The sequence below is a fragment of the Vanessa atalanta genome, chromosome 19 (assembly GCF_905147765.1).
Source record: "Vanessa atalanta chromosome 19, ilVanAtal1.2, whole genome shotgun sequence".
Taxonomy (NCBI): Eukaryota; Metazoa; Arthropoda; class Insecta; order Lepidoptera; family Nymphalidae; genus Vanessa; species Vanessa atalanta.
The window spans coordinates 5,499,172-5,605,170 of record NC_061889.1 but is presented as its reverse complement, the minus strand read 5'-3'; the positions used below and the strand labels follow the sequence as shown (position 1 = coordinate 5,605,170).

The 105,999-nt window shown below is 31.8% G+C and overlaps 10 protein-coding genes across 15 annotated transcripts; 5 read left to right on the top strand and 5 right to left on the bottom strand.

Moving 5' to 3' along the window:
• Positions 1-6,677: 6,677 nt before the first annotated feature.
• Positions 6,678-10,440, bottom strand: LOC125071246 (copper homeostasis protein cutC homolog). The gene is made up of 4 exons (XM_047681371.1): positions 10,218-10,440; positions 7,699-7,844; positions 7,338-7,373; positions 6,678-7,255 (listed from the first exon to the last, which is right to left on the bottom strand). Exons 1-4 carry the CDS (start codon positions 10,246-10,248, stop codon positions 6,680-6,682), a joined length of 789 nt encoding a protein of 262 aa, XP_047537327.1. The 5' UTR covers positions 10,249-10,440; the 3' UTR covers positions 6,678-6,679.
• A 150-nt stretch (positions 10,441-10,590) lies between these two features.
• On the top strand, positions 10,591-11,983 carry LOC125071577. Its single transcript, XM_047681898.1, has 4 exons — positions 10,591-10,686; positions 10,771-10,861; positions 11,064-11,303; positions 11,382-11,983. The coding sequence occupies exons 1-4, from the start codon at positions 10,591-10,593 to the stop codon at positions 11,981-11,983; spliced, it is 1,029 nt and encodes a 342-aa protein (XP_047537854.1).
• Positions 11,984-12,972: 989 nt separating this feature from the next.
• LOC125071243 (protein Pixie) lies at positions 12,973-20,774 on the top strand. The gene is made up of 12 exons (XM_047681365.1): positions 12,973-13,039; positions 13,269-13,483; positions 13,826-14,041; positions 14,817-15,024; positions 15,350-15,536; positions 15,981-16,102; positions 16,282-16,382; positions 16,583-16,760; positions 17,877-17,998; positions 18,655-18,851; positions 19,641-19,875; positions 20,608-20,774. Exons 2-12 carry the CDS (start codon positions 13,271-13,273, stop codon positions 20,653-20,655), a joined length of 1,827 nt encoding a protein of 608 aa, XP_047537321.1. The 5' UTR covers positions 12,973-13,039; positions 13,269-13,270; the 3' UTR covers positions 20,656-20,774.
• Positions 20,775-23,386: 2,612 nt separating this feature from the next.
• On the top strand, positions 23,387-38,504 carry LOC125071244 (annexin B9). Of its 4 annotated transcripts, none has more exons than XM_047681369.1 (8): positions 23,387-23,524; positions 23,782-23,819; positions 24,559-24,735; positions 29,671-29,875; positions 32,802-33,031; positions 34,489-34,585; positions 36,047-36,228; positions 38,236-38,504. In XM_047681369.1, exons 2-8 carry the CDS (start codon positions 23,790-23,792, stop codon positions 38,284-38,286), a joined length of 972 nt encoding a protein of 323 aa, XP_047537325.1. In that variant the 5' UTR covers positions 23,387-23,524; positions 23,782-23,789; the 3' UTR covers positions 38,287-38,504. The 4 variants fall into 4 exon arrangements, with proteins under 4 accessions (XP_047537325.1, XP_047537324.1, XP_047537323.1 ...); XM_047681368.1 differs by having other exon boundaries at positions 38,067-38,504; XM_047681367.1 differs by having other exon boundaries at positions 37,715-38,504.
• LOC125071245 (DNA repair protein RAD51 homolog 3) lies at positions 38,039-41,943 on the bottom strand. Its single transcript, XM_047681370.1, has 7 exons — positions 41,761-41,943; positions 41,494-41,624; positions 41,137-41,243; positions 40,903-41,069; positions 40,493-40,621; positions 39,605-39,796; positions 38,039-38,544 (listed from the first exon to the last, which is right to left on the bottom strand). Exons 1-7 carry the CDS (start codon positions 41,803-41,805, stop codon positions 38,512-38,514), a joined length of 804 nt encoding a protein of 267 aa, XP_047537326.1. The 5' UTR covers positions 41,806-41,943; the 3' UTR covers positions 38,039-38,511.
• LOC125071248 (mediator of RNA polymerase II transcription subunit 29) lies at positions 41,512-50,961 on the top strand. Of its 2 annotated transcripts, XM_047681375.1 has the most exons (6): positions 41,512-41,595; positions 42,392-42,534; positions 42,923-42,984; positions 43,155-43,239; positions 45,686-45,784; positions 50,704-50,961. In XM_047681375.1, the coding sequence occupies exons 2-6, from the start codon at positions 42,394-42,396 to the stop codon at positions 50,818-50,820; spliced, it is 504 nt and encodes a 167-aa protein (XP_047537331.1). In that variant the 5' UTR covers positions 41,512-41,595; positions 42,392-42,393; the 3' UTR covers positions 50,821-50,961. The 2 variants fall into 2 exon arrangements, with proteins under 2 accessions (XP_047537331.1, XP_047537330.1); XM_047681374.1 differs by lacking the exon at positions 41,512-41,595 and having other exon boundaries at positions 42,255-42,534.
• Positions 50,962-51,412: 451 nt separating this feature from the next.
• On the bottom strand, positions 51,413-61,779 carry LOC125071247. Its single transcript, XM_047681373.1, has 8 exons — positions 61,526-61,779; positions 58,972-59,027; positions 58,757-58,891; positions 57,307-57,445; positions 56,526-56,587; positions 55,850-55,984; positions 55,278-55,417; positions 51,413-51,440 (listed from the first exon to the last, which is right to left on the bottom strand). Exons 1-7 carry the CDS (start codon positions 61,608-61,610, stop codon positions 55,286-55,288), a joined length of 744 nt encoding a protein of 247 aa, XP_047537329.1. The 5' UTR covers positions 61,611-61,779; the 3' UTR covers positions 51,413-51,440; positions 55,278-55,285.
• A 4,818-nt stretch (positions 61,780-66,597) lies between these two features.
• Positions 66,598-82,849, top strand: LOC125071242 (biotin--protein ligase). 2 transcript variants are annotated; one of them, XM_047681361.1, is made up of 15 exons: positions 66,598-66,955; positions 67,110-67,369; positions 67,541-67,694; positions 69,105-69,957; positions 70,529-70,724; positions 71,357-71,481; positions 72,081-72,107; positions 72,822-72,954; positions 74,012-74,188; positions 76,556-76,741; positions 77,067-77,252; positions 77,559-77,665; positions 78,499-78,599; positions 79,607-79,823; positions 80,320-82,849. In XM_047681361.1, exons 1-15 carry the CDS (start codon positions 66,820-66,822, stop codon positions 80,492-80,494), a joined length of 3,033 nt encoding a protein of 1,010 aa, XP_047537317.1. In that variant the 5' UTR covers positions 66,598-66,819; the 3' UTR covers positions 80,495-82,849. The 2 variants fall into 2 exon arrangements, with proteins under 2 accessions (XP_047537317.1, XP_047537320.1); XM_047681364.1 differs by lacking the exon at positions 72,081-72,107.
• A 3,275-nt stretch (positions 82,850-86,124) lies between these two features.
• LOC125071341 (regucalcin-like) lies at positions 86,125-90,623 on the bottom strand. The gene is made up of 6 exons (XM_047681546.1): positions 90,406-90,623; positions 89,562-89,718; positions 88,892-89,089; positions 87,690-87,908; positions 86,566-86,681; positions 86,125-86,397 (listed from the first exon to the last, which is right to left on the bottom strand). The coding sequence occupies exons 1-6, from the start codon at positions 90,487-90,489 to the stop codon at positions 86,161-86,163; spliced, it is 1,011 nt and encodes a 336-aa protein (XP_047537502.1). The 5' UTR covers positions 90,490-90,623; the 3' UTR covers positions 86,125-86,160.
• Positions 90,624-92,909: 2,286 nt separating this feature from the next.
• Positions 92,910-102,737, bottom strand: LOC125071576 (SWI/SNF complex subunit SMARCC2). The gene is made up of 20 exons (XM_047681897.1): positions 102,503-102,737; positions 102,172-102,291; positions 101,400-101,513; positions 99,036-99,204; positions 98,700-98,854; positions 98,336-98,479; positions 97,725-97,849; positions 97,455-97,561; positions 97,074-97,195; positions 96,640-96,821; positions 96,149-96,290; positions 95,924-96,044; positions 95,463-95,602; positions 95,067-95,256; positions 94,650-94,804; positions 94,318-94,432; positions 93,955-94,098; positions 93,295-93,504; positions 93,112-93,214; positions 92,910-93,021 (listed from the first exon to the last, which is right to left on the bottom strand). The coding sequence occupies exons 1-20, from the start codon at positions 102,617-102,619 to the stop codon at positions 92,910-92,912; spliced, it is 2,787 nt and encodes a 928-aa protein (XP_047537853.1). The 5' UTR covers positions 102,620-102,737.
• Positions 102,738-105,999: the final 3,262 nt, after the last annotated feature.

Sequence of the window (105,999 nt, the reverse complement as noted above, 5' to 3'; positions counted from 1 at the left end):
TTAATATTTAACTCATTCATGAATTTTTTAAATGCAAGACTCGTAAAACTACTACCCCTATCTGATATTAGTCTGTTTGGAACACTAAAAGTATAAAAGATATCTTTTAATACTGATATTACATATTTTGTATCAGTGCCGCGAACTGGGCTTGGAATTTTTGGTATCGGGTTTAAAAACCCCTCTGGTTTACCCGCAGTAGCTTTATGGTAGGCACAGTCTAGACACGAACGCACATATTTTTGAACAAATGGCCTCATTTTTGGAAACCAATAGTCGCTAGAGATCTTTGCCAGGGCCTTATCTATTCCCCCATGACCTATATCATCATGACACTGCTTAACGATTCGCCATCTAGATGCTTTGGGAACTACCCATTTTAACCCTGAATCGGTTTTCCTATATAAATGTTCATTTATATAACGGGAATTATTTTTTTATGTCAGTTACTTCGTCAGTTTGTTTGTCTGTAAGGATATCAATAATACGTTTTAATTTTGGATCAGTGTTTTGAACAGTAGCTAACCAGTCATTGCAATTAATAGTAAAGACAGAACCTCCTAACGTTATATTATTATCTTTATTATTATTAACGGGATTACGACTCAAAGCATCTGCATGACTCATTTTGTTACCGGCTCTATACTCAATGTGACAATTAAATTCTTGAAGTTGGCTCCACCATCTCGCGACACGGGGAATAAGGTCACGTTTCTCAAAAGTAGCTCGCAATGAATTACAGTCCGTTACAATTTTAAATTCTAGACCAAGTAAATAAACCCTAAAACGTTGTAAAGCGCAAATAACCGCGAGCGTTTCTAGATCATAGGACGTAAACCGTTGTTCATCATGGGAAGTTTGACGACTAAAGTAAGCTACGGCACGGAACGGTTCCGAACCAGATCGTTGGAGTAAGATAGCACCAATACCTATTTTACACGCATCCGTATGTAATTCTGTTTCCGCATGCTGATCATATAAAGCCATAGTCGGTCTTGCACTTAGTTTAGATTTCAGTTGAACAAAAGCGTTTTCTTGATCATCGGTCCATATAAATTTACTATCCTTTTTAAGCAATTGAGTTAATGGTCTGGCTATAATGGAAAAAATTTTAATGAATCTTCTAAAAAAGTTAGCTAATCCTAAAAACTGACGAATATTTTATTGTGAGGTGGGGCGAGGAAAATTATTTACTGCATCGGTTTTCTGTGAACCGGGCTTTATACCGCTTTCGGAAAGTTCAAAACCTAGAAAGTCTACAGTGGTCATGAAAAAGTTACATTTCGATAATTTAAGTGTTAGGCCTGATGATTTTAATAGTTCTAAAATAGTTTTTAATTTATGTAATCCTTCCTCAACCGTTTTTGAAGGAATAATAATATCATCCATGTATGCCATGGCTACATCCGAGTTCGTTTTGCTTAAGACTTTGTTTATAATCCTTTGGAAGACAGCTGGAGCATTTGCCAGGCCAAAGGGCATCCGGTTAAACTCGTATTGCCCTTCTGGAGTAACAAATGCAGTTATATGTTTGCTTTCTTCACAAATTGGCACCTGATAATAACCAGAGGCAAGGTCTAAAGTAGTAAAGTATTTGTAACCTGACAAATTGTCCAGCTGGTCTTCGATTCGAGGTAGGGGATAGTGTTCTTTAACGGTTTTCCGGTTAAGCGCCCTAAAATCAACACACAATCTCCGATCGCCAGTTTTCTTTTCAATGATAATTATTGGACTAGCAAATTGAGAATTTGATTCACGTATTATACCAGCTGTCATCATCTCGTCAATCATATTCCTAACTACTTTTTTTTCATCAAACGACAAACGATAAGGTCTATACACAATTGGTCGATCATCGGTTAATTTAATATTGAGCTCTCCATCTTTAGTACAACCTAATTCTCTTAAATTAAAAGCGAAACAGTTTCTATAATTATTTAACAATGTTATTAACATATCACGATATTGTTTTTCTATACTATTGTCTATTATTATATCTTTATCTTCTATATTATTTTTAGTATTATCAAATTCACATAAATTTTCTTCTTCGATACGCAACACGTTTTCACTTAACTCTGGTTTTTGTTTTATTTTAAATGCTCTTGCTATTGTATCTCCTTGTAATAACGTAACATTTGAATTTGGTTTAGATTTAATAAGTATTTTACTATTATCACTATCAATCGTATATAACCCCTTTAACACAAAATATTCTTTACGCGGTTCTAATCTTAGACCTCCTTCTATATACAATTCACCTTTATAATTTGGCTCACAATAAACATCAACTATTGTCAATCCATTAATAACAACATTAGATTTTAATTTAATATCGAATTTTTCAATGTCCGTTTCATTTATATTAGTAATGATTTTTAAAGTATCACTAGTTTTAATTATGACAATATGACTTTGTTCAGTATACGAATGACCAATTAACATTGGATATTTTGGCAAAAATATATCAGGTACAATAAGAATCTCTGTTATACCAGAAACACCGTCAACAATGACTTGCGCATCACTACTACCTATTGGTGTGACGGTCGAATTACCGAACCCTACTAAAGTGTTAGTATTACTTTTATTCCACGTACTCAATATTTTTCGAGCTTCGGTCTCGCGTAATAATGTTTTTCTACTACCTAAATCAACAAACGACTCTACCATAACACCATTAACGAAAGCTTTCTTGTAGTATTTTTCATCATCATTCAAACTATTTATATTCATAACAGTTTTATCGCTATTATTTCCTGTATTAACCGAATTAGAGTTTTGATTATTTTCACTAGATGTGTTTTCTTTTGTGCATTCACTAGCTAAATGACCAATGAGACGACATTTAATGCAACGTTTAATAGGTTGAAGACATTTGGAGCTATAATGGCCAGTTTGACCACAGTTGTAACAATGTACGTTAGACCGTCTTTCAGGGAATGTTCGCTTAATATTATTAAAATTTTGGGTACTTTGATTAGAAATATTAACAATTGTTTTATCTACTCTTTTTGTAACCTTAACACTTTTCAAAAACGTAAATAACTTATTGGGATCTTCATATTGTGCAGCTTCTGCACCCATTCTAATTGTTCGATCATCGATACCAAAAATAATACAGTCAACAGCTTTTCTACCACTAATACCACATCGATTTAGAAGAACTTTTTTTTCGTAAAAATATTCCTCTAATGAATCGCCGAATCTTGCCCTCCTTAAAAGCATATCATTTAAAAGTTGACCATAGTTTTCATGGCAAGGAAATGAATCTAACAACTTATTTTGCCAATCGGACCAAGAATAAAGAAGTGAGGGTAGACTTTCGTACCACATCTTTGCTAAACCACTAAGTCTAGATAAAGCGAAATGAATAGTTTGTCTTTCGGACCAACCAAAAATGGAAGCACACTCATTTGTTTTATTTAACCACATAGACATCGTTTGGTTTTTTTAATGATGGATCAAATTCTGGTATTGTATTTACCGTATTTTGGAACTTATCTGTATTATTAGTTCCGGTTATAGCCGATGATAAGGTATTAATAAATTTATCTAAATCTGATTGCGTACTGTTATTACTATCGCGTGAAATAACATTGGTAGAATCTGTACCTTGAACATCAGTTCGATGCGGCGTGTGGCTGCTGCCCTGCTTGCGCCCACGACTGGTTCCTTGGCTGCGACTGCGACTGTGGCTGCGGTCTCGGCTGCGGCCAAGACTGCGGCCACGACTGCGGCCACGACTGCGGCCACGACTGCGACCACGCCTCCGGCCACGACTGCGGCCACGCCTCCGGCCACGACTGCGGCCACGCCTCCGGCCACGACTCCGGCCAGCATTACGAGATTCGTCTTTAGTATGTCTCTGTCCAGAACGATGGTGTCGTTCTATAACTGGATCACTCGAACTCGATGACGTGCTAGTACACTCAACTTCTCGCCTTCTCTTGCGGCGTTTATGTAGTGAACGCTTGGATTGCCGACTTTCCATCTCTAGGCGTAGGTGAAACAACGGTCAGTACTTTTCCGCGTTTTATCCCACTTCTGAGATTTGATAAATAATCTCAGAAGGGTAGCGGTTATAATAAAAACACCAACTGCACTTTAACACTTTTTAATCATTCTCCATAAATTATCACTCACTGAATACAATAAACTTCCACAATACACAATATTACACAATACGTAGTTTTACACAATTCACAATTGGACGTAGTTTCCACTCTTACGCTTCACAACTACAATTTTTAACAACTTTATATTCGCGTTTTTACATATACGGTTATCACGGATCGAACCTTACGACAAGCAGCATAACGACCGACTGCCTAACAATGATTTGACCGCTCTTTTTATACACTTAACATAACAATATTTTAGTAAAAATTTGTGGGTACATATAAATTTCTTACAATAGGGTGTAGATATCCGCTGGATTTAACAAAGGTTTACCTCTAAGGGGGTAAAACGGTTGGAATGGTTGGAAATTTGTGTTTTATAAATTTCGCGCGGGTAAAGCCGCGGTTTCAACTAGCTTAACGCTAGTACCTATTTTTTTATATACATATTTACTAATAGGTCATAACAATAGCAATTATTTGTACGTGGATAAAAGTCATAAGTTTACTATTAGTACATACGTGTTAATCTTATACTTATACCTATATACTTGTTAAAAATAAACCTACTTAGTTGTTTTTTTTTTCGTTTGCCCCTTTAACATAAAAATATATACATAAATCAGTGGCACCACCTTAGTATAAAGCAAAGGCACCAGCGCCCCAAAGGATATTCTAACTGCAACCCTCTATTTCTGTTTAAAAGCTGCTATGCCTATGTTTAAATTACATGGAAAATTAAGACATGGTCTTTATTTTTGGATTGGGGCCCTTATTCAAAAATTAAACGAGAAAAGTCGATGACCAGTGAAAACATGTGAAAACTACAAAGTGTGACGAGCGAACAATGAGTAACGTTCTTTTCTTTGACAACGTGTACATAAAAATATTCGTGATGATCGCTTGAGTAGCCGAGACGTGAAAGCATAGCAAACAAACCATCTCTTATTCGCATTTATAGTAAAAGTTAGGATATCGTTATAATAGACAGACCAGTAAGTTGCATAAGTTTTTTTTTATACTCTTAACATAACAGGGTACCAAAAATCATGGAAGTTTAACAGTTTCTCCATTGTTTTTGTATAAATGTTGAATTTTCTCGCAAGTGAGGCATAATATTGAAACTTTGATTTTGGCCATGCTAGATATAATATACGAATATGTGGCCGTCACGGGACGCCCGGCAGATGGGAATCATCGAAATTTATGGTTATTGGAAGAATTTATAATAAAAGAAAACCGATAAATAAATAAATAGTAAAATAAATTGCAATATAAAGTTTCATTTTTAAAATATAATTCATTTTTCATAAGATATACAATATATAATATAGATACCTATACCTTACCTATACCTAGCAGCGATGATACAATATAGGTACGCGCCAAGCACACAAGCGAGTAGAAAGGGGTGGCAGAGATGACCGCAAAATTAGGAGTTTGAGAAATATGTTTTTTTGCCTATCAATAAGATATCTTCTAAAATATTTATTTATTTTTATGATACAGGTTGGCGTGCTCGTCCCCCATTGTGGGCCACGTAATGATGTAAGTGGTCACCATCGCCCATAGACAATGGTGCTGTAAGAAATATCAACCATTCCTTTCATCGCTCGCTTTCAGCCTTGGGAACGTGTTTCGTCCCTGGTGCCTGTAGTTACACTGGCTCACTCACTCTTCAAACCGTAACACTGAGTAGTGTTGTTTAGCGGTAGAATATCTAATGACTGGGTGGTACCTACCCAGACGGGCTTGCACAAAGCTAATGAAAAATAAATATTAATAATTAAAAAGAGATATACATTTTCTGCTATGAATGAGTCATGATTTATTTATTTAAAAATAGTATATAAGGAGACGTTTCTTTCGTATTATCGCAATTAAAAATAGCCCGTTTCGGAGGTTTTTGTATAGTACCTACATAACAGAGATCTGAGACGACAGTTTTGCCGGTGGTAATATAAGTGGATTTATTTCATGGAAATTAAACGAATCACTAAACAAAGTTTAATAATAGCACTTAAACGGTATTCATTTGCATTCCATAAATGCAAAACAGAATAAAATGGTAGACAGTTGATCCATTCAGAGTTATTTTAGTCGCTCAATAATATTTGGAGAGTGGCGATTAATATTATATAATTGACGAAATTTCAAATACTTAGATTGTGTTCCATTCTATTATTTGAGTGGACTGTATATAACGGTTTTTGAAAAAAGTTCTTGCAAACTTCTTAAGCTACAAAAGGCCCAGAACTTGGGTTTTAGTCACGAGTCCGACTAAGAAGTTATTGAGTTTTTCTGTCAAGATATTTTAAATCCAAACTCTCCGTTTGGAAACTGTAAGTCCTCACTCCTGTGCCTCAGAAAGCCCGCGAGTCCGTGGAACAAATGAATAAATTAAACTCATAGATATGAATTTCTAATTATAATCGGTGCCTTTATATATATATATATATATATATATATATATATATATATATATATTAAATAATAATATTGACAATCTCTTGTCACTAATTTAATACTCTCGATTGTTTATTAAAAAAAACTAAATATTACTTTATGTTTTTAATTTCTCTAATTTGTTTAACAATATTCTCATCTGTAACGTACATTTCATTACAACCCATATTCAAATCCCCACCAACATCAGGCAATCGCTTTATTTTTTTACATGAACTATGGATAATACTAAAACCAGACTTAAAAAATAACATAGCATTATCACAGTTTATACCCGCTCCGGGCATTATTTCTATTTTATCATTATAGTTTTTTAATAGGAAATCAAGTAGTTCCAGAGCTGGTTCATCAGCAGCAGAAGGTTGTTGTCCACTGGTCAGAATTCGTTTAAAACCTAAATTAATAATATCCCTGATGGCAACTTTAGGTTCTTTACAAAGATCAAATGCTCTGTGAAATGTAACTGGTACAGGGTGTGCATTTTTGAGAACTTTAGCACAATTCACTTTGTCGATTTCTTGTTCTTTTGTTAGTGCCCCAAAGACAAATCTATCTACACCAAAGTCTTTATAAACTTCAATATCAGCAAGCATCGTTTCCATTTCATTCGTTGTGTAACAAAAATCCGATCCTCCTCTGCATCTTATCATAACATTTACTTTTGGAATCTAAAAATAAATTCAAATTAATAATTATTTATACAAATGCTTACGTTTCATATTTACGAAACAAAAATTTCAAAAGGCGTACCTCGTGATTCATTAGGTTTTCAGCTTGATTTTTTACCTGAAACAATGTTATAAATATATAATTGTAATAGTAAATTATATAAAATAGATAAATATATATATATATATATATATATATATATATATATATATATATAGTAAATTTCAATTTTTAGTTTTATAAATTGAAATATAAAAATCATGTTCAAATTCTGATACCAGGATGTTACCAATGTTTATTGAAAACTAAAGAACTGTTTCCTGCAGTACCTTATTAAAAATAAAGTAAGTTCATATTTTTGTTTAAATTCTTATAAGAAAAATAAATATATTAAAACAGGAAGATAATCACATGCTCAGTTATTGTTTTATTTCATACTAACTAGTCGCATAATCTCCTTAACAAGACCCGGTGAAGGTGTGAGACCTCCCTCTACAAGTGAACTACATACTTCCAACTCGTCTACACCTCCTTTTATGGCATTTCTCGCAGATTCTAAGCTATCGATACACACTTCCAATCTAGTTCCTGTAACAAAAAAAAACCCTTAAATAGGAATTGACAATACATCGGCCAATAACTGTCACTTCAGTACTTTGTAAAGTGATGGAATGGATCTTAAGCAACCAACTAATCCATTAATGAAAATATCACTTTCTAATCAAATCAATGATCAGTACTTGCTTGGACAGTCTGACATAGAAATCTTCTCTCCAAGTTGCCGGCATACGGTCTGTCAGCTCAGCTCTTCACCTGGATTGCCAGCTTCATACACAAGCGTGGCCTTCGCGTTTTTTTTTGGTTTCGCTTAACAATCCCACATAGTGAATGCTGGAGTCCCCGGGGCTCCGGGCTTTACTTCTAGAATTTTCTTTTGCATATCAATGATATGCTTACCCTTGGGAACATATATTGCTATGCAGATAGTACAGTGCATGGCGGTACCACGGACGCGAAGTAACCAGACGAGCGGAAATTTAAGAGAGACGGAGGGATCTTGATGTTGAACTCGATAGGACGTTAGAACTTTGCCAAATGAGGTTCTGATAATCTTGTTGAAATTAATACCAAAAAAACGCTGATGGGGTTCTGATAATCTTATTGAAATTAATAGCAAAAAAAAGCAGTTATGCACTTTCACAGCAAATTCACCATTTCTTTTTTCTTTTCCGTCCCTATGTGGCACTATGCTGGTGATACATAGCAAAATTTACTGTGTATTGATGTTTGCTGCAATTTTAACCCAAGGAATTAAATCGTGACTGTCAAAATACACTCGCGAACACTAGGGGCCTGAACAAGGTGAAGTGGTTTTCACACCACAAAAAATGCTCTTGCTGTATAAAACACAGGTGCGATCTTGCGTTTTATACATTTATATTGTGGCACACACCTAATAAATATACATATACAATAGTAAATTTCTTGACTGTGTCTATGAAATTATGGTATGCCATTATATACCACAGAACAAATAATGTATGACAATATACATTTTTGCAAATAAAATAAATTTTTGAAATTTAATATAATAAAAGGAAAAGAAATCCTTGAGAAACAGATGACCTCAGTGAGTCTCTGTAATTGCATTAAGTTCACTATTTCCACTAGTTCCCGAAAATAGAAATCAAACCAGCTACACGCAGAGGACGAAATATAAAGGATTGTTAAATATTTTATAGAAGTTTGGAAGTTAATTGCAATACTGAATTCCAGTAACAAAACAACTTGAGGACTTTCCATAGCAAATTCTATGAGACCTACATAAGAACACAGTTACAGTGATACAGTCCGGTCCATGGCTAGATTATCAAGGATTTAGAAGGCAATTAGTTGACATGTATTGAATTTACTGCCTATGAACAATGTACTTTTATGTTTAGTACAAAAGAGAAAAGGGAAGTAGAAATTGGAATTTTAGATAAAAGAAAGATATATTTTTTTCTTCAATCAGCCACGAATAAATCAATAAAATTAAAAGTTGAATAAGTGTATTAATATACGAGTGATTTCCAGTAGGATAAGATGAATCTAGAACAGATTGTCACTCCTAATAGCAGCTGAAGTCGTTAGTGGAGGGTAGAATTTAGTGTACTAATAAATACACATTTTATTTACATTCCTTTGTGACTTTAAAAATGGTTTTTTAAAGGAATGAGAACCTTGTGGTACATCTGAAGTTATAAGTATAAATAATAATTGAAACCTAAGTCGATATGTTTTTTTCCAATGTTTTAAAAAGATCAGTAAGTAACTTTAGATTCTGTTTACAAACAAAAAAATTAGATATATGTATTAACATTATCTAAAGTATTTTATTCTTATCGGCTGTTAGATTAGATGCTTAGCTGGATTTCGTAATTGTCTTCAAATAAATATATAAAACAGTGATTAAAGATTATGTGATACATATAAAAAAAATCTTCTAAAACCCCAATTAAAGTTTTTGAATTCCTCTCCAATACATGGTTTGTTAAAAATTGTTTTGTTGCAAATTCTTGCAAGCTACTATTTCCAATTGGCTCAATTAAAGTTATACTACATATGACATATGAAATGAGCCAACAACCTATTCGAGCAGCTACTTTAACTAATTTTCAGTTTGAAGTTTTGAACTGTACAGAAAAACGAAAGACATTTTTTGCTTTTTTGTCTTGGTTACAAACTTACTTGAATGTAAGTTATGAGGAGTGTTCAATTAAATCTTGAGTATCATTGATACTCTAAATTTAAATTAATTTATTACCTTAAATTGTAAGATCTCTTGATATTTATTTTGGAAAAGCCATAGTGGAATCTTGTAAATGTAGTTATTTGGACACTTTCTTCAGAACAGAACAATTTTTTTTTTTTTAAATGGTTTTGAATAAACATATTATTCCAGTTAAATAATTAACTCACCGAGCTTCTTTGAGTGGAAGTTTTGTGTCATCTTTTTTCTTTTACTTCAAGCCATAAATTTATCATTTGCAACAGTTTAAAGAGTCTTAAGGTAATTACGAAGATTATAAACACAATAATTATAAATTCAAAACAGGATTCACCGCTTTGAAAACTAGCATGATGTGGAACACATCACAACACAGTCAAAATAACAAAACAAATCATGAAATCATCATAAGAGGGAAGACTTGACAGTTGATGAGTTGACACTTTGACAGTTAAAAACTAATACCTAACGTTTTGGTCAAAAAAAAACTATATTATGTACTACAAAACAAAAAAAAAACAAAAAACAGGCAAAGCACCAGGACTCGACCTGATAACTGCGGAAATGCCACAAGCCGACTTACCTCCGCCGTCGACGTTTTGTCTCTTCTTATGGAATGGATCTGGACCGCCGAAGAGCTCCCTGACGATTGGAACAAAGGTCTCCTTATAACTGTTCCTAAGAAAGGGGACCTACCCTATGCGATAACTGGAGAGGTATCACTCTGCTCTCGATTCCTCTAAGGTTTTCTGCAAGATCATCCTGGATAGACTGTCGAAGGCCGTGGAGTCTCTTCTACGCAAGGAGCAGGCTGGTTTCCGGAGGAACTGCTCAAGTACGGACCAGATCAACACTCTACGAATCATACTGGAACAGGCATAAGAATGGCGGAGGGAGGTTTAACCTTTGTCGACTTTGAAAAACCCTTTGATACATTGAAGTGGTCTAGCATCTGGTCCCGCCTCTTGAAAATTGTAGTGCGCCGAAAATAGTCCGTTTGCTACAAAGCATTTACAATAAGTATTCTTGCAAAGTAGCTCAAAGCGGCCTCATACCGGATGACGTTGCGGTGCACGCGGGTGTTCGCCAAGGCTGCGTCCTATCGCCGCTACTCTTCTTAGTCAATCTTGACGGAATTATGCTTCGCATCTTAGAACACAGGTGCCGCGGCATAGAGTGGGGATTATCCAACGTCTTTGAAGACTTGGATTATACTGATGACCTATGCCTGCTGAGTCATACCCAAGCCGATATGCAAGCTAAGTTAAACGATCTAAGTCAGGAAACGGCAAAATCAACATCCGGAAGACCCAGGAGATGAGAAAAGAATCGCTCACCGTTGCTGATTGGCACAGAGGTAGTGGAACGCGTCCACAAATTTACATACCTCGGGAGCGTCGTGTCAGAGACTGGTGGAAGTGAAGAGGTCATCGCTTCACGGATAGCCAAAGCCCGAGCTACCTACGCGCAGCTGAGACCTGTTTGGCAATCGCAGAAACTGACCCGAAGGATTAAACTTAAGATATTCGGGCCCAACGTGAAGTCCGTGTTGCTTTACGGGTGCGAAACGTGGAAGGTTACAAAGGACATCTCACGCCTAATCCAAGTTTTCGTCAACCGCTGTCTTCGTCGCATTCTCGGTATTTACTGGCCCGAGACCATCTCAAACTTAGAGCTGTTGGAGAAATGCCATGAGAGCCCGATCGACAGTCAGATCAAGCGTCGCAAGTGGAGATGGATTGGACACACGCTCCGAAGGGACCCCGACCATATTCCCAAACAAGCTTTGTACTGGAATCCCCAAGGGAAAAGAAAGCGTGGCCATTCCCGTCAAACCTGGCGACGCTCCGTGTTGGCAGAGGCGGCGAGCATCGGAATGACGTGGAGCGAGGTGAAGGCTGAAGCCCAAGACCGATCGCGATGTAGGACATCTGTGGACGTCCTCTGTCCCATCTAGGGGACATAGGACATTCATAATCATTCATCATGTACTACGACTGCTATTTTTTATACTGTTATTAATGCCGGTTATGGCAGAATCCACACTACAAACGAGTGGTAACAACTGACGATTCAAAAGTTCCAACAAAATCTATTTGATTACAAATACATTGATTGATTGAATATTAACACTATGTCCACCAGACTATACAAGGACGAAAGCGTGCTAGAATGTTTGCAACCTCAAAGGATATCTTACGAATTATATTGGGGTCTATGCGGATGGTCACTCTAAGCTGCGAATTCTGTAGCTTATTTCTGCAACAACGGACTCTCGACAATCTCTGAGACTATTTAAAACACTTTACTATTTAGTACCCTAGCCGCATAAAAGTAAAATTATTCTTGTTCACTTGCTTAAATTGTATTTATATGATTGATGATATCGTTTGTAAATTTAATATAGTCATTAAACATTCGTATATATATATTACAGTTTTGTCAAATGTGTCCTTAAACATACTTGATACTATTATAATAAAGTATGTGTTTGCACTAGACTATACTGAAACTAAATAGTGTTAAAAGTTTTGGAATTTTTATATGTGTCATAATATATGTGTCCACCAAAAGGTCTATCAGATTAGCAGTCGAAATAATATAAAACAACAAAACAAGCTTAGGTACCTAAATATTTCTATCATATCTGCCTCTAAGATTGTCTACTACTATATATATATATATAAAGTATAGTACAGGAGTTCACAGTATCATCAAAAATAGTCAATCGTACATTTTCATTTTTCAGTATTTGTAAGTGTGTCATTCATATTGTAGCTAAGTAAATTTATTTTATTTATATAATTCACTAAGCTAGAGTTTTAAATTACAATAAAATATTTTTCTGTGTAACTATATTGTTTGATAGATTATCCGAACAATTCTGCTTTTTTTTTAATTTGGCGTTTCACTTGAACGTAACAATCTTCAATATTGTTCCTTTTGACATTACGAGACGTAAGGACACGCGAACGTAGGCAAAGTCTAGCCAACGTTCGCTGTATTTTATTAGGTATAATGATTTTTTCTAGTACATTATAAATATTAAAAAATAACCCTTTCAAATGAAACAGTTACATTAAAATATTCTTATAATTAGTTCTTAATTGAAGTCTACCATATGATAATTGTTGAGGTTATATTAAGATTTCTGGATATCGTGGCATATTGACCAAAATATATATTAAAAAGGCGAATACAAATCGTTTGCTTTGATGTAATTTGTGTATTTTAATTAACAGTGATGTCTCGAAAAAAAGCCTTTGAAGAGACAGACAAACTTACACGTATCGCAATTGTAAATGCTGATCGTTGTAAACCCAAAAGATGTAGGCAAGAATGCAAGAAAAGTTGCCCTGTGGTGCGTATGGGTAAACTGTGCATCGAGGTGACTCCCAACGACAAGATCGCTACAATTTCGGAGGAACTTTGCATCGGTTGTGGTATATGTGTCAAGGTTTGTAACATGTCACTGTACATTTTCCTACATAAAAGTTTCTTAAATATGTCTTAACACTTATAAATTATCCTTCTGTGACCATAGGGACATTATCTATTTTATAAACATCTAGAATTGATGAGTTTGTATATTTAAACATCTTTATAATTTATATTATTAATAGCTATAATATTTAATGTCATCATTTATGAAAATATTGTTTTTCATTATGTAACAAAAGAAACCCAAAGTTGCAGTACAAGTTATTGTTAATGCATGATTGATTGATGGTTGATGATTTATTAAAACAATATTATGTACACTTATACAATATAATTAATTGTATATTCATTATTTCAGAAATGTCCATTTGATGCTATCACTATCATCAATATTCCATCAAACTTAGAGAAGCATACAACGCATAGATACTCAAAGAACTCTTTTAAACTTCATCGTTTGCCAATACCTCGACCAGGTGAAGTACTCGGTCTAGTTGGTCAGAATGGTATTGGAAAATCAACTGCTTTGAAGATCCTTGCTGGAAAACAGAAACCCAACTTGGGCCGTTATGCTGTAAGTAGTTACTTATATATATTATTGTCTTTAATTCATTTTTAGTGTATATCATTGCAAAGTATGAAAAAGATAATTTATTGTACAGAAGATTAAGTATGATCAAAGAAATATTTATCACATTATCATAAGTCAGGACTGTAAAGCATACATATTAAGATACTCTTATGTAAATATTTACAACATAAATTAAACCAGTCTAAATCCAGTCCCTAATTTATTGTAATTATTGACTGTTACTGAAATATCAATATGTGTTCAAAATAATTATTAAAATTAAATCCTTGAATATAAATAAATATGAAATAAAAATAGTAAAAATTATGAAATATTTGTTTAATATTAATATAATAAATAATTTTGAAAAGCAAATCACAACTAGAATACTATTAGATTTTAAATAACCTTGTTATATTTTATAACATAATAAAATAAAATAATAAGATAATAAAAGTATTTTTTGTACAAACAATGATATAGTGATGTGTTGAAATGTTATGCTTAAAACATTGCAAGGTATTTATTATTGCTTTTGTAAAAATTACAATGTGTCATCCTTTTCACATATTTTGATTTACTTACTGTATATTTTACTCCATTAGTGCATTGTGAATTATAATATGTTATTAAATTACTCTTATATTTTAAATAAAAACTTAATAAATTACCATTTAATTCATTAAAAATATTTATATATCATATTTACTACTTACAAGGTATACTAATATACTGTACATAACATAGGAAAGAGATTTAATTAAAATGTAATTACCAGGACCCTCCAGACTGGCAAGAGATTCTGTCTCATTTCCGTGGCTCAGAGCTTCAAAACTTCTTTACTAAAATCCTTGAAGATGACTTAAAAGCTCTTATCAAACCTCAATATGTGGATCAAATCCCAAAAGCGGTCAAAGGTACTGTTGGCCAATTGCTTGATAAGAAGGATGAGAGAAAAAATCAACCTGAGATATGTAGAATGCTGGGTAAGTGTTACATATTCTATTACTAGTTTCTGCCTGCAGCTTCACCTGAATGAGGGATAGACAGGTGTATAGGGTACTTATATCCTAACTCCATTTCTGTACCCCTAAAAGTGTGCATGCAAAACTTTATAATGATTGGTTAGGTAGTATAAATGTGAATGAGTAGCAAAAAAATGAAAAAACAAACTCACTTTTGCATTTATGATATTACATTTTATCAAAAAATACCTATTTTTAGTATCCAAATATACATATAGTTGTACCTGCTTGCTTTTTATTTACTTAATTTATACCATACAATTTCAAATATTTATCATTATTTTAGATTTGACACATATTCGTAATCGAGAAATCGCAGCATTATCTGGTGGTGAGCTGCAACGTTTTGCTTGCGCCATGGTTTGTATACAAAACGGCGACATATTTATGTTTGACGAACCATCTTCCTACTTGGATGTCAAGCAGCGTCTTAATGCTGCCAGAACTATACGCTCACTCATAGACCCTGATAAGTAAGTTTTATGATAATAATTTGCCGCAATTTGTACTGTTGGCAAACGCTACACTAGCCTTTAAGCGTTTATAAATATATACATTACTACTAATAAGATTAGTAACAGCCCTATTACTAAGCACTGTCTCTTTTATGTAGGTTTATATATTTTTTTAAAGAATAATTATTGGATTGCTTGACTGATTCTCTTTACAGATTGTGGACATTTTAAGCTCTATTGTGTCATGATATTGTCTTTTGCTTAAGAATGTTAGATATTCTACAGTATGCTTGTATAAAAAAATCGAAATATACTTTATTCAAGGTGGCTTTTACAAGCTTTATATTCTTCTTTAAACAAAATATATGTCAAATATGAACTTAATAGTCTTAAAAGAAAAAACTAATACTTTATGCAATTTAATGCAGCAATATACATTAAAATTATAAAAATTGTCAACAGGTTCATTATTGTAGTAGAGCATGACTTGTCAGTATTGGATTATCTGTCAGATTTCATCTGCTGCTTATATGGTGTTCCTGGTGCTTATGGTGTTGTGACTATGCCTTTCTCTGTTCGAGAAGGTAAGTAACTGAAAAAACTAAGAAATAACTATAAATTTGTATTATTATTTTTTTACATTATGTATACATTTACATTTATGATGATATATTCATATTTCTTTGTAATATTTCAAAATTATAAATAATAATTAATATAATATAATAATAAGATAATTATTATAGTTGAATAATTTTTGTAGGTATAAATATATTCCTTGATGGGTTTGTGCCCACTGAAAATATGAGATTCAGAACTGAATCTCTTGTCTTCAAAGTAGCAGAATCTGCTACAGAGGAAGAGGTATGTATTATTTATTGTATATAAAAACATTGGTTTAACTTTTTATTGAATTTACACATAATCACATAGAGTGTAATATTCTATTATTTTTTTAATTTAGAATATTACATGCACTATATATAAACAACAGCAAACTTTTTTAAATTCAAATAATACAATCTTCATTCACAAAACATTCAAATTTCAAAATAATTACACAGATAAAAAGAATGAACCATTATGAGTATCCAGAAATGAACAAATCAATGGGTGACTTCCATCTACATGTAGCTCAAGGAGAGTTCTCAGACTCTGAGATATTAGTATTGCTTGGTGAAAATGGTACGGGTAAAACAACATTTATTAGAATGCTAGCTGGTAACCTGGAACCAGATGAAGGTAATATTTTTTTTTACAAATTTACTTTTACTTGATAACTATGTTATATATTTAAAGTTACTATAAAATTTCAGCAACAGTTTTATTCTTATTATTATATCTTATTTCAAAATAAAAAGTAACCATATTTTTCGATGCTAAACTAGTGACTAAATTTCTCGAGCCTTGAAAAATTAGAAATCGCGGATCATCATACAATAACTAAACATAATTTAAATAACAAATCAATTATATCATTAAATTATATTTTACATAGTCCAAAAAACGTTTTATTAAATAATTTATAAAACGCAATACGGTTCAGGAATTTTTATTTTAGTCAGCGTATCTGATCACGTATGACGTTTTAATGTGGCAACACGAATTAGCTAACTGTCAAGTTTTCGTCATTTGTCAAATGTTTGGTTTTGTCGTGAAATCTACCAAGGAATTACTTTAAAAACGTTATCCTTATTTTCTTTGAATGTTATTGTCGTGAAAATACGCTTATTTAAAATTAATTAATAAAAATAGTGCAAAAAATGTAGATGACATTAAACAGTGGAGGTTATATAGGCTAATGGTAAATTTAATTGTGCTGATGAATAAAACGTTGTTAACTCTTAATAATGGCTAGAACTGAATTATTTGATTTATTTTTTCATCCTGTGTTTCAAAAGTGTCTGAAACATGCTGAATCATCTATTACACCTGAAGGTAAAATATGATTAAAAATGATATACATTTCTAACATTTGAGAATCATATGACTATATATGAAAAAACATATATAACCATATGTATAGTAATTGTATATTTAAAATTGTTAATTTAATTATAGTGACATAATATATGACCTACTTATTAGATTAATAACTGAAATAAAAATGAAAAACTTTTTTAATAGCATTATACAATAAACTAGTTATATTTGGTTTATCACTTGACCATATAAGGCATTATTATACAATAGCGCCTTTGTCTTTAAAATAATATATTGATTTAGATATTCTACTCTTCCATTTATTTACATAGTTAAGTTTACTCCATGTATGATCATTTGTGTGCAATAAAAATAATTATAATAATAAAATAATTTAAATTTACTAACAAAACAATTTTTAATAATTCATTGTAGGTGCAAGCCAACTGCCGCAGCTACATATTAGTTATAAGCCACAGAAAATATCTCCCAAATCCCAAGGATTAGTGCGCAGTTTGCTTCATGACAAGATAAGAGATGCATACACACATCCTCAGGTAAATACAATTAATTGTAGGTGTTTACAATAAAAATGCATGTTTGATAAAAGAACATGAAATTCATGCATGTCATATCGATACTATAAAATAAAATGGGGTGAAACTGCAAAGCCTACTTATATAATATTATATATGCAAACATAAGTATGCTGCATCTTCTGGTAAAAGTATCATGTTATTTCGGTTTGAGGTTTTTTCTGTTAGTCCGTTAGTTAACATTACCCCATTTATTAGTATAAATAGAAGTAATTGTATATATAATCTGAATCTTTTTATCGGCTGTTTCTGAAAGTACAATATACAGTTAACTAATTATATGCACTAAAATACTAGTGGTATATACATACACAGGGTTCTGTGTAACATCACTTGAATACATACAACCCATCCACGTTTTACTGCCCAACAGGATGGTTGTTTGTCTGGTTTAGTCCTCGTTGAAAGATCACATAATCTAAAGTAACAAATGGAATATAGTTAGCAGCATATTGACATTGTATAGTATGGTTCAATTCTTATAGTGCCATTAAATATCTATGATTGGGTAATATAAAAGCCTTGACTTCCTGTTACAAATAGAATAAAACATTGTTCTTTTTTATATTAACATTTTTGCCTTATTTTTTCTGATATATTGATGATGTTTATTTCAGTTCATAACCGATGTAATGAAGCCAATGAAAATTGAAGAAATTATGGACCAAGAAGTGCAAAACTTGTCTGGTGGTGAGTTGCAACGTGTCGCACTGGTGCTCTGTCTCGGAAAGCCGGCTGATGTCTACCTTATCGATGAACCCTCTGCATACCTGGATTCTGAACAGCGTTTAGTTGCCGCTAAAGTCATTAAAAGGTAAATATTTATTTCTATTCAAACAAAAGATGTCAGATTTGGAAATATTGTTTTATACTGTCTCATAGTACATAATAAGTCATAAGATCTTGTGACACATTGTCTAAGGGTATATATATATTTTTGTGTTACATAAAAACAGACATGAAGGGAAGAAATTATATGTCTAGTTATGTAAATAATTACAGAATTTAATGGTTTTTTAGTAATCAATAAAACTGCTTATGTATATGCAGTATACATGTGCAATCTGTATTTCATGTATTTAAAATGTTGCAGTATTTATTGTTCTAGTATAATGAAACTCTTATCTCTATTTTAGTTGAAGATGTTATTAATATACTAAAATATTATAATAATAAATGTGAAATAAAATAAAATGAAAAATATAATATATGTGTGAGTTTGGATGGATGGATGTTTGTTACTCAATCATGCCAGAATCGCTGAACGGATCTGAATGAATTTCGGCATAAAGATAGATTATAGTCTGTAATATAGCACATACAACATACCCTCCCTCCCCCTTCATAAGAAGACAAAGCCGCGGGCGGAAACTAGTTATCAATACTGATAAATGATAATTGTGAAAACTATATAATGTTTTATTTTATATTTAATTTACGGACATCAATACTTCTCATAATTTAAATTAGTATGAGTCAATAGAATTTTTGGTTAATTCCGTTTACATAATTTGTTTGGTGTTGCTTTTGTTTTAGGCTTTTAATAGTACATATATGTTAATCATGATCAATTTGATTTTTTTTTTATAAATTTCTTTACCAGGTTCATCCTCCATGCTAAGCGAACAGGTTTCGTAGTCGAGCATGACTTTATAATGGCCACATACCTTGCGGACCGTGTCATCGTATTTGAGGGAACCCCATCCTCTAATGCAACTGCCCATGCCCCGCAGTCCCTGCTCAATGGCATGAATAAGTTCTTGGAATTATTGGGTATTACATTCAGAAGGGATCCAAACAACTTCAGACCTAGGATCAATAAACATTCTTCTGTAAAGGTATGCTTGCAAAATTAGTAATTCATTACTAAATTACAGCTAATTTTAATAAATATACTAATCCACTTTATGAAAGAATGATCAGAAGTACTATTATATCTGCAATCTTAGATAAAAAAAATACAAATATATATTATTTAGATCAATCTTCAATGTTCTTCCTAATAATTATTTGGAAATACTATCACTATTACTAAACAACAGATGTTTGTGAACCTACGCAAATCAGGAGTTTAATGTTTTCTGGGTTCATGTATGTATGTGAATTTCTATACACCACCATAAAACTTAAATGCCAGAACAAATTTAGATATATAGGGTATCAATAGAATTCTTATATCCTCAAATGACTAACTATACATTTATTAATTAATTCATTCATAGCAGTTGTGTCTTTTAATTTTTAAATTTTTGAATGTTATTTTACTTAAGTATTCCTACAATGATATGTAATCCTACTAGAAGAAGTATAAAGTAACAATCACATATTTCTTAGACTAAGATGCTGTTAGTCTAAAAAATATTTGTAAGTATTTTATATTTTTTTTAATGTTTCTGCTTCTGAAACTGCTTGATAGTGTAGGTACCACAGCACTTACTAAAAATATTTTTTTTGTATGTTTTAGGATACAACCAGTTAAATTTTTTTTTGTCATAAATCCTTACTAATCTTAGTAACATACATCTTTGTATTATTATATAATAACTCATGTTTTGTTTTTATTTTTACAGGACATAGAACAGAAACGAGCGGGCCAGTATTTCTTCTTGGAAGACTAAATGCTACTATAACAAATATTTATATATATTGGAGCAATTGTATCTGTCACAATGTTGATGGTCTGCCATCTGTGTATTTCCAAATAATTGTATTACCATAATAAATCAATTTTATACAATGTTTTTTTTCTTATTTCTTAAATGTTTTAAATGATCATTTATTTAGAAAAAAATGGGTATGTAGTATTTTGATATTATAGTAATTTGTACATATAATAATAACATATAAATATATTTTAATTTTAACATTTATAAAATAGCTCAAGACTCGTCTTCATAAACAATTTATTTTTGTTTTTTTTTTAAACCACATTTGCATTTTTATCTATATAAAATATCGTCATATCATATTATAAAAAAGAAAAATAATTAAACAAAGGTCAAGTCTCGCATACCTTGTAATCAAGTTATGAAGACGTGACTTTTTATATCAAAACATGTTCTCTTCATATAGCTCTATCGAATTCTTATGATAAATGCAATAAATCGCATCATTCCATTGTATAAAACAAAGTCGCTTACCGGTGTCTATATGTATGCTTAGATCTTTTAAATTACACGATGGATTTTGATGCGGTTTTTTTTAATGATAGATTAATTCAAAGGGACGGTTTATATTTATAATACAATCACAATAGTAGAGAACTATATTGTGATTACACTAATAATTTTAGAGGTTTCCAAAGCGAAGTCGTAAACATTGCGCTTACATTGGAAATGCTGGCTGAGCCCTAAGAGATAGATAAAAATAATATACTACAGTATTATACACTTTAAAAAGGTCTTCCAAAATGTCCGCGATGGTATATGTCTCTCTCTTGGGGATAACCCACAATAACTATTTTATCCTTTACTTTTTACGAGATAAAATGGCTTATTTTCGAAGCGATTTTAAACAATAGAGCATAAACCTTATCCAATTAAGTACCTTAAATACATTGTGCATTTAATATAGATCAATATGGCCTTTTATAGCACGTAATTTAAATGCATATTTTTAAGATTTAAAACACAGGGACATAGCGGTTTGTATTGTTTAACGACTGAAAAACTGTAAAGGCAGCAATGCACCTGTAAGAAGCCGGGGCGGGTCGCTAGTATAATATATACGAATTTATGTCATTGCATAACTGCAATGGCATTTAATAACTCTTAAATACTATTTACACGTTTAAAACCGAATAAATTAATTTAACTTTGAGTGGTAGATATAAAATATCTAAATTAAAAAATAAATATTATGTAATCTGTTACACCCTTTTTATTGCGAATTACGGAAAAGATTTGGATATTAAATTGACATTATTACAAAATCATTTTACCGATAAAATATAGTTTCATATTCATGACACAACACAAAAAATCGATATCACACACTTACTATTATTCATCGCATCTTTACCATGATATACATCGTCATATTTTATTCAATGTTTATTACGCAGACTGATTCATGATTTCTCTTTAGGCTGATGATCTAATAACAGTGAATAAGATCTGTGACGATCACTGCGTCATGTCATACCTTTGACCTACGTAGCAAATTGAATTGTACACGCATTAACTATTAAAACATTTAGTATTATACTTATGTTTGTTGATATTATGATATACTTTGGTTTATTTTTATAACATTAGAAAATTCATTGATTAGATCTTAAGCTATCTATCTCAGTGCATCTTAAATGTGAAATTAATAGAACTAAAATAATTTACGTATTGTACTAAAATTTTAGAACAAAAATTTAACTACTTACGTTTATTTAATTTATAAGCATAAAACTTTTAAACGTAATAAAAAGTAATGTCACACATTCTCAATACACCTAGCAGACTTAGAAATTCTTCACCTTAATAAATTAAGTAATAATTTGGCTAATTATATCGTTGATACTTAAGTCCTTTTGATAACTTAATTCATAGGTTTATTGTAATATGTAATTTAATTATTGATAAATGCCAAAATCTTTGCGGAATCACTGAATAGTTAATTTTTAAGCCTAATATGAATATTTGTGTACGTACAGTCTACTGTATTAAATTGCTGAGTTCAAAAAGTAATTATTATGACTATGTTCTGTTAATTGCCGGATTTATTTGTACGTAAAATTGCCGGCTAGATTGACTTGCCACTTAATATAAAAAGTAATACCTTTTTATATATATAGTTGTCTTCTATTACTCTACAATAAGCTAACAATGAAATCAAAAATCTTAATTTAAAAAAATACTGATAACTCTTACTACAGATACAGAAATAAAGCTTATAACTTCAGCCACAGATTTAAGGTTTCCTAAAATTCTAGCCTGTACCTGTTACTACGATGTGAGTCTCTTAGCTTTAGGAGTGTTTCCCGGCCGGCGGCCCCGTACCGCGGCCACGGGCCTGAGCGACGCCAATGACATCATCGCTTACGTGGACCAGTGTCTGTAAACATTTTGTGAAATACTAATTTACATTGAACTAAACATAGCATTAAACATGATATTTGTAATGCAACTTATTGAATGAACTTAATATAACTTATTTACGTTCATTATTCTTTAAAGAAACAAATTTGAGTGGTTGCAATGAAAAAACAATCGAGTAAACAAATAATATATCCATAAAAATAATTAGTATCAGCATTTCAAATATACCTCCTAAAGTTTTATGTCAACTTTACTGCAAACTTAAAATACTATCAATCTTTTGTTTAACCAATGGTTGACAAGCCCTTATCTATAGCAGTGAGTGAGAGGGCTAACAAAAACGCCACGATTACGACTCCGCCCGACCTCTCCGAGAGTTCTCGACGAACGACGTGTTCGGTGTTTATTTCGGAATTCACTAGTGTCTTGGTTGGGTGTGTCGCTGATTAAATTAAAAGTATGTATTTATATTTCATTTTCTCATTAAAATACATAGTATTTTTTTGTTTAATGATAATAGCAAATCATGTGTCACCGTAATTTTAATTTTCTGTACATAAATGCTGATATAGTTACGAATCTGTTTGCAAAACGAAAAAGCCGGTTCGTGTGAATCGTGATTGTAGTTTATTTTTAGTTTGTATAGCGTAAATGCGTTCCAGTGTTTGGTTTTGAAGTTTTCGCGTTATTATCTATACTTATTTTTTGTTATAGAAGACAACATGAGCGGACAGCAGTATTACCCGTACAAGGTAAGTTTCCTCCTACATTGTGGATGTGAACAATCTATAGTGGTATCGATTCTTATGAGATGATGTCATCTTTTCGGGGCAAGGTTACTGCTAAAGCGGGTTTTATTAAGAGAACTAATGGGTAAACAATTTAAATATAGAGGGGAAATATACTTGTTATTTCAGGTTTCAGTTAGTGTACGAAATGGTTACTTTTCTTATAAAATTATTCCATATAGATGGATGTAAAATTTTGATACTTTTAACAGTACAGTACAGTTGTACATAACATAATACATACATAGACATACATACCAAATATTTAGGAAAATTTATTTTAAATATCATATTTATGTAAAACAAGAAAAGTAAATAAAATATAGGAGTTATTTAAACAAAATTATCTCCAAGTCACCTTACCTGCAATTTATCTAATGTCACGCAAGACTTACCAGATACAATAAAAGGAACAAACAATAATATAAAAAACTCACCTGCAGTATGGATGAAATTGCTTATTATCTAAATTATCTAAAATCTTTATTTCGTGTGATGCATAACATATAAACTAATCATATTAGTTCTAGAATAACTGATTTTAATAAAATATGAATCAGTTTAAATAACATTTATAATAAAATACTTACTATTAGTAAAAGTACTAGTAGTAAGTAATTAGATTAAGATTTCACGCAATGAAAAACATATACGTATTATATAAATATGGTACTCAATAAAAATACAAACCTTTTTTTTATAGTGTACTCCCACGGTTTACCCCGCGGAACCTTTCGAAGCGGCCGCCGATGCGGAGACGCTCCGCAAGGCCATGAAAGGCTTCGGTACCGATGAGAAGGCCATCATCGACGTCCTTTGCCGCCGTGGAATCGTCCAGCGTCTAGAAATCGCTGAAACCTTCAAAACTAACTATGGAAAGGTAATTTTTCATCGTTTTTTATAATTGTTTAAAGATCATTATCCTACCTTACATCATGGTATGGTAATACCAATATGGTGCTATGATAATTGTTATCACAAAGCAAAAGTTTCATTAAAACAAGAAAATTTTATGATTTGTTGGAATCATTAAAATTTTATAATCATCATTTAATTTATGGCCTGCAATATAATAAAAGGTACATAAGTTATGTACCGTATACGAGTTATTTATTTATATAACAAATAGTAATAGTCGCTACTGGATCGACTATTAATGTTTTTTTATTTGTTTATGCCTCAGAAAATTTCCGTTGTATACTGCATAGTTGATTGGATTACATGGGCACAATATGCCGGATCGAATAACACCTCACATATTTAGGGCTACCATTTTTTTAAACGATTGACAAATGTTGGCAACATTTGTTAATCATTTTAACTGTGAATAAAATTACTGTGCTAAGTTTTTCTTGACTCACTACTATTATGACTAATAATATGATCGAACTAGAGATGTTTCCGGTTCTTGCTCTAAATTTAATCTTGTAAAATTTTGGTTCAAAGGTGCTCGTAAGAGCTTACTTGAGAATATTTGGAAGTAAGAATTTGAGATTACATGTTTAACGGTTATTCCTCATTTATAACGGTGTTTGGATAAATTTCCGTTTAGCCCATACTTCTGATTGATCAAAGTATTGGGTGTACATATCGATTTCGACGCCCTGTTAATTATGACATTCAAAATAGCCACAAATTTAATTTCAAGATCAAAACGAAATTCGTTATTTTTTTCAATGTTTCTCCTGTTTATTTTGATAAATATTACTGTTAGAGAAAAGAAATATCCTACAAAAGTTGTAAGTAAAATGATTTTTTATGCAAAACTATAAACTAAGTAACTTATGAATTTATAATAAAAAAATGCCGGAGTTAAATTATGCTTTACGATTTTCAGTAAAATTAATCTCCTAAATGTACCATGTATATATTGTTTTAAACATCAAAGTTATGTTATTTCTGTTAAATACCTACCTACCTATCTAAAAATACCTATTTAATATTATACCCACTGTTATACTTTTATTTAGTTTTGGTATCACATAAATATTTTCACGTTTCAGTAATAAGTTATATGTGCAAATTTTTCTTAGTCAATATTTTACTTTCTGAGAAATATGTTGTTGGTTAGTAAAACAATCTCGTGGTAAGTCAATGAACTGAAAGACCTACATTCAAAGCTATGCTACCTACATAAGCGCAACTAAACACTTTAAACCTGCAATGCAGATAATAACCAATAAAATCGAAAAACAACTTATACTAATAAAAAATAAAACCTTTTTGCCTAATTTTATTACGAATTCAAAAAATATGAAAAAAAAATTAATGCAGAGTTACTACTTCGTTGTCGTATCATAGATATTTCGGTTAAATCGAATTAGTATTTTATAAATACAGATAAATAAACCGTTACTGTAAAAAAAATTGTATGCGTTTTTACCAGCAAGTCAAGTATGATATCTAAATCAATTAATTTTCCTTTCATATTTTGTTCATTTTACGTTAGCCGTTAATGTATCGGAACTCGATACCGTTCTCGTATCGGTAAATGTGAAATCACTTCAAGCATAATACTTTTAAGAAAATACCTTAACGAGACTACAATTGAGTCAATTTTCTTATAGTCTGCTTTAATTGATGAATCATTTTGTCCGATAGCGGATGAAGATGATCACTTTGCAAAATAGGGTTAAAACACGCAACCGGAACATTGACAATCATAGCAGTTGTAATATATATAAAATTATTACTAAGTTGCATTATTTATTAACAAACTACTTTTATTAACTTGGTGGTGCTTCGGGCAAGCACGACTGGGCGACCACCCCACATATTCTACCACCAAACAGCCATAGGTACTTAGTATTATTGTGTTCCGGTTTTTAAATTAGTGAAATGATGAGCCAGTGTCACGGGCTCAAGGGACATAACATCAAAGTTCCCAAAGCTTGGTGGCGCATTGGTGGTGTAAGGAATGAATAATATTTCTTAGTGCCATTTGCCAGACTACCTACTGCTACGGAAATAAATAAATATACATTTAAAATAAAGATTTATAATTTTATAGTTTTATTAGTTAGTTTTTTTTAAGTATTTAGACGGACGATTACCCACCAAGTTAATGTGTGCCCTAGTTGCGTTATGATTTTATATTTTCCAAGTAGTTTGTCAAGAAAATCATTAGGAATTAGTAAAAAATAATTGTAAGGTATCTCGAGTAACAATGATATTTGTTCAAAGGCTACAAATATATTGGCCTTGATAATTTTTCCTCATTGACTAAGTACTGAGTCAGACTTGCTACGATAATAGTTTGGGGCATTGTTTGGGCTTGGAGTCTTGATCGTTGAGTGATTAATCTCAATGTAAAACGACAAAAAAACATACGTCAAACATTTAACCGCCATGTTTTTCGAAGTCGTTTATAAACCAGATTTACTGTCGCATATACATTTTAACAATGTAATAAAACATTTTTACCTAAAAGATACAAAACTAAATAATCTTTACTAAAATTATAAATGAATAAGTAACGCTATCCGTCTGTCATGCTTTCGTGGCCAAACCACAAACAACAACAAACCTTTTTTTTTTTGACTCGTGATTGTGACGATAGGGCACAGATAACTTCGCCAATGGAGAACATTGAAGAGTGAATTTTAACCTCTTATTCTGACTTATCTTTTACCATTGGCACTCCCAATACATTTATATAATTTTATCTACAAACAACTTCAAGGTATTTAATTCGACTCGGCGTGTTATGAACACACGAACAAAATATTATACGAATACAAGTTTATAAATAAGAACGGTACGTGCTTTTATGGGTAAAAAAAAAAGTAAAAAGTCATATTAGTCTAATTTGAATCATTTTGGGGTCAGATATCACACCGGAGCTATTTTCTTCGCTCGATATCATAACCTTATCATTGTTTACATACTTGTCAAGTTGTCACAGCCGACACTTTACAAGCTTGCAAAAGGTGTAATCATTTTAGATGTCATTATTATAATTATCTTGTCATTAAAGAAATATCTATTGAGGCCTTTCAAAACCGTGTCTTGCATAAGGTTGACTTCAGGGTAATTTTAAGGGTAAGTTTAATTTAATGAGCCGCAACTGGCTCAGGCTATGAGCCTGGTTATATGTGTTTATTAAATAAGAAGTATTTTAATCTAACCTGGAGAGCGTCAGAGCACACTGATAATAGTCATCTATCTACCCGTCCCGACTTCGTGCGGGTATAAATCATGCAAAGTTTTTCCCTTAAAGTTTTTATTTCTATAAAAAAAAACCCTGTCGTAGGATTGTTTGCGTTATAAAATAAATAGTTTAAAATTTTAGCTTTTTCGAATAAGCAATTTTGGCTCAGGATGTATAAGTGTTGGTGCAGACATTTTTTCTAAATAAACTCCAGAGTTTCTGCTATTTCTACACTATTTTAGATTTTTTCTTTAGACGCAACTGTTTTTATTTTGTATAATACATAAATTTTTATCTATTTGCCACCTGACCTAAGTATTAATTGATAAACATTTAATTACTCTTCGTAGTCTCCTTTGCATAATTTATGCAGATGAGGGAGATTAATAGTCATTTAGATTTTAACTTAACCAATAAGTAAAATGTTTAAATATTTTTATTAAAAATCCTTTCTACAATACAGCCTTATCATAAAAATGTAATACATGCAACGATAACAGTTGTGAACAATTAACGCATACAGTAAAAGTCAGATTATATCACTAATTATAATAAATAGTAGGTATGTTAGATTTATATTTTTTTCTATCTGTGACCGAATTAAAAAGGTTTTAATGACCAATCAAAACTTAAAAAGATAAAACATTGTAAATAAAAATCATACCAAAAAAAAACTACAATAGTTGTGTTCCCGTTTGATAGGACAACAATGGTTACTCAGTCAGATTGTGCCTTATTTGAGTAGGTTCATTTAATCGTCGATTCTACCGAGTTTTCTCAGTCGAATGTCATAAAAACTCTTTTGAATTAAACTACGTAGGTATGTTAAAAAAAAAACATCTTTGTTATCAAGGTCATTTATGGTGTTAGGAATGGTTAATAACTTTTAAGCCCGTTACATACGTGCTTGTGATTCGCATTGCTACTTGACGAAGTGCTAGGCGAGATATGCGTAAATTGAAATGAAATGTGAAGTGAAAAAAGCTGTTAGTAATGACCGTTTAAACATTCGCGTGTATTCATTTTTACTTCCACTTAACGAAATGAACGACGTGGTCGGATAGACTGACGCGGCAGGGTACTCTATTCTATAATATGTAGTCGTTATCCCATAGAGAATTACTACTTTCATTAATGAGTTCGTACTCGCATAGTTATAGTCTTGTTGGTAAATGTTAACATTATTTCCTCCGGTTTCCTCTTTAATCGTAGTTTAAATTATGCGCGCGATTGTGTTATGAGTAATCTAATTATAGCCCTATATTTACATAAACGTACAAGTAGAAGATTATACAACACATCCGCCACTACCTTCTAGTCAATTCCATTGGAGTAACTGATATACGAATAGTATTTACTATTACAATTATTGAATAATAAAAATGTTCGAATTTTACAGTGCTAACGTCTGAAACACAGATATGTTGGTATTTATCTAGTTCATACATATCTTTTGCCTTATTGATTTGTTAGATTAAATTTTGTATTGTAAACATCGATACAAAAAGCATCATATTATATTGTAAATAATATCTAAATAATAATAATTAAATCGAAACATATTCATTTAAATTATGTATCTAGACAAATACAGATTATGTAGGTAGTTATTTTATAACACGAGGAAAAAGGTTGTATTAAAATGCAGGTATATTTTTTTAACAGGACCTCATCAGTGAACTCAAGAGCGAACTTGGCGGTAACCTCGAGAACGTGATAATAGCTCTTATGACTCCCCTCCCACACTTCTACGCTAAGGAGTTGCATGACGCAGTCGCCGGGATCGGAACTGACGAGGAAGCTATCATTGAAATCCTTTGCACCCTATCCAACTACGGCATAAGGACCATTTCAGCGTTTTATGAACAGCGTACGTAAATATTGTTGCTATTTTACTTTCGTGTGACTCTTAATTTAAAAATCATTTTTTGTAAGTTGTACAAACAATGTCAGTTTTTTACGGAATTAAATTCAAGTTTTAATATCTTTAAAGTGGTTAAATTTAACAGTCTAATTGGAGTGCGTCAATTATGTAACGTCTGAATAAAACGTTCCTGATGTGAGATTTTTTGCTTTGATGTTTCAAGCATTCAAACCTCGATAAGAGTATTTCAAGGTCAACTGAGAATGCAATGTAAATGATAACATTTGGGGTAACCGTCGTTATGCAGAAAGGTTCTTATGGCATATATCACGAACATAGTCTCATAGTCTCGAACGCAAAACGGATCGTAGTAACCCTTTTAATAGAGTTTTTACAGTTTAATACACTTTTAATACACTTTTCGTCAAATTTGGCTTAGTCTAATAGAATGTTACAAAATACTTTATCAAATCTAAATATTCCGTTATAAACAACATAATTATTCATTTAAATTCCGTCAAATCCACTATTAATAACGGATATTACTAATTATGTTCGTTTCAATGTACAATCGTGGGTTCATTTTATACATTTAATGATAAACCAGTTTATATAGAAATCTATGACCGTATAATTTTCTTAATAATTATATTATGTAAAATATTTTTTATAATTTTTTACGATTCAGTTCGTAGAAACATCATGAAAACATTTATATTCCTGAAAACACCTATTAACAATATAATACATATATTGTTAATATATTATCTCCTAATGTCCCTGATATCATAATCATCAAATTCGCTGCTTTTTCTATGAAGTATAAATTTCCTCTATAATAATTAAAATTATTCATTGCTCCCGTGTATATGAATTTTTATCAAATAACATATAATATATTACATCAATTTTATATCGGTAGTGGGTTAAACAAAAATATTTTTTTGCTATCTGTATTTTTAATTGCCAATTGACAGGTCGAGGTCATTGTCATTCCTATTGATATTGGAATTGCTTATAAACGGGTTGCACATTTGCCGCTTTTAATTTTGTTTCCAAGAAAACGAAAATGCCGACTAAATTATAAAACACGTTTACTTTTACAAGAACATAAAATGCATGCTGTCATGATAATAGTTTAAATTTCAATATTAAAACCTTCTCCGAAATGCGCTTCACCTTCTGGTGAAAAAAATCTGGGCATATATTGTTTTATTAGTTTTATCAATGAGGCGGTTCAAAAAAAGCAACTCCTCAATTTTAAATGATACATAGATTTGACTTTAGTAAATAGGTACGCTTGTTATAAAGCATCTTCTAAAATTACCTTTGTAGAGTAGAAGATAGTTTTTCGCCAATTTTCTAGACATATAACCGGTTTGAAGGCAATGTGAGTTTCACTTATCGGTTAGTAGTTTTCGTATTTCAGACCTATATCTCGAGCTGTATTATCCCGTTAATAATAAATTCAAAAACATAAATGTTTAATATTCAGATTCTCGTTACAAAATTAAATGTGTTGTTTCAATATTTAAATTTAATTTCAATTGAAAAAATTGTAGTAGTTTTTGCTTAGGCTTGAACCCTCAAACATAGGTAAAAATCACGAGTTCATACCACTGGGGTATATAGGGACATAGATTAGAAAAAAAATGTTGTGGAACTTGCACGCGATGTGCATAACGCCTAATGCACTGCGCAATGCATAATTTACTTGAAATCGATATTTTTTCCATCAACCATAAATCACAACACGGACGTTATATTACAACGATTTTTACAGTAAAAAACAATTAACGAAGGTTAAAGAAAAAAAAACACGTACGACTCTGTTCAGTATATCTAACAGAACTCACATTGTTCCATAAGAATTTCATTTTTACCTATAAACTTACGTTGCATTAAAAATGAATATGTAAATTTAACGTTTAAAATACATGTAAACAGACAGATCACGAGTAGTGAATACACTCTCGACGTTATAGCGTGAGGCTAGTATATAATAGTTTTATGTTTAAAATCAATAATATGATTGTTGTATAGAGTAAGCATTAAAAATAATGCACTTACGCATTAGATTCACTTAATACTCTGTTGTATTCGTTATAATATCTGCTTCTCTCCTTGAATCTTGATAACGACTATATGACGTGAAAGTATTTTATTAAAGACACGTTCTGTTAATGTTCTTTATTTGAATAATCAGATTAATTGACAGCTTAATAAGAACAATAGAAAATATTTTATCGAGTTAAATGTAAATTATTATTGTGCATAACAATTTAAAAAGGTTTTATAATCATAACTTATCTTTACTAATATTATAAATGCGAAAGTAATGCCTTTCTGTCTGTTTATCTTTCACGGTCAAACCATTGTACCGAATTAGATTCAATTTGCTATGAAGTAAGTTATTTTCCACTTAACATCAACCCCTAAAACTATAAAGATTAATGAATATTCCAAAGTTATAGATTGCTATTATCATGTAGTTAATTTTGAAAATTATTGAAGAGTCGTGTGATATTTTTCAATTATTTTCAATTAATAGATATAATACAAATAATTATATATTGTTGTATTGACTTCGACCATGAGTTAGTAGGTCATTTGGTACAAAGTGCCGTCATACGCCATTAGCATTCATAGCCAATGGGAAATTTACGTTCGTGAGCTAAAGTGATTAGACTAATGAAATTGTTTAGTTTTATGTGTAGAAGAATTTGCTGCACATGTTTTTTTTATCGTCGCAGAACATTCGTTTCCATTAATTAATAGTAATTGGATATAAAGGGTTCTTCGTTTACAAAAAAAAGTAAAGCACAAGGTGAGCCGCGGTAATAAACTGTTATTGTTAGCTTTTGTCAAATGTTAGATAGATAATTAATTTGAATAATCTTAATTTTATCTATTACCTATTTGATTTTTTTAGTATACGGCAAGAGCCTAGAGTCGGACCTGAAGGGTGACACCTCTGGTCACTTCAAGCGTCTATGCGTGTCCCTGTGCATGGCCAACCGCGATGAGAACGCCGGAGTCGACGAGGGCGCGGCCAAAGCCGATGCTGAGGCGCTGGCGTCTGCCGGAGAGGGACAGTGGGGCACAGATGAGTCTGTCTTCAACTCCATCCTTATAACACGCTCTTATCAGCAGCTGAGACAAGTGAGTTATTAAGTCAACTAAATGCATTCCAAAGATATCCGATATTTAAAAAAACAACATTCCGTATAATAATCACTGCTTATTTTTCTATATAATTTAATCTTTTTTTCTTTAGGTAAGGTTATAATAAAAGTATGTTCATTATTATAGTTCTTCTCAATATCTCCGAGTTCCATTTAATTGTATACTTTAATGAATAAATTAAAAAATACTAGATTGTCTTCATTTCAGTTTAACTGAGAATGTATATGTAATGTAATTATAAAAATATTTGTAATAACTTTAAAAACATAGATTGTAAATATTATTAATAAAACTTGAATCTTAAGAATAAATCAGTCGTTGATCGACTTATGTATGAATCACCTAAATACATATATTATATGTTGTAGTCATTCAAGTGATTGAAAGCCAGAAACACTGACGAATAAGCTATTAATAAATCCCAAGCAATAAGAGAAACTTTCTTGTTAAATCAATATGGAAGTATAGATTAAAAAATAAATCTTATAAATACGAGTATCGCAAGCAATATTTTTATTCTTATTTTGTTTTATTAAGATAAAAATAGCGTACATTAATGAAAACAAAAATAACTAAAACATACACCAATTAAACTGCCACTAAACTTATAACACAAATTCAATAGTTATGCTATACGATATCTGTGTAATCTGTCACCCTTTCGACGAGGATATTGCAAATTATGTAAAAAAAATACTAGTCAGCAAGTTACATACATCTAAATTCCAATTACACACACATGTAAGATACAATTCATTACGTGGATACGTGTTTAGTGTAATTAATTCGAAATAAAAAGTTTATATGCTCAGCAAGTCTCGCTGACTCATACTATCGTTATGCATTAAATATTTTTATGTTGGTCACAGACGTTTTTATAATGAATTATTCATATGTTCATACAATTTTAACAATACGATACCTTAATTAGCCGCGATGGCTCAGAAGATAATGAACGTAGTGTCTAAGGAATCATAGTATCAATTCATACACATAGATTTTACAATTTGTTACAAAGTTACAATTTAAGCAAAAACCACACAACTTGTAAATGTTAATTGAAATCTATAACTGTTGACATTGTATGATTGATGCACAGTCTACAATAATATTATATTACAAATTTTTAGTACAAAACAAATAATATTATTAATGTAGGCACGTCGTTGTCGGTTAGGTTGTCGTAAAAGTTAACTTCGAATTTTTTTGTTGCGCATCCAAAACCATTACAGGCTCCCCCATTTGCCGTAAAGGCAAATATGAGGGCGGAAAACGAACGAGCTAAACCAATTTCCACCTACGATTTGCGTTAAGCAATGCAGCCGGCATTAAAAGTCTTTTATTATGTCCAATCCTATCTGGACAATCCAATGATGATTATTATTATTCTAGTATAAGCAAGTTTTTACATTAGAGTAATTGTGTCGTTACAGATCTTTGCTGAATACGAGGCCTTGACTGGCAAAGATATTGAAGAAACAATCAAGAAGGAATTCTCTGGAAGCGTCGAGAAGGGCATGCTTGCTATCGGTATGTATATTATAAAAGTAACAGCTTCTGTATTTTATAAAATACGAATGTATTTAAACATTTAAAAAAGTACTAATACATTAAAGCAATTTAAAGTAGCACTTTCGTAACACTTTCTCTTATCATTAATTACTAAATGTTGTTACTGAATTAAAATACTTGTTTCGTGAATTTACTTATAATTACGTAATTGAAGACGAATAACGTTATTTTCGTCCTCCTAACCGATTTCGGTTATGACGGACCATCTCAAGTGACTAGCCAACTACGCAGGACATAAAGTGCATAAGTGTGTGCACAAACAAGAGCTGTCTCTAATCCGATGGGACGGCAAATGCGACACGACCGGAAAGATTCAGGCGCGGAACCAATTGCTTCACGCGCTTTCCGAGAAAACAAATATATCGGCCTGACCTTGGTTTCATCCCAAAACCTCGGGATTTCGGCCCTATAGACATTAAACTAACGATTCAGTCAAATTCTAGATAAGATATTGATACAAAAACAAACTTTCCCTTTTCTGTTACTTTAAGTTACAAGTTATATAATTATAACAAAACTACGCTTATCATTAGTATTAGTAGTCTATAAAAACGCGACATTTTTTATTAAGTAATGGCTACAGTTCCGAAAGTTTCAAAGATAAACACCGAAAACGGTATTAGTATTTCGTATTACTGCTGAGTTTCTTGCCGGTTCTTCTCGGTAGAATCTACATTCCGAACCGGTGGTAGCTTTACTTTAAATAGTTTGCTAAATGACGATTCAAAAGTGCTTGTAAAAGAATAAAGTATATTTTGATTTGATTTTACAAGGAATACCAAAAACTGGAAATTAATCTCATAATGAGTCATTAATGACGTATAAGAAGTGAAGGTTACATTGTAACTAGAATAGGAAGTCAACTATGACCTTGCGATGACTCATGCAACCATTACATACAGAGCACGGAATTACCTCGACTATTTCGTCAATGAATCCGGCATTATAAAAAAAACCTTTTTTTGTTAATTTTACTATAAATAAACCGGCTATATCTTTAATTTTCAATTATTGCACTTCTTTATTGTTAGATATTTCCGAGCGAAGGGATAAGATGTCATATATTGAAACATTACGTACATTATGTATAAGCAAAGACTAATTAAATTTTCTTACGTAAATAGGAACGTTTCGTACGTAAATCTTAATTGAATTACAAAATGTATATTATATTTAGATGAATATTATGACGTACATATTATTTTCAACATGATAACTAGAAAATATTTAAAGACGTGAGTGGATAAAAGTGTTATGCTTATGACATAAAATTATATTTTACGTATCACCTTCATCCAGTCACGTCTTCATTTATTATTCCTAGTTTTATTTTCTTTATTTACTTACTTTCTCTACATACTTAATTTCAAGCCTTCTGTGTTTTTTATATTATTTTTAATTAAATTATTAATTTTCTAGTCAAGTGTGTGAAGAGCAAAGTTGGTTTCTTCGCGGAACGTCTGTACTACTCTATGAAGGGTCTGGGAACCAACGACAAAACCCTTATCAGAATTGTCGTTAGCCGTTCCGAGATCGATCTCGGTGACATCAAACAGGCTTTCCTAGACAAGTACGGCAAACCCCTGGAGGAGTGGATCGCTGTGAGTACCTTGAACTTATTTATATTTGTAGCAATTATTTTCTATACATTTTTAATAGTATCAGCTGAATTGGATGCTCAATTAGTACACTGTAAATACTTTGATAGCTACCAATACAGTTTTTTAAATAAATTAATCACTTATTGGCTTTTTAATGTTTATGTAGTCAAAAATCTCGAGGTGATTAACCCACATTCATCACAAATAATATAAATCATTAATTGTGTAGCAGGGCTATAATCATTCATTAGATTTAAATATTTTGTATCAAACTAACCCAATTTTTATTGTTGTTGTTGTTTTGTTACTAATGGCATGTAAAACCTAATTGTTAAAATTAAACTATTTTCAAGATGCTGACCCATACTTTCTATGATATAAATAAAATAATAAATAAGTTAATTATATAACAGTCTGCTTTACTTTACTTTTATTGAATAATCAGCATGAGACAAAAACATGACATTTTACATTTTTCTTCCATTTATTGTGAATTTTCCATCATTCTTAAAGCAATAATTGTGTATACAGATCTGTTTATGTATTTCATTATTTAAATATTATTTTTATATATAAATAAAACCTCCACTCCTCATAAATAGTCATAGTTGTTTTGTGTATTCATTAATTAATTAATTATTTTACAAAACTTTGTTTTCTAACAAATGTTTTATGTAATTAAATGATAATGTTTTAAAGCGTGTATGTTATATTGTTTAATAATAATTAGTTTCTTTATTTACTATTAAACAGAAATGTAAGTTATTACAATTAATAAAAAAAGTAGGGTTTTTTCTTTTAAAATACGAAGACTGATCTTCGCCATAATAGGTTTTTGGTGATGTTTACCGAACAGTGTTCAACATACAGGGTGCTTTTAGGAATCTAACTCATTTATCAAAATCGGGTTAAGGTAGTAAATTCAAACACGGAAATAATTACCCTCCTTTGCTATAATCGGGGACCAAAAAGACTACAATCATAGTTTTACTGCTGATTATTGCTTTCGACAAAATAATTAGACAGCGTTCAGAATAGTGAAACATTTTGATTGCAGGGCGACACTTCCGGGGATTACAAGAAGGCTTTACTGACTCTTGTTGAGTAAATAGTGTTGGCAAGGATGGTCTGGGAGACAACGAATGAGATCACCTAGATTTTAATTCACTACATTCTTTTTGTCAATTGTTAGGTTCTTAAGAGCTAGGGTACGAGCACACTGAAAACAAACTTGGATATATTTTACTCTAATATTGTCTCAAAGATGATTAGTGTAAAAATTGTTTTCAGTATGACCAAACCTTAGGTTATCCATGCCGAGTGTAAATTTTATTTTTCATAAAGATCTGTATATTTTGCTTATGTTTATCATTGTCACGTAACTTTCTCTGCACAGTAGCTAACAGCTTAGTGTCGCGAGTGCATGGTGCCTGGTACCTCAGTGTGGAGGTTGCTTTTTTTACAAGTAGTTGTTCCCATTTTTCAGGAGGAGATGGACGGTTCACTCGGTCATCTCCTATCTACAATGTGTTACTAAGGCTACCCTACCCCAGACTAAATAAGTTATATTACAACCGCCACTACCATGTATGACCTGTGGTGTAAATATTTATAATCTGTCGTACCCTATTTATATGTATTGGTACACTTTACTTATTGATGCATTTTGAAAAAGATTATTATGTTTTTAAGTTTTATTAATTATTTAATCTCATGTGTGATTTGTAATCTCATGCTAATCTCAATGCACGCTGTGTGAAGTATCGATAGAAATTATGGGCCAGTTTCGGTATTATTTTTGCTACTGTTACAGTGTTGGTTTTTCAATATCTTTACAGGAAGACCTAGATGGTGACTTCAGGAATGTTCTAGTCACACTTTGTGCTTAATCCTGCAAAATAAATTATATATTTTATTTGCATATTATAAATTATTTTTCTATAAATGTTTTAAAAAATGCATGTTATCGAATAGTTCTATTACAGAAACAAATGTAATATTTTGCAGGATGATACGAAAGGAGACTACAAAAGGGTGTTACTCACTATTGTTTCTTAAGAAAAAGCATAATAAGACTACAATGTACTGAATGTTTGTATTATTGCACTTAAAAAGCTAAGTCCCGATATGAAACTGCCTTTATATAACTGTTGAGATGTGTAGAAATAAAAGCTTGATATTTTTGTGAAAATGAGATATTTATTGGTGCTGTAGTTTTGTTTACGGTGTATTATATATACATAAATACATTATTAATAAAACTATGTATGTTTCAATCGTATTTTATTGGACATCCCGAATTCCCTCGTGTGTTATCTGGAAAACCAAGAATTTAAATGATTTATTTTGGATAACTTTCTAATAGAATTTATTCAAAATATTCAAGAATGTCAAAGACAGATCAATTTTCAAGTCTCACAAGGACTTAATTTATTGAAAACCAAATATTACTCCATAAGATACATTTTTGTGTTGGAAAAAAAAACGGACGGTAATAGATTGTCATTTTGGTTATATTTTTAATAGTATCTAATTATCTATTAAAGCTTAGGTTTTTTTAGGAATTGTGTCAATTGACTTTTACAATTTTTTATTTAAAAAGTTTTAAAGAACTATATAACATTCGTGAACTTGGCAGTGTTTCAAACATTGAAGCACAATTACTTTGAAAATTATTCAGCACTCCTGGCTTGCTAAGACATTCCACATTAACATGCCAATCAATTTTACTGAACATTTAGTGGCTTTTCTTTGCAAGTGCTCTTTAAACATATAAGTTTATAACGCCAGACAAAATTTAAATATACATTTATATTTAAGATTTTACTTTATTCTACATTTATATTGACATAGTTATTAATTTATTCGAACAGTTAATGTTTTGGTAAAAATTAGATTCCCTCCTCTTAACCGGAATTTAAATATATTAGCCAAATCTACAAATCCGAAATAAAAATTAAATTTAATAAAGAGAATTATTTCTAAGATGGTTAAAATAAATGTATTAGTAAGGTCGTATGTACGTTTTTTTTGTATTCTCCATGGAATTTAAAAATCAAATATTTCGACTTAATGGGATAGTAATCATTAACTCATGTATGATATTATTAAGATAAAATCATTAACGTTTATTAAATAGAAAGATATTTCCCCTGAAAAACCATACAATGAAGACTAATTATTTCGTAGCTTAACCAGTAATTTATTGTACCTTGATACTGAATACACTTCAAATTGGCAACACACTGTTTCCAGTAATCGAAAATATCTTGTTAAGGAGTAATTTAATAAAATCGACATTTCCTATAAAAATGTAAATAGGTAGTATGTTTCATATAATTATGAAACATAATTATAAAATAAATATTTTGTTAACCTGAAACTTTCCAACGTCTTCTGCTACAATATTACTTTTAAGAATCGCAGCTAATCTTATATTCTCTAGCGGCTCTGGAGCGGACAGAAGAACACGCATGTTACAACGATGCGACCAAGTGTCACCAAGAGAACCAACTATTGCTCCTGTTGATAGACCAATCCTGGTCGTCATTTCGTTTGTTAAAACTACCTGAAAAATATTAGGTTTATTTGAGCGTAAAGATTATTTTAACAATTCCAAAACGGAATACATGACCATTTTTATTCAAAATAAACTTGCATCTTGCCCTCATATAAAATATTATTATTTTGGATAGGCACAGTCATAAGTTTTATATAAAATTCTGAGAAACTATTTAAGGCGGTGAGAAAAAAGCGGTAGTTGAGGCACTTACGTGCTCGATTAGAGGAAATGCTCAGAAAAAATCTTTAAGCCTGCTTTTCGACAACCATGTGTTGATTTATTGTAATTTTTGTTCAACTCTGCTCGAAAAACAGCTGATAAGGAGGTCAACATCTAACATAAAAAATAAAGAGATAGCAATTTACATCTAAAGGTTGAACCTGGTTTTGCAAGTGCGCCAGTGCTACGGCGAATAAACAACATAGTGGTAATGGATTACCAGAATACATAGGGAAACAATTATTAAAGTGAAATTTAATAATTGTTTCTTTTCCGAAAATCATAAGTAGAATGAATTTATGCTTATAAAAAAAAGACTAAGTTATTATTTTTGTGCCAATAATTCATAGATGAAAATACTATTTTACAAAAAAAATATTCTTGTAATGATTTAATGTATTATTTAAATATAGTGTGGTTTATAAGTTTGTAGACAAATTAAAATTTTATTTAATTATTCAATAACATTAAATAAGTTCTCACAGCAATTTGATTTTTCAATGTCAACTTCTGTAAATCCGCCATCAATCTAAATAGCAATCCAGTTCTCTGTTTCATAGAGATGCCATCTTTAAATGGAAATGCTATTGAATCTATTACTATGAGTTTCACCTGTAATCAAATTGTATGTACCCTTGGATCATTTATTTTCCTAGACAGACTAGTCAAAGCAGTGAATGTGTTGAAATAAACAATGGCTGACAGTTGGCTACTGAGTACTTGCACACAAGTAAAATAGCATGATGTTTGGCGAGGGACAAGCGTAGCTGTTAGGCACACCGAGATAATAAAGTTTGCTCATTTGTTTATATCTTCTGTAATGCGACACTATCGAGATATATAAATAGTAACCGAAGTAAATACCATTGAAAGTTATTATAAACTTATATTACATTCGGCTTATTCCTTATGAAATTGGGTAGTTGATATAAAAATGCACAAAACTTTTCAAGTCCAATTGCTTTAACATAATGAAATTTCTTCAAGGCATCCTCTTCTCTTATTGGTATTGAAGAATCCATAATCCTTTGACATTTTGCTAAGCTAGAAAATAATATTTCTACAGCACAAAATATAGTAGTTAGTATAGTATTATAGTTAAATGAATAAATTATATAAATTCTTACCCTTAAATCTACTTAATGTAAAGTTTGTGTTTGTATCAATGTAAAGAGCTTCTGAACTGAGCCCACCTAGAGCTTTAGGTATTTGTACAGAGGCACATAGCTGCAAACTATAAGCAATTTAAAAATGATATAAAAAAAAATTATTAATATTATTTACATCATTTATTGCTATTTTAAAATTTGAAATATTTAAACATATGATTATATTTGGTATATAAGTTTATTTTGGTTTAAAAATTGATGTGGATTGTTTTTTAATTTTCATTAAAAAACGCGAAATAGACATCGTTAACCGCCAGATTTGTATACAATTTACATATGAATAAATATTTTTTTTATCTTAAGTAGTGTTCAAACCATAGTTGTGTTTTCCCAGAACCCGGTAAGCCTAATAATTCTGTCAGAGAACCCAATTGTATTCCGTCACTACCGAGAACTTTATCGAGATTTTGACTAAATGTAGGTATAGAGGGTAAGCTGGTTTCAATCTGGAAATAAACAGATTTTGTAAGCATGTTCTTCAATCTTGAAGAATAAATATAATAGACTTTTCATATCAAGCTGTACCTCTTCTACTCTTATTAGAATATTATTAATGAGTGTTATTATAGTTCTTTTACTTACTTGCCACAACTCTGTTGCATTATATATTTTGAATTCAGAGCTCATTCTCAAAAGGATGCCCTTGATGACTTGTTGCTCATGAGTACAAATAGTTTAAATAATAAAAAGTTTAAAATTTGAGGCAAATACTTTAAATAGAATCAAATGTTTTGATTTGAAAATGTTTGAAAACTATTTTAAATTTTCATACCAGTATTACCCGTACCACAAGAACTTTGTTAAATAACAGGTTACTTGCTAGTATTGCCTTTGCTGTGAATTTGCAAGTTATCCTTGTAAAAATGTATATTTTTATTTTTTATATTTTTTTTTATAATAAGTCTAATGAACCTGCGTGTCAGATACAATAATGAAACGTAAATAATATAAAAGTTAAAACAAATTAAATTACATGTCATGTACATTAAATTAATTAGTTGATACAATATTACACCATGAAACGTCAAATATGTTATAATTGATAGTGTCAAGTCCTGTCAGATTGACATTGAAGTTCTAATTCAAAACAAAAATACTAAAAACATTACAATTACTACGGATTTTCCAAAAAATTATCAAAATAACATCAACATCATGAATCAAATGAATATGCACGTGCCAATGAATTCAGTAGGTGCTAATCCTAATGTAGGCATGCAATTGCCAGTATCAGTTATGCCAGTGCCTTCACCCCAACAAATGCAGCCAGCAATGCCGCAACAGCCTCAACAAGACAAGATGGATAATATATCTAAAGTAAAAACATTGATGGGCTCCTTGCGTGAATCTTTACCTGTAAGTAGGTTTACTTAATTAAATTCAGTTGTAATGGATAGGCTAGGCTATAAACTATGTCTGTAAGTATGTCAGAAGAGAACAAGATTGTAGAATATAAATGAAAGAAAAAATATATCTAATTTAGTGATTCATAATTCTGTACTGTAATCTCAGGAGTGCAATGTCTCCAAAAGGGATAATCTCAATATGGTTGGTCAGACAACTTAAAAGGATTTTTAGTGGCTTAGTTCAAAGTCACTTTGCATGAAGCAAAGCAAAACTTTGAACTGTATTTTAGTTGCTTCATAAAAAGAAGGTTTTTAATCCTAACTTGAAGAATATAATGCTGATTATGAAAAGAAACAAAATTTTCAATTAATTAAATAACATAATTCTACTTTTACAGATGACATTGAAATCAGCTGCACAAATTCTACATCAAAATTACAACATTGATTCAAATACTCAGTAAGTAAGCATTCTAAAATTAAATAAAAATATATAAAAACCTTTTGTACCTTTTTAGTAATACTAAAAAAAAGAAAAAATCTACTATCAAAACAAAAAACACCAAGTTTGTAAATTTATAAAAGTCAAGGTTTTTTGTTTTTTTAAATAAATGGTATATTGATCGACAGGAAAGGCATGGACAATCCCGTGCCAAGATTTGATAAAAATTTGGAAGAATTTTTCTCACTTTGTGATCAAATGGAGCTACATTTGGTAAGTAAATCACACAATCAGTAAAGATTTTTGTTTATATCAAGTATTAATAATTTATTTAACAAACATATATTTTAATAATCAAACAAAGCAGCCTTAATTTTTAATTTGTCAGTTATCAAGAAATGCTTTAGAAAAAATAGTAAAAAACTATTTTAAATAGTATTTACAAATTTAATTTATCATCCATTATATATCTTAATAATTTATAGGATAGAAAATATTATACAATATCAAAAAAAACGTTTTAATAAAATAATTAATGTTGATATACAAATGTTCATTAGTGTATATCCATAAATACCTTTTATTATCCAATGAAGTGGCATTGAAATGACCGAGGCATGTCATCTTGTTATGATCAGGTGATCAGGTGAAAGCAACATTGATAATCCTATAAACTGTCACCTAATTGTAATGATCGTTTGGAAATTTCTAAATAATTTTCTTATATACCTACATTGTTACTATGTAACAAACCAAGTAAACATATGTTTGAATTCATCTAAGAGCAACAATTAACTTATTGACCCGGCAACCAATCAGAATTACTTATTATAGACCCTTATCATTGATGTCTTTGCTTGACTCTATCACTCTAACAAATAACAAGCAATGCACTTTTAATGGTAAGGCTTAGTTTGCATTAGCAACTTCTATTTTCAAAATCTTTTTTTTTGTTTGTAGTCTTATAATATAATAAAATATAAATACACTCAGACTTGAGTTGAAATAAAAAAATAACCTTATTTCTTTATTCAACATAATTTACACTACGTTTACACTTTTTAAGTGGAGAATGACGTAAATGCGATTGTTTCATTCCAAAGATTATAAGTCATCTGAAAAATAATTATTCAATTATTTTCCTATATATTGGCAGATTTATGATCCAATGACCAAAAGGTCACATTGTCACAGAGGTTAAAGTGCAATAACTTAATAGTGATAATGTGTATACTTAAACATTTCCCATCCATTGTCTTAAGTTAAGTTCTAGTTATAATAACGGAAGGCAAATTTGTATAGATTATAGTAAAGATTTTTTTACGAAAAAAATAGTTTGTAAAATTTTAAAAATATGAGATTATTCTAAAACATATTTCAGAAATCATCTAGTGTGGCAGTAGCTTTATATTTCGATCACATTGACGCGATATGTCGTACGATTGCGTAAATGCGTTTTTCTGCTTTATTTATTCCTTTATTGATAGGTGTATTTACATAATTAATAAATGCAAGTATAACTACATTTCAAAGACAAAAGGAGACTCTTTTGTCTTGATAAGACTATCAGAGCGGAAACTTAATGCGAATTTACAGTACGTAGTTGTAACTTATTGCAACCGATAAATTGTATTATATATATACAATATTTAGTTTTTTCTTCCAATTATCATTTTTACAATTCCTAATATAACATATTATGATCCTGAAAGCGACGTACTTGGTGGTAGGGCTTTGTGCAAGTCCGTCTGGGTAGGTACCACCCACTCATCAGATATAATACCGCCAAACAACAGTACTCTATATTGTTGTGTTCCGGTTAGAAGGGTGAGTGAGCCAGTGTAATCACAGGCACAAGGGACATAGCATCTTAGTTCCCAAGGTTGCTCGCGCATAGGTGGTGACCACTTACCATCAGGTGGCCCATATGCTCGTCCGCCGTATTACACTATGATCATTTATAAACGTTTAAATACATTACACATATGTACATTACATTCAAAGAGTTCCATTGTGTTGTAAGAAAGTATAACAACAGATCAGAACATGACGGACTATCAAATCAAATCAATCAATTTTATTCAAGTAAACTTCACAATGAAGCCCTTTTGAATCGCCGACATTTAAATACTACCTATAGGTACTAACTTTATGTCATAAGGTGCAGTCTGATTAAACAAATTATCTCAACTTTGCAACCCAGACACACTGACTTCCTTCCTATTAATCAGTTTTCTTAAGTATACCAATCTCCCTCAACCTCTTACTAGAAATTTAATCCTCTTTTCTCCTGTAATAATAAAACTTGGTGATATTAATGTCCAATTTAAATGTGTTTAATCACTTTCTTATATATACTGATGCTTCTAAACTTAACCTGACTGACAACGTTGGCGCACCCTGTTGGATCCCAAGATATAAAATAGCGCTTCAATTTAAATGCCCTCCTGAAACCTTTATATTGCTTTACTTTTCCATACCAACAATCAACAGCAATCTGTTATTCTGCCTCACTGACCCGTCTGTTGACTATTAAAGAAAATTATCTTCGTAGCAAATTATAATTTCCTATCGTTACTCATAAAACGAAATCTATCAGAACTATAAGTTCAATAATTTAATATCAACTTAAAATAAAAAATCTTATAATTAAATAAAAACTTTTCCATTATATCACACACAACACACCGTTACCATTAGTTTTTATTGTTTTTTCCAGAGGACGGCAATAACTTGCATACAACAAGCGCAGTCTGCTGCTCATTACCTTCCACTCACAGTCATACCATCGAGATTGGATTCAGGACCTACAAGCCAGGTATGTACAACTGATTTTAAAATAAATGAATTATCGGTATAATATCGGTAGCCTGGTAATGGAGCTAATATCCATAACCCTTACTTTTGGTAATCAGAATAAAAACGTTAAACATACGTTTGTTATTTCATATAACATATGCCGTTTTTTTATTTTGATGATTGACTAAGTTTTACATTTTACTCAAAAACGTTTTTTCTGCTATGTAATATGTAGGCGGACGGGCTAATGGGCCATCTGATGGTCTTACCATGGGCGGTGGTAACCACTTATGGTCACCACCGCCCATTGACATTGACGTTATAAGAAATAATACCCATTCCTTACGTTACACAAATGCGCCACCAACCTTGGGAGCTGATGAAGATGTTATGTCCCTTCTGCCTGTTACACTGGCTCACTCACCCTTCAAACCGGAACACAACAATACTAAGTATTGCTGTTTGGCGGTAGAATATCTGATGAGTGGGTGGTACTTACCCAGGCGGCCTTGCACAAACCCCTGCCGCAAGTAAAGATATTCTTTACCATACGTTACTCAAAGAATAGATGTTGTATTATGTTTTGTATTTGGTATTATAGATTTGATAAATAACCACGTTTTAAAGTTCCTAGTTTTGTAAGACAAAAGAAATGCCCCAAATTAATTAATAAATTACTAATATTACTTTTAAGCTTATCACTTGTGTTGGGAGTGGGGACGACAATAGGTCGTTAAGATCAAAGGGTCAGGGTCGATCCTGCCACTTTTTACATCGCTAGCCGGGTCTGAAGTTATTGTTATAGTTGTAGTACGTTGACGTCAGACCAATTTTGACAAATATCAGCATTTTAAGATTCACAAACTTTGATTCGTGTTTCTTAGAAAAACATCCGTGTCTTGAGAATACATGATGTAAGTGAGTCGAGACATAACGTTACCCAAAATGTTTTCATTAAAATCAATTTAATCCTTTTTTTATAACTGTAATGTTTTTATTAATTTGTAATATTGATTCAGTGTTTGATTGTATTTATAACATTGCAAGTAAAAGTATTGGCCGATTTGAGGCGAATTCCCCTGCTTCTTACCTTCCCTTCCCTCTTATCTTCCCTTACCTTATTTTTAAATGCTTATGCTGTTGCTAGATTGTGTAAGTGCTGATGCCATTGCTGACTGCGCTTTTTCGAAATTAGGTGGCTCGAAGGTACTCTATAACCTTCCGCTTACCAGATTTAAATTAATTTATTTTAAAATGAGATTTTATTCTTACATTTGAATACAGTGGATCATTATTACCAAATATTGGTTAAAGTAAAAATTTCATATACTTATTGATAACATATTTACAAATACAAAGTAACCTCGATTATCGAGAATTGTTATAAAATATTTCAATAAATAATATTATTATCTCCAAGGCTTCCGCGGTCTATTTGCGTAGCTAGTTTGCTATGTATTAACAGCGGTCATACTTAAACAGGGTTACCAGTCGGGATTACTGATATATCCAACTTTTATTTAAATAATTTTTAGATTTTAAAGATATTTCATAATACCACAAATCGTAACTTTTTATTCAATGGTATCGCAGAGAAACCGTTTGTATATTACCATTTCATAGTCTCTTAAAATTCCAATTTCAAAATAAGAATCTGTTGATTTTTTTTTTTACTAATTGCAGATATATCTTTGTCCACTAAGCGATTGCCGATTCACAAATAAGAAGAAAAATTCAAATCGAGTTTCTTGACATAACCAAGTATTTTTAAATTTTTTCGATGCATGTATGCGATACATTGAGCTTCTCTGCAATATCACGTGTTGTACTATGACGATCTGAATCAATAATGGCCTTGATATGGGTTGCATTGATTTCTACTGGACGGCCAAATCGTTGAGCATTTTTCAATGAAAAATCACCAGAACGAAATGTGGCAAACCAATTTCGACACTGCCTCTCTTTCAAGGCTTAATTTCCGTATATGACACAAAACTTATTTTGTGCTTGCGATGAGTTTTTGCCTTTTCGGAAGTGATACAATAAAATATGTCTGAAGTGCACGTCCTGTTCTTCCATTTTTTAATTGGGATAAAAACAAAACTAAAGCACTAATCGATATATTTTTTTACTAAATTAAATTAAAGGTACAAGTCCAAACAATACGAAAAAATATAGGTGAGATGTTTTAACCACGTTAAGAAAACAAAAGAAAGTGTAAAGTCTACCTACACACAAAATCGGCAATCACTTAGTTGCCAACCCAATATTTATAGTTAAGGTCTATTTCAAATCGTTTAGCGCCATGATGTTTTTAGTACGTGACGCATTTATCTTGTAAATGATTTATTACGTTATTTTGTTTATTTAATCGTATTGATTATATAATCAGTTATTAAAATGAGTGTAGTTTTCCTTTATTTTGTGAAAGTAACGTTTCCGTGGAAAGTTTATTAAATATGAAGCCGGACTTAGAACAGAAAATATTTACCAGAAGAGTACTTTGGAGACCTCACAATCACCTTTATGTATTTACTATAGTGTTACCTCTAATCCGTGACCTATAAGGTTGCAGATCACGATGTCTGGAGTCCGGTGTCATAAAAACGCTATCAGGACTTTATCGCAAGAATTTTTCAGTAGTAGTATATAGTGGCTTTAAGTTTTGAAATTTATTGTTATTTCCGGTCATGTTGGATTTGCTGGCCCTTCGGACTAAGATAACGAATTTATATTTGCGCCTACATTTGGGCTCTATGGTATATCATGTAATTTTAACTGATTCAAGGAAATTGGCTAGTAGAACATCATTATTATCGATATCATGGGAATTCTATATAGCATTGTTAGGATACCATTTCTTTAACGTCATTATAGAAACACCTTTAATGCAATACCTTCCATTAAATATTTAATTATGAATTTCTTGTGTGCAAGTGTTGTGTCCTAATACACATCGAGTGACGTTCAATTTTGACAGAAACTAAAAAAAAAACTATTTTTTTAAAGTTCATGTTTTTCGCGTTTAAGCAGATGAAAACTTTCTTTGTTCATAAATGTTTAATAAATAATATAATTGCTCGGTAATTAAATCCTTATATCCTTGCACTAAATGATTGTGACTGTCGCGTCATCGTGACGCCTGCGCAGTCAGCATTAAAAATATAGTACACGTCCATAAACAACACACTGTCTCCATTTATTTATTACTCCAATCTAAAAATAAATTGTTTTGTTGTGTTGTTGTGTGTATGTGTGTTATGAATTATTTTGTGTATGTAATGGCGTTTGGACGGTAGTAAACAATTACTGAATTAATTTAAAAAGATCAATAGTCTTGATGTCCCTTTTAATTATTTACATGTACCTAAAAAAGTAACAATATTTTTAGTTTAGCCATTTATTTTTTTATTATTAATATTTATTTCTCCACAGACTTGTTCTGTTTTGAATTATTATATTAATAGTAGGTAATTTTGTTATTCTTTCTCTTTTTTATTTACATACACACAGTTACACAGCTAGTCACAGTGTATAAGATCTAAATAATCGTATTTCTTGGTTTTGATCAGCTCCTAGAAAATATCAAATTAGATAAAGATATAATGTATATCGATCTTAACAACAAAATTAGCTTGTACTTTGGTTTGATATCATAATAGTATCATAATAAATACTGATTTCATGAAGATTTTAAGTATTTTACATTTTACTCATAGAATTAAAAAGGTCGTATCGTTTTTCACACAAAAACCCTACCACCAAGTAAAGCTTGGTATGTCCAAGCCCGTCTGGGTAGGTACCTGTCATATATTGTACCGCCGAACTGCAATGTTTAGTGTTGTGTTCCGGTTTGCAGGGCGAGTGAGACAGTGTTACTACAGGCACAAGGGACGTAACTTTTTAGCTCCCAAGGTTTGTGGGTGCATTGGTGATGTAAGGAATAAGGATGTAAAATTTCATCAAATTGGATTCAGAAGTTACGTAACAGACATTCTGGTAACTTTCTAATTTATAATATTATTATATTTGTTGTTATTTCTTATCTAAACAGTTTCGTTTTTGCTTGCTTTGGCCAACACTGCATCTAAAATAACTGATTAGTTATTGTAAACAAGCAAACTTAAAAGTCGCTGTTAGGTACTTAACCTAAAAATAGTTTTTGTATCGTTTTTAAATTCAATCAATTTGATTTAAAAAAGAAAAACGTGTTAGGGATGTTATGTTAGATAGATTAGCTATGACCATACAAAAGGCCTTGTCCAAATGAAAAAGCGCCGTTTCGAGAAAAAATGGTTAAGCTAGTTTCAATTTATAGATCCACCCAACAAATTATAATTTATTATAATGTTTTTTTCAAATTGATATATCTATATATCTATACCACTTAACTATAATATTCAATAGAAAAAAATGAAAATCTGCTAATAAGTATCGAGTATAAGACAAACAATTATAAATTCACTAACTGTTTATTTCCAATTCACTACACTATATTTCAGTCGTGTAATACAATGTGCCTAGTTAGACACATTTTTCATCTCCTTTTTAATGTCCGTTGTGATATAATAATTACTTATATATACTTATTATAATTTATAATACTTATATATGATATCAAACTTACTAATAAATTAATAAATATATTAAAAAACCTAAAACTTCTCTATAGGTTTGTCGTGTTTTCACGCAGCGGTCGACATGATTTTTTATCAAAATCAAAAACAAAAAGAAAAACAGAAAATGCATGTTTCCTTCAGGATAAATCTACGGCGTTAATATGTTATGTATAGTTTAACGCACACATACCAAGCTCGAGGTTCGGGTAAAAATTTGGGTAGATTAGGGTTTAGGTATAATTTCGTTTTAACAAGTTTAAATGCACTTCTTGATAATTATTAGTTTATACTTTACTCTAATATATTTTTTTCTTTACAGGAGACAACTCTGAGCTACCCTCAGTATTTGAACACAGTTCGTCTACAAATATCATATGCCAAAGATATTCACGACACATTAGTAGCCGCAGCTCAAAACATCTCGCCCGCAGAGTGACCAGAGAGAAATTAAACACATTCTAGAGTGAAGAATATTTATTGTATAATCTGTATTCATTAAGCCTAATTTTACGCTAAATTAATAAAAAATAATTGAATTCATTGGATATTTTTCTGAAAAATAATTTTATATATTACGTACTCCTAAATAACATTTATAAGTTGATACATTTGTTTTAAATAGCGTCTAAATTATAAAATATAACAAACTATTTTTTATTTACAATAATTATATAAAAATATTTCCACTCTTATTTCTAAAACAGGGCAAATTAAGGCACCAATATAATTTTAATAATTTTTGAGATCATAAATATTCTTATAAATTGAAATTTTATACAATAACATAAGTAACTAACATGACACAATTGATAATCATTATAATAAAAAACTAAAAATACACAGATAATAAAATACAATAACATGATTTAATTACATTTTAATTGGAACCGGCCTCATTGAAATATACGATATAGCCAAATATAATAATGGTTATAATTTAAAATCCTACAATTCTAAATGTATCACAAAAATAAAATACTATCAGTCTTTATAATAGAATCATTTAATTAAATGCCAGTTTTCATATCTTCGCAAGACCAGGAAGTGTGGTGTGACCTGTAATTAATAATATGGTTTTAATAGAGTAAGATATAGAATAAGCGGACCTTTACAGAAGGTTAAAATATAAATAATTAGATTTGATAAAAAAAGCTCTATATAATTGTCAACGTAATTTAATTTTATATGACCTGATATTTAAGTGAACTTTTACTTAGTGTTGCCATAGCAATTACAATTTAAAAAAAGAAAACATAAGTAATCAATAAAAAAACAATAGAATATTTTACTTCGGTGGGGAATTAAAGCAACATATAGATGAAATTCTACGTTAACATGTTAATTCTTGTCAATCAATGCATACATTCCATGGACCCGCATTATGGAAGTGTTATCCTGTTATTTGGCGCCTTGTACTACAAAAGCATATTTACTTTTATTTATTATTATAAATATTAGAGTGTATGTTAAAATAGTTGCAATATTTTTTTGACTACATGAGTTGGTATCATTTATAATTTTATCCAAGATGTTTAGACATTTTAATCAACATAATCAGCTTCACGATAGTATTCCTATTTCACAATTAATAATTATTCTTTATCTGCATTAGTACCGAAACGAATACAGAACAACTGGAGTATTTTTAATATATTTAGTACACACAACATAATTATCGTATAAATTTAAATGTCAAACTGAGAAACTCGAAATAAAAAGGATATAGATCAAATGTTGCTAGTTCGAAATTATTCCTTCGTTTAATACTTAGTATATGAGTATGTCGTTAGGAACATCTTGAGAGATATGAATCACCTAGTCAGCCCTTGGGGGGCTGTAGATAGAAGAAAGGACATAAATCGCTCTTATCAAGTCCTCGCTCCTCGGCCTGTTGTTTGTGTACGCGACCCGAGATAAAGTTATTATTGTGACATAAATAATTTATTGATGAGTGCCGTGGAATAATACGGGCCCAGGAACTCTGTCCGCGGCGACTAAATAAATCCAGCTTATACATTTCTAGATGTTTAGTGAAATATTAGAGATAAGTTATCGTCCGTGACCTTCTCCATTTTGATTTAATTAATAGCCTCTATTTATAATTCATAGAAAGTTTTTGAAATAGTTTTTATTTTATTTTATACAACAAATTTACTCATTATTATAAAAACTTTAAAACCAGTTTTGTGTTATTATAAATATTATAAACTTATTGTCTTATTTAACTACAAATTATACTATAACTATTATCAGAGTCCTGTGCATAGACCTAATTCTAACATAGCATTTTGACAACTAATCAAAGACAATGAGATTTAGACATAAACAAAACTTTTTTACCTATTATTATATTACTATTAAGTTTAAACCTATATTCAAAAAGTAAATAAAATTATTAAATAAAAAAAAATAGTTTGAATAAATTTTCATGTTTGTTAACTAATTCACCCTATAAAGTATATGAGAATAATTTCACATTTATCGAATCTATATAAAAAAAAATCTTATTGTTATATATAAAGAAATTAAAGATCTGTTAAGGGTAGCAATACTTCGCATCGTAACTGTAATGAGATAATATATAATATATACTTCCTCGCAAGTTTGTTGATAATTTCAGGTCATTTAAATTATGCCTAACTACTAGGAATCGTTATTTTACGTGATAATGATAGATAAACAACAATTATTATTATTTATTGCTAAAAGGAATTTTAGAAATACTGTCGTAGAATACTTTAGTATATAACTACGATACCAATTGACAAAAAAGGATCCTAACACGACTGGCTAAACATGTAAAGTCCTTATCTTTAATTTAAGAGTTGAATGGCCGTTGCATGGAAACATGAAAAAATAATACCATAGAAGTGCTAATATTACAGCGATAGTATAACATTACTTAATAGTTCCGGTTGCTATGTCGATTAAAGTGGGGACAATCACCCTTTGTGATAATGCCCAATGGACAATACATTTTAAATTATCTCCTTGACAACAGGCTGCTTTTTATTAAAATAGAATCATCAGCTTGGCAACATTTGCAGATGTTGCATGAAATGCGAATAAATTTGAAGGTTATATATCCACTAAATTCTAGTGTAATTAGAGTAACAGTCTTATGTCACCACGCCGCGCCAGTGCAGGTTTGTGGCAGATTTTCATTCAACGCATACTAGTTTACAAAATGTATCTCCGAACTCAAGATGAATTGTGAACAAAACTCAAGCACATAAAAACTCATTCGAACCTACCCGGATTTGTATCAGCCATCGTTGATTTCTACATTCACATCTAAGCTACGTCGTCTGTAAGTCTGTTACATAATGATTAAGGAAGTTAACAGACACAAATGGAAACGATATGACATTTTAAATAAAAAGTCAACTTAATTTTGTCATTAAAATTTATAAGAAAAACTTTCAACAAAGTTAGAAAGTTTTTATTGAAACGTATGACTAAACTAATATTTACGAGATAAACTAGTTAATGGCAGTTAAGATATCGGTATTGCATAAAATGACGTATTCAAATGTATAGCATAATAAGCATGTTTTCTTCCTTACCAATACTAGGCATGTTGGTGTGAACATGTTTTCTTTATACATTGTAAGTTGACCGTTATCAAAACAAACTAATAAATCAAAACTGTACCTATACTTCAATGGGAGGAAAAGTATAAACATACCCAAACAGTTTTTAAACTATAATTTGACTTCCAAAGATCTGTTAGCAACTCCAAGCTATGTTTTTATGAATTAATATCACGGATCATTTTAGATATCAATCAATATCATGTCAATTTAAGGTCAAAGTTGTTTATCTACCTTTGTTTATCTACTCTGGTTGTACTGGAAATTCTATATTCTTCAAATTTATACATCCATTATAACTTCTTTGATTTTATTTACAGATTTTTTTTTCTAGTATACTGATATTATTAGTATATGAATATATTTCAAATTATGTTATGAGCGATTATCTAGGTGTTTATATCTATACGTATTTCATATATAATATTAAGTGCTAATGGTCGTGTGCTATGATGAAAACTTTTAATTGTCACTTTTAAACGATATTCGCCTATCATTTTGTGAGCGCCGTGCGCCGCTCCCTAGATTGTTCCCGCACGACGTTCGATTAAGATGGAACCGTCTCGAAGTTTCGATGAGTCTTCGTAAGCAAAATTGAACGCTTAGTACCTACTTAAGGACTAAGCTTATAAGCTTAATATTTTCGTAATTTTAACTAAACTACATATAATTATAAATAATATATATATATATATATATATATTTAGTTTAAATATATTTTCGGGTTATTATGAATTATAACTTGTTTAGGTTATTACGTTTATATATGAGGTTGAAAAAAGTCTAATGTTTGTAAAAGCGATACCTACAGTAGCGACGGAAAAGTTGTATGTATGTATCTGTGTCGAGAGAGTGTGGAGTATATATGTAAACAATTTATTATCGACTTTTGCAACGGAAGTCCTTGTTCCTGTTTATTTAATTAATTTTTAATTAAGGCACACATTAGTGACCTGGTTACGCTTTGCCTTAAGGACGCATTTGATATAAGTACGATTTTTCTAGTGATTTGCTTGACTTAGGCTCATCAGTATATTTTTTTTTAAATATGATATATCACATTTCGAATAAATGGTAACCGCGTTATTCTTAATATCTCATCTTTGCCCTAGAATATATGTGACGGAATTTCTTATGATACGTTTCACGGTAAAGCAGTGTGGTGGAATATTTTTCCCAGCAGAGACCTTTTAACTTTTTCTTATAATTTTTACTGAATGTGTACAGAGGCATCGAGAATACTTCAAGTTGAGTTAAAAGACTATTTTGGAATGACAGTTAATTTGAAATCAAAACTTACCAATACTTTCAACCGAAGACTTGCTGCGCGGCGTAAGTTATGTGCAAAAATCCGTCTGCGCTTCGGAACTGGTCATACGCTTGAGCCATAGTCATGCTGTGGCTTACGAGGACTTTGTCGTTAACTAGTAGATACAACGCCTGGTATACAAAAAAAGGAAAAGGAGTAAGTACATTATTTTAATTAATCAAATCAAATATATAAATGTGGTTTTGAGTGATACGTCCAATTTATCAACATACATAGATTTCTTATGATGTCAAAGAAGGTACAATATATATTTTTATGTATTCCTTAAAAAAGTATGAAAATTATCAGTCGTATATATAATTTCATCTTAGTTAAATTTTTGGAGTCTTTAAAAAAACATTTCTATTGAATTCGGTTTACAAATTACACTGAATTAGGCAGTCTTTATTTGAAATGCTGCAAAAATGTGTCATTACCAATAAATGAGCTGGCTTTGTTGCGAATTCGTTACGACTAGAACGTCGTATCAGATAAGACAGTGACCTAAACTATTAGTAAATTGTTTTGTTCATTAAACTAATTAATTAATAAAATAAACATACCTGGGAGTCTCTTAATTTCATCTTAGTGCGAATAATGTACAGGAACTGGGACATAGTGAGTTCTTGCGGCACCAAGAACTTGTTCCTGCCTAGTACAGGAACCTCTCTTTCTCTGGCGTATCTCTCCACAAATAACTAAACATAAGAAATTGAAGTATAAATTTCAATACACAACATTACTAAAAATATATAACATAAAATCTGGAAATACAAATGTAAGACCTACCTACACACGTTAGTAATTTTGTTCCTGTGTTATTAACACGAATATTATATGCTCGGCATTTGACCTAAACAATATATGTGGCATCTCATTTAAAAAAAAAAACAATATTTTTTTATTAAAACTAAATAATTACATGTTAATTTGTGTTATCTGTTAAACCTTTTATTATCATTAAGGTCATCCCAGCTTCTCGTTTTAGTACGGGTTATATTTAAATATTTATCAAAGTGAAAAAAAAAACTTTTTGTACAATATTATTTTAAAAATAGATATGGATAGATATGACATCGTTGTATTGATAACGTATCTCGCTTTTATGTCAATTACCAAACTTTTTGTCACGTTATTTTCACTTTGTTGTTTTGTACAATGGGTTATATGTCTATATGATCATGGTTATATTATCTTTAATAAATATTTAATTATATTGTATATTAAAGATTTACTTACCGGAATTTTATTTGGAAATCTGTCCCTAATTACTTGAACTTCCTTGTTAGATCCAGTCATATCTGTGAAAAACAAATGTGATTAAGAAACATGTTTTTTTTTAAGATGTTGTTTTTTGTCAATTTCTTTGATAGACTGTGAAACCAATTTGTAAAATAAACTTATGGTTATATATAAAATAATTATTTTCTTCATAAATGGTCTCCTAGGCCGTAAACACCTCTGCAAATTTATGTAAGGATCATAGAAATATGGACCAAGTATAAGCTATCATCAAAGAATTTCATTGAAACCAGTTGGTATTCTCGCGACATAAATGTACAGTGTAATAAAACAGTGAACTGTTTAATAAGCTATGGTTAAAATTTTGTATTTATTATTGTAAATTTTAGGATAACATAAATATCTATATGAATATGTTTTTTATAATTTAGTTGGGCGGACAGGCAAATTTGCCATCTGACCGTAAGACCGTAGATATTGGCGCTGAAATTTTCGCATTTTTTGTTTTTTTTTAAAGCTTTCAAACAAAAGTTAATCAGTTGACAATCAGAGAAGAAAAATATTAGTTTTTTATGCTGCCTTGGGTCTGGGTGTTTGTGGTACCGTTGTTACTTCTGATTTTCATAACACAAGTGCTTTAGCTACTTACATTGAGATCAGAGTAATGTATGTGATGTTGTCCAATATTTATTAATATTTATATTTATTACAGAAGATAAAGGTTCTGAAGAGTTTTGTGTTTGCATATTTAGACATAGAATATTACTGAGTAACTTACCATCTTGGTAACCGAAAACTTCCTGAGATGCGTAGGTAACGTAAAGGAAACCATCCTCGTCGCCATACAGCTCGTACGCCTGTGCCATGGTTAAACTCATGCTCAGCATAGATCTGTTGTTGATTATCAGGTAGAGAGCCTGGTAATTTAAAAAACTTAATTATTCTACAGCTAAAGTAATATTTTTTGGTTTAATTACAGATATTTATGACAAATACCGGTAGTGCGTCTTTTTTCGTAGATTTTACTATTTACGAGAACACTAATTAAGAGATGTCAGCGTGAGGTACGAAAGGGACGTTTTTTTTCTACTTCAGCTAATCTAATTTTATCTTTCGGGGCTTTTACAGTTTACTACATCGTAAGGATGCATTTTTGTTTTTTTTGTCTGACGTGACACTTAATGCATATGAAAGTGTGTGTGTGTGTGTTGCACAAGTGCCAACTACATAGAAAAAGTCGATCTAGCGGTATCTTCAATCGCTAAACATATATACTATGAACATCCGTGATCGATACATAAAATTCATACAATACTTTAGTTCTAAGCTTAATTGTTAAGTATTTATTATGTAAATCGATATAGTCGTATGTGTAATCCCTGCACCAAATATTGATAAGTAATGTTAATTATTTTCTTGTTTAGCACTGTTTGTAATTGATTAGTTAATCGTGATTAGATAGGAGAAATGTTTTTCTCGCGTGCGTCAACTATCATGCGACATTCAGGTACTAATTATTACTAGTTATTTATCAAGATCATAACCTTTTGAATCCGTTTAAACGTCTATCACTTGTAACTATTATTATCTGTTCTTATTCATTGATCAACAATATTAATTTATATACAAAAACAAAATATACAAACAAATAACTATACGATCTCAATATGTATGATACCAGATAGACCCCTTGGAATGGCGACGTCATAGTATTTCGGATTTTATTTTTGATTATACTGTTTTATAATTGTTAAATATCATACACGATAAAACAAAACACTGCTATCTATATAACGTATAATCTTGTAATGGGGGTAGTCTATAATAGTGTTGAGTTTTTTGTAGGTAATATTTTATGTAATCTTATTTGAAAGAACTCAACATATTTTTATACTCTCCCACGCATGAGAAAGAGATAGCAATATATTAAAAAGGATAGCTAGTCTTTAAATCCCGTAAAAAGCATTCTATTTTTAAACAATATAGTTTTTTGTGTATATTTTTTATGACTGGTGACATTAAAATTGAAATATGTATATCGTTTTTTTTTGTTAATATGTTATTTGTGTGAGTGTTAGAAACTGTATACATTAACATGTTAATATTATTATTAGAAAAACAACCGGTACGCATTGGCTAATTTGCAATTTTTTTTGCTGCGGTGGTGTTATTAGTTATTACGTAATTTCCAAAAAATCGAATATATTTCATTTAATTTGTTTACTCACTTGATTTGGTTTTATTCTAATTCTGTTACGTATAATCACTAGGAATTGCGACATTGTAATGTCTTCCGGGACAAGAAACTTTGTTTTGTCCAACGTTGGTAGATTTCTCTCTTTGTGATATCTTTCTACAATGAGCTAAAACAATCAATACATAATTATTTATAGATTCTGTAAGACACGTTGGAGAAAATAAGTTATTGTTAGAGACTACTTACCGGTATTTTAGTTGGAAATTTACTTTTGATTGCCATCACTTCTTCTTTTCTACTGACTGAAAAAAAAGAGTTTGTTAATAATTTAAGAAAAACGAAACACTAATTATTATCAGTTTGTTTCTAGAAAAAAGTCAATAGAATAATATTCTAATTTAAGTAAGTAAAAATTATTTATTAATTTTACATATATTGATTAATGTTATTTGTTTTTTTTATTAGAGGTTTTGGTATGATTTTCGTTCTCTTTGTGGACAACGCTAGATTTTAATTGCAATTTTGCCTTCGTGCGTTTGCGCACTCTATGCCCTTAAATGAGTGCAAAAACTTACATATTTATAATAATATTATTAGTGAAGTAGATGAGTGCTTTTCACGTGATGAAGTAAGTATTTTATTCGCAAATAGCGTGCTATATTAATCATAGAATTTATACTTATTTATACTCTTTGTTTATACTGAAAGACAAATAAATACGAATATTTATTCTCTGATTAATATTACAGGACAAAGTTTTTGTTAATAAATAAGGAAATTATTATCTTTGTTAAATAATAGAGAATGTCCAGCACTTGTAGTACAAGATAATATCTTGTACTACAAGTACTGTATATTATACAGTTTAATATGATTGAATGGGTTTAAATCATAGTTATCTTTTTTAAGCCCATAGGTAGTAATAAACTGTAGAAAGAGACAGATATACTTATGTTTAGAGGCAAAAATATGTAGCACTACAGTATCAATTAATATAATTATTTTCAATAATTTATAACCTCGACTGCCCAATAAATCTCCTTCTTGCCTCCATCCTACATGACAATGGCGAAATAATCTGTACCTTGATTATAAAACCAAGACTAGTGACGGTTACTGTTAGATATGGAACGAATTAGATTGAATAGAATAAGTAATTACTTACTAGTTAAATTTCCATATGCAGGCGACTGATCGCATTGCAATAGACATGTTGTTAATACGGCTTTAAACTTATGAATTAATATATGAAAATTACATAATTATCAATATATTCAATTATATCATTATTATTTATAAGTATCAATTTCAGAATTCAGTTAAATTTTTCCATCGATGGGTATATATTTTTTATAATTACTTATAAGTCTTATACTATGATACTTTCATGACAGACAGTGAAAAGTAAGTATACACTTCTATATTTAAAAAGAATATCTTCTGAACAAAAATTACAAATACGAATAACCAGAACATAAAAATATTCTTAATATGAATAAACTTACGAGTTACCTAAGCTTTATAAAACGTAATGGGTGCTATGCCCATAGATTTAAAATTCTAAAAGGGACTAGGTACTCCTCAAATTTTTAATCTTTATTGAATCAAAAATAATCAAAACCATAACCGGTTCAGGTACACAGTACACACTTCGAGAGGGAAGCGAGAAGCACCCGGACCCCGGTGCGGCATTATTTAGTTAGATGTTTAGAACTCGAAATTATTGACACGGTGCCCTGAGTCACGTATACAAAACACAAGCATTTAAACTTAATTAGGCAACTACTACGTAATTATGATAACGTTACGTGCAAATAGTGAATCCTAGTTTATTCGTATTTGATTATAATAAGTGCAATCAGTTCTTTAAGTTCAATGAACTGGTGTAATAAATCGCATTTAATTTATTGCTTTTAAAAGGCTTGGACTTAAGCGACATTGTTATAAATATCTAGTTTAATGATGGAATAAAAAATATATTAAAGCTTTTATAATTTATTTTTATATTAATTGATAATATATAATTTAGAATAAAATGGTTTAACGTAAATAAATTATTTATTAAGCTATTATATAATAACTAATAAGATAATGAATGATTTATTATTTTAGAATTTCTGTTGCTAATTCTATTTTCCGTTATTTTATAAACGTGTTTTTACTTTTAATGTATTAATTTAATACCGATCGTCATAAAACATTAAGTGCAAAGAGTCAATATTCCATTATAATTATATCAAAGCAATACAGTTATCTCTATTAGCTATTAAATATTATTTAACATAAATAATGATTCCTTATCGAATGAACAAACAACCCAATAAAGAGTGTTTAGTGTCTTAACTTTGAGTAAAATAAAAGGATTCCCTAATAAGTAAGTATCTAACTGCAAGTAGAACTATTTTCCTTTTTGTGTTATTTAAACGTTAAAGTTAAATAATTATATATGTACTGGGTCTTAGCCTTATTGTTTTGACTATTCGTCCATCGAACGAGTTTTATGAATTTTTGTAGTGGTATTTAGGAGTTTCTTTGGGATTCCTCTGAATGCGACTAAAAGCGTCGATAGACATCCATAAAAAAGCTCTCGAATGTTCATACGAGATCGAACTATTATATTCATCAAAATTTAACTTACATCCATATAAAGTTAAAACGAAATAATGCACTCATTTTATTGTTCAATAAATTTGCTTTATTTTTTATAATAATTGTCGTTCTTATAAGATCAAAACTTTAAAAAATTCTTTAGATGAGTTTTAATTATTTTGAAAATATTATTTATAGGAATTAAACTCACCGAAAGGCTTTTTTGTTTTAAAACACTGTTTCACATTGTGGTTCACATCGTGTTTTATAAGGGTTGTTATAAAATTTAACTCCATTTTCGTAACTATCGCGAGCACAGTGATACGCGTTATTCCAATACTAATATCAATCGTCCGCTCGCGACGCTGTCCAAAGCTTGACTACGGAAAGTAAATAATTACCCATTTGATTTATTTGTGAATTGATATAAAAATTGTAAACAGACACAACTAATCACCTTTATGTTAACCGTTTACACATAACCGATGTATCTCATTCATCTAGCAGGTAGTATTAATTTTTTTTTTGATAGACACTTTTGTGACATTTTAAATTCCTTGCCCTTTGTTAATTTATTGGTGTCTCCTGTGGTTATTACTCTAACAATATTTGTGATAACAGGTTTATTTTCAACATCTATGGATTGTAACGATTTCGAGTTCCTAATTCAAAATTAATTCTTCATTATTTCGTCATCGTCCTCAATCCGTCAACACTTTCTTAGATTCTGGTATTTGCAAAAACCGTTGCAGATTACTGTACATTGAAAAAACAAGATTATAATGATAGTTATATATGCGTGTTTTTGAGCTTATATTAACTATTTGTCAATAAATCTCTTTTTTTCTCCAAAAACGAATACACGTCACCTTACTTTTGCAAATCACCAAAAATCTTAATGTTACATTTTTAAATTGAAATATTTTAGAAGTGCGCCTAACCCTGAATGTATTTCTGTCGTGTGTAGGGAAACGAGATTTAGCTGCATTTTTTGCCACTTTACTTTTATTTGGCTACTATCTTTTCAAGGTTAACCTAGCGACACGTCCCGGCTTCGCAAGGGTGCAATATTTACCCATACTAAAGACATATAGTACAGAATACTACAGAATAAATACAGAATATCTTATAACGTTTACAGTTTTTCAGACATTAGACAATGCAAACCTTGAATGTAGCTGCATTTTAAATTAGTAATATCTTCGAAAATATTCATTTGAATTACATGCTGTAATTTAAATAAATATTTTGGTTTTATTCGGATTACCAGGTCACCGATTTATTACCGATTATTCATTAATTTTTAAATCAGCTTTACATATGATCGTGAGTAAAAGGTAATGAGCAGCAGACTTGCTTGTTGTATGCAAATTATTATTGCCGTCCTCTGGAAAAATCAATAAAAGCTAATGGTAACTGTGTGGTATGTGTGATGTGCTGGAAAAGATTTTATTTAATTATAGTGTGAAAAATATTTGTTATATATGAAACTAGCAACAGCTTCGTACGGGTGCATTGCTGACACTAAATATACTACAGAATATCTTTATATATAACGTTCACGCTTTTTTTGTCATTAGATAATACAAACCGCTATGTTCCTGCAATTTAAATTTCTTCGAAAATATTCTTTTAAATTATATGCTGTCTTTACAGCATATCGATCTATATTAAATGCACAATGTATTTAAGGTACTTAATTGGGTAATCCCTAAGACATAGACATAAACCATCAGGGACTTTTTTGGAGACCTTTTTAAGGTGTACAATACTGTAGTACATTATTTGGTCCTTCTTGTAGGGTTGAGCCAGCATTTGCAATGTAAGCGCAAAAAATATGTTCATTTACGACATCACTTTGGAAATTTTCGAAACCTTAGCACATGAAACTATGCGATGAAGTGTATGAAACTCTGAATATTCGCCTAAAATATGTCACAAGGTCAGTACGGCTCTTTAGAAATATATGATATCCACCCCGAATATTAGGTTGACGTAAGTGTAAAAAAAGTGTACTATTCCGTGCAGGGGTCTCCACTTAAAGGAACTTTGTTAATTTACTTGACAAAGGGACATTATAAGGTTCAGCACCTCGCACACAAATTTAATATTTATTTTCAAAAATGTTACCCCTTTTCATTTTATATTGGAAAAAGCTTTATAATAATCAAGTATTTCTTTTTATTCATTTATACGTATTATGTTGTTGTATTCAATAAATGACGCCCAATTTTTTGTGTAGATAATTAACTCCTTCAATTGATACCCAATCTGGAACGGATTCCGTCTTTGTGAATATTTAAAACACGCCTCCGATATTTGTCAGAGACAAGCAATTTAACAATCGCAGCTTCGAGGCCAGAGCCGCTTTATATTTGAATTATATAATAATTAAAAAATGAGCACTCTGTTAACAACCGCGACGCGTTCATTAGACCGCTCCCATTAATATAAATAATAATTAATCATAACGCTATAAAACTGTCCCGATTTCTTAACTAATGTGATTGCGCAAACCTATTAAAAAGGAAATTTCTAGAAGGAGAATCCCGAAACAAGAAGAAAGCTAGAGAATATCAAAATCAAGGTACAAGGCGAATCCTTCTTAATCTTTTCCCTTTTTGTGTCATCCAAACGCATAACACAATAAGTATAGTACAATATATAATACAATAAGTAATATTAAGTATTTGTAATTTATTAAGCGTGTTAGTTGATTTTTTTATGTATTCATTTAAAAGTACCGCTTGTAAACATTTCATCATTCATAATGGATATTAATTAATTTCATACTTTTATAATCACCTACATGTTCAACCAACGAACGACGTGTCCGAAAAGTTTTTAACCTTATATCGGAAACCTTATCAAGACCTTATGACCGCGTTGTTAGTCGCGAATGCTATTAATACGTTTATTAATGTCCATGTACCATGTCTAAACATTTTTTTATGTAAGTGTTCCGAGAGATAAATAATAAAGGAAAATAATTGGTACCACAATGTCTTTTGTCTATTTTATTATATACATATATGAATAAAATTGTATAATGATTAAGTAAATATGGTACTTATCTTATGTATAGACTTGGGAAACAAAGCGATCTACGAAGGTTTATTAAGCATGTCACCACTTTCTTTCAAATTGCAATTGAAATAAATAAATAAGGGACAACATCACATACATTACTCTGATCCCATTGTAAGTAGCCAAAGCACTTGTGTTATGGAAAATCAGAAGTAACGACGGAAACACAAACACCCAGACCCAAGACAACATAGAACTAATGAACTTTTTCTACATCGACTCGGCCGGGAATCGAACCCGGAGGTCGTCAATTGCAATATAAGACTAAGGATTCACAGGATAGTAATACGCCTAAGATGTAGGCAATGGACAGCAGTAATATTTGTTGCATTCGAAATTCTAAATCAATAAATATTTAAAATCCGGATATAGAATCAAGGAACTTTACAGAGAAGTTCATTATACAAGGTAAGTGAGAATTAAGGAGCTAGGGATAGGGTAAAGTGGAGGTTGAATTTTGGTTGGAGGTTTTTTTTTATATCCATGACAACATATATTTTTTATACCCATATAGCATTTCAGAATGATCGGTTAAGTACTAAAGATATTTAAGCTCAGTTTTGCATTTATCATTCAAATATATAGGATACCGTAGCCACCAACCTTGGGAACTTATAAGTTATATCCTAACTGGTTCACTCACCCTTCAAATTGAAACACAGCAAATATTATAAGTTATACCTATAACACCATGCGTGGTACCTATCCAGAAGAGTTTCCAAAAAGCTCTTGCACCAAGTTGTTTTGAAGGTATTAAAGAAGATTATTATGTATTTAAAATAAAAAGTTAAAGTTTAATGCGATATGGATGTGGTTATCATATTAAATGTCTTTATTTAGCCAAGAATGTTAAATTACATAAAAATCCAACCAGGTAAAGATTTGCCAAGATCTTAAATATTTTTTATACTATAAAATAAAAATATTCTTTATATCGATTAATAAATATTGATTCTTGTGGTACTGCTTATTAGGAGTATCAGGAGAATCAAGCAGTTTATAAGCCTAACATCAGATGGGTCTTGGAGGTTTTTTGTTGATTATAAGGAATTGAGGACACTTATCTAACGAAGCATTAAATGGTTCTCGTTCGCAAAATATTGAAGGAAAATTTATCTGTTAGTTTATAGTTGTAGTACGTAAAATGTGTGTATAATTATTACACATTTAAAAAGGTCACCACACATTAGAAAGGGATGTATTCACTTTTCGTTACCCATAACCGTTCTAAGAAATATTAATAATGTCTTATATAATCAATACGCCAACAAATAAGCACAATCAACGAACTATTATAGCAAGCTAAGGCCTTATGCAAGTCTGGGTTAAGTCCCACCGCGGATATCGTGGATATTGTGTTAATTAAAAAGTGTTATTTATATTAAATGTATGCTAAAATTAAAATTCACGAATTTTATCGATATATTAATATTATCGTTCCCGAGTCAATATCAATTTCTTGAAGTAGTTAGTTATATATGTATACTTATAGTATACATCGTCATTCAATTTAATTATTTTTAAATTTCATCAATTTACTTAAATATTATTATAAAAAAATATCCAAATATACATAGATTACATTTAAAAAATATTAAATATTTTAATTTTTTATTTGTTTATATGCATACAAAAGTAGAATTATATTTTTAATCAAAAGAAAAAGTACAAAATGTCGATATGTAATATTAGTAGATATTTGTTAGGTCCCTAATTCCAAGATATTACACTTGTCTAGTACAAGTGTAACTACAGGAACTTTTTTTATAACATCATATTAAGATAAAAGTTAGATTCGACCCAGGCAGCGTTAGTGATATTAGACATACGGCTCTGTATCATCGCCATCGGCAATCATCTAGTTACTTAAACAGTTATTTTGTCGTAGCTATTATAATTTATTACAATAAATTGCTCATATGTTTTTATCTATTTTTCTGCTATTTGTATGTTTCACGCTAAACGACGATGATAACATAATTAAATCAGCAATTTCGATCATGGATAATGTTATTATGTAATTCGGTTTTTTATACTGGCAATCTCCAATTGACTTTGATAGTTTTGTGTAAAAAGTCATAAATGACATTTAGTGTGTAAAATCTAGAGCATTTGGAAAATGCGAAATTAGGAACAGAATTTCAAAATTGTCTTAATTTTTTATCACTATAAATGAAAGACTTCTAAGTTTTTTAAAGTTTAAATCTAAATGCCTATTGGATTAAGTACCTTTTGGTGACTCTATTTTATTTTTATATAATCATTATTGGATTATATCTGCATAAAAGATGGACTTTAGAATCGATAATGAAATTCTTAGGGATTTTTGAATTTAGTCCAATATTGTATTGATCAAACTGAGTGACATGGTTTTGTGATTCGCTTAGAGGTGGTGCCTTTGATTAAAAATCAATAAGCATGCTTTTTACACCAATTTATATTGCAATGACTTTTATTAAAACTTGGCGTATCCGTTCATTTCGAGCTCGACTTTTAGAATTTCTAAACGGTAACACGAGTGTTGCATTTTGTAAAGTGCCTGAAAATGCAGCAGGTACGTAATATACAACAAATTTATTTAGTAATACAAAATACGTATGATAGATACTTGACACTGTCATGAACAAAATTTTATTACATTAAGTTTGTTTATATATTTCCTATAATATGATTGATTGATTTGATTTAAATTCTACTGAATATTTCAGAAACGCCTACACTTAGTTCAAAACTATGTACAAATCCCAAAAACGCATATTTATGTGATCTACTAGACTACACCAATGCTTCAAGGATATGTAGCATGAAACCAACTCAGTGTATAGAAATCAATGACTGGGTTTCTTGTGCGGGGGGGTTGCCTTTAGGTTCGGAGGATGTCACACCGTCATCTGAATTAGATCTTGAATTACTATTTGAGTGTGAAATGGACCCACATGAAGATAGCTCATATCACGACATCATTCGTGTAAGATCATTTTATATACTTTTACTGGAATAAAATCTTCCTATCATGAAATGTCATTTTTATCCTTAATTTACATAATAAAAAAAAATTTTTTTCCTCCTTATGTAATCTATGCAATTGAATCTTATGCCAAGTCTCATAAAAAACTATAATATACTATTTTTGTTTTAGTTGGAAACTATGGGAAAGCCGATTGCTTGGAAAGCTGGTTCCCATTTGGCAATAGTTTTAAAAACTAACATGGAAAATCTCAGCATGGTTGGTTTTCATTTTGTTGGCGGAGAATTCATAATTGATCACAAATTACCAGTTGTTAGGATACAAAGTATGTATGACTATTTAATGTTTAGATTATTTTTATTACAAACTATATTTACACAAGAAGTTCATTGACTTAATCAAAATACAGAATTCCATAATATTACTTATAATGAAGGGACTTGTATATTTATACAGTGCAAGGGCAGTGGAAGCCTGTTTCTGTTGAGTAGAGTGGAGTGGATCCACTCCAACAGGTGTCGCATATGGCAGTGTGCCTACCTATTTTAAATGAAAAATAAATAAATTCAACTAAGAGCCAATTCAAAATTTGTCCATATGATGATTGATAATACTCTTCATTGATTTAGGCTGTGGCAGTTATTTCAACAAAGACTAAAAATATGTACAAACAAAGGTGATCACTCTATTGTGTTTACTTACATAATGCAATGGGATTACTAACCTGACTGGAAAACATGCATGCACAAGACCTGGCTTAGTGTGCTTTCCAGAGAACAGCAGTATAACACTGTCTACTCGTCCCAAACTAAGAAACAATACCTAATAACTTTTTTTAGCCTGACCCATAATTTAAATTTAGAACCTTATGATGAACCCTGTATAACTATCTAGATCAAAAAAACAGTTTTGATTAGTGCAATGTACATTTGTAGTATAAGCAATTGAAAAAATATAATTAGACATTAAATCCTACGTAAACTGAGCTCATGGCATGTTTACAAATGTATTGGAATTACTTTGACAACTCTAAAGTTGAATTACTTTCATGCCAGAAGCAGCATATACTTGTGTTTAAATTGTAAAACAATTAAAAATATTTTTTCATGTTATTATATACGTATGTATATGTATATCTAAAGAAAGATTTTTATTTAATCATATAACAGGAAATACCGAATATCAACATAGTTTCCTTTATTTGTTCATAGGTATTTTGCTCTGAATGTTTCCTTAATAGTTAACATGATGTCCAAGGACACTTAATATGTAGTGTTGGTATGATAGCTGTAGTTTTACTTGGTGCAAATGTATAGGGTGTGAACCGTCCATCATATATTAAACCACCAAGCAGCAATACTTTGTGTTGTTGTGTTCCTGTTTGAAGAGTATGTCAGCCACTGTAAACTACATACTTAAGGTTCATAACAACTTGGTTCCCTAGGTTAGTGGCATAATGAAGATGTAAGAAAATGTTAAAATGTCTTACGACGCCGAAGTCTATAGGCGGTGACCACTGACCATTAGGTGGCCCATTGGTCCGTCTGCCAGCTATTTCATAAATAAATTAATACGACATAACATTTCTTTATTTGAATGATCATCGTACATGGCTTTGCTCGCACATATATATTTTTTATTTTTTAATTGAAATAATAATACATACTTATACTACAACACTACTACAATTAATACAACAAATTAATTTCCGATTTATATGAGAAACATTTTCCAGCTGTTCAAATATCTGGCGAGCCAAACAAAGCTACTGATTTATCGATGAGAGGTCTCCGAAGTGAAATTCAACACAGTCTTAAACAATCCAGAGAAGAATTTCAGTGGCCTATCCACGCAGCTCTCTTACGTAAATTATCCAAAGTCGTCGACATCAAATCTGATAGAAGGAGTGTCGTGGAAATGAACGGAGGGAGTGACAAAGTCTATGATACAACAGTCGGAAGACGAAATGTTACTTTGACCGATGTTAGTACAATAACCACGAAATCTCTGTCAGACGAAGACATTAAAGAACCTGAGACTTCTAAAACGCTTCTTAAACCAGAAGTCAAAGTACCTGAAAAATCACCAGATACCATATCAGAGAAATTGGTAGATAAACCGCATAAATCACCTGAGAAAAAACTCGGTGCATCCCCTGAAAAGATTTTAGGGAAGTCACCAGAGAAGAAAAATTTAGCGCCTGAAGAAGTAGTTGTAGAAAATGTCACCGTTGAAATACAACACAACATAACACCAAAGAAGTCTAGTTTGAAATTAGATTTGAAGAAGGGAACTAGTCAGCTTTCATCGTCATTGCTCAACATATCGAGTCAAATCAAATCTATAACAACCCATAAACGAATAATAAGTACGACTGCACCGAAACGGCCTCAGAGTCAAATGGAGACGACAACTTATATACGTGAAGAGACTCCAAAGAGCTCACCGTCTCAAATGACGCCAAAGTCCACGAAAAGTTCCCGTCCATTAGTGAATACTAAATCTCCGAACGTTTTAATTTATTCGGATAGTATAGTGGCTAGAGATAATCTAGAAGCGTCTCTAAAGAAAGTTTTAGATTGCGATAGGTAAGTTTATTGCTCCGTTAATTATATTGTAATATTTATATTAGAGCGCAGGTCCACTCTCACTCCTATAGTCCTATAGCTCAGCAATTATACAAGACTGACAATATAGTCTAAGCGACCTCTCCACTTAGTACTTTGAAGATTATGCTTGAATCGTCAATTTCATTGCCTTTGTCTCTTATACCTTTGTCCAATATATTTCAATACTAAATTTTGATGTTAAATACGTTTTCCTTTAATGTTGTCTATGTTTTCTTTTCAACGATTACATTTTATTATATATAGTTCAAAAATTATCAGAAACTGTCCGTCCATCCGGCAGCTGCTTCCCTGGTCCCTAAAACCTGACAACATAGAACCTGCTAGGCATAAAAAAGTAGCACTGACAACCTAGCGCCTGCTATGAATAAAAAAGCCTTGGAGTTAAAGATTGCTTCATACCAAATTCCATCAATTTTGGTTCAGTGGTTTGGCCGTGAAAGAGTAACAGACAAACAGACAGACAGACATAGTTACTGGCGCATTTATAATATTGGTATAGACAAGTTTATCAGTCAGTCTGACGTCGCAGATACACGGTGTACAGCGTGTCGCGCGAGGCGCTGTGCGGCGGCGCGTGGCGCGGGCGCGCGGCGCTGGTGGCGGTGGCGGGCTGCGCCGGCCGCGCCGCGCCGCTGCTGCTGGCGCACCTGCTGGACGGCGGCCGCCTGCTCGCGCTGTGCTCCGACCTGCTGCACACCGTGCTGCCGCACTACAAGACCGCTGAGGTAGGCCGCTCCACACGTACGATTCCATCTTGAAATGTCTGTTTAAAGGATACTGATCGAGTTTCAAATTTGATTGTTACGGAACTTCCTTGTAGGTAGATTATACAGTATGTTAAAGTATGAGAATTTACGGTATTATAAGTTTTTTTACACTATATGTGCCTTCATTGGACGAGACGCGGATGCTGACAATTAAAATATAATTATTTATATATATTTTTAAAGAAAATGTGCTTTGGTTTGCATACTACTAGTTATCTTTGACAATACTTTCTCGAGAAATAAATTAATTTAAAAACTTTAATTGACCTCGTTCAACTACTAGACAAAGGGGATCTTACGAACTTTCCAAAACGCATTCCTTTTTACTGTGCAAGATTGACGATCTTGATCGAGGCTTGATCTGTGTTGCCCAGTTTCAGCTTACCGAAGCAGCTTCCAAGCGACACCGGTGAATTTAGAGCCAGTTGTGGGATTTCTAACCCTTTTTAAGGCAGGGATATTTTGGTATCCCGAGAGATATAGAAGATATGCAAAATGTCCAAAAAATGCTACAAACAAGTATTTAGTTATTACGTATTTACAAAGTCGTGTCTTCATATTATTTACGATTTAGACCATCTTCATTGCAGATCAGAGAAAATGAAGTGGTTCAGTTCTCATATGATAAGTGGAAGTCGGTCAAGATGAAGCATCATATATTCTGCTATCAAGCTTCGCCTGCTAAGAAACAATTTTCGACCGAAAGCGATAGACAGTAAGAATTTTTGCATTTATATTAAAACTTGTCTGAATATTTTATGTGTTTGACTTATCGATGGTAGCTTTAAAAGTGTTTTTTTTTTTCGATTTTTTCTTTAAGATGATTGCACAGTAGAAAATACTGAATTGGTATCACTGAAATATTTTAAATTTAAGTTAAGGAATACACTGTTGTTATCATCTTATTGAATATATGTATTGAAAGCTCAGCTCATAGGATTGTTTCTATGAACTGAGGTCTTAAGCTAATTCAATGTTTAACTCTAACTTAAATGTGCTAAAATAATTACCTAATGCTTTATTTATGAGCAAGATTAAGATAGGTGAGAATATGATGTAGCGGATTTCATAAATCTTCTCCAATAGACTTGACCAATAGACTTGATACAAGTTGTGTTCGAAGATGGAACTAGCCATCCTTTGTAATGGCTTTAAATTTATCCAAACATCAAAATCAGGAGTCGAACTCATGACCCTAACTAAAAACCTAGTTACGCGTTTAAACTTTTTAATAAAAAAAAAATTATTAATAAATAACATAGTCGTAATTGTGAAATATGTGTTTTATTTTAAGCGTTTTAAATGGTTTTCCAGAGCGAGTCAGGACGCTAATATGTGTTGGTACGCAATACGCTTTTATTATACGTATATAGATATTCACAGCTTCGTATGTAAATACCGCTACCGTACGTGTTCACTCGTACTTGCTATTGATGTGTAGTGACGTGATGTTGTGGCTCTTTTGTTTTATGTATGTTTATACGATATTTTAAATAATTAGTATTAAAAGGAATGAAAAACACGACTGCCTTGAATTAATTCATTTATAGCCAGTGTTACTCGATATAATTAAGGTTTCTAACGATACCCACACTTCCAAATTTGTTCAGGCATTTCAAAGTTATGGTGGTATAAACTCACACACATACATACATGAACCTTGAAAACATTACAATCTTTTTTGGGCAGTCGTGTAAAAATGTTATTGGTTTCTTGAACTGCTAATTGCTTGTTATGTTATCGTTATAAAAAAAATCGTATTATGCATTTTTATTGATCTTTCCAAATCTCCGTCGATATTTCTGTTACCATTGACAATTGACTTTTCAGTTGAAGATTCAAAAGAAACAAAAACTAGTAGTAGTTTGGTTTTGTAATGTTACGAATAAGTACCCAATGAAGCATGTGTAGAGACATATTAGAATATTGTATTCGATTTTATAACAAAAATGTTTTTTTAATAAGAAAAATGATACAACAAGGACTCGATAACAGTGTCTTGCAATTGAATCCTTAAATTTGGATTCTTGTTTATATGACGAAATGCTAATGCAGGCCATCAAAGTATACGGGCCACCCGGGCCACGAACTCGACATCCAAGTGTTAGCGTCAGAGGAAACATGGCGTACTCCGTCCTTGCTCCAGGCTACGGATCTGACTAATAGTGGCGTCGCGATATTCTCACAGGTAACTTCGGTTATTTTGTAATATTTATCTATATGACGGCGACTGCGATAGAAAAGCGGCACGACCGTCATCGGTAGGGGCTTGTGGTACAGGGTTCATGGCGTAGGTCTCAGGCAATTAACCACAACGATAAAGTTTGACAATTCTTGTATTTTATGTAGGTAATCAGAAATCACTAATTATAAAGTAGGTATATTATAATTATCAGAGTTGCGTGAACCAACGGTCCCGTTTGGAAGGCTCGAATAAAATTTAGCTTCCGACTCAAAATAATTCAAAATGTGTCAGTTGTCCCTTCAAAGGATTCCGATCACGTGACTCATTACGTCACGGCGTTCACACCTCACAGATAAAATAAACTGAATTACTAATTATTCGTAATCGACATATATATTTAAGATATTACACTGTTGGACATAATTATCTAAAGCTCCGCGTTCCAAGTCACCCTCTTCAAGTTTTCGATCCACATAGCATGAAGGCTCCGCGCCGTCTGCTGATCCGTGGGTTCCACGCTATAACTGATCTACTTTACAGTCATCGATCTTATATAATACTTGACCACGACATTCCAATTTACTACTTTTGCAAGCTTTATTGGTAGCTCTGGTTCATACTATAATTATTGATACTTACTATAATTTTTGATTATTTTTTAATACAATTTTTATTAGTTTGTAATTTTGCAGGAAGGTTAATCCAGTCATATCTAGACACATCGTTCATTATAGATATTTTATGAAAAAATTAAAAAAACCCGACAAAGTGCAAGTCGAACTTGAAGGGCTCCGTACCATTATCTATAAAAACGGCAAAAAAGCATGTCTCTTGTATGGGAGCCCCTTAAAATATTAATCTTATTCTGTTGTTGTTATAGCAGTAATAAAATACATCATATGTGCAAATATCAACTAACTATCACGCTTTTTGAGATACAGTTTGGTGACGGACGGACGGAGCGAAAGCGGAGTCTTAATATTAGAGTCCCGTTTTGCTGTTTTTAAGGCACAGAACCCTAAAAATTGATTGATTTATAGAACGTTTATTACTGTTTTAGATTCACCTAGAAGCAGATCCAAGCGACTACTTGGGTGAAGAGGGTGTTAAGAGCAACGAAGCTAGATTAGAAATCCTGCATAAGATCCTAGGAGACATTCTAGGCCTTCACGTCAAAGATACCCGCGACCTGACCCAAGTGGAATATACAAAAGGCTATTTCCTAGGAAACCACGTGGTAAGAGCGATTTTATAATAATAAATGATATCATTCTCATCGCCATCTTTGTTTTGTCATGGTAGCAATTGCTGTTGTTTGGCATTTATAATTTAGTATCACATAAACATGATGATTAATGATATAAATTCGAAACATTTTGTGTCACAGTTCTTGTGTGTTAGATTATAAATGACAAATTTAAATAAGTAAAGAATCGTTAGTTGTTATGTGCATACGTTAGAAGTGTAATATAAAAGTCTTACATTAATATAATATGATTTACGAGCTTTTAGAAACGCCGTCATTTGGTATGTTTTTTCATTATATTATTATTATGTATGAAAATCCAAATATATTTCAGAAATTTTGGTGATCACGAATTCGTATCATACATACATTGTAACGCGTTTACATTCAGCACAATTTCAACAAAATTTAAAATAAATACAATATAAACGCGAAAGCATAGACAATACGTACCTACCTGGGGATTTGTCTATGAAAAAAAAAATGAATAAAAACAAATTAAAACGCTATGAGCTGAATGTAAACGAGCTATTGGATTACACTAGTAGCGATAGTTACTTAAAATATTTTTTAACTTTAGAGTCCTTAATTTTAAATAATTTTTGAAATTCGAGTCTTTAAACAAGGAACATACATGATGTGTTAGCAACTTCAACGGCAATCATTGTATCAGGAAAGTAACAGTGGGTTTTTTTTTAGCCATTTCGAAATTTGAGCATTAGTTTTCGTAACTATATCTTTTCGAATTCGATCAATTTTATGTTGACATAAAAAAATAAGAAGTAAAGTAACAGCCGGTATACGTCTTACAGTTGTTCTAAGATCTCCTCTCCTTTTGGGAAGGTTTGCAGAATTTCATTGGTATTAGACACATGCAGATTTCCTTACGATGTTTTCATTTACCGCCGCACACGAGATGAATTTTTATAAACACAAAGTAATTATGTACATTGAAATTCAGTGGATCTTGATCACTAGTTAAGATTCCCGTGTTCTAATCACTCGGCCCGTTCGGCTAATATTGACTTAAGATTATCGTACAGTTGCTAACACTCAGTCACACATATAAAATTGCAAACCAAAAATAAGCCACCTCTAATACTTAACCATGCACCATCACTTGTCGGAAATCACCCTCACTGAAAAAATAATATAAAAGGAATTTTTCACGTAAATACGTCGTTCATATTCACCGCATAACAGTCATATAACCATAATTCAAAAATGGAAGTATCATTATCATAGACAATAGATCATAGACCATGCACAGATAGCGAAGTGGGTACATAACGGTGGTGTTTGTTAGGGCGGATGGGCGGCGCGGTCGGGCGGGCCGGGCCACGTGACGGTGTGATGCCCGGTGAGCGACAGCTCGCTACTTGTATCGCTTGCTTTAAGGAGATTTTATGAATATTATGTTATTTATAAATAGAAAAAGGAACTAAGTGAACGTACCAACTCGCCCAATGAGGTTTCACTCCAAAAACTTTAACTAGTACGTGTTACCTGATATCATAAAACTGTTTAATTGTGACGTTGAGTTCTTTGCTCGACGACTCAGTGTTTTGATTAAATAATAAATTAATTGAAAAACTATAATGATTAATTACTTAACTTTAGTAGTTTAAGGGCGTTAATAATGAGATTTGAAAAAAAAATAAGCCAAACGAAACTTGATTAGCTTAAAATATTATATATTTTTTTGTTTTAAATATTCCTAAAATCTCAGTTTGCGTGTGCATATGCTTTGTTGAAAATCAAAGCTTAGAGCACCTAGCATGTTATCTAAGTCAAAACTATTTACAGCACTGATTTATATATTTGTTTTTTTTTTTCTTCACATGTGAAAACCGAAGTAAGTTTGCAACTAAATAAAATATTAACAAAAATTAAATTATTGCTATTTATTATATTATAACGAAAACCGCTATTAAAAAAGATTTCATTTTAGTAAAGCTTTGCGTGTTGCTTTAAAAAAATTGCTAGAAAAAGGCGAAAATTAAAAAAAATATCTTTTATAATGTCATTTTACTATTTAATAGTCTGTGGCATGTATGTCTTAAACCGAGGTCTTTTAAATTCTAAATCTATTGTTTAAAAATGAAAAAAAAAACTTTTATATCAAAAACTTTGAGTCAAATTTCTGAAGAACTTTATTTCAGATATTGCTTTTCTGTTATTATAAATATGCTTAAATATATTTTATCTTATTTAATAAATTATACATTGGCTAATTACGTCTTGTTAAACATTTTTCAAATAAAAATGCGTTTGTGTCAATTTCTTCAAATTTCAACACTAGAAAAGTAATCGTAATTTTGTTTGGAATACTAATTTGATAAAATACGTATTTTTTAGCAAAAAATGTCGCTAGTGGAGAGTTGGTGTCCGGTGGTAGATGGCAAGCGTATTCAGAAACTCGACGATTTGACGATACAGTGGTGCATGAGAGACGAAACGCCCATACAACCCCCCTCCGAAACCTTCCTCCCCGTTCACCTGTACGAATGTCCCGAAAATTTCTCAACCGTTGAATACTTTGACGTAAGTTTTTATGGTTGTTATTAATTACTTAAATATTTCTTTGAACGTTATTTTTTTTAGTAAGGAACGATAGAATTTATCATTTTGATTAATAAATAAATATATATTTTTTAATGAAATAGGTAGAAGACTGGCAATCGGGCTACCTGATGGTAAGTGGTCACCACCGCCCATAGACATTGACGCCGTAAGAATTTTAATAATATCTTCATCTCCAATGCGCCACCAACCCTGGCCTGTCACTACGTCCCCTGTGCCTGTGGTTACTCTGGTCCACCCGAAAATAATACCGGAACGTGGTGTTAACGGTGGCGGCGCGTCTCAGAACCTGACGTCGCGGCACGTGGGGCGCGCCATGCTGTACGCGGACGTGGTGTCGTCGACGGCGGCGTGGGCGCGCGCGGCGCGGGCGCACGGCGCGGGCGCGCTCGCCCGCCGCCAGACGCGCGCGCGCGGCCGCGCCGGCAACCGCTGGATCACGCCGCCCGGACAGGCCGCCGTCTCGCTGCAGGTGACCGCGTCCTCCCGTTCCTTCGATCCTCTGCTGATCTAGGGCGACGTCTAGAATGAATGATTTAATTTGTTGCATACTTATATACAATACGTTCCAAGTTTAATATATATTTTTTATTTGTCGCATACCTATACATTTTAACACTGTAGTATAACAATTTAAAAAATTGTGTCTACGGTACTAATAAAATTAACATTTCGTCTCGCCGAATGTTCTTCTACATAGGCCTAAAACAGCAGATGTGACCGTAGATATGTAATGAATGAGAGTAGATAAAAATAATCGTCCGTCGGTGGTCGTCAGGTGTACCGGCAGGTGTCGGACACGCTGCCGCTCACGCAGCACGGCGCGGCGCTGGCGGCCGTGCGCGCGCTGCGCACGCTCGCCGGATACGAGCGGCTGGACATCAGGTCTCACACACACACACACACACACACCTAGTGCATGTGAAACAGAAACAGACGCTGATTACTCATCTCCCTACATTCATATTACCTATCATGTAACTTTCACTTGTAAACTACACTGAATCAAATTTGAGTACAACATCAATGGAGCTTCCATACACAGAATGATACCATGAAAGACCTAGTTAACGTACAAAAACTTTAGAACATTTAAAAGATAAGAAAAGCGTGTATTCTTTGTTCTAGAATCTAGAGTGAAGAAAGGAACTAAGTGCATACATACATGCTTCAACAAACCATCTTAAATGGAAAAATAGATTGTCCTAGCTTATTCTCAGCCTTCTCAATACGTACTACAGTGGTTCCCGGTAATCCGATAAACGGTTTGCAGGTCAATGTCGAACTGTCGAAATTGTCGGATTTTAGAGTACCCTTACCGCCTAAGTGTAAGACCCCCAATAGTACGGATTTTTTTACAAAAGAGAGTACTCTTTTCAGACAAATTAAATATCCAATGATAAGATTCTATATGTTATACTCTTATGTATAAATAAGTGATATATACACATATAGTCAAATTCAAACTAGGCAATCAGAATCAAAACAAAAAACGCGTCGAGCACAATAGTGGCAGAGGTAACCAGCTCAATCATGCATTTATTAGCGAAGATTGTCAAAAAAATATTCAATAATAATAGACTTGTCAGCTTACAGGGAGTCCACTGTATATCTTTGCGGGCGCGTCGCACTCGCCTCACGCACGTTCCCAAATTTAACACACGCTTTATAAATAATTTACTGCATCGTATTAAGATTTGACCATTTTCGTTTTTTAGAATTAAATGGCCCAACGATATATACTACGGACGTGATGTAAAGATCGGTGGTACCATCACAACAGCAAATTGTATCGGTGACGATGTTATTATTGAGATAGGTATGTATATTTAAATACATTTAATATAAATTCACGAGCTAGTAAGGCTTTGTGCAAGTACCAGTAGGTACCAGTAGGTACCACCCGCTCAACAGTAATTCTAGCGCCAAACAGCAATATTTATTATCGTTGTTGTTCCGGTTTAAACCTGTTTAAGTATAGCCACAAGGGACATAACATCTTAGTTCCCAAGGTTGGTGACGCATTGGCGATGAAAGGTCTGGGTAATATTTTTGCACCAATGTCTATGGGCGGTGGCGACTACTTACACTAGACCCTTGCCTACCTATATCATAAAAAAATTTCAACGTTGATCGTATCTGATATTATATCTATATGTTAATTAGTGAAGAGAAAACTTTGCACCCCTTTTTAAGCATATTATGTTTAAGTTTATATGAAGATTGGAGTAGCAATGCAGAAAGCTAAAGATTATCTAGTCACGCGGTAGCGTGTCAAGCCAAGTTCAAGTAAAATATATATAATATTCGTAATAAATATATTATATTATTTAAAATAAAAGAGTCAAAGCTTATGTTCGTACTATCAACACATGTCAGAGGTAAACACGTATACGTATTCTATAACAATTTCTTGGATTATTTTATTGTAAGTACAATAACGCTATGTAGCTCTTTGGCGTTCTCGTCGCGTATCAAAATGCGCATAAAATCTTGCGACCAGCAGCGTCGGTGTGTAATGGCTAATAATTACAAGAATTCCAGATATTGTTGCCAGCTTAGTTTTTATTAGTTCTATTGAATAATTTTGTACCCGAAAATGAGATGTAATCCAATACCAGTTCGAAACAATGAATGAACTCTTTTATGACTGCTTCGATTATTTGAGATCGAAATCAATGAGCGACCAGTAGTAGTATTAGGTCATTTGGAAAATTCAAAAAGCATAAGTACATAAAATGGCATTTATTATAATTTCAGGATCAGATTTCAGGTTAGATCATATTTTTAATAATCAGTGAAACTAAATCAAATCTTTATTTTCAGGCACCGGTGTAAACATATCGAACAGTGTTCCAACAACTTGCGTGAACGATATTATATCGGAGTACAACAAGACAAACGGGACAACACTAGCGCCGATATCGATAGAGAAATTCCTTGCTCGATACTGCTCACAACTAGAGACGATATTGGAAATATTGGACCAAGAAAATGGCACCGAAGCTTTCTTTGAACTGTACTATCAGTATTGGTTACACGAGTAAGTATAATTTAATATTCGTGTAATAATAATAAATATCATAAACTTGTGTGTGTATATGACAGTGAAGTTAAATTTGTGTGTTACAATCGTTTTTTAAATGTTACGTATACGTCGCACAAAAATTGCGCCTGATAACATATCTAAATGTAGACGTAATGACGTAATAAAACACTTAGATCTAAATTCAAGATTAACTTAAGCCTTTTTTAATCCGCGCAAGCAGTATTGAGCCTTTATGTGCTGTATTTGTGGTCATAATTAATCTCTTGTTTAGTAATAAACAGAAATGGAGGAAGGAAATAGCGAATGAATATATGGAATTCTTAATTAAAATATAGTTTAAAATATTTAATATACGCGATTAAATCCGTTAAAAACTAGTTTTATTTCAATATAGTTTATTTTAATTTGGCGTAACAAATAAAAACATGTATCATATTATTGTTAATTATTACTTATATTTATTTAGATATAATTATTTTTTATTTAACAGTGGGGAAGAAATAAAAGTGAAGAGCTCCGACGGAAGCAGTCCAGTCCAGGGTACTATAAGCGGCTTGGATTCCGCTGGGTGGTTGTTAGTAAAAACCTCCACCGGGGAGATCAGAGTGGCACCGGATGGCAACACTTTCGACATAATGAGTGGACTAATTGCACCAAAGTTTTAAATTAAATTATACATAATAAATGGATTTGTTATGGGTTTCATAAGTAGTAAAGTCTACGTTTAAGAAAAAATTAAGCATAAAATAAACTTATTTGGGTAACAATTCGGGATTATGAGATCAATAAATATAATACTCTTATATCAAATAGGAGATAAGATTTTTCTGTTGGCAATACCACGGATATCATAAGCGGGTAAATTAAAAAAAAACAAAACGGTTTTGTATTCTTTACAAAGCCGTTTTTGTATCTATAGAATATCTTATAGAAAGATGTAAGTTGTGTTTGAATTCCATTATCTGTCAGTTGGTTGTTGGAAATATTTGGAAAACATTAGAATACATTTATGCCAAAATGTAGCAATAATTATCGAAATAATATCGTTTATTTTAAATGCCGACTATCAATCTGTAAACACTATCGTCTATTACCCTATATGTCAGAATAGTACATTTACACATTAGAACCTCCAAACGAACCAAACGAAAGATTCATAATAATCGAGTGTATTTTCTGAATTAATTAAATTTTTTGAAGTCGACTAAGAAAGATCTTGGTTTCAATTATAATTCCAGTTTCCACTACCTAAAGCTATAATTATACACACTCACATACTAAGAACTCAGACTATTAAGACGTTACTTAGAAGCCAAGAAAAAGTATGCGGCATAAATAATATAATTATGCTCATTTTGGCATAAATTGATCCAATTGTTATATAGGTCATAACGTACGGATGAAGCGCACGATACGATTCTAAAATTATACAAAAAAAAAATACAATTACATGTGTTAAACAATTAGTAGACTTTAAATAAAACATTAAAATGTATTTAAATTATTGTTCAAATTAAAACGAATATTATATCGTAATGCAAAATTTGCAACTAAAAAAAAGAATGTTCTCGTAACGATATTATAAATTTAACCAATACCAAACTAAAATGTGTCGTATCTAGTCGGTTTAAGGTAGATAGTTGTGTAGCAAGCGATTTTAGGCGTCATATCATGTAGTATCGGACAGCCGTATCACTGCCAGCGCTCCTATATCGGATTTCGGTAAGTATTGTACGCTAATGTAGTTGATAAAATATGGGAATATATTGCTTTGAATCAATTATGACAAAGTTTAAACAAACCACGTTTTCAATCCGTTTTTTTTTTTTTTGCTTTTTGAGTAAGATGCTAAATTTATTTAGTTATAATTTAGGGTTTGTTTATTGTTTGTACAAATTGATTCAAACAATCTATTTATTTTCCTCTTTTCGAACATGAACTGAATTATATTAAAACTTAAAAGAATGCGGCCTGTCTTAGATAAGATATAAGTTAGTTTTTAATAATCACATATAAATCACAATACACATTGATGTATGTTGCAATACCTTTGCCGCATCAAAAAGGAAAGGTACAAAAAAGGTATGTATAGAGGGACCAGCTGTAAGCCGGTGATATCGACTCAGCTTACTGAGTTGGCTCCTTTTGTCAAAATTATACCTAAAAATGAATTTGTCATTATTTGTTTAGTTTAGTAATTATATTGTTTTTTTTTATTATATTTGCTTTTATCATTCATAGTTTATCAGATATCTTAAAAGATTTTCAAAATACGGAATAACAATGAGTCATATTCGAAAAGAGGAATAAGATTTGATTTCATAATTGTCAATTATAAGATCTCGTATAAGTGAGAATCTCGTTAGTAATCGCATATGTATTCTAAGTGTAAGTAGTACAATTACCCTATTCCCGCGAAGATTAAATGTTAATGCTTGTTAAAGTTTAAATAGACAATGTTGCCACTAGTATAAGCGTCTACCTCAGTTATGCTGCTTCCATATTGTACCCAGTTGACGTTGAAAAATAGACAAATATTCCTCAGCAAAACATCTATTGCATGTTGTCATTTTTTTAATATTCCTACAAAATGAATATTTCTAAAGTTAATAGTTTATCCAAGTTGCAAGTGATTGAATGAGCATTTGTTATTTGTTATTTTGGTGAATTTGAATTTCATCTAAACGGAACTGATATACTTTAAGTCAACGAGTTTCTTTATCCGCAAGATTGTTATAAAATCTGATCATTACTGTAATAACCAAAGAATAATGTTAAAAATACATTACCCGATTGGTGCCTGTATATTTATTTGAAGAAATTTAATATAATATTTCCTACTGGAGAAAAAATTGTGTCTATATAAATAAAATTAATGAGAATTTATAAATACATTTTCTCTAATGAAGATAGTTAAATTGGGTTTCCTTAGTGTTTACCTGTAATAATATTTTAATAATTTTACTATAGAAATAAAACGTAATGCCAGGTTTATATTTTTTATTATTATAGATTGCTTAGTTCGGTATAGAAATTGTGATAGTATTTTTGGTGATAATAATTTTATATGTAGTAATTTAATAGTAAATGTTTTAAAATTATTTCCTAATAATATAGATAAACATTATTTGAAAATATATCTTTAAAATATTTAAACGCTTTGAAAATATAAAAAAGAAAATGTAAAAAAAACGCCTTTATAGAATTCAGTATAAAAATTTACACAAGACGTTGACAGTTAGTATTTTTTATTTTTACTTGTAACACTTAAGTCTGAAATAAGGTTATTGAATGTTGTTACTGACTATAGATTTCTCTAATAAAATTTACCAGATTTGGTAGTTTACAAAACAGTTGTTATGTATATTTGAAATATAATTTATATTTATGTTAATCAAATGATGTCATGACGTATTTGTGCAAACATAAACACAACATTTTTTAATTTAATTGTATTTTTATTGAACGTAATTTGTGTTGATTTATGACAGTTCAACCACATTTTTAACAATCCGTAAATACGTAAATTTTTCTGATTAAATATCTGAAATTTCACAATTAATTGCACTGTTGTAATGTTGTAAATATATAATGTACCTAAAAAATACGAATAATAATATTATATAATTGTTGTTTATTTTAACTATTTCGAAAAATTGTGTTAGGGTAAAATGTGCCTAAAATGTAATTAGTACCACATTATGTGGTTGTGAATTCATTGGTAATTTCGTATTTTAAAACATAATTCTTAGTGTCTCGGTGTGGTTGAATCTATTTAATCTTTTAAAAGATTGTTGATCTTATTGAAAGTTTGAAAATGCGAATGACATTCTCTATTTTTAAGAGCCGTTACTTTATCAACAACCAAGTCGCCTTTATTACTAATATTTCTACGTTTGACACGAGCGCACGTTTATTAAATAAATTTTCAGAATATTCACGTGTTAAAATGTGGCACTTCATGTCGTCGTTGCTGTTATTTTAGTCTATGTAGTCTATGTTGTAACATGGAAAAAAAATACACAGAAATGTTAAAATTTAGATTTTTTGTGTCAAATTGAGAAATAAGATTTTATTATTTAAGTTTTTTTTATATCGTCGACTTCAAAAGAAGAATTACGAATATAAAATAAAAATATTAAATTATTTTATACGTTCAATGCAGTAGAATATAATTAAAATAAAGCCATTAGACCAACTCTTTCGAGCATTTTTAGTTTTTTTTTACTAGAAGGCAAACAAAACTTATATTTACTGCTGCGGCAGTGAATTCTGCTGCCCAAAAACATTGGTCAAGAGAGATTTGCCTCTTTTTATATTGCCATAAAGTTGACAAACTTATAAGCATACTTGAGTCTAGTCGATCCCAATGACAAGAGTAAAGATAATAAAGAACTTTGACTTTGAATGACACGACGTAATTGGTCGACATCCAAATAATCCGAATATATTGAATTGTTGAAACAATGAGTTTTTATTAGGTATATGCTGTATCATAAATAAATATTTTATACTCAAGAACTATTCATCGTAAATAATATAGCAAAGCTATTACCAAATCGTATTGAATATTTATTGCTTGGTTTGTTTACTTTGAATCTTATAAGTCGCTCGTGCCTACTTGTGCTCAAATTATAGTACGGTATTTGCGGCTATACTGTGAAAGTGGTATCCACAGACCTATCTTGGGCATCTATGATGGCGACATGTCGACGTAACGACTCTTAATATTAAGAATCATACTGTTCTATACTTTTAGTTGTATTCAACTGTTGTTCTCTACAGTGTTTTAAACTTTACTAATAAACTTTCGCTGTTGTCATGTGTTCTTTGTTGATATTGATGGAGTCTAAAACGTTGTATTTCTTGTTAAAATCCACTTTATAAACGCATGTTCTATAATAAATTTATTTCTGGTCAAGAAATGACTTTTTTTTCTAACTTTAATAATGTTGAAGGAAATGAACCAATATTTTAGGACATTATAATTTGCCTTAAATAAAATATCTAACAGAAAATGAACAAATACTTCAGCTTGGAAATTGAATGAACTATATTTTTTTTAGATCACATTTAAATTACATGTTTGTAAAAGAGAGTTATCCGCTCTATTTAATTATACATGGAGTTCCGAGACTCCCTTCGGCATGATTTATCTTTAGTCTTATACAACCACAAGAGGACAAAATCCAAATAAAAGACATTTGACATCGAATTGATGCTATATCATTGGTCGAGAGTTAGAATAATCTATGATATTCTTTATGGTTTTGCGAAAAATAATGCGTTTTAAACGAAACTAATCGGAACTTTGGAAGTAAAAATAAATTGGATATAAGTCCTTTAGTGGAATAGTGTTGTTTTATAAATAAAGACATATTAGTCGAGAACTATTAGTAGTGCACAATATATCTGAGCTTTGAGCAAATCGCGTGGCATACCTAAATTTTAGATATTTTTTTTGAAAAAGTATTATTTTAATGAATAATAATATTAAATACTATTTCAATATCTGCTGCATAACCCCATAACAGCATTCCGTATGTTATAAGACTATAAAAATTACTAAAATAAACTAGTCTAGCAGGTAACTATGTCTGTGAGTTTTCGAATTATTTTGATATCATAAATGACACTACTTAGTTTCCCTGCTAGGGCATACAAATGGGTGCCCCACTGAAGTTTGGAGAGACCGTCTACTCAACAAACTAAAGTCATTCATTATTCAAAATAACCACAGAAGAATTTGACCTGACATTTAGCAGGGAAAATAAACTACATTTAGTCTTTTTTGCATTTAGGACTAAATTAATTATGTTATACCAACCAAGAACCTGGGACAGAGCACTGTCGAGCTTAAAAGCATAAAAAAGGATGTATCATCTGCAAACAGTATATTGTCGCAAGACTTATTAACAAAATAAGGATAAATCATTTACATATATTACAAACAGCAGAAGTTTTAAAATTGAACCTTGTGGTACACCTATTTGTGCCACAGCGCCTTTTGATTTTGCACCGTTAATAGCAACCTTCAAAAAAAGGTAAGAGGAAACGAATTTTCACAACTTTATATTTCAAAAGCTAAGAGTATTTACTGAATTTCTTCGGTAGAATCTACATTCCAAACCAGTTGTAGCTTGACATTTAATACAATTTTGTAAAATAACGATTTAAAGTACATTTTAATTTATTGGTTCAGTGTAAGTATTTTCTTATTTTTTTTTTCAGAAATATTTAGTTATAATTTTAAGCGGTAAATAAAACAAAATTAATGTTCTATTAGTTACGTATTTAATTCAGGTAACTCAACAAATGTGTTATTATTTATTTAATAATCATCAGCATTGTCAAATCGGAAGGAATACGCGGGCACGCCTCGGCTTCCTGTTCCCCGTATAGTGAATATAGCCCCACTCAGGGGCTCGTTCGAGTCCAGTTTTGCCTTCGAAGTTGTCACAAATAATTCGTCCAGGTTTGGTCCGCCCCAGCAAAGCGAAGTCGTTCTAGACACCGGCAGCTTGTAACCGAAAACTATTTTTCGGCTGTCCGGGTCTATATGTAATACCTAAAAATGAAATTATGCCTAAGATAATCCCAAAATGCTGATTATTTTCTTAAATACTAGCGGATTCCTTCGATTGCGCCGTAATTATTTTTAGGCATATGGGATTTATTTAGTATCTATGATTAAAAATAATAAGTAAATAATATTTTAATTGAAATGAAATCTTACCGTGCCGCCGAACATGACTGCGACCCAAAGGTGGCCGCGGCTGTCTATCGTCATACCATCAGGGATCGCGTCTTCGTATCCGTAGTTCGATATATCGATAATTGTTCTTCTTCCGCCTGCAAATGAAAATTGATACAATTGTTCAAAACAAGAATAATTTAAATAAGACTAATTAAATATAATCAACGCGATTTACGTTTTATGTCAATTAAAACAAAGACCAAAACGCGATATAGCTAATTTAAAAAGATCACAAACCATAATTTGCAAAATTAATGTTTTTAGATCACAGTGCGTTGTAATCTAGCAATGCTAGCTGATTAATGTTAAAAACCGTGACGTGATTTGAGGTGTTAATTAGTAACAAAATCAAAACATTCGATTAATTGATATGAGTTTACTGATGACTTAATTGATATAAATTGATTTATCATTATTGATTGAACTCATCACTCAATTTATATCAATAAATCAATTCATAATTTTTTTTTAAATCTTTTTTATATAACAATGACGATCGTTAAGAAAGATTTCTTAAAAGAAAAATAATATTGAAAACAGCGCCATTTAAAGGCAGATGTCTAACTTTGTCTCTCTTTTCCCTTTGGTATACTCTACCGAGTAATAGCGTGTTTGATAAAATGTCACCAATCTTGAAATTCAATATACAATATACATTTTAAAGGACACTTCCTGCGCAGAGATATTCTCTCTTAGATGAAACACATCAAAATGTGTCACACGGTTATAGTACTCAGTAATTGATCATTTTAACAAAATAAACGTTTATACTAATACTTGTTCCTGATAATTATATTTTTATAATTTGTATATTAACGAAACACATCAAGAAGACCTTCATGTTTAAAACGTTTTATAAATTAAATCAGAGGTAAAATGACATTGCAACAAAGTTTATAAGTTGATTGATTGATCATTCATTATTGTTAAACAAACAGAAATAATGTTTAACTTATATAAGTACTCGATAAATTAAAATAAACGTACCATACTAAGAAATTCAATAGAAGTTGTAAAGTTTTATGTGCAATATTTTACGGCAAAAAAATTGTTATTATTATTGTTAACTTTAGTACAACTAAACTGTATATGTATATTCTTACTTATTTCTCCATTAACCGGATCAAAGTCGAATGCTTCAATTTTCTGAGTCGGTGAGTCGATGTAATACATGATAGTGTTGTTGAGAGACCACACGAGGCCGTTGGAGATGGATACAGGTCTGAGATGTACCCGCGGCTGGTTGAAAGACTGCTGGCTAATGCTGTAGAACGTGGCCTTGTCTGGGAGCACATCGTCGCCTGATTGAGGACCTTTAGTACCTAAGATAATAATTTTGTATTGAGCATTAAAAAAACACTACAATACATAATAAAAATAAAAAAGACATGTGATTATGAGTGGCGTTTCTAATGTTTTATCATCACGCGTACAGCTTGCCTGGTCTTGAACCCGCGGTAAGGATGTATGCGTATTAACCACTGGGTCATCTCATCTGTCGGTAATGTTGAAAATAACTAAGCAATGTAATATTATATAATACAATTTAATTATATATTATATATATTTTAACTACCCTACTCTATAAGTCAAATCTCACTCTGCCCGAGGTTGCCTGTAAGAGATCGTTGTTAAGACGTCGGTCGATAAGGCCACCTTTGCATGTAATTATATTATCTATGTATCCGTAAAACTTGTTAGTACTATTGTAATTGAGTGCAATATTGTTTATCTATCTATCTATATTATACACTCACAAGATTTAAGAATCAAATAAATTTTATACGTAATGAAAAAAAAGAAAAATAACTAAAGAAGCGACAGTTTTTATCACCAGAGTACTAATGTACAAAAACATTGACTAAAATTTTGAATATTTTGTTTAATTCATCAGTATGTAACATTTATAAAAGTCATTTACAACATTATCGAAATCTATACCGTAAGGTTCATGGCGCTGGAAGCTAGGCACACGATTTAGAGCGGTGGTTAAAATGATACTCAAGTCAAAAAGGCCATTTATATATAGAATAAATAAAAGTGGACCTAGTATACTTCCTAGTGGTACATCAGATTAATTTATTCTCCTGTGTTTGTTGTTATCAATATTAACTAGGTCAAAGATTCAGAATTGTGGAATCCATTCTTCATGTTTAATAATTTTAAATTTATTTATTTTATCCGCAGCAATATATTTTATTTGTATTTCTATTCATATAATAATAATTTGATTAATGTATTGTTTTCATTTTAATGAAACGCATAAGTGTAACTGTTTTTTTATATTATTAAGGTGTACCATTACCTGCCCAGAACCTCCCTTCAGAGTCTGCTTTTCCCTCATTGATCAGATTCTCTGGAAGACCCTCGTCCACCGTCGTCAGTAACCGGAGGGCGGCGTCACCGGATACCTTCCAGTCTAAGAGATAGAGAGCGGAGCGCACTGCCACTAACAGACGACTTGATCCCGATACCAGGGATACTACATTAACTTGGCCGTAACCTGTGTAAACAGCAAAAAAACGACTTTATTTGATAATAAAAATTCATTTTATAAAAAACCAGCAATACATTTATACGAAAGGTGTTGTTTGTAAATTAAACGGAATGATTTTTATCGATTAACAGATACGATTATCGATACTAAAATTACGCCGTGTTCTACTTATGCCCATAGCTGGAAAAGTATCGGTTTTAGCGGAAAAAGCGCATTATTTCAATGCGCTTTATATAAGTTTGGTTCATTTGAGTATTTCTTTGTTTTACTATTGAAAATATTTAAATGTAGACACATACAGAACCAAGTTAATTAGATGAGGAAATGTTTGCATACACTCAGTTTAAATAACATTTAAGTGTGAAATGGTAAATTGACATTCATTCACACGTATAATTACCAAATATAATTTGTCAATAAAAATAATTAGTAGGTTTACTTATAAATAAAAAAAATATTTAAAAAAAAAAGTACGAACCAATATGTTTGGTAAAGATTTGTCCAGAAACATAATCTAATCTGTGCACGTTCTGCTGCAGCGCATCTACGAAGTACAGAGATTGTGACTCGACGTCCCACACCGGACTCTCTGCGTGCGTAAATAGTGCAACCCTATCGGTGTCGCCAGATGATACCTTGACCAACCATATATTGTTTTTAAATTCGGCGTTTCTTAAAAGCACTTTTGAATATTTATTAAATAATACCATCGGGTTTGGATGTACAATTTATCTAATATTAATCGGTAATAAACTGATTTTAAGTTCATAGTTGCTCTTCAAGAATCGTTTACATACTTTTATCATATAGAAATAAATTTATTTGAAAATTGCAACAATATCATAGGACACAGTGATTCTGTTGTACGCCTTAAAAACAGGGTCACAAAAAATGTTCGAATTGATAATAAAAAGAAAATTTTAACGAATGTTTATTAAGTATTATTTGAAAGCTATGAAGTTTTTAATTGAACATATCCTGCGAAAAATCAGACCGACTCTAAGCAGTTTAGAATCAAAAAATAATTACTAAAAATTAATTTATTTCATTCCGTACCGGTTGAAACGTATATATTATTTATTAAAAAATAACAATAAATTTATTTATTTTTAAAATCTGAAGATGATTTTGATTTTCTACTTTCACTTCCTTTGACTTTTTTCAATAATATAAGTCAAAAAAGTCATTTAGTCGTGTGCCTTTATGCTATTCCAGTTAAAAAAAAACATATATCTTTATATCTTTAAACTTCAGCCAAAGTAAATAATATAATATTCATTTATTTAAATAATTAAAATGGTTTTTAATGTAAAAAAACTTACCATAGAAATTTTGTAATGTTGTATATTTTTTGCTAGAGTGCACCCAAAAAGGCACAAGATAATTAATGAAAAATTAAGAGACATTTTGTGAAAACACTTAAAGCACGAGTTTATTATATTACACCTGCGATAATTACAAAAAGCCAACAACTGACATTGTTCTCAATTGCAATTAGATTAAAAAAATGTACGTCCACTTCGGCGCAGGTTGTTCAAATGTATGCAAAAAATAACCATTACGTCTGTACAATGCGTAGTAAAACGGATAAAACGCACAACAATAAAATCAGGGTTCGATGATATATGTATGTATTAATGGATGATGTATGTATATATTAATGGATATAGTTATACATCAATTTATTTTGATAGTAATATATCATATTGATTCTTATCATTATACTTTCGATTACTTACCGAAATATTGATAGTTTTTATAGTAACTGAAGCCCTCTTATAATACTATAAGGTACTGATAATTATTTTTACACCGTCGTTATAATCGCAACTAGCGTATAAGGCTGCAGATCACGGGTTCGAATTCCAGTTTGTTTTAAGTAAATTATAAATATATGAATATTCGACATAAATATTCACTGACTGACTTGGTGGTAGGCCTTTGTGCAAGCCCGTCTGGGTAGGTACCACCCACTCATCAGATATTTTACCGCCAAACAGCAGTACTAAGTATTGGTGTGTTCTGGTTTAAAGGGTGAGTGAGCCAGTGTAACTACAGGCACAAGGGACATAACATCTTAGTTCCCGTGGTTGGTGGCGCATAGGTGATGTAAGTAATATTTCTTATAGCGCCATTGTCTATGGGCGAACACCTGATGGTATCAGGTATTTGGTAGTCCGACTACAGATATCATAAAAAAAAAACAATATCCAAAACTATATTGCTTTGTTTTTTTTTTTTGATAGAATATTAAAATATTCCTATATTAAAAGGATACCCAATCAACATTATTATTAATTTAAAATTGATAATCACTTGATATAGTCTTATGTCATTAAAATAAGATATTTCTTTCACTTTGTAATTTTTTAATTAAATTATATTTTAAATATAAAAGGATAATTGTATACTAAATATTACATTTCCAACCCTAAATAAAACACATATTCATATTTATCGTTTATTTTATAACGTGACGTTACAGGTAATTCCTACGAGCTTACATTTATTTATCTATTTACAGTTTACTCAATGCAAAATGACAAATTAAACTTCAATAACATCCTATATTAATAATTAATACATTAATCGAAATATGTTCTATTGAAATATAGACAATTCTAGGTATGAATCATGTATCTTCTGAGAACTGTCATTTTTTGCAGAGTAGAAAATTATATGTATAATCCGTACGGGGAGTTTTTGCATTTAAATAAAAACTTAAAAAATATTAACTATATTAATATAAGCAATTAAAGTGGTGTTATGTATGTAGTTCTGTTTTTATCGCAAAAATGCAGGTAATCATCATCGCTAATCAATTCACACTAATAAAATTATACGGTATTTAATGCTAGTAGAGATTCTATGTATATTTTTTATTTATATGAAAAAAAGGATGAAAAGATAACATACATCGAAATCATGTTTGGAGTTTAGTGAGATAATTACTAAGATACGACACACGAGTTCCTGTCTTTTTTAATAATATAATACTTAAGCATACTATTTTGCAGTTTATCGCGACTTCAAAACACCATGAATTACGTGTACATTGTCAACGATAATGATACGAATGTAACGCATTATTTCGTAATAATAAATATTTTTTGTTTTATTCTTTATAATTATATATTTTATTTAACAAAAATTATCCAAAAAATTTACATTTTTTCTGATTTTTTTTTTAATAAAATTTGTTTATAATATTTGTATTGTTATTATAATATTATTGTTATAAACAATTGAATTGATTTATGATGATAATACACGTTAAAATTTTAGATGAGTGATAATTTTTTCAAGAAACAATTTATCACGTGTTATCAGCGAGCTATCAGGATGTGTATCGGAACGGAACTCATCATCTATAAGTACGTTATGAGTTTTTATCGTCACTAAATAATATTAAATTCTGATTGTAATAATTAGGTTTTGTCGATAACGCTTTTCCTTGTAACTGATATTTAATCTTGCTAGCATTACTTATATGGGTCAATTTAAATTAGCCAGCAGATTCGCCTCATCTGACACAACATGACCCACACACAAACGCAACACCTGATAAATTTAACTTTACATTTAATTTCACCTGATAAACTCGTTTCTCCTCATCTATCGAAATTTGTAAAAAATTGGAATACACGAGTAATAATTTAAATGCGCTCCATACATTAACATCATAATTCCCACACCGATATCGTACAAAATATCCATTCGTCGACATCGCCGCATCGTCCCGCGTAGCGACACCGCGCCCGGTCGCTCATATGTCGGCGTAGGTGTCGGCGTAGGTGTCGGCGTAGGTGTCGGCGCGGCGCGGCGCTCAGGCGTGGTGCGCGGGCGGCGGCTGCGGCGCGTCTGCGGGCGGCGCGTCGGGCGCGCCGGGCGCCGCGCTGGCCGCCGCCGCCGCCACGCCGCCCGACTCCGCCTGCAGTCTGCGCACGGAACGGCGAACACGTTATGCTCTCGCTCATCCTCGATGGGAAGGAATCACCAGACTATCGACTTGTAATGATTTTTTTTACCTTTGAATGGCGTGGTTTCTCGCCCGGAACTCGGCCGCCTTCAGCTGTTCCAGGTGGAACTGTTGACGTTCCTGTATCAGCTGTTGCCGTTGATACTCGAGACCTAGAAAATTTTGATGTCAGGAACGACGAAAATTGTCGCGGCAGAAACTAAAATATGTAGTGTGTGAATTAAATCCTGACCTTCTCGCTCTCGCTCCATGGTTGCCTCGAGTTCCTCGAAGTGTCTCAGCTTTATCTCCAGCTTCTTCATCTGCGTCTCGACGAGTAGAGCCACGAGAGACTTTATCTTGCGCTCCTCGACTCCCGCGAGATGCTTCGCCTTCACGGCGGCAGCCGCAAGAGCTGCCGCTGCGGCTGACTGTACCTTGGAGTCTACCGCTGCTGGCGCTTCTGTGATGCAATACATTTTTGTGTCACTTCATTTTGGCCAATTAATAAGAATTTAACCAAAGAGGAAATATTTCAGATTCAAATTTATAAATTCATTTATCTGGTAAATTTGAGTTTTGGAAACAGTCATTCATTGTTTATTTTTTTGATTGCATTGTTGCATTGTTAAAGCAATTTCGATTTTCAATTTAGCATTATATTGTTTTTTTTTTACGTTTATATAACTGAACATAAAATAATTATTAAATAACTTGTTGTGTACACATCTATGGTACATTAATTTTTTAATAATTGATTGACAAAAGTGTTAATGCTAATATAAAAAATTACTAATTTTTTTTATTTAAAAAATATATGTTTGCTAAAAATGTAACGAGCAAGGACGACAAAAGTTTGAAATTTTAAGCAGGTGTCGTCGTTTGTTAATCATCATTGACTATCCTAACTAACCTGGCGGTGGGGTAGCATCGTCCTTGGTCTCTTTGGCTTCGTCTGCGGGCGGCGCCTCCGCCGGCTCCTCCTTCACCTTCGCTTCGCCCTCTCCGTCCACTTCCATTGCTTCTTGTTTTACCTCCGAGCCTTCTTTTTTCTCTACTGCGGGTGAACATTAATCTCTCATAAAATCAATTATTATTAGCAAAACTGTACCAGCAATGCCTTTTAAGAATAAAAGGCAAATCTGAATTTTATCATATTTAGATTTAGATAACATTTGAAGCTGAATATATGTTATAGAACTAATAGGCATAATAAAACATTCGGGGCACGATCCAGAAGTGGTATGCAACTATACAGCGGCGCAGGAGGCGCTACCTGCGGGCGCGGCGGGCGCGGTGCCGGCGATGCCGGTGGCGGCGAGCGCGGCGGCGGGCCCGTGCGCGCCGGCCGCCTTCACGTGCGCCTCCATCATGGCCGCCGGTACCTCGTCCTGTGCAATGTCATCATCGTGATACGTCACCACATACGAATTTAAGCACTTTACATAATAATTCATTTAATTTAAGCCACTATCAAAATCATCAACCAGATGAGTCCACTGTAAAGTAACAATTTATTTATTATTTATTTATTGACATTTTTTTACAATAACTAACTTTTAGGTCTTATATGAATGTAAACAAACATAATTTTCATAAAATGTTTACCTTAATAGCAGAAAATTCGTCCATAGCAGCTCTAGTGGCCTTAGAAGCGATGCGCGGGTCGACTACGGAAGCCAGGAACGCAACTGTACTCATCACGGGATTGCCGGTCTTGCTGAATGGAATGGGTTGGTAAGCTAATGGACCCAGGACACCACCTGCGACAAAAAACAACATTTAAGTATGATATAAATTCAACTTACAATATAAAAATATTTTTGATCTTTGTATTTTACTCTTAGACTCAGTGCATACTGACATAACTACAAAATATTTTTAGGTGTGTAAATTAGTTTACTTCAACTTTGAACATGCCCATACAAATTTTACTTTTCAAAAAAGACAACTGTTCATACATACAATACTGATTACTGATACCTTATAACTATTATTTATGTTCCTATGACTAAAATAACTTACTAGCTGAGGTATCATTCAAATATGGGTCTTCTATGGGTAGTCGTAGGAAGTGCAGGATACACTCATCATGTGTTCTGGAGCCCACGTGCGCCGCCACGCGGTTCCAGTCGTCTCGGTGCAGTTCCAGCGCTTCCAGCAGCAAGAGGGTCTCCTGTTCTGTCCATTCGCGCCCCCGGGCTCCTCCACGATACTGAGATATATCAAACTTATATGCTTGTTGTTTTTATAAGGCAAGTAGAAATAGCATAAATTTCGTTCATATATAGATACATGTATAATATGTGATGTGATGCCCAAAATGATTGGGCAATCATCATATTTAAACTATTCCAAACATCTAGTTCTACATTTTTTTTGGTTATTCAATAACATCTCAATATTATCTAAACAAGTTACTTGGTCCATCTTGAGTCCAGGTGCGGTGCCCAGTTCAATTGTGGGCTCCGCCTTAACGTTGGGCTCGGGCTTGACGGGCGCGCCCGCATCCGCGCCGTTGGGAAGGCCGGCCTCCACCTTCGGCACCGCTACGTTCTCTGCTGGAATACGCCGCAAAAGTAGTGTATCGAGTTATACGAACGGTTCATGATATTAAATTTCAAAAGGTTTTCAAGGCTATTCATCAAGAACAAAAGCATATGTAAAACAATTTAGTGACTTCGAGATTTCCACTATGCAGCATTGTAAAATATGTTATATTTATGTTAAATTACCTAATACCAATTCTGGTTGATAGAGTACCAAAAATATAATGTTTTAATTTGATTATTTTTCATATCATCATTAGCATATAGGTAGCGATTATTTAAAATAGCAGTTATCATCGAAGAACATTGAAAATAGAGGCTTCATGTTTTTACCTGGTCTAGGTTGAGTAGGTCTCGCCTGCAACGGCTGCAAGCCGGACGGAGTGTCGGACAATACGTGGAAGTGTGACGTGGGCGGCGGTCCCATAGCGGTCGGACGAGACTCTGTCTCCACCTAGGATACACCAAATTATTTTTATATTTTACAATTTATGACGTGACATCATAATGACGAACAGTAGACAACATGTATCTGGAAATGAAATCCGCGAGCGTGACCTGGTAGTTGACGAGCCCCCACTGCTCGAGGAAGCCGTGCACGCGCATGATGGCGCACACGTCGCCCGCCAGGTTGCGCCGGCACGCCGTGCTCGTGAGGTACTCCGTCGGGTTCAGGCGGTACGTGTCCAGCATGAAGTTCCTGGGGGAGACGAGCGGTATGTGAACATGTTTACAATTAAAGAATCACTTGTAGCTTTACAGATTTTCTATGCATGCATTTCATGAAAGTAACCTGACGTCTAAAGATACATTTTGACTGTTTTTTGTCTTTGACATTGCCAACATTATAAAGTTATAATATGTTGCTACAAAAATGATGCAATTCTAACATTATATTGCAATGTTTAAAGAAGAATAAAATACACAGTTAAGCTAAAAGTATTATAAAACTGTTAATTATGTAATTAAATTTATAAAATATATATATTAGAAACTATTACCAATTATTGTATTTACAGTTAGAGCATAAGTTTAATAAGAAAACAAACCTATATGCCAAATATATCTCGGGAGTCTTCGACTTGTTCTTATTGTTGAAGAACTCGGGTAACGCTCTTTTCTCGATGGTGTGTATGGAGTTGTAGTCGAACCACGCCGAGTAGGACGGCACTACGATGTGGTGAGTTTGATCCGTTACATTGTCTTCCAACTCTTCCTTAGTTAGCATTTCCTGTTGATATCAATATTAAGTTTTATATTACCACTTTGAGTTTGAATTAAATATTTCATTTCTTTAAGCTTTGAAATTTTGTTTCTTTAAATAATAATAATCCAATCATGTTTCTTTAAGTGTAGAAAATTGGCATCAAATCAAATAAAATGGTGTACATGTTAATCATTATTTATAGTTCCGCTTTACTTAAATAACATAAAACAAGTTATTCGTGGCCCGAGGCGGCGCCGGCGCTGCGGGGAGAGTTACCTGCGTATTGGAGTCGCTGTGCTTGCCCTGCGAGTCGTCGTGCGCGTCCATGGCGGGCGCGGGCGTGGCGGGCGCGTCGGGCGCCGCGCTCGCCTCCGCCGCGCCCGAGGCCGGCGCCGGCGCTGCGGGACAACGGCTAATGTACTATGCGGGACTAAATATCGTAGATGTGACACATTCGTGAATAATTCATAGACTTTTCACAATGCCAATGTCTATGGGCAGTGGTGAGCACATAAGGTTTTCTATTAAAATTAAAAAAAAATCTGATTTCATACAGAACTATTACATTGTTATTTATAACAAAATACTTTGATAAAAATAAGCGAGATTTTGATCGTTACTCGAATAATAAAGATATTTGTCAAATGATTAACTAACTGTCAGTAGACCGCTCGCTCTCAGGTGTGGGCGCGACATCAGTATTGTCTCTGGACGCGTTATCCTCTTCTTCATCACCGTCGTTATCGCGACGCTTCGCCACACGACTAAACCAAAAGTTAAATAAAAACACACACATAATTACTAGATTTTGTCCACAAATGAAGTATATTTAGTGTTTAAAAAGCATTGTATTTTTATGTCGAAATAAAGGCCTTGGTTATAATAAATAATAATTGGTCATTCGTGAAAAAACTCAATTATTCGTACCTCTTTCTCTTCCCGTGTTTCTGCGGCGGCGGAGAGGGAGATCGCTTCCTCTTACCCTTTTTACTTTTCCCTGACGGCTCAGACCCGGGGATTAGATCATCAACGGACAGTCTCAACTTGTGTACCTAAAATGTACAGTTAGTATAATAACACAAATAATGTTAAAGTAAGGGTCCCACAGCATTTTTTACGAATGGTTTGATTTAAGAAAGAACAAATATGATCGTTGTTGTAAATATCAAATTAATTCGAATTCCTTCTTTCAATATAGAAGCATTACCAATCCTCTATCAATCGGTTAGGATACTCAGCGGTTATTCTTTGTCGATTTGTAATTATCTAATAATACATATATTTAATATCACAGAGAAATAGATAGGGGGCGATCGTTTAATTCTCAAGATATGCTATTAAAGAACTAAACTCACTAATTACATATACCTACACTTTTGCAAACAAGTATGTTTTCAAAAAAAAAACTATGAAAGATACTTAAAGATATTGTTAAGAGGCCTCGACTTTTTGGAATAAATTGCATCCAATGTGTTATGTGCTTTAATATACTATGAACGTATTGCCAGCTACAAATCTCATTACGAGTACTGCCTCACCTTTTTCTTTCCGTTGACATCGACTTCGTAATCCTCCTCGTTCATCCACTCGTTGTACTGCGGCAGGTCGAGCGCCCACGTGGCCGACACGCGCCACGGCTCCGCTCGGTTGCACTCCCAGCTCACATTCTCGGGCACGTCCACCTGCCACACACAATTGCAATATAACAACATGAGAGGAATTGTTCTCTTGATTAATTTTGATGGTCTCTTTAAGCAATGAAGTTTTGGGGATTAACAATTTTATATTTTTACATCGCCACAAAATATATTGAATTTCCTTTAACCTCGGCAAAAAAAGCAAATTTCGTGTCGATATCGTTCAATCAATGACGTATAATAATAAGATTCATATAACACTTGCCGGTAGATCAGACTGTGCCCAGGTGTCGTGGCTGTCGGGGAAGTAGTACCAGTGTATAAGAACGCTGTTCCCACGTTTGAATACAGGCCGAGCGTACTCTTCCTCCAGAGGATCTACCGCGGGGTGAATTATATGCGTTGCGTCTTCTTCGTCCTCTAAAAAATATATTGTTATTAAAAAACTTTAAATAAAGGGTATTATATCTTAAATTATGTTAATTTAATTAATTAATTAATAAACCGAGATATTGACCGTTAAAAATTGCGGTTAATCTTAAACTTTAAATATGTTAGTATTATTTGATTTTTTGAAAAAAGAACTTCAATGATGACTCACCGCAAATTTCTCCCTGATGATTTACAATGATATCCTTGACTTTATTAGCTGTGGCTTTGTCTACTTCTGGACGTATGAAGATGCAGGGTGAGCGTATTACTTCAGCTCCCAGGAGAGATGATTCGATTTCCATCATCATTTGCACGTTCAAATCTTTTCGGGACGGATTCTGCAAATGGAAGAAAGAGGGAGAAGGGAAGAGAAGAGAGGGTATAGTGTTAGCAGATTATACAATCCATAATTCTAATCTCAAAATATTTTGAAAAATTATTTTATCAGAGTAAATTTATAGCTCTCATAATTTTATCTTAATGGGTACAAACATATCGATCTTTACAATTATTTAATTTTAATTATAAAAAATAAATTGACAATTTTAAGCAAATAGTTTGTAAGAGGTAAATAAAAAAAAAACATGCAACAATGAAAAGTGAGTCACAATCCCAATTCACATAATTAGTGATAGAAACAAACTGTTATGAAAACACATGTAACACAAACATTTTGCTTTATTAAAAAACAAATGATCCCACATTTATTTCCCAGAGATCCCGAACAGAATGGAACATTGCATGAAATGAGCACGTGAAATGAAAGAATATATACAGATTCAGATGTTCAGGATATTGTGATAGGTGTAACTAAAGTCCAGATGCTGAGAATTGCGTTATTGATGGAAGTCCAAGATCGAATTGACGACGTAACCTTAAAATAGCGTACAATATGTGATATTAATATAAAAAACTGATAAAAAGTAAGTTATATCTTTGCATTAAATTAAATTAAAAATAAATAACAAAATACAAGATTATATCAACTTTTTAATTTGGTAGTGTATCATTATTCTTTAGTCACGATCAACCGACAGAGGCGTCACGAAGACTCTGGAGTGAACGTTCTCAGCGGCCGGACTTTAGACAAGAATATATTTTAATAACAATCATAATGTGTACAATTTGAATGTATCACTTGTGCTTTCAGTTTACGAAAAATAAAACGTGTATCTTATAATTCTTTTAAATTTAACATTCCTGGTGCTAAAGTATTTTAACAATTCCAAGTATATTATGTTCATATTGAAAATTGATATATTAAATTGTCTTTTTTAAGAGTTAATAACAAATAGGACTTATTTGAATTTGAATAACTAAACATCATGCTTTTAATATTTAGAAAAATTGTGCTGTTTTAAAACTTTTTATAAGAAAATACTTATTTATACATTCGAAATTATAGTAATTTTGTTTAATAGTGTATTGTGTAATGTAATTGTTAATGACTTATAATATCATACCCACAATATCGTGCGATTGGGCAACGACACGCGTCTCGCGATTAATAACTAATAACAATTTTTACATAAAGAACGATAGAAAAATTGTGCAGTAGTAGGTTTTTTATTGAGTTTGAAGACAGGGCGATTAAATGAACCACCCCATCGCATCCAACATAGTTATACTGGCTCACTCACACTTCAAACTAGAACACAACAATACAAAGCATTGCTTATGAATATGTGATGAGACAGTGGTTACCATCAAGTAAATCACTGTATTTCTCGCTGTCATAATTATAAAAATATGTTGAAAATATTTTAATCAAATAATTCATAATAGCTAAATTTAAGAAATGTTAATTCGATTCATATTGTGGTGACATGAGATCAAAAATTAAGTATATTTTAACAGGCTTTCTCTTTAAGGTAATATTTTTAGTAGATAGTAGATCATGTCCAGTCATTATGTTGAACAAAATTGCCCAAAACTGCATATGAACCAAGATTGCTGTTTTTTAAAGATATTTTGAGAGGGACTTAAAAATAGATGCATAAGATAAATAGGCTACAAAAATCGCGATAAACTCTCTAAATTTCCGATCAAGTATTTTTCACCTACACTCTAATCCAACCATAACAGGGAAAAAGCCAAATAAACAACATTTGACAGCAAATTGACATATAATATCATTGGTCGAGAGCTTGATTAATCTATGATATTCACTATGGATGCGAAAAGATGGCGCATGAAATACATAAATGTAAGATTTATTTATCTTTTTACCTACTTCCATTGGAATAGGCTATACAACGATAGGGTCGTTGTCGAGATATCGTTGGAGAAAGTGAACAATCATGAGATAGAATTTAACTTTATGAATTTTAGCACGAAATACCTGTATTGTAATTTTTTATGTTTAAAATATACATAATGACTGTGCAATTGTGCCATGTGTTTTTTTTATAATTAATTATAGTAAATCGCGAGACACGTGTCAATAGATGCATTGTTATGCCTTGCGGCGGGTCTGCGGGGCGGGGGCTGCGGTCTGCGGGGGCGGTGAGCGAGGCAGCGTGCGGGTGCATACCTTACCGACCTGGAAGTCGAACTTGCGCCACCGTTGCTCCGACTTGAAGCGGAACATGGTGGCGAGCACCGTGCACAGGGACCCGCCTGGTTTCATGTCCATGAATACTTTCATCTGAAATGATAACAAATTATTATAATTAGGTTTTTGTATATATTAAAGCTTTATTTAATTTATATATAATATTATACCTTTAATATTATGCAATGTATTTTTTTTTATTAGCCTTCTCAGTGTTTCACCATCACTTGTCATTCATTTGATCTATACCATGTATTTTGGAAGCATATGTACAGTAACGTGTTTGTCAACAGTTTGAAAAGTATCACCATCATATTGGATGGTTAAATAGATTATGTGCTTGATTAAATGATGCTTTTAAAAAATAAAATCACTTTTTTTTTTTTAAATGTTAAAACAAAATCACATACATTACTCTGATCCAATGTAAGTAGCTAAAGCACTTGTGTTATGGAAAATCAGAAGTAACGGCGGATGATGGTCACTTTAACAGCACCATAGGGTTAAGATATTACATGGTGTATTTATATTGTGTGCATTTAAAAAAAAAAAAATTACAATTACAGCAACAATAAAAAAATTTTCTGATGATTTTGTTCTATTTATTTGATTTTGAATTAGCAACTGGCTCATTTTAAATTGTTTCTTTTTTTTACTTTCTATCTTAGACTATTTGGCAATAATTTTTCACCACATTAAAACCTTAATCTGCTATATGCAAATGCATGTCTATAGAATAACTTGTACTTACTGGAAGTCTCATAAACGGAGGATCAGTTGCATTTTTTCCCAACTTATTCTCCTGATATTGGATAAGCTGGATGACCAGTTGGGCCAACCCCTCTTTGGTTGGTGGATCAGTTTGGACATGCTAAAAATCATAATTATCGACGTTGTTAATATCATTAAAAAAAAAATTAAGCAAAAACCAATTTCTTATTTCAAAAATCCACTTATAATATTACACAATACAAGCCAGATGTAATTGCTAAGCATGATAATAATTTACATTTAATACTTTCATTTATTTACGATAAGAAATACAATCACAATGTAATTGTCAGTCATCATCTCTTATTTACCTTTTTGCAGTTTTTCTGTAACCACACACGAATTTGGTCAAATTGAGTCAAAGATTCCGCCGACTGGAAGAATTCAATATTTGGGCCCCCATCTTTCTTAGGGCCTAAAGTTGTCATTGTAGTGAATAATTTAATTCACTTTCTTATTTAATCACCAAATACACACACTATTCTTACAACTAAATGTAACCAAATGTAAAACCCAAGCGTCGCTACGATACATACACCGACTTTGTTTTTGACATCTATGCTACCAGTGCTGCCAGTTGCCACTCTTTAGCTTTTTTTATTATTCTCTATTGAGAAAGCAATAGTATTGCAGCATACTGTTAATGAGCTGTTGATTATCAAATTCCTGTTTAAAGGTTTGTTTAATGTGTGATTTATCCCTTTGGAACAATTACTAAAGCTATAAAAATCTCACTCAAATAAAAGCCGAAGTATAATATCTCTGATATTAAAACACATTTTATACAAGACTGAGTAAAAAAGAAAAGTAATGGTTTTTAAATCTTTTTCATTTTAAAATATATTTATTTGACTTAAAATGACTGAATGAATTATTTGTAATTATATTAATTTAATAATATTTAAAAAATATTTGGAGCCAAAATATAGGATTTATTATGATTTTTACTAATCTATATTTATAAAAGTGAAATACCACTTTAAGCACGAAATCTCAGAAACTGAAACACCTATGTACAATATCGTGAAATCTCGTGAACAAGACATTAGTAGATAATGTCGAAATATTGAGCTCCAACAAATAAAAATAAAAAACATGGTAAATATCCCGTTTTAAATACCTATGTACAAACTTGAAATTTGGTAGGTAGGTTCCTTATAGGGTGTAGACATCCGCTTTGAAGGGATTTTACGAAACTTTATCCCTGTGGGGGAAAAACGGGGTTTGGAAGTTTGTGTTTTATAAAATTCGGCGGGTGATAAATTCTTAACTAACTGCCACCCAACGTTTTGTTCGAGCGATACTGCAGAAGTGCAGGTGCAGAGCCCTATAGTTTTGCAGTCTTCATCGTCGAACATCCCTCGAGGTGCTAGTGTCGTCTGTTATATGGATGTCACGTTTAAGAGGATCTGTCAGCTGGCTTTTGAATAACATTTTATGAAAAAGATGGGCTACAATTCATAACTACAGAGGAGCAAAATAAAGATTTTTTTACAAAATACCAATACTAATTTTAAATACTTGCGATAATTGTTACTACAAAGAGTCATAACATAATGGAATTCATAAAGGAATAAAAAATGTATATTGAACTTGATATCGTAAGCAAGAATGATAGGTCATGTAGTTTTAAATAGTATGAGCAATGTCACACAGTGGTGAGATTGCTCGAAATTAGATCATTCGTAAAACTCTTTCCATAAAGAAATCCATTGATACAATCCTCGGGATTTCCCTAAAAAATAATATTTCAAATTATTAAAAGATAGAGGAGATACCTAAAAGAGCTGAGAATTCTGACTATCTAAAAATACATTTTGCTTAACAATGTTGCCAGCACAAATACTGTCACTATAGAACCCGCTGCGGAATTAAGACTTCCTCTCCTCTTGAGTTGGTTTGGAGCTTGTTCCACCACACCGTTCCAATACACATATGACAGAATTGAATCCAATACGTCGTGAAGGACTCTTTACGATTTTACACAAATTAAGTACCTATTTAAAATCTGATTGGAGTTTGCCCGGGTTGAACCCGCAATCTTCAATTTGGAATAATGTATTCCAGACACTGTGCCCTCTCAGCTAAGTGGGGCTATTATGATTATAACAGGCTGTTGATATCAAATATTTGTTGCGGATTGATAAATATTGCAGTCGATAAATCAGTATTTTGGAGTATTATGCTACTGCATATATCCATAATACTATATACTAATAGCAACAGTTGCTATGCTTCAACCGTAATAGCCCCACAAGAGTCTTTACTATTTGTACAGGTTACGTCACTAACTCCAATAAATACTTATGTTTAATTAAGTGTAAATTGAGAATTGTATGCATTATAATAAAAAGATGCGAAGATAGAATAAAAACGAATAGGTACATTATTATACTAATTACAGAAACTGTAATTTTCCTTCCGTTCGATTTCATATAATTTCGATGAATAAAATATTTCCATGTTTGAAACTGTATATAATTTTTAGGATAAAATAATAATATTATGCGAAAACTTCAAAAAGAAAACGAATAAAACTAGTATATAGTGAACTTCAAAATGTATATACTAATTCATAAAATATATGAATAAGGTTGAAATTAGTAAGTAGCTTATATACATTGCAAATTTGAATAATTTCCTATATAAGTTAACTTTCAGCTATAATTATAAAAATATACTTAACACTGGTGCTTGTAGTGTACATATATACACTTATATATACATACTTATGTAAATTGTTAACCTGCTGGAAAATACTAGCGGTAACGAGTCTTGCCGGTTCCTCTCGGTAGAATTTGGATTCATAAGTGGATTTATGAGCTTACTGAAATGAGGAAAATGTGTTTTGAGTTTGTTTGTCATAGTTACCGCCTTTAAACTTTGTCTAGTAGATTTTTATTATGTATGTACTTATATAAATAAAAAAAATTACGAAAATATTTCTTTCGTGTCACGAACGACATTCTATTTTCGTTTGTGATTATACAACAAATAATAAATAGCGTGCAGCACGCGGAAACAAACGATATTAATTCACAACTCTGAATAAGAATGACTTGCGAACTATATTGCGTTATTGCGAACAAAATTAATAGCTCATTGTCGAAGCCCAATTTAAGGAGACAATGGTGAAGCTCGTAGCGCAAAACACGTACTACATTTATAAATATGGTCATCGATGCGAAATTAAAACCTATTAAATAAAGTGATTTTGGTTAAAAGTTATTCACAAGATTTCTGACGCTAGACGTTATTGTATCATTACCACCTTATTCTACAACCAACTTAACGTGAATACTTCTTGGATGTGTTCCGGATTCAAGAGGGAGTAATAATTCTCTCGCATGGGGCATACTGTATATACCGCTTGACATTTAGCATAATGATCAGTCAACTTACTTACAAAAAGATCCGTACCAGTCTGTAATTGTCCCACTGATAGGCTAAAGCCTACTTTCGTTATGAGAAAAATTTTTGTTCTTTTTTATTCCAATGCAGATTTATGGACACACATGTGGCACATTTTCAACTGAGTACCTCATGCTTTCCATCACCGCTTCGTACTATGAATTATAAACATACACACACATGAAAATTAATTTTGCTTGCCTGGGTTTGAATTTGCAATCATCAGTTAAGAATCATGTGTTCTGACCACTTCATCATCCTATGTCTTTTAATGCATATTGCGCTCATTAATTCACAAAAATAACAACCATACCTTACCTTCTTTATATATTTATTATAAAATTACGAATAGTTAAAATATTGGATATATCATGAAAAGTCTTATCTAATCGAAGTC

What these genes read in the sequence shown, in the direction of transcription:
- LOC125071246 (XM_047681371.1), bottom strand. Translation starts at nt 10,248, where the DNA reads ATGACACAAAACTTCCACTCAAAGAAGCTCG. An exon ending in CTTCCACTCAAAGAAGCTCG is followed by an intron (nt 7,845 to 10,217) that starts GTGAGTTAATTA and finishes TTTTTGTTACAG; the next exon opens with GAACTAGATTGGAAGTGTGT. An exon ending in TTAAGGAGATTATGCGACTA is followed by an intron (nt 7,374 to 7,698) that starts GTTAGTATGAAA and finishes ACATTGTTTCAG; the next exon opens with GTAAAAAATCAAGCTGAAAA.
- LOC125071577 (XM_047681898.1), top strand. Translation starts at nt 10,591, where the DNA reads ATGCCACAAGCCGACTTACCTCCGCCGTCGACGTTTTGTCTCTTCTTA. An exon ending in CCCTGACGATTGGAACAAAG is followed by an intron (nt 10,687 to 10,770) that starts GTCTCCTTATAA and finishes GATTCCTCTAAG; the next exon opens with GTTTTCTGCAAGATCATCCT. An exon ending in TTTCCGGAGGAACTGCTCAA is followed by an intron (nt 10,862 to 11,063) that starts GTACGGACCAGA and finishes CTTGCAAAGTAG; the next exon opens with CTCAAAGCGGCCTCATACCG.
- LOC125071243 (XM_047681365.1), top strand. Translation starts at nt 13,271, where the DNA reads ATGTCTCGAAAAAAAGCCTTTGAAGAGACAGACAAACTTACACGTATC. An exon ending in GTTGTGGTATATGTGTCAAG is followed by an intron (nt 13,484 to 13,825) that starts GTTTGTAACATG and finishes TCATTATTTCAG; the next exon opens with AAATGTCCATTTGATGCTAT. An exon ending in TCACTCATAGACCCTGATAA is followed by an intron (nt 15,537 to 15,980) that starts GTAAGTTTTATG and finishes AATTGTCAACAG; the next exon opens with GTTCATTATTGTAGTAGAGC.
- LOC125071244 (XM_047681369.1), top strand. Translation starts at nt 23,790, where the DNA reads ATGAGCGGACAGCAGTATTACCCGTACAAG. An exon ending in AGCAGTATTACCCGTACAAG is followed by an intron (nt 23,820 to 24,558) that starts GTAAGTTTCCTC and finishes TTTTTTTTATAG; the next exon opens with TGTACTCCCACGGTTTACCC. An exon ending in TTCAGCGTTTTATGAACAGC is followed by an intron (nt 29,876 to 32,801) that starts GTACGTAAATAT and finishes TGATTTTTTTAG; the next exon opens with TATACGGCAAGAGCCTAGAG.
- LOC125071245 (XM_047681370.1), bottom strand. Translation starts at nt 41,805, where the DNA reads ATGAGCTCTGAATTCAAAATATATAATGCAACAGAGTTGTGGCAA. An exon ending in ATGCAACAGAGTTGTGGCAA is followed by an intron (nt 41,625 to 41,760) that starts GTAAGTAAAAGA and finishes GTTTATTTCCAG; the next exon opens with ATTGAAACCAGCTTACCCTC. An exon ending in TACATTAAGTAGATTTAAGG is followed by an intron (nt 41,070 to 41,136) that starts GTAAGAATTTAT and finishes TTTGTGCTGTAG; the next exon opens with AAATATTATTTTCTAGCTTA.
- LOC125071248 (XM_047681374.1), top strand. Translation starts at nt 42,334, where the DNA reads ATGAATCAAATGAATATGCACGTGCCAATGAATTCAGTAGGTGCTAAT. An exon ending in AACATTGATTCAAATACTCA is followed by an intron (nt 42,985 to 43,154) that starts GTAAGTAAGCAT and finishes ATTGATCGACAG; the next exon opens with GAAAGGCATGGACAATCCCG. An exon ending in ATTCAGGACCTACAAGCCAG is followed by an intron (nt 45,785 to 50,703) that starts GTATGTACAACT and finishes TTTTCTTTACAG; the next exon opens with GAGACAACTCTGAGCTACCC.
- LOC125071247 (XM_047681373.1), bottom strand. Translation starts at nt 61,610, where the DNA reads ATGGAGTTAAATTTTATAACAACCCTTATAAAACACGATGTGAACCAC. An exon ending in AATTTCCAACTAAAATACCG is followed by an intron (nt 58,892 to 58,971) that starts GTAAGTAGTCTC and finishes TGATTGTTTTAG; the next exon opens with CTCATTGTAGAAAGATATCA. An exon ending in AGTTTTCGGTTACCAAGATG is followed by an intron (nt 56,588 to 57,306) that starts GTAAGTTACTCA and finishes TGTTTTTCACAG; the next exon opens with ATATGACTGGATCTAACAAG.
- LOC125071242 (XM_047681361.1), top strand. Translation starts at nt 66,820, where the DNA reads ATGCTTTTTACACCAATTTATATTGCAATGACTTTTATTAAAACTTGG. An exon ending in AAAGTTTTAGATTGCGATAG is followed by an intron (nt 69,958 to 70,528) that starts GTAAGTTTATTG and finishes CTGACGTCGCAG; the next exon opens with ATACACGGTGTACAGCGTGT. An exon ending in ATTTCCTAGGAAACCACGTG is followed by an intron (nt 74,189 to 76,555) that starts GTAAGAGCGATT and finishes CGTATTTTTTAG; the next exon opens with CAAAAAATGTCGCTAGTGGA.
- LOC125071341 (XM_047681546.1), bottom strand. Translation starts at nt 90,489, where the DNA reads ATGTCTCTTAATTTTTCATTAATTATCTTGTGCCTTTTTGGGTGCACT. An exon ending in AATCTTTACCAAACATATTG is followed by an intron (nt 89,090 to 89,561) that starts GTTCGTACTTTT and finishes CTGTTTACACAG; the next exon opens with GTTACGGCCAAGTTAATGTA. An exon ending in TCCGGTTAATGGAGAAATAA is followed by an intron (nt 86,682 to 87,689) that starts GTAAGAATATAC and finishes TTTCATTTGCAG; the next exon opens with GCGGAAGAAGAACAATTATC.
- LOC125071576 (XM_047681897.1), bottom strand. Translation starts at nt 102,619, where the DNA reads ATGACAACTTTAGGCCCTAAGAAAGATGGGGGCCCAAATATTGAATTC. An exon ending in TTTGAATGATACCTCAGCTA is followed by an intron (nt 94,805 to 95,066) that starts GTAAGTTATTTT and finishes TTTTTGTCGCAG; the next exon opens with GTGGTGTCCTGGGTCCATTA. An exon ending in CGCGCCCGCCGCGCCCGCAG is followed by an intron (nt 94,099 to 94,317) that starts GTAGCGCCTCCT and finishes GTTCACCCGCAG; the next exon opens with TAGAGAAAAAAGAAGGCTCG.